At 40.5% G+C, this 144,179-nt stretch overlaps 2 protein-coding genes across 12 annotated transcripts; one reads left to right on the top strand and one right to left on the bottom strand.

Annotated features, from left to right (window-relative positions):
• Nucleotides 1-19,122: 19,122 nt before the first annotated feature.
• LOC148014982 (uncharacterized) lies at nucleotides 19,123-31,224 on the top strand. 7 transcript variants are annotated; one of them, XM_087666013.1, is made up of 7 exons: nucleotides 19,123-20,431; nucleotides 21,325-21,403; nucleotides 21,645-21,785; nucleotides 28,928-29,260; nucleotides 29,547-29,774; nucleotides 29,854-29,967; nucleotides 30,047-31,224. In XM_087666013.1, the coding sequence occupies exons 2-7, from the start codon at nucleotides 21,374-21,376 to the stop codon at nucleotides 30,947-30,949; spliced, it is 1,749 nt and encodes a 582-aa protein (XP_087522139.1). In that variant the 5' UTR covers nucleotides 19,123-20,431; nucleotides 21,325-21,373; the 3' UTR covers nucleotides 30,950-31,224. The 7 variants fall into 7 exon arrangements, with proteins under 7 accessions (XP_087522139.1, XP_087522137.1, XP_087522136.1 ...); XM_087666011.1 differs by having other exon boundaries at nucleotides 21,325-21,424; XM_087666010.1 differs by lacking the exon at nucleotides 21,325-21,403 and having other exon boundaries at nucleotides 19,124-20,123; nucleotides 20,229-20,431.
• Nucleotides 31,225-76,875: 45,651 nt separating this feature from the next.
• Nucleotides 76,876-137,602, bottom strand: PLR1 (NAD(P)-linked oxidoreductase superfamily protein). 5 transcript variants are annotated; one of them, XR_015688466.1, is made up of 9 exons: nucleotides 137,333-137,592; nucleotides 92,771-92,999; nucleotides 92,242-92,335; nucleotides 90,730-90,853; nucleotides 83,937-84,038; nucleotides 77,646-77,797; nucleotides 77,540-77,568; nucleotides 77,365-77,442; nucleotides 77,171-77,292 (listed from the first exon to the last, which is right to left on the bottom strand). XR_015688466.1 is itself a non-coding variant. In XM_087665989.1 (8 exons), exons 1-8 carry the CDS (start codon nucleotides 137,477-137,479, stop codon nucleotides 77,107-77,109), a joined length of 1,128 nt encoding a protein of 375 aa, XP_087522115.1. In that variant the 5' UTR covers nucleotides 137,480-137,589; the 3' UTR covers nucleotides 76,876-77,106. The 5 variants fall into 5 exon arrangements, 2 of the variants coding, with proteins under 2 accessions (XP_087522115.1, XP_087522116.1); XM_087665989.1 differs by lacking the exon at nucleotides 77,365-77,442 and having other exon boundaries at nucleotides 76,876-77,292; nucleotides 77,475-77,568; nucleotides 137,333-137,589; XM_087665990.1 differs by having other exon boundaries at nucleotides 77,150-77,442.
• Nucleotides 137,603-144,179: the final 6,577 nt, after the last annotated feature.

Below are 144,179 nucleotides of genomic sequence, written 5' to 3'. Positions count from 1 at the left end.
ACTAAACTCTATTTTAGTGACCTTGCCTTTTGAAAAGTGGGACATTGATTTTGTTGGACATGTGCATCCTTCGTCTACCACGCGGAAGTGTTACATTATTGTGGCATCAAACTACTTTTCAAAGTGGTTAAATCTCACACTATGATGAAGAATAATGTCAAAGAGATAACTAGTTTCATTTTGGAGTTGATAGTTTGCCATTTTGGTCCATCTAAAGAGCTTGTGTTTGACTGTGGGACACCTTTCTTGAATAAAGTGACTGAGGCTTTGACAAAAGCTCTAAAGGTTAAACACAATAAGACTACACCGTATAACCCCCAAGTGAATGGGGAAAAATGGGTACAATCTCCCCACCCACATGCCCCCCCCCCCCCCCCCCCTCCACCCATGCATGTAATTATAATATCAAAATAAGCTTTTATGCTCACAATACATTGAAAGCATCCTTTTTGTATTCTTACTTTTCCTCACATTTCATGACTTGCTTTTATGCAAATAAATCAAAATCTCCTCTATTCTAATAGCTTTATAAAAATAATATTTTGTCATCTCTAATAAATACAATAAAATAAATCTATTGCACATATGCACATGCAAAGTCCTTGCCTAATAGGTGCATATAAAATGTAGTACTTCCAGTAATATTTTTCCATGTAGAGCACATAAATTCCATGTATTAAATTATGCACTTCAAAATAATAATTTTGCTTAACTCCATCTAATTACTTGCTTACCATAACACAACACACATTAATATCCATCCATCTATCTATTAGGCATAATGTGACTAGTACCGTGTGCACGCATTCACACGATAGGTCAAATAATATGCAATGAATAGGTAAACCCTAAAATAAAAAATCAATAGTGAAATTTCATAGCATCTCATGTATTGGATTTGGAATGTAGAAAAAAAAATGTGGACAAAGAGAAAGCAAGGAAATATGTATGGTAGAATATATTTCATAGTTCCTACATGTGGAGAGAAATACTACTTGTGTCTACTCCTCATTGAATGTAAGAGGGTGCACTTTTTTTGAGGCATTGTACCTAGTTGACAATATTATCTATGCCACATTTAAAGAGGCTTGCATGGCCAAGGGTTTGTTAGAAACAGATGATGAATGGAAAATATGTTTTATTACTATTGATATTGGTTTAGGTACAATCTTTTTTATTGGATGGATTGAGAGATTTTTAAAAAACATTTCTTTATAAGTATGTGCTTACAAGGCTTCATAGTCAATATTGCATTGCCATAGCTACAACATCCTTTGGTATTGCAGCATTTCTCTTGCCACATGGTCACATGGCCCATTCAAAATTCAAAATACCATTGCAAGTGAAAAATAACTCCACTTGTAATATACTTGTCCAAAGTAGCACATGTGAGAAGTGAGCTTTTGGAGTGAGCTTTTTTTGGCAACGTCCAATTTTATTCCACGTAGTCCACTTGATCCTCTTTTTCTTTTGGGCATATATCAAGCACCACTACTACTTCTCCCTTGCCACCACCACCACCATATCTTACTCTCCCCCTCCTCATAAAAACCACAACTAATTCTCTCTCTCTCTCTCTCTCTCTCTCTCTCTCTCTCTCTCTCTCTCTCTCTCTCTCTCTCTCTCTCTCTAACAATCCATAGTAGTTCTCTCTCCTTCACTTGTTTATATAATTAGATTAAGCTTAAGTGCTTATATTTGATAATATTATCACAATATTAATGGCTCAATTATACATACATATGAGATATCACCATACATATACATTCACATCCCCCCTTTCTCCCTTCTTTGCATGTGTTTTGTAATTACATATTGATGTGTTAGTACTTCAATTATGCACACACAAGTAAACCACTGACACATCCACTTATACTTACACATTCCTCTCTCTCTTTCTCTTGCTCTCTCTCTCTTCCTCGTTTGATCAGGCTTACATATGGATTAAAGTTATACATTTGTTTATAGTAAACCCTTGCAAGCAATTGCATCATAATCTTCATAAAATATAGATTTGTATTGCTTCATTACATGTAGCTATTATTCCTTCTAATAATTCTTCATTTTAAACTTCAAACTTCAACAATCAAATATTTTAATATAGTGATTTATTTTACATTGTACTACATGAACTTACTATAAAAACTACAAAAAAAAAAGCTAAATTCACAAATGAATTTGCAAGTTAGTGAACTACTATGTGCAAAGCAAATGAACATATTTATTGCAAACATTAAAAATCAATCTAGCTCCATTGCTAAAGGGTGAAATTGATATTCTCTAACAAATTTCTAAACTCCCCTATGAAAACCTACTAGCTCAGTCAAACAAGGAAGCATGTATTCTAAGAGTATGGTATTCATCATAGGATTTTCCTCAATCAAATAGGGAAGCATGTGTTTAAAGAGAATTCTATCCATGGGATTTTCTTGAAATGTAAGTAGACATATAAAAAAGTTAAATGGGTTACAATGCATCTTCTTTATACTGTCATCCATAAAACAATATCATTGTAGGACTAAAGTATGGCCAATCAATATCATCAAAACATTTCATCCATAGTCTATTTAGAAAAAGACATAAAAGTGTGACATATTCTAAAGAATATATGTGGAATTACTTACTAGGAATCTGGATCCTTATGTCTCTTACACCTCTTTTTCTTCAAGTATTTTTTATATAGTGCCTTCTCATCTAAGGGGAATTCACCTCTAGGTAGTCGACGAAGATAGGACATCTCTGATGCACCTCATTCCATTGTTGCTCAATTGGGTGATGCTTATATATGAGCTACTCCTCCGTCAAGTTTACCTAATCCCTACATTTCCCTAGCAAAGTTTGAAACACCCCCTTCTCCAATTGCACATACATGAACTTGCCATTCATAGTTCTATTACATATAAAGAACACATTGATAAGATACCATTGCAAATATACTTCTATAAAAGAATACCAAGTTATGCCTATAGATAAGTATTCATGTTACTAACTTATACAACTTCTAAGACTCAATATCATCATGTGGTTTGAAATTCTCTTTATATCCTATGTGAACTAGAAGAAAAATATTTGTCCATTTGAATGTTGTAGTAGTTTCCTCATTAAAAATAGAAAAGAGAGAAAGAGAGAGGGATTATGTGACTTTATCATCATCCCTCTAAAGGGGACATGAATTTTTTTCCACAGAACAGAGGTTATCGACAACCCCTTCTCAATGACACAAATGGAGAGAGAGAGAGAGAGAGAGAGAGAGAGAGAGAGAGAGAGAGAGAGATTTGAATCACAACTGCCCTCCATCATCTCTCTAATGAGACATGAAAATTTTTTGTCGCCATGTGGGGGTTGTTGGCAACCCCTTCTTGATGAAAAAATTTCACAAGTTCCCTCCTCCATCTCTCTAAGGAGACATGAAAAAATTTTTGGCTGAGAAGGGGTTGCTAACAATCCCCTATTCAGTGAAAAAAAAATTTGAGAGGACATGAAATTTCTTTCATCAAGAAGAGGTTGCCAACAACCCCCTGTTTGACATAAAAAAATTTCACAAATCCTCTTAAAGAAATGATGGAGGAGACTTGTGAGATTTTTTTCATGTTGAGAAGGGGTTGCTAGCAACTCTCTTCTTGACAAGTTGCTAGCAACTCTCACTTTCTCCTTCTCTCATTCATCTATGTCTCTCTCCCCCCTCTCTTTATATTTCTATTTAGTAATTAATTAAAAATTAATTAGTAATTAAGATATTAACTAAGTAATAAATTAAGTAGTGCATATGTGTATGTGCTTCTGTGTGTCTGTGTGTGTGTGTGTGTGTGTGTGTGTGTGTACATGGCCCTTATCTTCATTTCTCACTATGTATATCTATGGCAACATGGGGAGGAGGGGGGTGTCGAGTTATTAGAACTCGGTAGAGTCACAAGATAAGAGATAAAGAGAGAAGATGTATATATATATAATGAGAGAGAAGAGAATAGGGAAGTTTTAAAATAATGTTTGATGAGAGAAAAGAGCTAAAAATAATTACTAGCTAAGAATATCATATTATGTGTGTATTTATGATATGTTTTAATGTGAGACATAGTAGATTGAGAATTTGTGAATGAACTATATTGAAATGTTTAGACCTTTTGAACAAAAAGCAATTCTCTCTTTTGGGAATTTTTTTCTCCTAACATAGAAAACTTATAATTAACATAAAGTACAATGGCTATTGTCTTTTGCATTGTGTGTTTGAAAAAATAAAGACCTTATCAAATATCAAAGAATGTTTTATACTATTGAAATTATAATCAAAATGTGACTTTTTAGTCTAATTGTACTTAGGCCAAAAACTTTTAAACAAAGAAATTTGATCTCAAGTTAGAGAGAGAGAGAGAGAGAGAGAGAGAGAGAGAGAGAGAGAGTGTGTGTGTGTGTGTGTGTGTGTGTGTGTGTTTTATAATGGTCCAAAGTTATTAACATAAGAGAAGCCCAAAGGTAGTATTATAGGATTATAGGAGAGAGTTGCTAGAATTGTTTTAAGCCACACACTATGTGCGTATGTGTGTTGATAAAGATACAAAGCTATTAATGTGTAAGAAAGGCCTAAATGTAGTATTGTAAGAGAAAGTTGCTAGAATTTTTTAAGCCACATACACACACACACACACATATAAGAGAAAGAGTATGTGTGTGTATTTTGATAAAGGTCCAAAGCTATTAATATAGGAGAAGTCCAAAGGTAGTATTACCGTATTATAAGAGAGAGTTGCTATAATATTTTTTTTAAGAGGAGAGAGAGAGAGAGAGAGAGAAAGAAAGAGAGAGAGAGATGTGTGTGTGTGTGTGTGTGTGTGTGTGTGTGTGTTGATAAAAATTCAAAGCTATTGATGTGTATGAAAGGCCCAAAGATAATATTAAAGTATTGAGAGAGAGAGAGAGAGAGAGAGAGAGAGAGAGAGAGAGAGAGAGAGAGAGAGAGAGAGAGAGAGAAAGAGAGTGTGTGTGTGTGTGTGTGTGTGTAAAGATCCAAGGCTATTAATATAGGAGAGAGTCTAAGGTAGTATTATGGGTAAGAGTGTTAGAAATTTTTGAAGCTAAAGAAAGAGGCAAATACATTCTTTAGCTTCAAAATTTTCTAGCACTCTCTCCTATAATATTACAATATTACTTTTGGGCCTCTCCTTCATTGATTTGAAAAAGGTACCTCTCTATCCAAACTACTTTTCACTTTTTCACTTTTTTTTCTCTTCTCTCTTATTAATGATTTCAAATAGGACACCTCTCTCTTATCTCTCATTAATAGTGCCTCTCTCTCTCTCTCTCTCTCTCTCTCTCTCTCTCTCTCTCTCTCTCTCTCTCTCTCTCTCTCTCTCTCTCTCTCTCAGCATATTGATTGAGAATCAAAATTATACTTGTTTTCACCAATCAATATCCCTTCTTACCACCATAATAAATAATCCACAAATGTGCAAGCTTTAATAATGGGTTTTCATTTTTTAACCAATGTTTAATGATATTGCTAGAGCCATGTATTTTTAAAAAAAGTTTAGTGAGTGTTTGGAATGGATGCAAATGTAGACATGTGTATACACCAATCCATGCTTACTGAAGAGAACTTATATCTCATATTTGGAAAGAGAAGAGCTTTTCCAATGTCACCCATTGTGTGACAAGCAAAGCAAAGACTCTGCTAACTCTTAAAGCGAATTCATTTTATTTTATTGAGAAAATACAAGCATACCTCGATTGGTTGGCTATCATAAAATTTATGATAATATTTTACCATCATTATTTGTTAGTTTGTGGAACAATAGTATTCTTGCCAAAGGTTAATGTAATATAATTTTAGATTCGAATTGCTTGTAGAAATTATTTTGTATTGTAAGAGAGAGAGAGAGAGAGAGAGAGAGAGAGAGAGAGAGAGAGAGAGAGAGAGTCAAAGAGAGAGAGAGACTCAGAGAGAGAGAGAGAGAGAGAACTATTTACAAGTAAAGAGCAGACTATTTGTTGTAACACATATCATAATCCAATGTAAAACAAGTTATGTCAAAGCTAGAGTACTCGCATAAATATTTTTGTATTGCAAATGTGTGTGTGTGTGTGTGTGTGTGTGTGTGTGTGTGTGTGTGTGTGTGTGTGTGTGTGTGTGTGTGTGTGTGTGTGTGTGTGTGTGTGTGTGTGTGTGTGTGTGAGCACTATATATTAGTAAAGAGAGAACTGTTCATTGCAATATATGTCACAATGCAATCTAATACAAGTTCTAATTGATTTGGAGTGCTTGCACAAATGTTTCCATATTGCAAATATGAGAGAGAGAGAGAGAGAGAGAGAGAGAGAGAGAGAGAGAGAGAGAGAGAGAGAACTATTTGTTGAAACACCTTTCATAATACAATATAACATAGATTCTATCAATCGACAGTGCTAGCAAAAATTATTTTTGGGTTGCGAGAGAGAGAGAGAGAGAGAGAGAGAGAGAGAGAGAGAGAGAGAGAGAGAATGAGAGGTGGTGGTGTGACGAAGAGTGACAAAGAGATAGGTGGTGTAATTTGAGAGAGAGAGAGAGAGAGAGAGAGAGAGAGAGAGAGAGAGAGAGAGAGAATGTATGTGTAGTGTAAGAGGAGAGAAAGAGAGAGATAGAGACAAAGAGAATGAGCTATTTACATGTAGAGAGAAAGAGAGAGATAGAGAGTGTGAAGCTAGTTCTGATGAAGGTAATGATGATGGTGGTAGTGGTAGAACTAGCGGCGAACAGAGACAAAGGCGATAGTGGTGGTAGTGGTAGTGGTAGTGGTATTGGAGGTGGAGGTGGAAGTGGAGGTGGATACATCTAAGGGTGAAATAAGTGAACTGTGTGAAACAAGAATATAGAAGTTACCAAAAAACACTTATTCAAAAAACTCACTTCTTGCCCTTGCATGTCCAAAGTAACCTTACAACATTGCTAAGAGAGACAAGTCTTATTTTGTGGGATTAGGCTCCAAAGATACATCGTTACAATTTTGAAGCATTTGATCAAACTATCAAGGATATTATATGGTGTGATAAGTTATTTGGTAGTAAGGTTGTTTTATTGAATAGAGATTTTAGGTAGATATTGCCTGCTGTGAAAATGGGTAGCTATGAGGATATTATTGGTGCAGCTCTATGTTGTTCTAGGTTGTGGCAACATATCAAGGTGTGAAAACTTGCATAGAATATGCAAGTGACTATGAATGAGGATTGCTTTATTGCATGGTTGCAAGGTATTAGGGATGGAAAAGATATGTTTTGTTACAAATTCTATCTACAATGGTATTGAAGGGAGGGTATATGCATGACTTGATACATTGCGTCTATCAAAATGTGCATTGCATAGATGATTATCATTCATTCTTTAGTGAATATGCCATTCCTGCACCTCGAAGGCAAAGGCACTCCTTTCCTTTTCTTAGCAAGTCTCCATAAATACCTATCCTTAAAAAAGAAACCATAAGCTTTCCTCTTGATCATCTTAAACTCTTCTTTAGACCATTTAGTCCTCTTTGATAGCATGCTAAGATATTGGCCTATTTTCAGCCAATCACCTATATACAGTTCTTCCAAAAAATGTTCCATAATTGTATTCATGGTTGAGTAATTAACAATCATGCCCAAAAGAGGTAAACAATTAGTCTCTACCACTACATGAGCACCCATGAGCTCTTTGTCACATTTTAGAGTAGTGACCACTCCCCTAAGCTCTCTCTTCACGTGCGGATACCTTTTTTGCCTCTCGTTCAACACTTTTGCTCCAAATCTAATAGCATATCTATTTCCTTCAGCATCATCTTGACCCTATGCCCATCCAATACCTATAGGACTCTTATACATAATGAGAATGATAGGCCTTCTTGCCAAATAATCAACTTTCTTTAGTGTAAATGCAAAATTTAGCAACTTCAACTTCGAAATAGCTTTTGTGTGTTGCCTTTCCCAATAAAATATTTGTTCCTTCCTCAATAGCTAATAAAGGCTTTTAGCCATATGTGCAAATTTTGGGATCCAAATCATATAAAAGACACATGCCTAAGAACCTTCTAACCTCTGAGACATTGTAACACCTCTCCTGCATCTTGCTAATCTCATCACTTTTAACTGGCAAGGGCTTTTGACCATAGGGGACCACATATGTGCCCTACAATCAACACCAAAGATAGATATGGCACCTAAAAGAGTTAGATGTACTTCCTTAAGTCGAGTCAAAACCTTCTTATAGTCGTGTATATGAGCAGCCACAAATAACCCACATCCCTTCTCATCTATCTCCTTGTTCTTCTCATATACTTCACATCCTTTAACAAGGATGTCATCAAGGAAAGGCATAGTCAATTGCGGGATGTACTCCCTCAAAACCTTGTGCATGCCATTCATTATGTGAGCAACTGAGTTAGTTTCTCCCCATGAAAGTGTACACATGCGTACCAAGCCAAGTGGTGTCTTCATAGTTGTGATATCCCTGCTTTCTAATGTGAGTTGAAACTAAGCACAATATCAATTGCACTATCAAAGGCATATACAAAGACATGAAAAGGCTTTTTTCAATTCGATGGAATGAGTACTAGGGCCTTGGATAAGAGTAGTTGAAGGCATTGGAATGCAAGATCTATTACCTCATTCTAGTGAAAAGCTACATTTGAAGTGTTTTGCCAACTCATTAAGGGGAATATCTACATGTGCTTGTTGCTACACATCTCCCTTTTGCATAGTGCTCTCCCTATGAGTAGTGCTGCCCACCATGAGATTTTCAGCCATAACCTCACCTTTAGCATTCCGATACAATCCATTCTCAACGTCAGCCTATTTCATAACAAGAGCTGTTGCATCCACATATTCTAACGGAATACTTTGTGCTTCTATACCTTCATCAACCTACAAGTGTGCTTGAGTGGGCTCTCCCACAAGTTGCCTCTTTATTTTGATTATGCCAATAATCTCGTCATGGAGCTCACGCTTAGTGATGCCAAGAACTTCACCAAGAGTGATTTTAACCATGTTGCCAAGTATGTGCTCTTCAAGCACCTTTTTGATGTCTATAACAATTTCAATATTTGAATATAGCTTTTATCCAAGCTACTTGCCTCTCCTCTTTCCTTCTTACTTCTTCTCTTGCCATGCATCTTCCATGTCATGCTCTAGAATGACCTTTTCAACGGCCTTCTATTGCTTGACTTTGCTTTGTATCATATGTTTGGAAGGTCTTGCTATTGCTGCTAAAGGTCTTGCAACCTCCTCATCTCTCCTTCTCTTCTCTTCCATAATAGCATCCATATCATTTACCTCAGGCAAGTATGCAGTTGTTGTAAATGAATCGACTGGCTCATTCCATCTAGTCCTGCCCCCTATAGACTAACTAGCATTTGTTAAATCAACCCTTGTTGTTTTGCCCTTATCTACATAGTCTAAAGCTTGCAACCATAGTCTTGATTTTGCTTCAACTTTATATACATTGAGAGTTCCATCAACCCTTTCAATTTTCAACCCATAAGTGGCTACATCTACAGCTAAAAATGTAGTTCTAGCTTTTGCATGCTTACTTTCCCAAAGTTGGGCTCAAGAGGGAGCCCTGTTTTTGTTGCATGTATTTTCTCGTCTTTCCAAAATACCAATTATTGACCTCTACCTCCGAATAAGCCATACATTTCCACTTTTCATGCTGCAAGCTATCACACCAAATACATCTCCTCTTAAACCCCTCTCTATCAGACCTTTGGCCTTCTCTTCCACTTTTGCATCCAATTTTTCAACCTTTGAGTTGATTTTCGTCAAATTCAAGCAAAGATCTTGTATGCCTTTGACCAATTCATCCATAGCATCCCCTTTAAAGGCCAGACCAATAGGCATAACTGGTTGTTTACCCATAGGCACAATTAGCTTAGCTGTAATTTCAACCTATTTTATAGAAACTACAAGCGTAGAGCCTATATTAAGCCTCAATCTCATATGTTCCTACTTCACAAGCATATTGATAACTCTATAATATCGATCCACTAAGTTTTCAGCCCATTGTTTGAAGATGCATCTTCAAGTTGGTCAGTCAACTTCTCTTGCAATATGGGATCTGCAACATTCAAAAACATCTCAATCTTCTAACTTTCCAAAGACTATTGATCATTAGCGTCTAATTGAGCATAAAAGCTCTCAAATTCACACAATAGGGATATATCTATATATCCCTTTTAAGGCTTTTCAATCCAATCTTGAAAAGTCTTCTTCATAACCAATCATGTGTCCGCAAGGAAGAATTCTTCCCTATGAGCCTTCATAAATATTGCCCAATCTGCATCTCGACAATACAAACCATCTATGCATTCTTGCAATGTATGCACAGCCAAACCGGAAAAATACGGACTCCATGCATATTGTTGAACCCCATAAAACAACATCTTTTCAGCATACAGCTGTATAAAAGCTAAAACGTTTTGACCATTGAACTGTTTCATTTCTTATCCCACAATCTGCAAAGCATTAACAATTGCAATTTTCATCTTATCCGAATCATATCTTCTCTACTATTGTTTGCTGATGTTGTTACAATTGTTGTTGCAATTATAACTATTGGTGTGCCTGCAACAATAGCACAACATGCTGTAATACAACACCACCGGAACTTGATGAGTCCCCCATATCCACACTACTCTACATGGGTAAAAGATGGAAGGGTTCATAGATTTTGAGTCCAGGAACATGGTGAAAGAAAGAGAATATAAAGATCAGATGAATCCAAAGACAATGATCAAAGTGCAATCCAAAGACCTTGTATCACATGTAGCCCAACAAAGCAATATCAGTACATCCATATAATATGCCCAAATCCTAAGCATGAAGACACACTTGGGATGTAGCATGTAACACACTCTGAGACTATGACTCAGATATACTCTGATATACATCAATATCTTTGCTCTATATAAACCAAAATCAATGACATATGCCTCATAAATCCATGCAAATAACAAAATCCCTATAGTAAATGATAGGTATCATCACCTGAAAGTGCTATCATCCATCAAAAAGCATCAATACCTCTATTAACCCATTATGAGCCTTCAAAATCCATTTCAACCCTTTCAAATAGATTTATTATAGCACAATTAAAACATACATATGCTGCCCAAAAATCAATCCAAAGCATATACTTTGGTTTTGGCAATCATCTATCAACCATAGACTAACAATAGCATTCATTGGGAGTCCTTGAAGACCATAAATCAACCTATAAAACCCTATGGATACCAGATACCTTGCTGTACACACAATTTACATAGCAATAAACTGTCACAAGCTCTCACTTTTGAAGCCTTTATGCCATCCTTGGGAGTATTAACACAAGTAAAGTTGAATCCTCATGTTGAAATAGTCCATCTTCCTTAGCTTTCACTTCACCTTCCTTACACTCGTGTTTCTAAGCACGACCATGAATTTCTTATTGTATTGGAGTAGCTACCAAAGCATTAGCTTCAACAATACCATTGGCTATCTTATAAAGACGTATTGTGCATGGTGCCTCTATCCCACGTAAGAGAAATTAGCAACCCATTAGTGAGAGCTTTGAAGCATTGGCAACATCCACAACAAGCTCTCAAGTAGCTTGCACATTCCACAATGAATCTCACTAGCACCTACATTTGGATGATGTGGGATGAGGTGGGGTGACGTTATCAAAGGGATTTATGTCTATGGTGTGAAAGGGTATTGGTAGTTGTGTCTTGAGTATGTCAATGGTCTGCATACAGGATTGTGGGAGACAAGTTCTAGAAGACATTGCAGTGGATTGTCCGTACTAGAATTGACAGATGCTAATCATGCTATGTTGGGGAAGAACTCAAATAAGTCAGGAAGTGGAATTGCATGCATGAGACTTGAATTAGGTGGACAAGGGGGACTTAACTAAGGCTCAATAGCCTAACTTTGGGGAAAAAGACAATGAGTCTGCGGTGGGTGGAAGTAGTCCGTACTAGAATTGACAAATGCTAATCATGCTATGTTGGGGAAGAACTCAAATAAGTCAGGAAGTGGAATTTCATGCATGAGACTTGAATTAGGTGGACAAGGGGGACTTAACTAAGGCTCAATAGCCTAACTTTGGGGAACAAGACAATGAGTCTACGGTGGGTGGAAGTAGTCCCCCCGGATGACATTATTTCAGAGAAGAAATACATGAATGAAAAAAAAAAGAGGAGGACACCTTTTGTAGCACGGGTGATGGAAGCTTCACTCTCGGATTTTTTGCAAGCATCCATCAAAATGATGTGGCCATCCTCACAAAGAAAGAGCTAAATGGAAGGGAAAGCATGAACTATTGCAATTATCAAGAGAGAAAAGGAATTCAAGCTCATTAGGAAAGTGCCATTGTGATAAGCGTATGATTAGTTTTCATTGTCTTCCTCTATAATAGTGGCAATTGTAGTCGATAGATTGGTCTTCCTCCCTCTCATGCCTTTGCATGGGCAAAATGGTACAAACCTTTGATAGAGATTTGACATCAACAATGCATGGCATAAGCGGAGAGGAAGTGGAGCAATTACAAAGATGACAAGAGGGTGAGAGCCACTACACAAAGCTTTGCATAAAAGAAAACTCATGCTCATTCCATTAGCTAGGCACCTCTCAAATAGACTAAAGGGCACATATTATGTAATATGTGGCTCATGAGATAAATGTCTCTCTCCTACATTGTGTACTGGGGCACCACATTATTAACACTCTAATGCTTATAGCACTATGGTTCTAAACCTTCATGAAGTTGATTTAGCCATCGCAATGGTGTTCTAGCTTTCCCAATAATGCTAGACAACCATGCAACCTCCTAGTATCCAAAATGTAGCATTTGCAAGTTGCCATAACATTAGACATTAATTTCTCAATTAAACCATATTCCCTGCTACCTAGGGTAGAGACCTTGTTGGTGTCATCACTCTATCTCCACCCAATGCAATGTTATACCACACATAAGATAGGTACAACATGTTGCTACACTGTTAGATTTGCTTGTATTAGCTACATTGTATTCTCTCTAACTATTTCACTATTGCTTGACATCCGCTAGGGTAAAGGGGCCAATAAAATGTCATCTAACAATCCCCCATATTAACTTTTTTTCCAAGTGAGTTCTTTAAATACTTATTAATGCTCAAACTATTTATATCATATGGATTTCAAAGAAAAAACTTTAGGTTATTTTGGTTTTTTTATCAAGTAGCCCTAGTTATAAATGAAGGTTTCATAAAAGAGTGACAAAGAGAGGCCAATAGAGTGACACTCAAGGATGCATTGCTTTAAGGTTTTACCGAATTCAAAATATTTTTTGAAATTATAGAGCTCAATTGTTTGACTCATATTAAGCTCATCTGTAATTTTTAAAAATATATATCAAAATGTTAAGTAGCTAAAAAAGCTTAATCTTTTGTGCAAAATTGTCACTCAATTGGGGTGGATTGCATTTTCCTTTTGGGGGACATCACTTTATTGGCTCGTTGTCGTGCCGCTACGTGCACACCATGTAAAAAAATCTAGAGTGTGGCTTCTTTTTAGATTTAGAGAGCCAATGCCACTTTAGGCATTAGTGTTAGTGTCCATGGTTCAAAATATTAGATTTTTTTGGACAAGTTTTTAGTTAATTTTTTATATTCTAGATATTATCTCTTGTAAAAATCCATAAAACTAATAGGCAACTTCTAGATTAGGATGACATGCAAAAGAAAACATGTAGCTTTCAGCCAATTTGAGAGGATTTTATGTAAAAAGAGAGATTAACGAAATCGCACGATGTGCGATCGCTGTTTTCAGGTAGTGAACAGCACTTCGAAGTGGGAGATGAAGAAGGAGGGATCTGGCTGAATTTTGGTCAGGTGTCCTGGTATTTAACCCCCCTTTCAAAGCTAATGGCATCAGATTGGCGATCTGAGCAGCATAGAGGAATGTATTATTTTGTACACGTTTTTGTCTATTCGTCCCAATTTTGATAATGATTTTCAAAAGGCAATGTGAGTGTGTTGTGTCATTTTCTCAATTGCCATGATATCTTGTAAGGTTACTTGTGGTCAATAAATTCATGATTACAAGATATGTCCACTACTTCAAATGTGATTTTAAGTTAGATATGGAATTGGTTTTGCTTATGCTTGTCATCTCAACATTTTGTATTTGTATCAAAGGAGGTCTTGTTGCACATCTTTCCAAATGATCAATGCCTTACAAAAGGATAATGCAAAACACAAAGCATTGTATGGCTTGCTAATGTTTGATGTGTTGAAAGTGTCAAAGTAATTATAGTCTTTTAGTTTGTATAGTAAGTCTTCACATGTTTGGCTTCCATTTATCTTGCTACAAAACCACACATAGTTCTTTCTTTTCAAATAATACTTATAAAAGATCTTAGATTGTGTTACATGTTTGAGTCCCTTACTTCAAAACCAAGAACAACCATTTTAGAAATGCTAAGTCACTCATAAAAAAAGCACTATGTGTTGTTATGTTTGCAAGGGATGTCCTTTAAGGCGTGCTTATAAAAGTTATTAGCTTGGTGGTTATGGCCATGATTGCTAGCACCTTACAATGCTTAAAATTGAAACCATTACATGGAGCCTTTTGGGTCAAAAAAGACATAGTGCTACTTTATTTAGGTGAAATGTCATCAACTTGTGCTTGAAAAGATACTTATATAGTTATTCAAAGTAGAAATTGCTAAATTGATGTATTGGTGAACATGCTCAAGTTAAAAAGAATGACTGCATACACTCGTGTGCCTATATAGAGGAGACACAGATCTAAAAAGGATGAGACAAAATAACTTAAGCTTAAAGCCAAAAGTCATTCTAAGCCTATACAATCAACCTAATCATTAACCACTTTTTTGAACATTGAAAAGTTTTCCATTAAAAATACCCAAGTAAGTATGTAATTATGCATAGGGCTTTTTTCCATGATGTTTAAAGTCCCATGCAAATATTTTGGAAAACATTGCACTACATTGACAGTTGTGACTTAAAAGTAAGTATAGCTAGGCCCACTAAGCAGCTTGAGGTCAAATTGAGAGGCATGGAAATCTTCATAGTGTATCAAAACACTACAATGTAGTATCAAACATTAGAAATGCTTTCATATGCTCTTTTTGAGATTCACCACATTACAATATATTACATTGTCAATAAATTTAGTCAGTGTCTATGGCAAGTATATTAATATTTAAGACTAGCTCATGAGATTGCATTGTGCCTCCCCATAGCCTCCACACCACCAACTCCCATGTTTCAAGTAGCTCATAGGCAACATTATTGTTGCAAAATTAATAGCATAAATATTCAACATATATTCCAGATCAAAATTTCATTGTCATGCTAAATATATAGTGTTAAAAATTAAATAATGAGATTGCATAGTTCCTCCAAAGCAATTGCATGTTGCTTCCATCATGACCAAATCCATGCTTCAACTAGCTCACAAAGAACATTCTTGTTGTGAATAATAGTTTGTACTCTTGGCATATGCTCCAATCTCGGTGATTCCTCCATCAATTGTTTGCACAAAACACAAACAACTTGTGTAGAGTTAGAGAGATTTTGATGAGCATGGACTTGTTGATGAGGATGCAAAACCAATATGACCATGAGCTTTTGTGAGTATATTACCATTATGGAACTTAGAGGGTCACAAAAATAACACTAAAGCAATTATAGTTGAGTTTTATGTAATAATTACACTTTTATTTGCTTTAATTCATAATTCATAACGTTAGGAGCCTTAACCTTAGCCAAAGATCTCAACTCAAATTTCGATGTGATCACCTTTCCTTATATGCTTAGCTTTGAAGAGAGTTAATATCTAATATAGCAAATGACATAAGCATTTCAACTCATAGCATAATTATATTTTTATTTTCCGCTACTAAGATGCAAACTAAGTTGAGCAATATGGAGTTAGATCATTGGCCTTGTGCCTTCAAAAATTTGCAAACTCATTTACATGAAATTGGATTGCTTGTAAGTACCAGCTTGCTTCTTTTGTTTTTTGCCCTAAAACCTTGAGAGTGATTTCATCAAAGTTCTAGATGCTAAAAGTAGTTAGAAGCTTTATCATTGTTACATTCATCTCTAAACTAGAAAGCACGACATTTTCATGATGACTAATTTTCCAAATAATTACAATATTGTTTAATATGCCAACACATTTTTGTGCCAACAAGGAATATAACTTACTAAGATGGTGCTTGAGGTCATTCTTTAACTCTTCCAATTGGCATCTCTGCTTAGTTGTTTGTGATTGATTTTATATTCCTCCATTATAGAAATATTCAACATCAAATTTTGTACATGAAACTTTTGACGAAATGGACAAGTTTGATAAACTCACAAGCAAATCCAAACATGCTTTTATGCCCATTTGCCCAATTGGGGTATATTGACCATGCTTTTTGTATGACTTAGAAATGGCAATCAACTTGTGCTCTTTGCAAGTATTCTTATAAGTATTAGTTGAGTTGTTTACAACCATCCTTAGAAGTATTAGTTGCAAGAGTTAGAGAGGTGTAAGAAACTAGGATATGCTTCAAGTTGACAAGCCTTTTAGCTCTCTATAGGAGTAAGTGTTCATCCTTACTAGTGCATCTATGTGCATAGACAAATTTGGGCGTGTCTTTAAAATGTGGATATGAAACCATATGCAACCATTCTATAGTTCTCTCAAGGATTATTAACACAAGGTCTAGTCACAAGTAATAATGTGTTCTAAATGAGAGAGAGAGAGAGAGAGAGAGAGAGAGAGAGAGAGAGAGAGAGAGAGAGAGAGAGAGAGAGAGAGAGAGAGAGAGAGAGAGAGAGAGAGAGGTTTCACAAAAGCTTGAGACGTTGATATAATTTTGCTAGGCATGCTATAGTCACAATTTTCTTTTTATATCACTCTTAGTGTTCACAAGTTTCTATCCTATGCCCACTGGAGTATCGATTGGCATGACAACTTGCTCCAATCAAGACACTTTTGGGAACTTACTTTTAAAGCCTCTCTTCAACTTAATAGAGCCTCTGTCTATTACTTGCTAAAGCTCAAAAACTCCCCCTCGAGTGATCATAACATGTAATATCAAATAATGTGTTTATGTGCTATAAGCAAAAACGTACAAACCTTCAAATATAGTAAAACAAAAAGTTTACATGTTATAATTGACTAGTGCTTTTAGCTTAAAGGCTCCAACATAATCAATAGAGAGCTGCTTGAGAGCATTTTTTATCATAGTTTATGATAATCGAGAAAGTTCACAAATGATCAAATTGGAGTCAGCAACATAATTTTTTTCCAAGAGGTGTATGTTGAGACTTGACATAATTGGATGAGTTGGAATACAAAACTATTGTCTTTGATTTACTTTTCTAGTCATTCCTTGCTTTGTGCCTTGGTTAAACTCCACAGTTGTTTTGTAACTATAGAAACATACATGATAGTACCCTTACAACCTCCTTTGAAAAGGTACCCAAGTCTTTACTTGGGCTAAGCCTTTGACACATATAGTATGTTTGGATGAGTGGTTTTCTAAGAGAGATTGCACACTTTCTAGACTTGGGGTAGAGTAAGGGGATCAATTAAAATGATGGTCCATGAAAGTGAAACATGAGTGCCCTTGAATTTATAACTTTATGCCTCCCAAACTAATGTAGTTTGTGGCCCATTTATTGACATCACAAATTACCATTGGTCGGCTAGAAAATCACCACAACTCGATTAGTTCACATAGGTGTCCCATGTATTTTCATAAGATTAGCACTCAATTGAGACTAATCTCTAATCTCTTTTTGATGAAGCGAGAGTATTTCAATCCAATTGGCTAGTGAATTCATGCAATGATTTTGACATGTGATCACTTCACTTGATGCTTTCTACTATCAAATCCAAAGGGGGCATGGTAAGCATCACAAAATTGCTCCCTTTCTCCCGTAGAACGTATGCATCTTGAATCAGGCATGCCAACCAATGGTCCATTATGCATGACCCATTTAGGTTACTCAGTTGCATTAAAATCATGATAACGTGGTCAATTGTGCCTCAGAACCAAAATTTTGCACGCATTTCTAAGTTCAAAAGACTTGCACTTGTAATTGCTAATTTTACATATCTAAAATCATCTACATTTTTCTCATTTACGAACTAGTACTTAACCAATATGTAATAAACATACCGGGTTAATTCCAAAGGGCCTTAGAAAACCAGGCAAGGCTATAAGTTTGTAAACTTATTTGGATTGACTATTTTGTTAAGTGGGAAGGCCAAAGGTCTACAATGCACACATAGTCAAATCATTTTGTATGAATCTCCAAGGAAAACTCTTTGATGCATAAAGAGTTGTCACACTTATCCTTTTTAACCTCAAATATTAGGAGGCTCTCCAAAAATGTATAGTTCCTCCTATTGTAAATGGAAAACGAAACATTCATATTAAGGTGTCTAAAGTATATGCATCTTTCACTTTGGTGGTGCTATACCCAATGAAAAGCTTCTTTGCTCATGATTGGTGGATTGGATAATCTCTTTTCCCCTATAGCTTGATCTATTACTTGCATGTTGAGGTTTAGCATGGGGAGTGCAAATATGAGTGAATGAACAACATGGGCCAAATCACTTCATTGAACTGAGGCAAAAAATCACCTCGTTGACACCCAACTCATCCAAAAATTTCCATTTACCATCGATCTCTATTAGTAAACTATTGTGAGTCACACAACTTCTTTCCAAGCTTTCCCTCATCTCCCTTCATAAGCTTAAACCAAATTTATGTGTTGCCAAGGAAGAATCCGCCTTGGGGAAGCTAGATTTTCCACAATTGGCCTAACGGCCCCTCTACCCTAGTGGTGGTGAATAAGAGTCTTGTCTACTTCTACTATGGTTATTAGCTAGATAGGCTTGAGGTAATTTTGTTCCTTTTGACAGCCTTGCTGGGTGGGCGGCAGAGGGAGTCATGTGCCGCTTCTCTCTCCCGAGTCCCCCTCTCCAATTCAATCCGAACACACACTCGCGCTTTAATTTGTGTTGTGAGCTGGCACAGCAACAGATGCCGCTTCCCCCCCCTCTCTCTCTCTCTCTCTCTCTCTCGTCTCCCCCCCCCTCTGTGTTGGGAAAGAACCCCTCTTTTCCCTTTTGGACCCCATTGGTTGTTGTAGTTGCTGCTGTTTTTACTATGCCCCTGTTCACATCCCTACTGGTTCTCTTATTTTTGCCTGAGAGCTTTTATGGGCTCTCCTCTCGCTCTCGAGTCTCTCTAGCTCATTCACTCCATTCACCCACTTCACACTCACTCACTCTCTGTGAATTGCGGTCTTTTTAACCGGTGATTTAAGGATTGCTTGCAGATTGTGGGTCTCTCTCTCTCTCTCTCTCTCAGTTTTTTGTGGCACCTGTCTTAAATTTGGTGCCTTTTGCCTTTCGTTTCTGCCTGTGGGTCTTTCTCAGTCACAGGAGAAGGAAGTATTAAACCTTGTATATTGCGCTCTCTCTCTCTCTCTCTCTCTCTCTCTCTCTCTCTCTGTGCGTGTGTGTACAGTGTGAGTGGTTCTGTGTATCTGATTTCTCCCCTCTTTTATCTTTGGGCCGGAGTCCTGACAGTCGCATCATGGATCATCTCTTTTTCGCAGAAATGCAGCTCCTTGATGATGGGTTTCAGAGCCTTGTCTCTTAGCTCCCTCTTCCTCCAAATGCAAAAACGTTCCAGCTACCCCCGAAAAGTCCCTAATCTGCAGCCCAGTGGAGCATTCTCATGTTACTTAAGAATCATCCAGTTCAAGCTGCATTCTGATCCTCTTCACTCGTTGATAAACTCCTCTGCTTCTCGGTTGCATTTTTAGGCATTCCTGGCTTCAATGTCGAGTTAATATAGCGCCTCTCTCTCTCTCTCTCTCTCTCTCTAATGTTTCCCTCTTAGGTTACTTCAATTTGCCTTAATTCAGATTCCTTTACTTGAATCTCCCTTCTTTTTCCGGGTTTCTCATTCTCAGAATTGCAGTTGTCCTTGCGTGGACAAATTTCACTTTCGAGGACGCACACTTTTTTCTGCACAGCGCTCAGTTTTCTCTCTTAAAGAGTCTATAGTCGCACTTGGGTACTACTGTATGGACATTAGCACCTGCTGTTCAACCCAGTTACTCTCTACCGTAGGTAGCTCTAGTTTCTTCTTGAGAGAGCTTAACTTGACAAGCTTTAGCTCCAAATCTGCTCCCCCTTTCGAGAGCTGAATTTTTCCTGATTTTGGTCTTCAGTTGTCCTATTAGTGAAGGTTATCATCAGCTTGTAATGAGCTTCATTCTGGAGGGCACTGTTACCGCGATGAGCATCAGCATGAAACCAGATTGTCATCGAAGTCAGCTGCACTTTAGAGGCCTCCAATGCAGTGTTACAGATCTTGCTCATGCATGCACAGATGCAATCGAATTGGAGCACATCTGATCACCATTACTTGTTGGTAAGTCTCTCTTTTCATGTTGCTATGTGAGGCCAAGTTGGATGTGTGGCAAACCGGTTAGATGCTTTAGTTTTGCCCGTTATATGTCTTAATTTTGCTGCACGGCCCAAGAGGGATCTCAGGACCAGTAGCTGACATGGTAAATTGCCTAAGCATTCCCCAGATTGATGGGAGAGCATTGTATCTTCTGGTTCATCAGTGTTCTGCTAGGCTCAGGGACGTTGGGGACTACCTTGAGCATGTTACACAGGAAGATCTGCAGGCAGTTTACCTGTTGTATAGCAGTGAACTCATTCTCCCATGGAATGTTCGATTGTGTGCATTCTGTGAATGCTCTTCTTGGCAGAGCTGCGTATTGCCATTACAAGATATTGTGACATAGGCTGAACATGCCTATCAGAAACCAGCAGAGCTCAAACTTTTCTTTCCAACCTATCAGGTTGAATAAAGCTGTGCGCATATTTGAGCACGGTCACCTCAACAGCAGGTGCTAGGAGAGTTGCATGAAGGGGTGACATTGTGATGTGATTACACTGTAAAACTGTCACTAACAATAATTAAGCTACTATTATAAAGGGAGTTGCATGACAATTGCACCATGGTAATTGCATGATGCTCAGAGGCACCAATTCTATGTGAGAATGCACTGTCCTTTGAGGTTCCTAAATCTTACTTGTTGGAATACTGAAGTGTCATGTAAAGGCTGAATTATTTTCGGAGAGAATGAGGGAAATCTGATGTCGGACGATAGAAATCAGTCCTAGAATTGATCTTTGTTGAGCTAACATATATCTCACTCAAGGTATCGAGAGTGTAGATTGCAGATGATTCTTGTCATTCAAAGCTCTTCTATCTTGAGTGGTTGGAATATTGAAGTGTCATGTGGAATGCAGAATTTTTGTCTTTTGGAAAGGATGAGGGAAAGCAGATGTAGAACATGGGATGTCACACTTGGAATTGATATTTGTTGAGGTATCATACATCACATTCAAGGTATTGAGAGTGTAGCTTGTGTGCGAATATCATATACATGAACAATTAGCTGGTATGCATTTTTGTTTTTTCATCTCTAAGTGGAGGCTTGCTGGTTTAGAGGGCTTGATTCCAATTGTAGTTGTATTGCAGACTAGGAGTGCAAATGATGTAAAAATTCAAGATAAGCACCTTCCTACGTGTGAATATTGCTGAAACATACTCCTGTTTTTGCACGCAGTTTTGTAGCCAGTTGTGTCTTCATTCATCTTCAGTGTATGTGGCAACAAATATGGGGAAGTCTCCTGGGAAGTGGCTCAAGTCACTGCTTTTGGGCAAGAAAGCTTCGAAGACTTCTACCGATGAGAAGCCATCTAGTGCGGTAAGTTGCTGTTTTCTCCAGCATTTGTTTTAAGACTGATCTTGTTTCAGTGAGATAACCTCATAAGGCAACTTCAGCTTTCAAATGAGGCATAATTTTTGATAAATTTGCATTGGAGGTGCATTTGAAGGTCCTTTTCAATTTTAAAACTTAGGACTTGCCATTACAACATTTTAAATGTAGTTTTCTGCTATTGTGGCTCCAGTGGATTGTCAACAGTTTGACATACTCTGAAAAATAGTGCCACCATACTGAAGTGTTCTGCGTACAAATAAGAAAAATCATCATTCGGTTTGTTGCATTCTCCCTTTGCTTTGTGACAGGTTACTAGACTGGTGTCTGTTGGCTTCGAATTTTAAATCCTAGTTGAGCTTCTTGCATTTCTAAAGAGTGAAAAAACTGTACTCCTAACATTAAATCAGGCTCATACTTCTGTAAGGTTGTCATTGAAGTGCTTAGCACAACCTTATGAAGCATGCTTATGGTAAATTACACGATGAAAGACAAGAAAAGTTTGGCAAGTCTAAAGCCTCTAGGTAATCCATCACTTTTAGGTTTTGATAGTTTTGTAATCAGCGCCTCCCAGTGATTATCCATTCTCACCCTTCATTCATTGCACATTAGGCAGCAAATGTGCCTACAATGGTCAACTTTCCTCTTCTAGCTGCAGCTTGTGTTTTGGTGGTTGATATGGTATTTGTGGGATAAAAGTCTCTTTGTTTTCTCATACATAGTTATGGCAACAAGGTCTAACCAGATGGAATGCCACTGGAGGGCCGAACTTTACCAGCAGACAGCCTGGAAACAGAGTTGGCTTTGATTTGCTGGATGGGTTTGAGAGAACAGTCTTGATGGTGTACCCCACGACACTGACTTTCATAAAGTGCTTGTGTAAATTGCACACAACTGGCAATGTCAGCAGCTTGACTAGGGCAGGCTGCTCTAGGACAAAGTTGGCAGGCCTGCAGTTGTAGCAGTGGTGATCACCATTGCAATTTGATTCTAGATCCACTAGCCGGCTAGCAGCAATGACTATTGAAGGCAGCCTTCCTTCTCGGATATGATGGTAAATAACCCGATTCAACACTAATTATGGCAAGCATAAAATTCACATTAACTGAAAATGCAAATGTAAACACTTAATCTTGGACATTGGACACCCGATTTGCACCAAAATTGGCACCCCTTGTGGTATTTCTTTAACTTGTATTGCTAAATGTTGAAGTACATTGAGATCCAACTTGATCTCCTTCAATCTTCAATACATCTTGCTGTCCATAACAGTCAGCAACCACCTCTTTCCTTATTGTTTAAAGATGAATAAAACTACTTCTTTCTATGGCTTGTGAATAGATGCTGGTTTCTCAATCGTTATAGTGAATATTTTAGTCCCAAACATGCTTGGGTAGAACTGATCACGGACATGTTTGTCTTGGGGTCCAATTGTAGTTGTTTAGATCTATCTTGCACATGTTAGAAGGAGTAGTGGTGTGCATTCTTGCAAAAAGAATGGGACAGTTGGAGAGCTTACTACATTGTCAGTTGAAAATTGTACTATTTCCATACATCACAAGGTATTGTATTAACCTAAAAGCATATTACCCTTTGATGTAGATGATTTGCCCAGTTAGGGTAAGACAATCAGTTTTGCTGTGTGAAGATGTCAATTTTCAAGTTATATCACATATTATAGGTGGCTAAATGACTCCATCCTTGGCATGCTTCATTTTAATATGATGTTTTAGTATTTGGGGGGCAGGGGTGGGATTTAGCCAACATCCAACCAAGGTGCATCCATAAATGTAACCATTCATGGTAGATATTTGATGATGTATCAAAATCTTGTTCATGGAGAGGTTGATAATATAGAAGCAATGGTTTTATTTCTTTAAGGGTTTGATGCAAAGCTAACTTTTGATAGTCATTTTTCGAGATAGAGGAAGACAATTAGTTACATGGCATGCCAATGTTACTCCATAGTGGATGTGCATGTGGTAAACTGAGGTTTGATGTGATTAGTGTCATAGAAAGGAGTATAGGGAGGAGAAATCTACGAAGGAAGGAGCGATGGTTGCTCCTTCATCAGTAGCCTTTTTCCATTTGGAGGTGATTGAGGATTTGACATCAACAACTTCTGATGTAGCGATGATGGCCCCATGGCTTCGTGAGTGGATTGTGGATAGTGGTACTTCATGCTACTTAACTCCTTTTATAGATAGTATTGCTCATATGCGTTCGATGCATGGGCAAATTCTCATTGGTGATAGCTTTTAGTGCCTATCAAAGGCAAAGGTGATATGTGGTTGATTTTGCATGGGCATAGTAGTGCTCAAACATTGAAGGTTCTCTATGTGTTGGGTTTGGGATATCACTCACTTTCAATTAGCAAGATTTGTGCACTTGGCCTTATGGTTGAGTTCGATAAGGACTCCTTTTGAGTTCTTGGAAATTAGAGATAAGTTCTTTGTACAGGTCATGAGGAGAATGAAACTTACAAGATCTGGACTTCATTGGTCTTTACCTTATCTTTTTCTTTCTTTACAGATATAGACAGAGTATAGCATATTGGATTCGGCCTCCTCAACTAGGAGTACCTTAGGAAGAGAGCTTATGGCTAGCTTGTTTGTGGCTTGCTAGAGATTGGGACGAGTCACTTACCATGTGTGTGTTGCATTTGCGCCAAGCAGCATAGACATGCGATTCCAATAAGGCTTTGCGAAGGGCAATGAAGCCCTTGGAGCTTGTTTCGACAAGCTTATGTATATGAATGAGGATGTAGTCCCTCAAGGGGAGTTTGTATTTTATGCTAATTGTTGATGATTTTAGTAGGATGACCTGGGCACATTTCTTAGAGTTGAAGTTTGAATCATTCTCACATTTCAAGAATTGGTTGATCTTCGAGGAGAACAAGTGTGGTAGGAAAATCAAGACTCTGCAATTTGACAAAGGATGAGAGTTTGTCTGCAAAGAGCTTGCCACGTTGTGCAGATGGTAGTATTCACTAGGAGTTTGCTAGCTCAAACACACCCGAAGAGAATAGCATATTGGAGTAGAAGAATTTGAGTGCGATCAAGATGGTGCACATCAGAAGACACCACAGTGTCTATGGGATGCGGGAGTGCAATGGCCATCACTATCCATATCCTTAATTGGTCACCCGCATTGGCCTTGGGTGGTATGACATCTTTTGAGGCTTACTTTGGTCTAAAATTGGATGTGTCTTATTTTAGGGTGTTTGGATGTGATGCTTGTGTTCACATCCTCAAGAAATAGAGAGATAAGGTCGAATTGACTTCCAAAAGGTGGGTGCTCGTGGGATATAGCTTGCAATCACAAGGATACATGCTTTATGGTCCTGTTTCACGGGAGGTCTATATGAGACGAGATGTTTAGTCATGGAGTTTTCAATTTTGTATAGAGGGGTGTTGAGAATCTTGTACTTGGAGATCCGAGTGACAATTGGGCACTCGAGCCAATGCCTTTGGAGCCTATGCCTCTTGAGACTCCACCATTAGTGGAGGAGGAGATCGCTTTACTAACCCATTCACCCGTTGACTTGGCACTGGTGAATGTTTTCGAGACTTCAACATAGGTAGAGCGATGAAGGGAGTATTGGCCTTCTCATTGGAAACATGATACTTCGTGATGTAGGGATTGAGAGAGTTTTTGAGGAGTGGTAGTAGCTGGAAGATGGCCCATGGCAATCTCAGAGGAACCAGACACATCTTATCGAGCTTGTTTGTACTATTGTATGATGACTCGTGCCATACAAGATAGGGAGCTTGCCTTTGTGACTGAGAAGGCTATGGAGGTGTAGTCGGAGGCCATAGAGTGGAATGGCACTTGGGATCTTGTGCTGCAGTCTATTCATAGAAAGATGATTGGAGTCAAGTGGGTCTTCAAGACCAAATACCATAGTGATGGTACTTTGGATAAGCATAAGGCGCGGTTGGTTGCTAAAGGTTTGTGTAGTGACCAGAAGTGGATTTCCATGATACCTTTGCACCTACAATTTGGATGGCTACCATTTGAGCTGTTTTTGCCTTAGCCAACCGTAGGAGATCTATGTTAAGTAGGTGCTTGGCCTTTCCTCCTCGGATGGCAAAGTTAACAGGTTGAAGAAGGCCCTTTACACCCTCAAACAAACTCCGCATGCTTGGAACGATAAGATAGACAAGGGTAGTTAGGGCATTGGCTTTCCATTGTTGATTCTTGATTGTATGACCGCATATTAGTTGGAGGGCACACTTTGTTCATGCTTTATGTGGATGATCTCATTTTGACAGGTGACCGTGCCCAAAGGTTTAAGCAGACAAAATAGGCACTCCATGAGATGTTTGAGATGATGGATTTGGAACTTCTCCAATTTTTTCTAAGTCATGAGATTTTCTAGACTCCAAGGGGGATGTTCATTTCTTAGAAGTGGTATGTGTAGGAGCTTTTGACCGCCTTTGAGATGGAGGGGTGTTGGTCTATTTCGACTCCCATGGATTTGAATTGTAAGGCTACATCCCATGCAGATTCACCAGTGGCAGATGCTACCTGCTATAGGCAGTTGACTGGATTGTTTATTTGGCTCCTAAATACTCGGATTGATTTGTGCTTTGCAGTTGGTTTGCTTGTGATGTACATGAGTGAACCTAAGCTGGTTCATTGGCAAGTAGCTATGAGGATTTTGTGGTTCTTGATGGGTGGCTCCTGACCCAAGGTTTGGCCACTACTTTCGGCCATTTGGCTCTGAGTGGTTGGGTTATTGATACTTCCAAAAGATTGGGTCTTTGGACAGCCCAAGTTTGTGGATCCTTTGCAGGCTGATATGAAAGTGCTCTTTCCCTTCTTCTGCTTTTGGGGCTGCTGGCATATATGGATCATGAGGAATGCAATCATATTTGATCTTTCATTGGGAGCACCGAGCCATGTAGTGCGCTTAAAAGGACTTCTTCATTGGCAGCTCGACTTGATTGAGTTAACATATATTCTCCCTAGACAGGATTTACTCGCTTGGCATCATGTAGTTTCTTTTGCCCTCCTCTAGTCACTCTGCTTCCTTTGTACTTTAATTGTGATGTCTTGGATTTTATGCATGGTGGCCTAGAGCCATCTTGTATCTTGTATCTTGTATCTTGTAATCATGTAATCCAATACTTTTTTCGTTAATACAATTACATCTAACCAAAAAAAGAGAGATGGAGCAAAGCAGAAATGCTTGAGTGGACATGCAAAGAGAAATTTGGAAGGAAAAACATTCTGGATAAAGTGTGCTCACTGCTACCATAGGGTGGATATGTTGAAATGAAGTTCTGGTGTTTCCGTTTTGGGCAGAAATGGCTGTTATATTTTGGGCTGCCTGAAATGCTGTTTTGGCATACTACACTTACATAAGATGGATCATGTGAAACTGTTTTGTTTATGGCCCACAATGTTGCCATATTGCTAAAGACAAGCATCCATGAATTTGAGCATTCTCTGTAGTGCTAATGTTCTTTGTTTGCTGGCTACCATGTTATAGTAGGTTGAGATAGCAAGCATTTTTTTGGAGTTAACCAAACTTAAGTGGTGCTGTGATCTTTTTTTTTTGGGGCAACAATCAATGTTTGCTAGTTTGAACTTTATGGATCTGAAATGATAAACAAAGAACTTATCAACACTTTCTATACACACCTCTTGTTATTTTCCACACAGAAAGCCCAGCTAGGCTTGCGGAGTATTCTAATATGCTAGTTGATAATGACCGTTGTGTGTGTGTGTGTGTGTGTGTGTAGTATGCTGAAAATAAGTGGTGATATTGGGTTATGGATGGTTGAGAATCGAGATGAAAGATTTGTAGAGGGATGCTTTAGTGGTATCAAAGCAATTTTGCTACCATGGGAAGGACAAAGGAGGAGAATAAGAAGATTGATTTAATCATCACATGGGACTCCAAAGAAACTCTTGCAATGGAATGCTGAAGCTAATGAAATCTACAGATTGGCTGGTTAAAATGGCCAAGATAGCCATTTTGTTGTTGTTTTTGTCTCTTTTGCAAGTCTCCTTTGCATATTACCGAGGTTGGAATCTATGCAACCTATGTTGTGAAACTTCTGAAAGTCACATTAGAGAATCTTAGTGTTATAAAATTTAGTGTTCTTTTTTATATTAATAGCACCGAGCTAGCTTGGGGGCATTCTCAAGTGGGGCCCTTTGTGTGCTATCTGTAGCAACTTCTCTTTGTGTGTAATATGATAGCTTTCCAGTAGTGACTACTTGAATATTTCTCATGGATGAAACAATTTCAGTGGATTAATAACTAGTTTGATGTTGGGTCATGGATCTGTTGAGGTGAAAGATTTGTACTGGGTTGTTTCATGAAGTGTTGGTATTGTGAGAAGAAATGTCACATTAGAAAGGCCTGACAGAAAGGTAGGTAAGAAAGAAGAAGGGCAAGGCCTAACAGAAAGCCAGGTAAGAAGTGTCCTTTGACGAAGATACCAAACCTTTGAAGGTGGCAGCAATCCAGGATGCTTTAGCATGCACTCAGAAATTTGTTAATGGTGATTCGGTCTTCTTGTCTGTATAGTGGTCCTGATAGCCTCTATTCAGAAGAAAATTGAGAGGAAAAGGAACTGTAACTTTGGACGAGGTCTTTATTGGCAAGTCAAAGCACTCACTGCACAGTATAAGACAATAGGGTCTAGGTAGAAGGCACATGGACAGAGGAGGTCAATATTCACTGTTGAGGGAGCTGCAGGACTGCATTCTGCAGTTCAAGCTCCATAGGTTCATATTGGCTCATTGAGCTTTCATGAACTTTTTAACACCACAAAAGCAATATGTAGTTTGATTGGAATCTGTGGAGACTCTTGCATTTTATGTAACAGAGCATTTGTTCTTTGTGATGCATGCCCTTTATATCTTGTAGATTTTGAGTGATCTAAGTTGTGCTGGCTCATTTTGTATTCTCAAATTTTAGCAACTCTCTCTCAATTTGTGCAAGCTGTCAAGACTTATTTGTGATTTATCACATATGTTTTTGATTTTAACATGGGCTTCATTTTGTTGTAAGATTATGGCTGTAGAAAATAGTGCTAGAAACCAGCTACGCCATGTCAAGTATGGTGGCTTAGCAATTTTAGTGTTCAGATACTGATGTACCTTCCTGATAGTTTCAGAAGAAGATCAAGGAGAAGCGCAGGTGGAGTTTTGGAAAGTCTTCAACTCAAAGCAGGGGCTCAGATGTTTTTCTGAACTCACAGGGCTTGTCTGTTAATACTGATGAGCGTGGACTTCCAGTAGTAGCAGAGCAACAAAGCAGACAAGGACTATCAGCTGCTGCAGATCCACCAGAAATAGAGGAGAAAGTGCAGTTTGCCACTATAGAGGCATCTTCAGATCCTATAATGTTTACCACAGGAGGAATGCGTCATGCTGCATTGGATTATACATCTATGGAAGAAAGGGCAGCTATTCTTATACAGACAGCTTTTCGAGGATACCTGGTAATCACATGTCCCTTTCGTGTTTATGGCCAAGTTAAATTTCTAGAGGAAGACAACCTGAACGGGCTGAATCTGCAAAGGCATTACAAGAGGCAAGATCAAGTAGTCTCTGCTGCTGAAATAAGCAGTAGATTGAAAAAGTATTTAGGAAGCCCATGATGGGGTTTTTAAGTATGCTATTCAATTAAAATTTCCTCTTCTATGTGCAAGATGGATAGCTGTTGTGCAAATTGGTCATGACTCATACTCAATGTCTTTTTAACAGCTCAGCATGTTTTGTTTCCAGGCACGACGAGCCCTTAGAGCACTGAAGGGGCTAGTTAGGTTACAAGCTTTAGTGCGAGGACACATTGTAAGGCGGCAAGCAGGGACAACCTTGCGCTGTGTGCAAGCTCTTGTACGAGTACAGGCTCGTGTCCGAGCAAGACGAGTTCGCATGTCAGAGGAAGGCCAGGTTGTGCAACAGAAACTTCAGCAGAGACGGCAGCTGAACATACAACCCAGAAAATCCCTGGTTAGAGGATGATACCTACTTTTCGTTGTGGTCAAGTTGACGGATTTCCAATTAATAAAAGTTGTTTGTCTATTACCAGGAAGGCTGGAATTCAAGCACTGGGACACTGCAGGAGATGGAAGCGAAGATCCAAAGCAGACAAGAAGCAGCTGCAAAACGAGAGCGAGCACTGGCTTATGCATTTTCACGCCAGGTAAGATTTCACATTCTTGGTAGTTTATCCAGAGATATTGTGCCTTGTGCTGAATGGAATTTTAAATTTCAACCACCAGCTGTGGAGGTCTGCGCAAAAGCAGAATTCTCTGGTTTTTGATGGCGATCATGATGAATCTCATTGGGGTTGGAGTTGGCTGGAGCGGTGGATGGCTGCTCGTCCATGGGAGACTGCTTATCTGAATGAGGATGAAGAAAATCAACATGACAGCATGAGGAAAGATGTCAGCTATCACTCAGATGCTGAGACTCTTGAGCTAGGGAAAGAGAATTCTGGCCAGCATCCTCGTGTGCCACAAGTTGAGGTCCCTTCACAGGATCCTGGTTCTGTGAACCAGCAAGCCCATGGGTTGCCACCTGCTGAATCTCTTCAGTGGACTGGTGGTGCCATGTCCCCAAGTCCACAAGTGGAGAAATTGCTTTTGTTTCAACCACCCGTTATGACTCCACCTCCCCAGTCCCCAGTAAAAGTGCAAGTCTCTTCAGCACCTGTTCAGTCTAAGTCTAGCTCTTCAAGAGGAAGTGCCACTCACAATGGTGTAGCTGAGGCTAATGGCGATTCTGCTTTTCATCACAGGATTATGGAAAATGGGGGCCAAACACTCAAAGAGCTGTCGCCTGCAGAACCGGGAATGAAGAATAACAGTCGGTCAACTTCAAAGTTTGGGTTGAACAGACGCAGCTTTTCTGGGCCTCTGAAGGGTATGTATGATAATTCTTTCTTAGGATCCCCAGCAGTTCCAAGCTACATGGCTGCAACCCAGTCTGCCAAGGCAAAAGCTCGTTCTCAGAGCAATCCTAAATTGAGGCCTGAGTCAGAAGAAAAGACCTCTCCCATTTCAAAAAGGAGAACATCGGCACCTGCAGAGGCCAAACAGAACCCCATTCCCTGGAGGAGTTTTAGATCTTCAAGCACAAAGAACTTTACCTCTATCAGAGCTGCCAGAGAAGGTGGTGGCTAGTCCATAATGATTCTGTTCTTGAGATGTGTGAGGTGCCCTTCTGCGTGTATCTGGAATTAATTTCTCACCATTCCATGGCTGCTTGTTCACATACCCCTCTACATACCTGACGCTCTCACTGGTTTGAGAGATCTCAGGTTTAAGATAGTTATAGGTTTTAGAAAGGTGGCATTTCCACATTGGAAGGTCTCTCTGTTTGAAAACTGAGCTTGGTTACCTACAATATGTTTTTTTTCAAGCTTAAATTTTGAAGTGACCAAAGCGATGACTGGAAAGCCTTTGAATCGTATTTTGTTTCCGAGTGGTGCACACCTTTGAAAGGATCCAGAAATGAACAGTGTTAAATGGTTTTGTGGATTGCTTGTCTTGGTTGAGATAGACTTCCTTGCTAGGTCTGGAGTGCTAGTTTAGGAAAGATTTTGCAGTGGATTTTGACAAAACCTTGTAATTTTTTGTAAATTGACACGAACTTTGTGCCCCTGGAAGCTGGCTGGTACAGTTGGGTGGTTGCACGCCAAGTGCCTGCCTGCCATCTTGATCGTTTTAGGTTGGTGGCCGGTGCTTCTGTTTACATGTGAGGAGTGGATGACACAGTATTTTCAACCTAAACAAATAGCCTAGTGTTAAGCTTTCAGGCTTGTGATTAGTTGAAGGGGTTCCATTGTTATAATGGACATGCATTCTACATGAATTTCACAGCTGGCCTTGCAGCGTTTTTCTTCGGTCTTATCTGCCCTCGACGAGTGTTGTAAGACCTTCAGCTATGTGGTAAGCGGCCTCCTGCCTGGGAGGTGGGTGGGTGGGTGTGTGTATATGTGTGCGTGCATAGGGAGTACCGTCTCACAATGCTGGTGGAAAGCAAGTCCTGGCAAGATAATCTTCTGTTGTTGACATTAGTGGACAGCCTCTCTCTCTCTCTCTCTCTCTCTCTCTCTCTCTGTGAGCTTAAAGGCTACCTCCCTATTGTGCTATCTGGCAGAGGGGAGGGTAGCCAAATCAAGTTTGGTACATTGTACATCCTGATGCAACTTACTCTACTATTGTGCTTACCTCCTCACTTTCAAAAGAGCCACTACATGTTTAGATCCCATGCGATTCCTGTCAGTGTTGGAAACTTGACACTCACCAAATACATGATGTTTCATAATTGCCACAAACGATGTCTTAGTTCTCTCTACATATCTCACATTTGCTCAAGTTGAGTCTCGCAACTAATGTTAGCTTTAATTGCATTGTGACATGATTTGGGGTAGGAGACGTTATTCATCATTCAGTAGCTATAAAGTATTAGTTTAATGTTGCTTTGTATGTGTGCTTTGTGTTGAGATATTTCTCATCTTCTCTACCATTCAGAGGGTATAGCCATGCAATGTACCAAATTTGAAATGTGTTCTGACCAAGTCCAATCTCCCGTAAATCGTGAGCTCATTGGTCTTTTAACATCAAGACTTGAGAACCAAAACATGTTTTTGCATCAAACGAGTAAGTCTAAATCCATAGTAAGTAGGGTAATAAAGAAGGATAACAGTGGTATACCACCTATGGGAGGTTGTTTGCCAAAAGTCACAGGTTCATAATGGCCAATCGAGGGGATGTTTTATGTGTTATAATTGCTTTGCATCATATCTCCAAATTGGTATTCAAGAATTTTGGAAAAACATGTGTAATCCTTGATGATAGTTATTGAGGCTCATGCCGCAGGGAAACACAATTTGATCATAGTATGGGACATAAGATGCCATAGTGGCTCTTTGAAGTGAATTTGAAGCATGTAAAAGCAAGTAATATACTTGGTTGGCTTTGAGGCTTTTTTTAATGTTTTCAAGTGATAAAAGGTTGGCTTGATTGGTGTGAAAGAATCTCAATGTGTCCTGTTTGATGGATTGGTGCCATTGGACAAAAATGGCAAACAAATAGCTGGCTCGTTGGACATATTTATATTACTAAATGCTTATGAACAACCTTTGAAAGTTAGCAACCTTATTGTGGTTATGTCGATCATGGTTCAATTGTGATAAAGTGGATGTTTACCATTTTTGTATAAAGAATGGTAAGAAAGAAAGAAAAAAATATGCACAAGTTACTAAGCTACAACTTAGAAAAGAGATTGATATTTGGTTCATCCAACCACACTGATCTTCTAGCCTGATCAAGAATGCTGCCTTTGTGCTCTTTTACAGCCAGTAGGGAATTCTACAATACTCCAATAGGATTAGAGATAAAGAGTGCAGCAGTAGGGGCTACATGGGGATCTTCAAGCAGAGCAGTTGTAGCCTAGCATCCCATCTTGCAGGTTAGAGGACTTAAGGGTTTCTACGCATTAGTTCCAAGTGTGACAATTGTATTCAATGGCAAGGGCTTTGCATCTCTAAGATTATAGTGCCCATAAGACATTTACCTCCATCCAATGCTCCAGCGGATATGTTTGTGAGTTCTTGCTATATAATTCTCATGCTGATATTCTTGTTTTCTTTAGCTTATGGGAGTTATGCTCGATGTATCTAAGGAGTGGAGAGTATATACAGAGTCCTAGTTCTTGTATTGAGAATTATGGGTTTGTGGTATAAAAACTGTTGTACTACGATACTTTGATTTTCTTATTGGGTTCTATTGATGGACTATGATGTGATATTTCTTTCTTTCCATGCTCATGGTTTCTGAAATGATGCATATGGTTTTAAGGTCTAGATGGTTCAAATTTTCGTTTGAATCAAAGCTCATAACTCCTGCGTGTTCTCTTTAATTTATGAAACATCATTCTGGTGCTCTTTGTTTGATGCTTAAGGTGTTTGGGAGTAGTACCATGGTGCTTGGGGGACTAGAAATGCTTGTGATTGTGCTGTTATGTCCATGTGGAGAGCTACTTTATACTCAGTTTTTCTGATATGATGAGTTTTGAGGCTAATGATTCTTGGTGATGCACATGAAGATATTTGGATATGGTTGGAAGGGTTGATGTGATGATCTGTGTGAGGAGAAATCCTTAAAGTCGTGAGTGGACAGGCTGAGATTGTTAACCTAGAGTGTCTGTCCAAGGGAGTCAGTCTTTAATGCTAAAATTGTCTTAGAGCCCAAAAGTCTTTAGCTTTTCTTTTGCGTGAAGTGGCTTTCTGGGGTGTTTTACCCTTGGTAGAAAAGTCCATCCAATGTGTTAAAGGCTATGGTGATTGTGTGCGCTTGTGTGTTGAATAACATGTGGGGAATGTGCTATCAGGTTGGGCATACGTGCATACAAATAGGTGTTTTATGTGCTTTTGTGTGCCTGCTGTGTGTGGACAGGGGCTAAAAAGAGCCTTGGAAACCTATCATGTAGCACGTGAACGGGGAGGGAAAGGAAGGTAGAGGAGAGCAGAAAAAGTGGAAGAAGGGCGGATGGTTTTGAAAGAAGATGGACAGAGAGTTATGGAGGGCGGAAGGTCAGAAAGGCAAGGAGGGAGCATATTTCCCGGGGCTACAGAAAAGAAAAGGAGGGCAAGAAACTGGGCGACAAGGAGGGAGGGCACGTTAAGCGGTCAAGTAAGAGCAACAGAGAGCCAAGGAGGGGACGTCAAGCAACTTCATAAAAAGAAGGAAGAAGAGGGTGCCATGATCCATCGGCGGCGACAGGGGCAGCAGCCTAAGAAGAAGAAGAAGAAGAAGAAGGCAACATGCTCCGGCTTCAAAAGCACTGCCATGAGAGCTGTTTTGAAGGCACTCAATCCTTTCATTATACGTGCCTTTGTCCCTCCATCAATAGTTTTGGAAAAAATGTATTCGTTGTTATCTAAACTAGAGGTGATATAGGATCTTGTTTTGATTAGGAATAACATGGATTGATTGGTTAATTTGTGATCCAGTTAGGGCAACGCATGTCGGAGGAGTATCATTTTCTATTGTGCAATATGGGTTCTCTCTTGCTCTCTACTTATGAACTTACTTGGTAACTTGGGATTACTCCCAGTCCTATCAAGATGGACTTAGCTAGAACAGTACTATCCTTTTTGTTTGTTGTGTTGAGTAGCCACTTAATAAGGTACCCTTCCCTTTTCCTTCAAGAATATATAATCATGTTAGGTCCACAATTCTTTGGATTTGTTCTATCTCAGTCTCTTTGTTGAGTTTAGCATACCTTTATACTCTGTTGTGTGTCTAGCCAAATGTCACAGTGAAAGAGTCTAAGTGAAAGCACACGTGGAAGCAAGACCAAAGCAAGAACTATGGTAGATGGAGTAAGAGAGCAAGAGAGACACCATATGTGAAAACTCCAATAGTCACACATTAAGAGAGACACCATATGTGAAAACTCCAATAGTCACAATGTGTGACTGATCTTTCTTTATTCAATAGTTACTAAAAGAATAAAGAATAATATGATAGTGATGGGCGCTTGTCACCTATAGCGTACATGTGTGTGGTCATGGTGTGTGAAGTAAATACATGATGGCGTAAAAATATACATCTTTACCGCAACAATGTTCCACTGAAATACAAATGTGACTCTAGTAAGAAGAGGATAATGAAATGTGACAGTATAAATGTATATAAAGTACAATAGGATAATGAACTAAAGTCATTTCATTCTATACCCATTGTTTTTCTAAGGAAGGAAAAGCATCTAGCTGGGAGACATTTAGTGAGCAATTGAGATCTTGACAAGCTTAACAAGACACCTTGGACATCCACAAAACAACACTACCAGGAAACATGAAGATATACCTAGAGATGGACTTCTTACTATCTACATGTTTTGCATAGTTGGAGTCAATTGTAACCTAAGATGTTAGGATCTTGATCGCCATAACAAATGCTCATAAATGCAGTGCCTTTTAGGTGCCTCATGATACCCTTCATGACGTCTCAATATTGCTGGATAGATGTGGCCATATAATATGCTACAACTCCAACTGCAAATGCTATGTTTGGACAAGTGGCTATTATGGAATATATCAAATTGTCCATTGCAGATGCATAAGGGATCTTGGCCATCTCGGCCTTCTGCTCATCCGATTAGGGACAATCTACTTGATCGACCTTCACATGGGAGGGTAAAGGATAGTCAATAGGCTTAACATTTTGCATATGGAAGCGCTCAAGGACCTTTTGTATGTAGTCCTTTTATGACAAGTAAAGAAGCCCCTTAGAGTGATCACACATGATGTGCATACCAATAATATGTGAGGCTTATTCCATGTCCTTTATTTCATAAATCTTCTTGAGGTAACTTCTCAAGGTATCTAGCTCATCATGAGCTCTCCCAACAATCAACATATCATCCACATAAAGTACTAAGATAATAATGCTACCATTACAAGCTTTCTTCGTTTAGAGACATGGATTCATAGCACCGCATGTATATACTTGTGAATGCATGAAAGCATCAAACTTGTGGTACCATTTCCTAGGTGTCTGCTTAAGGCCATAAAGACTCTTTCTCAACTTGCATACCAAATATTTTTTACATTTTTTCTCAAAGCCTTTAGGTGGTTGTATATAAATATCATCATGCAGGTCCCTGTGTGAGAAAGCCATCTGAATATCTATTTGATAAAGGTCCAAATCTAACTGAGGAACCAAAGCCAATACTAAGCATAGGGTAGTCATCTTGACCATAGAAGAGAAGACCTCATCAAAGTCAACACTGTACTCCTGCTTAAAACCCTTTGCAATCAATCTGGTGTTATATGTTGACTTGGGGTGTCCAGGGATATTCTTCAACTTGTACACCCACTTGCATGGCAAAGCATGCTTTTCACTAGGCAAAGGAACCAAATCCCACGTATGATTATTTTGCAATGAGTCATACTTTGATTGCATGGCTCTCTCCCAAATATGACTATCACATCTGTGTATGGCCTTATCATAGGTAAGAGGTTCACTAGCATTTGTTACCATAACGTAGTCCATGGAGAGCGCAAATTGATCAAGTTGACATCTATCATTAGTAGACTGAGGCTATGGGGCATGCACATCCTATTCAACATCATGATCATAGACCATTAGAATGCGGATCCCATAGGCGGTAGCCCATCTCACTTGCGTTCTCAGAATCAAGAAAGATGCAACTCATTGATTTAGGATCCACTTTAGTCTTTGTCCTTGCAATATAGCAAAAAGCCTCACATCCAAAGACACACAAATGAGCATATGATGGAGGTTTTCTAGACCTTATATCTTTTGTAACTTGACAACCACTAGTAGCGCATGGGGGATTTGTTTATCAAGTGTACGATAGTAGTAACTGCCTTAGCCCAAAAATGCTATGATAAGCCTGCCTAGCTAAGTATACTATGGACTCTCTCCAGAATTGTCCTATCCATGTGCTTTGCAACACAATTCTGGGGTGGGGTGTAAGGGGCGGTCAATTGATGCTTAATACCCCGCTCGTTACAAAACTGCTCAAATGCTTTAGAGACATATTCACCCTCATTATTTGACCTTAGGCATTTGAGCCTATATCTAGACTGGTTCTCAACAAGAGCAAGCTAACACTGAAAGGTAGCCAATACATCCAATTTTTGCTTTATGAAATATGCTAAGACCTTATGCGAATAATTATTAATGAAAGTTACAAAGTACTTTGCACCACCTAGTGATTGATAGGGCATGGGGCTATATACATCAGAATGAACAAGAACCAGAGGCTCGCCTATGCATGTGATGCCAAACTTATTATGAGAACTATGTATCTACCAGCCATAAAGATAATGATTACATGAATCAAAACATTTATAGTCAAGGTGTGGAAGATACTGCAGATGAGAAAGTATTTTCATTCATTTTAAGGACATGTGTCCAAAAGGCGATGATGCCATAAAGATACACGTGGTATATTAGTAACATCCAAAACGTGATTAATAGACCCATATACAAGCAAGGGATAGAGGCTGTCGACCTTGGCATCTCGAGCAAGGACAATGGGATATATGGCTTACTGACAATTTGAGTTTATGACAGTCTTTAATACCAGTGGTCTATGCTTAGTCACTGCTAGTTGCATTCTTTGTATACCGGTTGCTTCTCGGATATCCCTAGCTGAGGGAGCTCGCTTTCTTGGCTAATTGATCATAGTTGGATTAATATATAATATTATCTTTAATTTAGCATTATTTTAAGTATAGTTTTTAGCATTATCTTAGAGAGCAGTCATTGTACTTTGGCAATCCGTCGCTTGTAGTCAATGGACAGCTCTATACTTTGGTCTTCCCTCCTATTTTGGCTTAGTTTTGGGGGCTAATTTGGAGTCATACAATAGCCCATTCTCTTGTGTTTTATATTAGCAAGCTATCATTATGATCGGTTCTTCGAATGATATTTCTATTTTTAATATTGAAAAGCTTGATGCCACAAACTTCACCTTGAAAGACATAGATTTGACAAGTATTGGTTTAAAAGAAGCAAGCTAAGCCTTTAAAAATCAAGAGTGTAAAGCCCAAAGGCATTGATCCAGATACTTGGGATGAGTTGAATGAGCTATGTAAATCCACTATTATATTGTTATTATTAAAACAAGTTTATTTCAATGTTGTGGCACCTAAGGATAATGCTTTGCAGTTATGGAAAAAGATATCCAATCTTTATAACAAGCAAAGTCATACCTCACAAATATATTGGTTGAAACAACTCATGGACCTTTGCATGAAGGAAGGGACTAGTGTGTCCATGCATTTGAATGAGTTTCACTTGATTTTCAGTTGGTTGACTTCATAGGGCATTAAGTTTAAGGATAATCTTCCTTCCTTGTTCTTGCTTCTTGTGACACTTTTCGAGTCATGGGACACTTTCCGTACTTCCATGTGTTCTAATATGTCTAAGGATGATTTGAAACTCTAGGATGTTAAGGGTGCCTTACTCACAAAGGAGATAAACAAAAGGAATGTGGATGCAGCATGTACTTCTCATGCATTGACTATTAAGAGTAGACATGATAGTGAGAGCAATAATGATTGCCATGGTAGAGACTCACAAAGATCTCAATCTTGGGGGCAATCTCATAGTAAGTCATGTAGTCATAAGGATTCTCTTACATGTCATTACTGTGGGAAGCATGATCACATTAGGCCGCAGTGACATAAGATATGCGATGATAAGCGCAAGGAGAAAGGCATGGTAATGTGCAAGATAAGTCTAATGATTGTAGCATTGTTTCTAGTAAGTCTAGGGTGAAAATGAGAAGATAAATGCCTTGGAGTCTGAGTTTGATGATGATTACATCTTGGCAACTTCTTCTCTTGATGCCATTATAGTGCCATAAGATACAGATGATAAGTGCAATGAGAAAGACAAGGGCAATGTGCAGGATAATTTTGATGATCGTAGCATTGTTCCTAGTAAGTCTAGGGTGAAAATGAGAAAACAAATGCCTTGGAGTTTGAGTTTGATGATGATTACATCATCTTGGCAACTTTTTCTCTTGATGTAGTCACTTGGCTGATGTCTTGTCTACTTTTTCTCAATGTTGGCTCCTTGATTCGGGTGCTTCTTTTCATATTACCCCGCATAAAGATTGATTTCATTCCTATTGTAGCATGACAGATTCTATGATACTAGGAATTGACTTGGCATTGGTGATATTATACTATAATTTTCTTCAAGCAACACTTTTGTTTTGCATAATATAAGCCACGTTCCGACTTCGACCAAAAGCCTACTCTCTATTGGACAATTGGGTGATGCAAGGTATCATGTATCTTTTGCGTAACTACATCCGATGGCATACAAGAAAGCATATACATGAACCAAGAGTCCCACTATCTCAAAGAACCAAGATTTACCAAGAAAGTATAAGCATTTTCCATTGGAATCGAGTCTAGAATGCAAAGTGAACAAGAAAAGCTCAAGACATATACATCAAATCCTTTGAGAAGCCCAAGCGCATCACAAATACATTTGGGAGCATAAGTGTCAAAGCATAAAAGCTTTGATATCTCTAATCGAGTAAGCATAAAAGCTCAAAGCAACTGACCAAAGCCCAAGTACATCAAATGTAGTTCAAATGCAAGTGTCAAAGCATGTCATAACTATATTCGGACTCATACATCAATGCTAGACATACCATAGAAATGTAGTATACTTGAAATACCATGTATGCACAATATACATTCAAAGCATGAAGATCACTGTTGTATGCTTGCTATTTGAACTATTATAACAACAATAAATCTTTGTAAAATCGAGCTAATTAATCTCTAAACAATTCGAATAGCACCCCAAAAGCATAACATACCATTTGAGTAGCAAAATAGTATCCCTGAAGCATCAAACATGAATTATGAAATTTACTATTTGTTGTCCAAAATAGAACTATTTTGTTTTGTGTGAAATGGAGAACAAAAACTTCACAGAATGAACTTTATGAGTATTTATATTTATAGCTCTCATCGTGCTCTTCATTTCTAGCTATAAAACACCTGAATTTGATACAGTATGTAAAAGTTATGACCAAAATATGGCAGTGCTATTAAGCTACCATAGCTGTCCACGACTTCTATAGCATGCTCTATACCTAGTCAAAATGAATAGAATGGCTGGTCCTTAGCTCAATAAGAACTTCAACAAGGCTTAGCTAAGCCCTAGGAAGCTCCTCGACAAGTTGGGAGCGAGCTGGAACAAGTCGGGACAAGGGAAGACTCAATGTATACCTCGAGAGGAAGAACAATGGCTACCATGAAACCTTGAGCTAAAGCTATGATCTAGGTTGAAGCAAAGAATGAAGATTCTCCTTGAATGGTTGGCTCTAATACCAGTTGAAAGTTAGAGCCTGAGTAGAAGCACACATGTGAAAGTAAGAGTAAAGCAAGAGCTATGGCGGATGGAGCAAGAGAGCAAGAGAGAGAGACACAATATGTGGGAACTCCAATAGTCACAATGTGTGATTAGGCTTCCCTTGTTCAATAGTCATTCAAAGAATACTGAATAAAGTGACAGTGATGGGCACCCGTCATTTGCAGTCTACAGGTAGGTGTGCGGTCATGATGTGTAAAGTAAATACACGATGATGTAGGCACATGTGCCTTTACCCCCAACATACAATAGGTGTCTACCTAGCCTTCTTCCTATTATTGTGTCCACTAATCTCCACTAATCTCTCTTCCATTTGTCTCCTTGTCTTCTCTATTCTCATCTCCTAGTCATACAGAGTGATGAGCCCCTAGATATATTGTGGAAATTTTGTGGGTTCAAGCCCCAAGTTTCCAAAGTATGAGCTTGATATTGGCATTATGCTTGGCTCTTCTATAGCTATTAGGGCTTCAATCAAATTTATAAGAGTAGGCAAGGGAATGGAAGTGGGAATGTTCTCTCTCAAGGAAGGCAATTCTTACCTTGTATTTGGTTAGAACAATGGAGTCTTTAGTGTATTTGGTGCTAGGATATGTTGCCTTGTTCCCCTTGTTGGGATAGACATGTATTATTAGCTCTAGGTTTTCTTGTGTGTCTAACTAGGGTGAGCCTTTTCTCCTCAAAATATGTGAAGGAAACTTATTTTCATTCTATGCTATTGGGTTTCTTTTCTTTCTTGCATCTTGTTAGATTGATGTATCAATGGGTCACTCCTCTTACTATGGAGGTTGATCTACTTTAAGTCCTCTAAATCTACTTGGATTGTGGTATCAAGTCCTATGTTTGTGCCTTGGGGCTATATTGACTCTCTTTTAGGGCACTTGCCTCTTTAGATAGCCTTTCTTTCTTCCCTCAGTAGAAGTGTGTCTTTTTCTCAATAGTCTAGGTTGATCTAGCCTAGGCTAAGGTGTCTATCTCTATACCTTCATTTGGACTATGTTTGTGCCTAGCTCTCATGAGCATGTGTATCTAATGGTTATAACAACCACAACTTCTAAACTTTGGTAGCACTAAGAGTATTCTTATTGGTCAAGGGTCACAACCATCTAGTTCATGAAAAGTAGTGTAAATATAGGACCTAAAAGTGAGTTGCCTAGGAAGGAGTGATGTCAACTCAAGGTCTTAGGTTTAAGGTGACTCAAGGTGTTTTTTTGAAAATCATGGTGTGCTCACCTAGATCAAAACATGTTCTTCCTTTGGTTCAAGCTATTCACAAAACTAGGCAATGTTTATGGGGAAGTACAAGTACAATAGACTTTTAGGTTTTGCAAATTTCAAGGCAAGATGCTCATGAGATTAAAATCCTCTACTAAGCATGAAATGTGTCTAACAAGTGCCTTGTGTCAATGCTCTCAAGTGGATAAAAGTGGATGAATATATCAAAACCAAGGAGTTCAATAAGTATACGTGCCAACTCAGGATAGTGCCAACCTAAGGTATGTATCAACTTGAGGTATACACCACTCAAGGTGGACAAGTATCATGGGGGATTCACTAGTAGTAATAAGGAGATGTCGTGCAAGAAATGTATGAAAATACCGCTTATCTACCCCCTATTTATGGGATCTTAACTTATAAAATGTACCTTCCTTCCCTTAAATAACCCCCCTCCCTTGCACTCACGTGGTATCATATGGTAAACCCTAGTGGACTCCCTGGGACAAGTATGTGCATTAGCTCAAGGTAACTATAGAGTATGCAACTTGAGGTAAATGGCACTTGAGATATGTGTAAGTGACAAAGTATATGGTAGACCAATGCAAATTATGTGGACCATCTCGATGCAAGTGATAAACATGCAATTTATTGCTTGAGGTAAGTGAGATGAGAGTAGCTCAAGATATGTGTGCTAGGTTTCTGTTTGAGTTCAAGGGAGTCCCAAACAAGAGTGCTAATGCCCTTAATAATAGTACTGTGGCCAGTGGAGGCATGCAGTGGAGCATCTCACCATGTTCCTGACGATTGATGATGCTTGGAATGCTTGTGTACATAAAGAACAACTGCAGCACCTCAAATGTTTCCTTAGGAACTTCAAATGCAGCGAGCCACCACACATGGCACTTAGATTGAACACTAAAGTTCCCTGGGTTGTTCTTGTCGAATTGTAAAGCTCTATTCATTAGAGTTACACTAACTCTTTCAAGCTTTACTCCTTTGACGACCTCGCTTTCATCTAATTTTATAGCAAACGGCAATTTACCATTACATTCCTCAACAGACATATTGTAGTACACTACCATTGCCGACTGCACCTTGTATAAATCTAAATAGTAATTGTTGAGTTCTGTGAGATTCACCTCATATGCATTTTTGGTCCCAACCTTTAGTGTTTCCATGCATTGAACATCCATGGATCTCCTATCTCAGCTCCAAAACCTTTGTATTGCATTCCATTGGCTAGGCCTTAATTCTTCTTGCTTTTCCTGCTTCCTCTCAAACAATCTATTATCACACTAGATGGCTTGCATGATAAAATCGTTGAGTGTTTTTGCCTCAGTCTTTGTGAGCATGAGGTCCTTCATGTCATCTCAAAGACCCCATTTGAATTGGTTGATAAAATGCTTCTCATGCCAAGTGAGGTCATAGATTAATTGCCTAAATTTAGACACATAAGTAGAGACAAGGTGGTTACCTTGTCATAGCTTTCGAAGTTTTGTTTCTGCTACTTGACCAGTGTTTGCATCTCCAAATGTGGAATTAAGCTTGCAAAGGAATGCCTCCTAATTATGAAGGACTAGCATATTCTTTTCCAAGATTCGGGTGAACCATGATAAATCTTGACCACAAAGCAAAGTCTCAATGAATCCCACCTTGAAAGCTTCACCTGGATACCTATTTGGTTGCATGTGGATGATAGAAGCTGAATCAAAAGCAGGGCCATTAGGATGCTTAAAAGCAATTTCTCTTTAATGAGCTTTACGTGTTGTAGGAATCTGCTAAACTTTGAATGATCACAATTGAAATTCTCTGGCATGCTAATCTTGGGTTCCCTTATTGGGGGTTGATAAACACACATAATCATCTGATCACTTCCTTTGTTGTTTTGCAAGTCTCAGATCTAATCTTGCATTCTTGAAGTGCAAGGCCTAGATGCATAGAGTGTTCTATTTGAAGTTGCACTTGTCATTCATTCAAGTCTTGAATTTTTTGTTGGAGGTTTTGAAAGGAGGCCATGATCCTTTCAAGGGTTTCCTCCATGGTACTCATTAGGGCTAGAAAGTAGTCTTGCCAAAGTGTTATAGGCACTATAATATTTGTTATAAGAATTCTGATTACAAAATAATCCCACGTAGGGGCACAAGGTACAATGATAACTTAACAAGATACGAAAAATCCCACAACCCGAGACCGTAGGTATAGACAACATGATTCGATAGGATATGAAGGATCCCACAACCTAGGACCATAGGTATGGATACAATATATAAGAATTTCAAGATCTCCCTCGTCGACAAGGATAAACAAGATACAAGGCAGTACTTGACAAGATCTCATACTATGAGATTACAAGGTAACAAGACAATAGGAGTATAATGAAAGACAAGACAAGACTACATACCATGACTAAACAAGAACTAGAACCGGAACTCGAAGTTACTTACTTGGAGGTCTCGTCTCCTTGAGGTCCCAAGATTGGCATTGGCAAGACTGAGGAGCTCTATGGCGAGACCCTCCTTTTTATAGGTGTTGGAGGGCAGCTAAAGATCTTCTAGAATGTTTCACAATGATATAATTGATGATGCAGGTGATGGCATGGGATATCTTCTAGAAGGTCCTATGATGACATGGCATTCACATGGTTGCCTCAAGGATGTATTGTTAACGATGCGTTTGCATGGGGTGTGGATTCATATGACATGAGTAATAATTAATCCCTACACTTGATCATGGCATGCCCATGGCATCATGCAATGAGAATCTGAACTTCTAAACAAAACAATGCCCTTTGAACTTCTTTGAACAAAGGACACTCCATGATTTTAGCAAACCTCTTTGCTTGTTAAACATATCGTGATTGTGTGAGAAGCTCAACTATACAAGCATAGTGATCCAAGGATGGTTCAATCCCATGTTTCTCTCGCATCATCTCAAAATACTCATGACCTTTTAGGACCATGCTCAGATGACTACATGTAGCAAGGAGACAGGTGAATATTACATCATTTGGTCTCAAACCTTGCTCTTGCATTTCCTTAACGCAATGAATAGCTAACTTGCCCTCATGGTTCTCACCATAACCCTTAATCATGGGTGTCTAGGATACAACATCTTTAGCAAGTGGCTTGTAAAAAACATCCCTTTCTTTTCCATTGGAGCCATATTTACTATACATGCCTACCAAAGTGTTTCCCACGAATAAATGTTTATCCAACCTTTTGTAAGTCAACTTAGCATGTAATTCCTAGCCTGTTTCCAAAGTTTTTACGATTCCACAAGCTTTTAAGCAACATGGAAAGGTCATGTCATTAGGAATTACCCCCAAAAATTGCACTTGTCCATATGAGGTCAAAGCTTGTTCACTAAGCCCATGTTTCAGATATCCTAAGATCAATGCAGTCCAAGAGAGATCAATGCATCTCAAATAGGAGGCTTGTCAAATATTTCTTGTCTAGCCACAAGTTCACCACATTTCATGTACCTATAACAACTATGTTGCCCATCAAAGGCTCACTAAAACCAACCTTCCTTTTATGGATAGGTGGTAATTCCCTGATTACAACTTAGTTACATCAGCAACATTTATTACAAAACTGAGAAATGCAAATTAACTTTCAATCTTGGACAATGGACACCCTGTTGGTCCCAAAACTATCGCCCCTTTTAACTTAATTGAAGAAGTTAATGTACAATGGGATCTTCCCAACCCCTTTTGGGATTCCCACTCCCCTTGTTGTCCAAAATGATCAGTAAGTCTTCAATCTGATTTGGCCCTTGATTCGGGCAATCAATTGGCCATTATCCACTTTGACGGAGATGGAAAATGCCCCAAACTCATTGATTTGATGGGGCCTCAACTTGAATTTGACCAAAAACAACTTTAGCCTTCTTGAATCCAAGTCTTGGAGCTTCTAATTTTTGGCACGTTTCTCGAGGCTTCTGCTAAACCCTAAGTTTTACTGTAGATTAGAGTTTACAGTAGAGGAATCTTAAATGTCTCAATCTCTAGTGATCTCAATGCTATAATCTTCAGGGCAAAGTTGTAGAAAGCTTAGGAAATGAGAGAATGTTAAGGAGAGAGGAAATTTAGACTTTCTTTGTGAAGAACTGAAGAAAAGTAGTCATTTAACTGCTTACTGCCTTGTCTTAACAACCTATAGATGATGTCCCTTGCTATTGATTGGTCTTTTCCTATCCCTAGTGGCTGCCTCAAAAGGCCCTCCAATGGTTGTAGATCAAAGCAACATCTCCTCCCCCCCTCTTGCACTGAATGCACTAAATGCCTCTCTTCGACCTCTAAAGATATTTTTTAGTCTTGCATGGGTATTTTTGCCAAGTGCCACATTTTTAAATTTTTTTTCTAGCATTATTCATAATTAAATATTAATTTTTAATATTTAAATACTTAAAATTAATCTAATAATTATTTTGATGCCCAAAAAGGTAATTTGATTAGCCAATAATTAAATTGGCTAGGCAACTTCCATTCTCGAGTGTCCCGCACCATCTTTGACCATTTGATGGGCATTAGGTACCATTAAATGCCACTTCTCTAGTATTACCAACTGTCATTTATGGCTAAATGAATGACCTAGACCGACACTGGCACCAGATACCACCAAGTACTTGTTGTAGCATAACTTATAGCAACTTTTGCCTTTGACATCCCGTGTTTCCCTCGAGTCTTGGGCTTGTAAATTTACTCTAACCCCAGTTATACCTCACATCTATAATATTTACTTAACTATGTGATTAAAAATTAATCCATATGTTAAGTGAGGTTTCAAAAATACATGTCCTCATGACATCCCTTCCCCTTAAAATCCTTGCAATCATCCTCGATTACACTGTCAGATGCATCAAAAGAAAGATAGTGGATTGGAAATTCCACAAGGTATCATAGTTAATACAACATTGTGCATTGCTGCTCAACCATTCCATATGCCCAACACATGCTGAAAATTACTAGCCAACATAACATAACACAAGACTTATAAAGAATCTCAAAAACATTGCTAGCTTATCATGTGACATGCTATTTCTCATGAGCTCAACTTATCTAGCAAAACCAAACCATTGCATAGCATAAACCATGGCTAAAATATCAATGGCATCATAACATATGTTGCTGTCCACAAAACTAGCTGAATACCACTAAATATTAATGATCATACATTGAAAACTATCATTTGTTATTCAGTCCTCCTTGATGATTATTAATCAATGCAAATGTATAGTTTCAGAGAGTTGAAGTGAAAACCATACCCATTTGAGTACCAAACATAGTGACTAGTACACTGAATAGTGATCTCATGGCACACATACTATTAGCTATAGTAACCTAAATGTATGTTGAATACATTGGAAATCCAAAACATCTAGAGCTGTCCATCATTGATGAGGAGGAGTGGAGGGGTTAGCTCCCTCACGAGTATAAAGCAATACTCTGAACCCCTGCTTTGACCCTACTTTGTTGAACTTGATTGAGCCCAAACTAAAGTCGAGACTATAACTGGAAAGCATCAAGGTAAAGCTACAACAATTGAGGATGGTCTGCCAATTCATCCTCGTCCATCCATTTGGCATCCATTAGTGAATAATTGTGAAACTTCTCCAAGTACCTTCTAGAAACCTTATCCCTAATCTTTCACTCTTTGCGTGCCAAAATTTGCTCTTTCCGATCCTATTTTCTGATCTTCCCCAAATTTTAGCTTTATTTTTAGATTTACCCTTTTTCTTAGCCTTGGCCTCAGTGATATGTGGCTTGGCATTATTATCTTGGAATATTGTATCCTTTCCACACAATAAAGTGTCTATTGTATTAGCAATTCTATCAGCCGAGACATGTTGGAAACGGTGGGCTTAATGCAAAAATCTTGAATACCCTTCAGCAAACCACAAATATACTTCTCCACCTACTCATGTGGGGTAATGTGTGATAAGAAGTAATTGGTAGCAATGCATCCCAAAACTTCTTAATATATTGATCCAAGTTCTTGCAATCTTTAGAATTCAATAGATTCCAAGTTGTCATAATGTCTACCTCAAATGTACTTGCCAACAAATTTGAAGCAAACATTTTCTTGAATTGGACCCAAGTGGTAGGCGAGTTCCTTTGAATAAGAAGTGTAGACCACAATTGCAATGCATTTCCCTTCAAAAATGTGATTACCTTTCTTATCTTAGATGCCTATGTGAAGTTTCCTCCAGAGCTGGCTACATCAACCTGCCGGATAAAAACAAGTGCTTTTAGCCTATCTTGTGCACCACTAAAAGGCTCAAACTTCACACTTTTGCTACCTTCATCATAGCCCTTCGATGGACCTATTGGAGTCAAGTTTTCATAAATAGGTTGTTGCAAAAAGAGTGCATTTGCTGTATTTACATGATAACCAGTACTATTAGATGCTCCTACGTGACCATCACCAAATCCTTGTGCTCCAACAGTCCCTCGGGGTGCAAATACATATCGATATGGCCTACTTTTTGTAACCCAGGCATCATGCCTATGTTGCCATACATGGGATTAGGCATTCCACTTGCACCACCTGAATATTTTGGGTGTTTTGAGCCATGCATTGGCTGTTGCATACCATAGGGATTTGGCCCATACATTCCTATAAGTGGTGGTGCCTATCCAACCATAGCATGAAAGATGGTACCACCACCAAAGTATTCTTCTTGTCCCATGCTTGCATGTGTATAATTACCTTGCTATCCATGTTCCCATGGATTGACACTGCCAAGTTGTCCATGCATTTGTACTTGTTGCCCCACAGTAGGTAACCAATTGTTTGTGCTCATTAGGCATTTTGGGCTCTTTCAAAGAAGGCTTAGGCATTTCCTTTGATTCTTGTGGTTGTTCCAAAGCTGTAGAAGGTGTCTTCTTCTTCTCTTTGTCTTTGATGTCCTTCCTTGGGGCATTCATGAATTGAGAAAATTGGGGATCCTTTGCCAATTCAACAAAAGGATTTGTTTTGCTGTACGCATTCAATCCTTGAAGCTATCATAAAATTTGTCAACCCTTGCTAGTCATCAACCTCTTTATGCATTGAAGTGCCAACATTTGGGTCATTTCCCACGTTTCAACTTGATGTCCATGCTAATAACCATGCCCAACATTTGTCATCGCATTTCCCCCTTCACCATGTGACTGACCAAGGAGTGATGCATCCTCTCCACTTAATCCCATATCACCATGTGAAGATATGCTAACTGTAATTCACTGATGAGAGTAATTTTAGTTTTAATGCAATCAAGTACCATAGGCACACCAATTTAAAGGATTTGATGGTATATGGCAAGGGAACCATGAAACCAGCCTTTCTTCTATTGATGGGTGGCAATTCCCTCATTACAACTTAGTTACAATAGAAATATTTATTATAAAATTAAGAAATGCAAATTAAGTCACAACCTTGGACAATGGACACCATGTTGGCTCCAAAACTGGCACCCCTTTTGGTACTTCTTTAACTTAATTGAAGAAGAAATTGATGTACAATGGGATTTTCCCAATCCCTTTCAGCACTCCAACTCCCCTTGCTGTCCAAAATGACGAGCAAGTCTTCAATCTAATTTGCCCCTCGATTCAGGAAATCAATTGGGCTTCACCCGCTTTGATGGAGATGAAAAATGCCCCAAATTCATTGATTTGCTGGTCCCTCCACTTGAATTTGATTGAAAATATATTTAGCCCTATTCAATAATCTGACTCTTGGAGCTTTCAATTTTCGGCATGCTTTCTGAGGTTGCTATGCTAAACCCTAATTTTTATTGTAGATTAGGGTTTGCAATAGAGAAGTTTGAAATTTCTTAGCCTCTAGTGATCTCATTGCTGTAATCTTCGGAGCAAGGCTATAGAAAGGCTAGAAGATGAGAGAGAATGCTAAAAGGAGAGAAAATTCAAACTTTCTTTGCAAAAAATTAAAGAAAATTAGCCAATCACTACTACTTCCTTGCCTCAACAGCTTGTAGATGTTGTAGCCTGCTATTGATTGGTATTCTCCTACCTCCCTAGCCACCTCTAAAGGTCCTACAATGCCTGCAAATCAGACTGGTAGCATCTCCTCTCTCTCTCTCTCTCTCTCTCTCTCTTGCATGTTGAATATACTAAATGTTTCTCTCTAGTCTCTAAAGATGTTTTTTAGTCTTGCATGGGCATTTTTGCTAAGTTGCAGCCTTTCCAAATGGTTCTTCTAGCATTATCCATAATTAAATATTAAATTTTAGTCTCTAAATATTGAAAATTAATCTAACAATTATTTCAGTGTAAAAAAAATTGATTGGCCAATAATTAAATTAGCTAGGAAACTTCAATTTTCTAGTGTCTTTGCGCCATCTTTGACCATCAAATTGGCGTTAGGTACCATTAAACTCCACTTCTCTACTGTCACTACAACCAACACTTATGGCCAAATGAATGACCTAGATCAACAACTGGTGCCAGATACCATCAAGTACCTGTGTAGCATAACTTATAGCAACTTTTGCCTTTGACATCCAGTGATTTTCTCGGGTCTAATTACACCTCAGTAAATGTTGCATATGTGTAAATTTACTCTAACCCCAATTACACGTCACATATGCAACATTTAACCATGTGATTAAAAATTGATGCACATGTTAAGTGAGGTTTCAAAAATACATGTCTTCATGACATTCACCACATTTCATGTTCCTCTTTTGACCACATTAGCATGTAGTTTTTTTCCTTTCTCTACAGTTGGGACTATACAACAAGCTCTCAAGCTATAAGGGTACGTGCCTATATCTAGGGGCATGCTATCCTTCTACATCTATTGCAAATAGCTCAATGTTTCCTCACCATGTCCATGGTTTGTGAATTATCCAATAAGGGCATTCAAAGAAAGTACACTATGAATAGAAAGCTTGAACATAACTGACTAAGCATCTATGAGCGACACAGATTTATTGTACATGTCTACCAATGTATTGCCCACAAAGATATCACATTCTACTCCTCTTTTGGCTACCTCGGTACGTATTTCTTGGCCATGTTTTGACACTCTTGTGAACCCACAAATTTTCACACAACAAGTATAGGTAATGAAAATCAAAGGTACACCTTCTAGCTACATTTGTTTACAATAGTGCAGAGTCTTCTTACCAAGTCCATATTCAGCATATGATGCAATCAATGCATTCCATAATAGCATGCCTTCCTGGATAGTGGCACTTTTTGTTTTTGAACAAGCCACCTCCCCAACCATTGATTATGCTTGATGAAGCCCACTCAGAGTAAACCAATAGTGACCTTTCTTGTAGAAGAAAGAACATGCATATTGGGTTGATTTTTGCTTGGTATTTTTCAGGTCCTTGTTTGAACATGGACCAAAGCTAGAAGACCAGATATCCATTTTCTCTTCAGTCTCCCTAAGCATGCCATTGAAATAGGTTGTGCCATGTGTTGATAGTAAAGTAACAAGCCTCATGGATTTGATGCATGAATATCGGAATAACCCTCAAGCTCAAGTTGACCATTGTTGCTAGCACTAGGTGGACTGAGTTACCCCTCTTGTTTACAATATTCTAGTAGCTAGCCCCTATGCCCAACTATAGGTAATATTGCATCCAACCGCTAGAAGTGTTGGTATTGTTTGCAAGTTAACTATGGATGGTACACCAACAATAGTAGCAATCGGCAAACCAAAGCTTTATCTAGATGAGCTAGCAGCCTGTTTGCAATGATTGGGGCATTAATGTAGCTAGGCCCTGTAATCCTTTTGACTGGCCTAGTATCCTCTAGCTCTTGTGACATCACTGCCTTTACTTGTTTAGTGTATTTCTTTGCATTGACAATACTTCCATCTGTTGCTCATCTTTCACAACTTGTACTAAATGCTTGCACTTGCTAATCATGTAATGCATGACCATCCAAGATCATATTCTTTCCATAGCTTGATTGTAGATGTGGGGCTTCTTAGCCTTTTTAGTCTTAAGCCTTGAGGAAAGACATACATTGGTAGCTAGTTTTGGAGAATAAGAGAGATTTGGATGCTTATATCATGGTGCAAGACCCACTTCTCACGACTCATTGCAAGTGCCTTGAATTCAACAAATGGGTTTTTTGATATCTATGATCAATTTTAGAACTTGAGCTAAACTAGCTATTTGTAGTTGTGTAGAATTTTATGCTCTCTCTAGAACAAAGAGAAAATCATAATGAGGACCATCGGTTATATTGATAGCTTATGTATTACTTTAATTCATGTCTATTGCATCTTGGAAGTACTCCCTAAGATAATGATGACATAGGATATGTGCATGTGCCTTGCTCTCAATCTATTGAGCAAGATGGCTGAGATTGGACTCCTCTTAGTCTTCCCATGAATAGAGGTCATCTCTGGAGTGGCAACCTTGAGATTGATTTGCAAGTAATGCTTGAAGGCCTAAAGGAAGTGGTAAGGCTTGAAGAGGTTTTTCCATGTTGCCTCTCCTTCCTCAATTGCTTTGCAGGTCTTGCCAACAAGATGAAATTGGTGCATGATGGTGTGCAATGTGGTATGGGAAACCTTATGGATGGAGTTGAGGAAAGGGCATGTGGGGGTGATAATGGGCATGAGATCACACAACTCTGTCATGTTAATTGCATTGAGGATCCCATGATTGTAGATGGTGATACTAGCGGTCATGCACCTTGTACTACTAACAAGGCACCCTGTACTACTAGCAAGACATAGGGGGTGGTTCAATGGGCACCCTGTACTACTAACAAGACACCCTGTACTACTAACAAGGCATAGGGGGTGGTTCAATGGGCACCCTATACTACTAGCGGTCATGCACCCTGTACTACTAACAAGGTATAGGGGGTGGTTCAATGGGCATAGCAAGATTTGATTTTGCCATTCCCACATGCCATATCCATTGAAGAACTTCCTTACCAAAGAACTAAGGGTTGCTCTTGCATAAGGGCAACAAACCTTGGCCACCAAAATAACCCAATTCACACCCCCTAAGTACCCCAAGACATAAGAGTAGATCCCCTCTAGCTTGGCCCACTCATTGATGCATTGCAACATAATCTTGAAGTTGTCTACGTTGGCCATGAGTCAAATGATGTGCTTTGTCACTAGACACCCATTAATGCTGAGTAAGGTCATCTTATCTAGGCTTCTTACAAGGATAATGACCTTTGCTTGAGTGTGTAGATCAAAATCCTCTGGAATGACAGTCAAGGACAATTGAGTATAAGGATATCAATGGGAATTGCATCTTTGTACTTGAACTTGAGCATGGAAACCCTTGCATCTGACATCTAGAGGAGATTTGTCACTATTTGTGGATGATGCTGCAAAATCTCCTCAAAGACCGTGGATGAAGTCCTCATCCCTGGTTGCATACTGAGGGCCAACATAGAGTGCATTGATGCCAACATTAGGTTCATGGCAAGCCACTCTAAGGTAGTAGGATTTGAATGTGAAGATGGGACTATGAGTAAGGTCTGCAAGCTATTGATGGAGGCCTTTGGTTGCTATAATGTGGTGGATCTAAGAGGAGGATGCCTTTTGGGGGAAGGCCAGGGCTTCCTCTCGGAGGGCACTGTCTTTCTGAATCACTTCAAAGTAGTGCTCCTCAACCTAATCAATGTCTATGGAAATTTGAATGTTAGAGTCAATTGTAAGGTGATGTTGATCCAATGAGTCAGAGTTGGCACGAGTGGTGCATTGACATAGTGCTCTTCTCACAATTACTCCCTCATCTTTGCATGTACTTTCTAGCCTATTTCTAAGTCTCTTTTTGCACCACATGCTTTCAAGAAATGAATGATAGAAATGAATTTGATGTACACTTCCTCTGAACATGATTGCTTGAAACATTCCAACACCTCATCATCCATAGCTTGAAATAATAGCAGGCCATGAGATGGCATCTCATATGGATAGCTAGTTGAACATCTGTCAAGATTTAGTGAGAAAATTGCAGTTGGCATACATTTCTATGAGTGCAATTCTCAGACTCAGAATGAGTACATTCCATGACATAACATACCCTGTGATGAGACTATTCCATGAAATTGCATCTTACATAGCAAGCTTCTCAAACACTTCTTGAGCTTCTATAAAGGAGCTACATTTGCTATACATATCTAGCAATGTGTTGACCGCGAAATGGTCCTTTTGTAATCTTGACTCTCTCATCTTTGCATGTACTTCCCAGCCTATTTCTAAGTATCTTCTTACACCACATGCTTTCAAGTTATGAATGATAGAAATGGATTCCATGTATTCCTCCTCTAAACATGACTATTTGAAACATTTCAACACCTCATCATCATCAAGTCCATGTTGGGCATACCCTAAAATAATGGTAGCCCATGAGGTGGTATCTCATATGGACAACTAGTTGGTCAAGCTTCACTGTGAGCAAATTGTGAACATCTATCAAGCTTTAGTGAGCAAATTGCAATTGGCATACATTTCTATGTGCATTGTTCTCGAATTCAGAATGAGTGCATTCTATGACATAGCATATCCTGTTGTGAGTGCATTCTATGAACATTGCATCTTGGATAGCAACCTTCTCAAACAGTTCTTAAGCTTCTGTAAGGGAGCTACATTCGCCATACATATCTAGCAATGTATTGATCACAAAATGGTTCTTTTGTAATCCTGATTCCCACATCTTTGCATGTACTTCGCAGCCTATTTTTAAGTCTCTTTTTGCACCACATGCTTTCAAGCAATGAATGATAGAAACGGATTCTGTGTCAACTTTCTCTAAAAATGACTATTTAAACATTTCAACACCTCATCATCAAGTCCATGTTAGGCATACCCTAAACTAATGGTAGCCCATGAGATGTCATCTCATGTGGATGGCCAGTTGAACATCTATCAAGGTTTAGTGAGCAAATTGCAATTGGCATACTTTTCTATGAGTGTTATTCTTGAATTCAAAATGAACTTCCTTCTCAGTTTATGAGGCTTTTGTTAAGATGCCTACTTTCAATGAGCCAATGTAACTCATTGCATTTGGAGCAACAACCTCTAGGTGCATTTGTTTGAAAAATCGTAGTGTTTTGTCATCTTATGTATTTTTACAATATCTTGCAATCAAATCAATCCATGAGACAACATAATGAGAAAGGAGCTTGGCAAACATACTTTGTGCTTTTGCAAAAAATCCATGCTTGCTACATGCCTATTAATGTGCTTCTGATGAGGAGATCTCCATCTAATCCCCTTGAGGAAATGATAGCATGGATACATAGACCTGTATGCACATCATTCAGGCTGGCACATGCTTTGAGGAGGCCTATGTACATTGTTAGTGGGCTGTAGAAGGTCCTATTGCATTTGGGAGTAGAGGAGTAGGGCCATTTGGGAGTAGAGGAGTAGGGCCATGTGGGTAGTTGACATAAGATGAGATGAGAGTTGTCTAGGACTGTGGGTAGTTGACATAAGACGAGATGAGAGTTGTCCAAGATTGTGGGCTCTAGTAGAGGAGCTCATCAAAGACGATGCAGGAGCTAGCCAAGGAAGTGCAATTTCATTTGTGCCAAAGGTAGAGTAGATGCTTAATGGACCCCATGCTCTAGTTACCAATAGCCCAAAAGTGTTTAACCTATGGCACAGCTGCAAAAGAGCACCCATCCATGGGGCAATGGTCTCATCTACGTTGGATTTGAGCCTGTGAATCTAGACTGTCTCATACACCATGTTTCTTCCCTCATGCCTGGGTAAAATTTGTGATGAATGAATGACTTTATTAAGGCCCATTTCAAACCCACCCAGGACAGGTGTTGTGCCTCTTAAAATAAATGTCTATTGTGCTTTCACACTTAAAATATACAAATTTGAATGGATTTTACATTTTGTATTGAGCTATTGGCTCAGCCAAATGATCTTGGCTTACTATAGGTTGGATTTGTGGTTTGAATTCTTCTAGCCTCACTTTTCGCAAAGGTCTAGACATGGGTGCCACATCCACACTATTCACAATTTTTGCTTGTGGAGAGTTTTTTCTTTATCTCTATGCACGACACTTAAGTTGAATGCCCTTGTGGTCAGAACCATTCGGATGTCTATAATTTTGGTTTTGTAGCTCATTTTACATGTGATGGGTTTTTTAGGTCACAATGGTCAACAGTTAGTTGTATGTGCCTCACAAAATTCAAGCCCCTTATAAACATGGTGGGTGAGGAGCCACATGGGTAGGAGGAAAACATCGAGATGTTTATAGAAATGCAAAGCAAAGTTTTTTTTTTTTGAAGCAAGTTATACCAACCAATTGGACTTGTGCATGTGGAAAGTCATGTGTCTTCTACATCACAAACATTGGTTCAATACCCATAGTTTGTGGAAGGCTACTTTTTTTTTTTTGGTTTCAGTAGCCAACTCTTCCTAAACAACTTGAACAATAATCCTCTTTTTCAACCCATTATCATTTTTTGACACATGTCTTGTAGACATATGCTTTTGTAGATGTCCACCAAGTCTATAAGGGCCCTCGTATGAAAATTTTAAAGATTTTGTCATTTACAACTCCTATGATAAGGTACTTTCCCTAAAATTACAAAATCCTAGTTCCATTTGAAAGAGTCATTTTTTCTATGTGAAGCATAGCTATAGTGCTTTTGTTTCTCTCCAATTTGGCAATGTCAATTTCCCTTCAGGATCCCTCTCTGATTTTGACAATGAAAATCTTTTGGGAAGGCACTGCATAAGGCTTTATTCTAAGTACCATCATCCAACCTCCTACTAGATGATGTCTACATTCCACAAAAACATTCTTGCTATGTTTGATATGCACGTTTCTCATTTGTTTATGGTGAAAACTGTCTCTAACTAGAAGCTTCTCTTTGCAACCATGCCTTTTAACATACTTCCAAATAGAAGATCACATACTAGAGTATCCAAGATGTGGTTTCACCTCTTAACCCATTGCGTGTTTACCAATGTGTTAGGAACAAGAATTTCTTTCTCCATTCTTGTTTTGAGTAGCTCCACACAAGACATCTAGCCTTTTTCTATTGCTCCCAAGATGCCACAGGCTTTTAAGGTGCAAGCATATGTAACTGCTCCAAGGGACACCTTATCCAACTGCATCTACTGAAAATAGTTGAGTGCTTCCTCACCAAGCCCATGTTCTATTGCACAGGAAATCATAGACATCAATTGTCCTTTTAGCACAAAGGTATGCTTGTCTTCAATCTTCTGTGGCAAAATCACATCTTTAGTTGCTTGTCAAAAAGTCCTAGCTACTGAGAGAGCCATGCTCTAATGGATTTTGAAGGGTATTTCTCCTTTGTTCAAATAAAGAATAGAAACAAAAAGAGAGGGAAACACTTGAGCAACACATTATTAACATTGTAAATGGAGGACCTACCTACAAAGACCCTTGCAAGCATTTCAAGCTTCAAAGAAGTCCTCATTTTGCATTTGTTACAATCATCTTGAAGATTGTGAGCTTTCATATCTTTTGCCTCTATGCTTGTGATGAGAATGGCCTAGCAGCTCCAAAGATGTAAGCCAAAACCTAAGATGATCTTAGTAGTCAAGAGAGAGCCTAGGAAAACTTGTGCACTAGAGCATAGGACAACAATTTCTTCTTGGAAAGTGCAAAAAGCACATCTTTCTATAGTTAGGTAGAGCTAAATCAGAAGAGAGAAATGGGAAGGGTGAAGAAGAGCAGAGAGGGGTTGCTACAAGGAGGAGGGAGGAGAGAACGAGAGGGAAGTAACAGAGAAAGCAAAAATGGTGAATTTCCCTCTGGCAGGCAAACAACCTTGGCATAGGCTTTGAGGAGGGTAACAAATGGTTATTAGGTTGGAAATGGTCCTCATTAGGGGAGTTTGAGGTCTCAAAAATGGCATGTAAGCGATCCTAGAGAGAGAAAATATTTTAAAAAATAAAATCATGTTTAGATTTTTAAAAACTTTTATATTTTGATAAGCAAATATATCAAAAAACTTAATAAGTCATTATCGTGATATTCTCGTGGTCACATCAAACTTAGAAATCTAAGCCGCCATAAAGGTGACAAGGATTGTCATAATGAAAATCCTACTCATCCTTATTAAATTGAAAACTAATATTCAATTTGAATTTTGTTTGACGTTCGATTACTCCCCTCCATTCTCACTGTCTTCTTTATTTCCCCTCCTTACTAGTTTCTTCTTTGTTTTCCTTCTTATTTCTAATTCACATAGTTTTTCAATCCAATCTTCTAATCACATCCTTAGCTATGGATCAATCATCCAATGATATTTGAAGCTCTAGTAAAAGACCTCTCTATCATCTTTATATTGAGTTAGATAGTGAGCATGAACTAATTAGGAAGAGAACAAAACCCATTACTATTATAAAGTCTACAAATATATACTCAGGTTTGAAGGAAAGAAAACTCTTGATCTTTGGTTAGATGGCAAGCTATATCCCAAAGATCCTAGCAAAAATAGCACTCCGCCTTTTTATAATAGCTCTTCATTGATGAGGTTCATTGGTGATGGTTAAAATAGATTTCTAGGTTATACATTTAACTTGCTTGTTATAGAAAAGGATGTCCTTAGATTGGAGAACCATCTTTTATCAAAACATAACAATGCATTATTAGAGAAGCTAGAGGGGTGTCAAAATAGAGGATTCATTTAGTAGAAATGCATTAAAGCTCGTCAACAAAAGCAAACTATTTTTGAGAGTCTTAAACAAGGAGGAGGTGGTTGTAGTAAAAGAATCCAAGCATCAAGGTACATTTTTTTCACTTTAAAAATATTGAATATAGGTTTGTTTATAATTAATTATATTTATTTGTGATGTTAATTTTGTTTAGGTCTCTTTTTCAATGAAATGCAAGTGAAAGAGGTTCTTTAAAAGCATCTCAATTTTCCTATCATCTTCTTCCTTTAGTAGTTTCAAAAGATATTTTGGAGAAGAGGAAATTAAAAAGACAAAGAAACAATGCTTAGAGTCATTTATAAAGGATCATTCTTTGGATACTGAGTTAGTGCAGAAGACACTAGATAGTATTGGTATCAGTTGAGATGCTTATATGTAGCTTTTCCATAATTTACAATCAAATATGAAGCAACAATATGTATGCAATTGCATACTTCGAAGGCCATTTGTGGTTAGTACTATAAGATAGAGAGTGAATAATAAAGTGATGGAGATTCTAGGCAAGCCTTTCCATATCAAGGCTAACTTCAAGAGCAAGAAAAAGGAAGTTGTATTCAATCAATTTAACAATATTTTCATTGACTTGCCTATCCTACAATGTTTAATGATCAGATTTTATGACTTGTCACTAGAAGAGGCACAAGGATTGGCTAGATTTGTGGTTAAACTTGATGAAAGTGAGATTTTGAAATGCATAAAATTGGAAAAGGTCTATATTATCTTGATGAATAGAGCACTTCCATCAGGTCATTGTAATCAATCAATGCCATTTAGTGTCCAATTTGAACATAACATTTGGTGGCTAGGAGCATTGAAAGTAGATACAAAGGATTTTGATATATTGTATTGGGTTTTTCATCAAATATCAATACCTGATGTTATTAAGAGACAATAGGCAGGGAAATAGCTATATGTTAAAGGATTTGGAAACTATAAGTTTGAGTGGCACATAGCTAGAAACTTAAATATACTCAAATGTATGTACAATGTGTCAAAGGGAGCCAACTCTAGATTTCCTTTTCTATATTGCATGTCCTGAGCCATAGTGTTGAACTCAAGCAATTGGAATAAAGCTCCCTCTAGGCACAACAAGAATCCATAGTTTAAGCTAGTCCTAGATATTCCTTTAATGAATGCCCATATCTATACACTTCATGTGATTTGCAAGATAAATAAAAATCTTATTCATCTTTATATAAGGTTTGCATGGAAGCTGACAACTAGTCTGACAAATTCTACAACAAAGATTGAAAAAGTCTTATTTGCAATCGGTTTGCATAGTGGTAATGTTGTTATTAAACTAGATCTTAAAAAGTCTAAGGATGGCAATTGTATCCCCCTAAAAGTCATCTATTGATGGAGTGAAGGCTAGAAGGTTTCTAGGCTTTCATGGGAGACTTAGTAAGATAAACTCTAGGAATGATGGTTCAACTATTAAATACAATAAGTGGAAGTCCCTACTACATAATGCAGTTAAGGATCATGCTGATAATGGGCAAACTCGGAATAGAAAAGCCAATGTTTGAAAAACACTAGATAAATTATTCTTTTATTATGATAAAATTGAATGGAATGATAATGATCTCAAAGACTTCAAAAATCAATTGAACCTTTTTAAAAAGGCAATGCTCGAAGCTTAGGGTGATCAACACTTCACTTACTATATGGTAAGAAGTTTGCATATGTATGTCTCTTCATTGTCTAACTCATATAAAGTTTTTTTATTAACTTTCTTTATTTTTTAAGTATACAACATATTTTATATAACCATGCTCCATATTTTATCAAGAAATATAGATATTTATCTATTTGGTCAACCCAAGGTATGAAAAAATCACATTATCAAGTAAGAAAAAATTATTTTAGACACACAAAATATAGAGGTGGAAGATACAAAGCAAACACTTTATTAGAGGTATTCTAATAGTTTTATAGACAAATTTGGCACAGATTCAAGCTTAAAGACACAACTACATCATGTAATACATCATATTTGGCAATGACTATACAAATTGTCGCCCAAAGAAGAAAAGAGGGATATTTAAACTCTTGTGCAAAGCAAAAAATTTTCAGAATGGTTACAAACTAGACAAAGAGATGGAAAAAGATGGGTTTTAGGAGCCCCTTGACATCTTTTAGTTTGACTCTGTTGCAAAGGAGTCTCTAGTTTCAAGCAACTCACTAGGGCCTCTAGAGGGATCTTTTGTTTCATCCCACTCAATAAGACCTCTACATTTCAAGAACTCTTGTTTTCTATAGTCTGGAGGAAGGAGCTTCAATCATGGGAGAGCAAATAAGAGCCAAGAACTCCAAAGTATCCTACCCTAGATCCACTATATCCAAGCATGAGACCAAAACTCTTACAACTTCATCATTCTCCACCAAAATTATCTTATCTAATCCTCTATTGAAAACTTGGGATCCCATCACCTTGGAGATAGCTTTCAAAGCCATCATTGGCAGGCTTGGAGAGCTTGACAACCTGTTATGATAAGTTGCAACAATTTGATTATTTAAGCTTCCAATATAATGACCCAAGGCCTTGACTTTTGCCGAAAGCTTTAATGGCCTTTAGCCCTTGGCTCTTCCAAGAAAGTTGTTTGGATCTTCACTTTCTATTTGCACAATAAATCACAATAGTATAAGATGACAATAGATTAATATCCTATAATATTTGCATGTAATGCATAATAAACTCTAATATAAACCTCAATGGATATCTTAAAATTATCTTCCATACCTTATGGTTTTCGTATTCTTCAAGAAAAATATCATCATAAAGATTTATTGAACTTTCGGTTTCTCCTTTGATGGAGACTTCAGTTTCTCTTCATACCCCATGTCATCAATACCAAGTCTCTACTAAACCTGTGAGAAGTGCCTCCTTTTTATGTTCCACAATCTGATTAATACATGAATGAAAGGCTACAGAGCTGTCTTGAAAATTCTCTCCCTCAACATCAAAACTTGCTAGCAATTTCTATTTATAACCTATAAAATTCTTATGATTTTGGTACCATTTGGCAAGGATTCCTAAGCAATAATCTTCTCTAAGGTAAAAAAGGTGTTGAATATCATTTAGCAATACATATCTCTTTTTATTGTGAAGAGGTAAGTGGAAAATGTTGGGACACACAATCAAGGGGACCTTCTTCAATCTCTGAACTCAATTCTATATCCTTTTCTTTCACTTTTGTAATATTCTCACTTTTAAACAAAGCAACATCAAATCTTGCACTAGTTGGTTCTCAACATCCTCCCAAAACATTTCTCCTTCTCTTCAATCTCTTTATCTTTACTTGCAATATCCTCTGTCTTCTTCTCTTATATTGTATCTAAAGAAGAATTATCCATATACTCAAGATATACAAGAAATCCAACATCCTTGTGGATAAGAAGACATTGATGCTGATCCTAATGAAAATGACAAATTGCTTTCCAATTCTTGAATTCCTTATCAATGAGGCTAAACCTTGTTTGCAAAGTTATTCTAGCTACATTGGTAGCTTCCACTACATCACTGTAATGGACAAATCCCCCAATCTCTAGGCCCTGCACATGTCTATCATAACACTCCCTATAATCCTTCAGTTTGTCTTCAAGATCCTTCAAGAGCTCTTCCAAATCAAAGGGAACATTGAGCATATCTCTAATGTAGTTGAATTTGGATGAATTTCCAGTTGTATGGAGGAAATCAAAGAGCTTCTCATCACATGTATCCTCCAGATCCTCTTCCTCTATTCCCTCTAGAGAAATATTTCTTTTAGTCATCCTAATTACTCACAGAAAGAAATCTTGAAACAACAACATAAGTTTAGGAATACAAAGAAGCAATCCACATTTTCTTAAATCTAAATAAGAAATTTAGATTTATATAAGTCCTAATTGCCTTCAAAAAAATAAAAAAAACTTAACTCAAAATGACTTAGCAAAAAGTAGCAATACATTTTTCAATCTACACACTTGGAATATACTCTCAATATTGAAATTTATGAGTTTAGGACTTATGAAATGCAATTTTATTAGCCAAGTAGCAAACTATGGCATCATCTTTCACGTTTCATCTGGCATCCGCGATTTATGAGTTGATGACTTATGAAACATAATCAAAGGAGCTTTCTACAGTCATTTTGTGTTTCATCCGAAAAAAATTACCGTTTAGCAAATGGAAAAATTAACACAAGTAAAGATGAACTCCTTAAAATAAATTATTCAATAATTTCTATTGCTTAGTGGAACTAAGGATAAATCACAACGTCTACGCATAAGAGAAATGACCAATAGAAGTTTGTTACCTTAGAAATGTATTGCTCTTTGAGCATGAACTGGTTTCTTCAAGAGGATGCGTATTCTTGGCTTACGATGCGTAAGATGTGTGGTTGTAGGAGAGAGAAAAATATGCATAATAGAAGGAAAGTTTATGTAAAAACTAGCTTGACTTCGTTTCACGTGTATTTATTTATAAAGAGTCACCTTGAAACTTGCTTTAAAGGTATCATGTACTAATTAAAAAAGGTTATATTTAAACTAGAAAAAGAAGGCTTAAAAATATTTCCTTTCAGTTGAAAAATAATGTCATAAAAGTGTCATAATGTTTGGAAAGGTCAATGACACGTGGCACAAGTTCTAAAGCGACAACAGTATACCCGCCACATGTTTGGAATAAATTGCTCGTTGTACTTTAAAGGTTCTTTTAAAAAGAATTTTTGAATCATTAAACTCCTTTCTTACTCCGATTTACCACGAGGCAACTTCATCACAACTCCAAATTTTCCAATACCCATCACACAAGGTAAGTTTTCATCACACACAAGGTCCCACAATGCACAATATTTTCTATAATCTTGGGCTAAAAAGAAGACATTTTCTATATAGTAATGTAATTTTCTCTTTGATAGATCTTGGCTAGTTGTTATTTCTCTATAGTGATGTAATTTTCTTACAGATCCTAGCTAGTTCTATATCATATATCATGTACGAATTTTCTCCGAAATAAGATCAACCTTATTTCCCGATGTATGAAATGTGAAAACAATAGCTCTCTCTCTCATGCACAAGTTTGTATTTCACATTGCACACGTCAGTTGATGTAAGTGTGTTGTCATCTCATATGTCAGCTCACGCACTTTAAATCAAAGCACTAATGTCATTCAAGTATCTCATGATACTCTATATTGGCTTCTTATGCTTTTCGATAGGGTTTGTCAGATACATGCTAACCACTTCCATTGCATAGGCAATGTAAAGACGTGTAATAACTATGGCATACATCAAGCTAACAACGGTGGAAATATAAGATCCTTTGCTATGCCAACCTTTTGCTTGTTTGACTTGGGGTTGTTCTAATTTTGAGTTTTTTTGTTTTTCCTAGAGATTTTAGATGGCTAAAACTAAGGCTACTATAAGAAAGCAAAAAGTTAATGCTAGAGGCCTTGCTTCAAAGATCCATTAGTTCTCCAAGCCTTCTAAACTTCCAAGGAAATCAAGGCCAAGGAGAAAGTTTTCACATCGTGTTAGATGCTTGAAGGAGATTAGAAGTGTAGTGAAGGTTCTGGATAATGCAATTGTAAAACTACATTTTCAAAGGCTTGCTAGAGAAATTTGTGACAAGCATTGACTTGATAGTTTTAGATGGACAAGGACAACTCTCAATTGCATCTAGAAGGCTATAGAAGATTTTTTTATTGAGGTTTTTCAAGATTTCTATATTTGTGGTGCTCATGCACATAGGCTTACACTTATGGACAAGGACATGATAATTCTTAGGAGATTGAGATACAAATTTTCAAACATTCTTGAACCAGTCCCCCTTACTAATGAGAATACTTTCAATATTTTAAATGTGCCTACATATAGAAAAAAGAAAGGTGATCCAAGCCCTAAGGTTGAAGACCAATGAAATAGACACAAGACTACATGAGAAAAAGGAAAAGGCCATAGAAGTGTAAGCAGATAAATGGAAGAAGTATAGAAGGAAGAAGGTAGAAGAAAAGGAAGTAGGGCAGCTACCATCTTTAGATAACCACCCGTCTTAAAAAGGCTGATCTTGAGGGCTTCAATTGCTTTTTACCTAATGATATTAATAGAAGATCTGATCATGATGTTTTTTGACTCAGACCGTGTTAAGATCCTCGAGAATAAAATGAGAAAAGTAAATGACTCTATTGTTCTTGCTAGGATGAGGTATAATATATTACAAGCACTCTAAATTTTATTAGGTTTTTGGTAGAGAGTTGTAAAAAGATGGATTGAAGTGCTAGAGAAAAAGCTTGCTATGCCTTTTGATTTTCTTGCAATAATGCAATATAGACAAGTTATGATAAGGTCTTGATTAATATGGTTGGATTTATGGTAGTTTAACTTTATATTGTTGGTTGCAATATCCTCATCAGGATGATAGTCACTCTTGTGGGAGCTGGAGAGTAAATGCAAATGTCAGAAGATTAGTTAAGTTTATTTATCTCAATGATGATAAACTTGTAAAGGTAATGTGAAAGATACTAAACTTTAAGATAGAGGTTCATTGAAAAATAGTCCATTGTAAAAAATAACAATGAAATAAAAATATTTTTTTACAAATGTATGATAGTTTTCAAGGGATTGTTATTCAAGTGAGCATGTTAGGTATATAAGAGTAAAGGTCATGAAGTATATAATGGTCAATTGTATGAAACCAAGAATGGACAATAGTGGGGGCTTGGACAATGAAGGAGAGGAGGTGCATGTAACTACAAGGAAGGTGAAGCTATGCCTTCAACACCTAAGGTAACAAAAGCATCAAAGAAATGCAAAAGGACTCCTAGAAAGGATGTCCCTTCACCTAAGAAAAGTCCTCGAAAAAAGAAGTAGCTTTGGCTCATTTCTTGTAAGCCCTTATGTATATAAGTCATGGAGATTGCTAACAAAAATTTGTACATGTATTTTATATTGATAATAAAGAGATATTTTCTTCAATATCTTTGCATTGTGTATTTTTCTCTCTCCTCACTGATATTTGCAAAAAATTATGTTACAAATGTTTGTTAATCAAGAAGTGAAATCAAATATACATCTAAGTGAATATACTATGATATAAGAACTTACTCGTTTGTTATTGAGTTGGAACACAAATGAGCATAGTAGTTTAATATCTTCATTCTGTAAATCCATCCTCACTTGATGTAACGTACATGGTGATCTAACCTTTAAGATCGTAATAATGTCCTCATTGAACCAAACATCAAGATCCACTATAGAATCTTTGCTAAAATCATCAAGATTTTGGTCTAAAGCAACAGACTACCACTAATATAATGCCATCTACTATGACAAAAGCTAATGATAAAATTTTGAGTAGCAATAGTATATTTACAAGCTATAGAGTCTTGATCTATCTTACATATAAATTTTCATTCTGTCCTAGTATCCCATCCTTCATCAACAAATTGTATGACATAATCATATATTAGTCTCTTCATTGAAAGCATGGAGTTTGATATTATTATCTCAATATTAGAAAAGAAATCAACAAATATATTAATAGGCATAAATAAAGTAACTTTTCTTAGCCTACTTGAGATATTAGGTTTTAATGCTCTTTGTATCTTAGAAAATATTTTACATCTATAGCCCTCACTAGTAAGCTGGACTTGGCAAAGGCCACTCAAAGCTTGAAAATCTGGCAAAGGAAGGGGGGATATTGATTTCTATTGGCTGTGCTGCATGGGAACAATATAAGAATGGTCATAAAAGAATATTTCATTCTCTACAAGCTCTGTCTTTTTTCTACCTTTTTACATTTCTTCTCCAATCGAACCATGTATAACATCAATAACATCAACAATAGACTCAATTGGTTGCCATTCCTCGAGATTAAAGGGGTAGACATCTACAAGACAAACAAATGTTATAATGGAAAACCTTAAACCAAATTCAAGAAAAGAAAAACATCATATTAGAGAATTTAAAAATTTTCCAAGTCTCGATTTCAAATAAGTGATAAATATTTGACCACGTGGCTAAATCTTGATCCATATTTGAAAGTGGGATTTGAGAAGGTAGCTTATATAACATTTAAGGTAGACTCCACCTTTAAGTAAGACAACAAGATTTGAACATGTGGTCAAATAATAAAGGTATTAGGGGTTCCCAAAGTGCATGGAAATATTTTTTAACATAATAAATAAATATACTTTCTGTTGAACTCAATGCATAATAAATATTGTAAGTCAACATAATAAATATGCCCTTTCTTTTAAACTCACGTGGTTCTTACATGTTCTATAAGGTGGATTCCCCGGGCTCAATAGTAGGCTAGGCCAGTTCCTCAATGGAAGGCAAGCTTGGGTGGGGATAAGCTTGTTGAGATATCGAGCTCCACTCGTGATACGCCAGGGTGACCGTTGTGTATTTATGTCACCGACTTGTCAGTTGCAGACGCGGTTGGTACACCGCCCATGAATAATAGCTACATGATAGCTATCCTTATCTACTCTAGTTCGTGGCTCAGTTAGTATGCCACCTTAGTTAGTTGAGTTTGGTTTGAGACCCATATATAGGGTTCTTCTATTTCTTTGTAAGAGAGTTCTTTTGGCTTACACAACTAAGAAGAGGAAAACTGTTTTCAGCCTCCACCCTTGTGTGTATTCCCCCATTGTGCAAGCAAGAAAGCTACAAGTGAGACTCCTTCCTTCTCTCCCACAATCTTGACATGGTATCAGAGCCTTGTTCGTAGTAAGGAGCTCAAGAAAGCAAGCCAAGCTCGCGATGTTCTGGTAAGAGGAGCAATGTTGCTTTCATTTTCTGTTTTGGGAGCAGATCTCTGCAGGTAGTACAGCCGGAAAGTGCAGGAGTGCATTGTCTCAGGTTGAGACGCCCTTCGCGGTGAAGCAAGAGGGCAGTATATGCTGCGGCAAGGGCTTTAGCCCTTGGCGACCTTGTTTTTTTTATTTGAGGCCATTTCTCGGCCTGTTTTGGAGGCGAAAGTTTTCTGCACGCACTCAGGAAAAGGCCCTGTTTTATGCTGTGCAGCCACTGTTCTACAAGTCGGTGAAAAGTTACTGTAGAAATTGCATCGTATGCTTGTGCGCAGAGACATTAGGAGTTACAGAATCATCCTTGGTTCCTGTTTATGCAAAATTGTTACTAGGAAGTGACTGTGTGGTCAAATACCACTTTCGCCAGTTTTGCAGATTTGCCCTTGTGAGGGTGAAGCTGTGTTTTTTGCAGTGACAGAATTTTTTGCAGTGTTCTGTAATGGCGTCTGATTCTCTTTCACAGATTGTCACTGAAAAACTTGACAAGAACAACTTCCAAGCATGGAAGTTTAGAATGACGAATTTCCTCATGGGAAAAGGATATTGGAAATTTGTTGCAGGAAATGAAGAAGAACCAGTTCTTCCTGATGTTCCCAATCAACAGCAAATGCAGGAATTTAAAGCATGGCATGAGAGAGCCAGGAAAGTTATGTATTGGCTGTCTATCAGCATTTCAGACTCTATGATTGTGCATATTCAGGATGCAAGTACGCCAAAGGAGGCATGGGATACTTTGTCAAAAATGTATAGCACAAATACGCAAGCCAGAAAAATGCAGCTCAAGCAAGAGTTGCATAATGTGCAAAGAGAAAATATGAGCATCAATGACTACCACATGAAGGTGAAGAAGATTGCAGATGCACTTGCTTCCATCGGGTCGCCAGTGGAAGATGATGATTTAGTTTCTGTGACCTTGAATGGTCTAGGAAAGGATTATGTACAGTTTCGGACATCCATTTCAGTTCGTGAAAGATTTCCTGATTTTGAGGAGCTAATTGCTCTTCTAATTTCTGAGGAGCATAGAAATGGTGGTGCATCTTCTTCAGGAGGAACTTCAAAAGAAGTTGTCTTCTACTCAAATGTTGGAAGAGGTAGAGGCAGAGGTAGAGGAGGCCGATTTGGAGGCCGTGGTAGAAATCAGAATATGCAGCAAACTCAAGAACACCAGTCCTATGGAGGAGGACGTGGTAACTCTAGAGGCAGGGGGAGCCAAAGAGGTCGTGGTGGATGGCAAAGAGGCCAAAATGCAAACAGTAATGTTGAATGCTACTACTGTGGTAAAATGGGTCATATGGCTAAAGACTGCTATAAAAAGCAGAATGACATCATAAATGGAAAACTGCAACAAGGGAATTATGCATCTTCTAGTAGACAGGGTGATGATAGAAATGAGCACTTGTTTATGGTGCAGCACATGAACAATTCTATGACAAGTGTAGAAGAAAGCAATGATGTATGGTATGTTGACTCAGGTGCATCAAACCACATGACAGGTCATGCAGAATGGATGGAGGATGCAAGGAAAATGGAAAAACCAGGATTTGTGGAGACTGGTGATGATACTGCACATCCTATTGTGCAGATTGGAAAATTTCCTTTGTCTATGCAGGATGGGAAAAAGAAATACCTGTCCGATGTATTTCATGTTCCCAATATCACCAAGAATTTGGTTTCTGTTGGTCAAATGGTTGAGCAGGGCTTGCAAGTTAGATTTAATCCTCATGGATGCTTTGTTGAGGATATGAAAAATAAAGGTCGCTTGATAGCAAAAGGAAAGAAGAAGGGCAGAATGTTTACATTGGATGCAGACATGTCTGAATTGAGTGCAGCAATGTTTGCACATGGGACCGGTGTAGTTGCAGATATTGATATCTGGCATAAACGCATTGGTCATGTTAATGTACATCGACTTAAATCAATGCAGGCCCAAAATATTGTTGTAGGTTTGCCGAAATTCAAGGTTGCAGAAATGCATAAGGTATGTGAACCCTGTCAGTTTGGAAAACAGGCAAGGAAACCATTTCCTAGACATGTTCAAGAGAGTAAGAAGCCATTGGAATTAATCCACTCTGATGTGTGGACAACTAAAGCTGCATCTCTTGGAGGCTGTCATTATTTTGTCAGTTTTATTGATGACTAGAGCAGAAAAGTTTGGGTGTATTTTATGAAAAAGAAAAGTGAAGTTTTTGGGCATTTCAAAACTCTTAAAGCGATGGTTGAAAAAGAAACAGGCCTGCAGATAAAATGCCTAAGGTTAGATGGAGGGGGAGAGTACCTCTCAAATGAGTTTGCAAGGTTCCTGTAGGAGCATGGCATAAAGCAGCAATATTCATGCAGTTATACCCCACAACAAAATGGAATTGCAAAAAGGAAAAACAGGCATATTGGAGAGGTATCTCGTGCCATGCTCAATGAAAAAGACTTGCCAGATTTTTATTGGGCTGAAGCAGTTGCTACAGCAGTCTACATAATGAACAGGACTTCCACTGCAGCAATACATGGAATGACTCTAGAGGAGAGGTATACTGGTAGGAAACCAGATATTTTTCATTTGAAATTTTTTTGTTGCATTGCCTATGTACATGTGCCAGATGAGTTGAGATCCAAGTTGGATCCAAAAGCTGAGAAGTGCATCTTTATTGGTTACTCTCTGCAGCAAAAAGGGTATAGATGCTATAACCCTTCTACTCGTAAGTTTACAGTGAGTAGAGATGCTTTTGATGAGATGAGTAGCTGGTATAAACCAGTAAATGTGATTGATGATGTAGATGCACAAAATGGTAATGCTACACAGAATTCACAGCAGCAGTCACAGATCAGGAGAATCTTCTCAAAGCAATGCAGATAGTGATATGCAGGTATCACGAAAAGGAAAAGAGAAAGTTGATCAGCCCATGTTTGATGTGAATGCAGGTCACTCTTATGTGGATGGTGAATCCAGTGGCTCAGAACAGAGCATTGATGATGAGTTGGGTATTCCTTTTATTGTTACACCTGGAGCAAGGAAGACCAAGGATGTTTTGAGAGCACCTGGGAGTGAACCTACTTTGCGCAGGTCTACGAGAGCTAGGTATCCTGTGGATAGGTTGAAATATGATGGATTTACAGCCATTCACTATGCATATATGGTCAAAGTGATACAGGTTCCAGAACCCACTTCTTTTGAGCAAGCCATGGGAAAAGAAAAATGGGAGAAAGCCATGGATGAAGAAATGGATGCCTTGGAAGCAAATGCTACATGGGAATTGGTACCTTTGCCTAAAGGTAAAAATGCAATTGGCTGTAAAAGTGGGTTTATAAGGTGAAGCACAATGTAGATGGTTCTGTGAACAGATACAAGGTAAGATTAGTAGTCAAGGGGTATGCACAAACATATGGCATTGACTATGAAGAAACATTCAGTCCGGTTGCAAGGATGGCAACCGTAAGAGCAGTCATTGCTATGGCTGCATCAAAGGGATGGTCTTTACATCAAATGGATGTAAAGAATGCCTTCTTGCATGGTGATTTGCAAGAAGAGGTCTATATGGAGCAGCCACCAGGTTATGTGCATGCTGTTCATCCTGAGTTTGTTTGCAGGTTGAAGAAAGCCTTGTATGGCTTGAAGCAAGCACCTAGAGCATGGTTTGACAAGATAGGAAAATATATTGTCACTATTGGCTTTTAGATTTCCAAGGCAGATTTCTCACTTTATGTGAGAAAAACAGAGAAAGGTATTATGCTACTTGTCATTTATGTTGATGATTTGATTATGACAGGTGACAGTGATGAAGATATCCTTCATGTGAAAATGCTATTGAAGCACAAGTTTGAGATAAAGGATTTGGGAGAGCTGCGTTATTTCTTGGGCATTGAGGTGATTAGATCACCAAGTGGGATACAACTCTTGCAGAGGCAGTATGGATTGGACATGCTGTCCAAATATGGGATGACAGGCTGTAAGCCTATTTCAGTTCCTTTGGAGCAAAATGTGAAGCTGAGCACAGATGCAGGTGAGCTTCTAGAAGACCCTACTATGTATAGACGCATAGTAGGAAGTTTGATTTATATAACTATTACCAGGCCAGATTTGAGCTATGCTGTTGGATTGGTAAGTCAATTTATGCAGGCTCCAAGGAAACCACATTTGGATGCGGCTAGACGCATACTCAGGTATGTGAAGTCCACATTGCAGTATGGACTATTTTATGAGGCTGGGGTTCAGATACAGTTGCATGGATACACTGATGCTGATTGGGCTGGTAGTATTTCGGATAGATGATCTACCAGTGGATATGTGTTCTCTTTTGGGAGTGTTGCAGTCACTTGGAGCAGCAAGAAACAACCTACAGTTGCCTTGTCGAGCACAAAGGCTGAGTACAGGGGTGCAACAATGGCTGCATGTGAGGTAGCTTGGTTGCATAAGCTACTTTATGATATGCATCAATCTACAGATGAGCCAGTTGTCATTTATTGTGATAACATGAGTAGTATACACTTGGCAAATAACCCAGTCTATCATGCTAGAACAAAGCACATTGAGGTGTATTATCACTATGTGCGAGAGAGGGTTTTACTAGGTCTTATTGATCTAGTTTATGTCAGCACAGAGGATCAGGTAGCTGACATATTCACGAAGGCATTGGGCGCAGAGAAGATGCGCAAGTTTAGAGACCTGCTTGGTGTGCAGGAATTGGGATTGAGCTCGAGGGGGAGTGTTGAGATATCGAGCTCCACTCGTGATACGCCAGGGTGACCGTTGTGTATTTATGTCACCGACTTGTCAGTTGCAGACGCGGTTGGTACACCGCCCATGAATAATAGCTACATGATAGCTATCCTTATCTACTCTAGTTCATGGCTCAGTTAGTATGCCACCTTAGTTAGTTGAGTTTGGTTTGAGACCCATATATAGGGTTCTTCTATTTCTTTGTAAGAGAGTTCTTTTGGCTTATACAACTAAGAAGAGGAAAACTGTTTTCAGCCTCCACCCTTGTGTGTATTCCCCCATTGTGCAAGCAAGAAAGCTACAAGTGAGACTCCTTCCTTCTCTCCCACAATCTTGAAAAAGCTTTGGTAGGAAAGCCTAGTTATGGATAGGCTTCTTGGTGGTAGGCAAGCATAAGCCTCTTAGTAGTAGGTAGGCTTACGAGGGATGGACTTGTCAACAGCAGGCACAGGTGGATGGCGATTGAGAATAATAGGCATAGGTGGATGGTGTATACCTCTCAATGATAGGCAAGTGTAAGTCTCTTAGTAGTAAGCAAATCTAGTAGTGGGTGGACTTGGGAGTGGTAGGCTAGAGAGTATAAGTTTGAGGGGAAACTTGAGTGGGTAAGCTTGAGGATTAGCAAGCTTCCACCTAGTAGATAGGGGTAAGAGGGTTAGACTCTTAAGTGGTGGGAAAATCCTAGTTCTAGGGTAGGCTTGTGAGTAGTAGGCAAACTTAGGAGGAGAGGTACTAGACTTAGATTATAGTAGGAGGTTTTAAATGCAATCGTAGCTATGCTAGAATTAATGAAGTTGTGGGCTCCTCTAGGGCCAATCAGGTTTTAAAAAAAAGGGTGGAGAAAGAGAATATGTGACTTCAAAAGAGAATATGCTATGGAACCACTTCTCTATAATGCTATGGAACCCCCTAAGCTATCAGTTAGGTAGGTTAGGTTACTAGTAGGCACTCTCAAGCCACTAGTTGGAACTCTTACACTAGCAAACTTAGGCAGTCAGTCATACGAGGTGTATATGAGCTCATTTGAGTAGCCCACAAGGTAAGAAAGCTTGTACATGGGCTCATTTGAGCAGACCACTTGTATTTGGTAGGTAGGCACTTGAGTAGTAGCTGGGCCAGCTTAAGTTAGTAGGGAAGTTTAAAATCCAAACATAAGTTAGGCAATTTAGTGGTTAGGCTTGAGTGGTAGTTGGGCCAAGTTGAAAATCCAAACATAAGTATCCAAGAAAGCTTGAGTCAAGCATATGCAACCTTCAATTTTCAAGTGTGGTAGATTAAGGTAAGCTTAAGTCAGAATATTTAGTCTCAAGGAATCCAATTAGGCAAGCCTAAGTAGATGGTTCAAACATGCAAGGTTAATGGTTAAGCAAGAAACTCAATTTCACAATTCTAGGTGCAAGCACGAGCATGCATATACTTACGTTCAAATGCAAACGAGCTAGCTTGCTTGGAGATAGACTAGTTTGAGGGTAGGTAGACTACTTTGACTATGGGTAAGGTTATCTGCATAAGTTGTGAGTAGCCTAGAGTAAGTTCCTTCAACATATGTTTCATGAAGCACAACTAATCTAATGCAAGCAACAAATGGATTTTCAAGCACAGCATTGATAATGGAAGATTAGTGAGTTTTTTCATTTTTTCATTTTTTCCTAAGTTGTCTCTTGCTCAATGTTCCTAATCTATCCTATTCACTCCTAATCAAAACTCAAGCCCATTCTCACCAATTTGATCTCCTAATCTACCGATGTGTGTTTCAAAGCAAGTGAGGCATAAACATGAGAGGTTGGTTCCTTACTATTCCATCCCGCGCAAGCACATAACCCTGTTACTCCACCACAAGAAGAATATAAGAACCTTAGATGAGTTGATTATGTCCTTTGTCCTGGCAATGGAATCAAAATGTTAATCTCAACAATATCTCAATGGTAAAACATTGGATAAGCACTCTTGTTCATTCAAGAGATCAATTCTTCCATGGCTTAACTAAACTTCTTGTTGCACTTTGTATGCAAGCAATAAACCAAGAGACTTAAGTTGTACACTTACAAAATTACCTTCCCGCATTGTAGTCAGAAGTTGAAAGGTTGATAAGTGATCTCAAAATTCGAGTGATGCACTCCTCAAATAGTTGCTCCAAACTCTTTCTCATCCATATTAAGAAGCTCCATCTCTAAGAGGAAAAGATAGAGGAGGAGAAGAAGAGAAGGGAGAAGAGCCTCTTATTTGTCAATTCCTTACTCCGTGTCAAGATCTCTTCATCATAACATAGATTGAAAATTAATATAGATTGAAAATTCACATAATTACTAAAAATAAGATCAAATTGAGTATTTTATTAAAAATGTGGTTCTTATTAATATTGAAAAATTGACATATTTAACTTATCAAAAATATTGGTGGATAACATATTAGAAAAAGCAAGTTTCTATAGCTATTAACATTAATTAACCCTTTGTGTCACTTAAAATTTTTGAGTGATCATATAAATATTCAATCCTTGCTCACACATATCCCTTGGTGGCGCATTTGTAGGAAATTATCTATATCTCATGTGTTCAAAGAGTATTTAAAAAATATCATTTCCTTATATTTTATAAGGCAATAAAACGACCCCTTTTGCTTACAAGTACGACTTTTTAAAAAAGTAATAGAGAAATATATTTTGAAAATATAATCCTATACATTTTACTAAACAAAATAACCCTTACTTGATCATACATGGTACACTTATATTTTTTGAGGTGCACCCCTCAAGCACATACTGTGCTATCCATAGCTATGGCCACTAAAGGTATTTACCATATTTCCTTTGTTTTTCTTAGTTCCAATTTGTGTAGTTATCATTTACAAGCTTTTAGATTCTATGATACTTTGATTTTTAATACTAAAATTTAGACAATCATTGACACATAAACAAGAAAACAGCATCCATAGTCATCCATAAAGATAATCCATGAGCCATAGATCTTAAATGTTTCATCCATTTGACTACATGCATATAGACCCTTCATGACAGCATTAGAAATGCTCAATAACAATGTTGATACTAGTTGGAGCCACTAACACATCCTCTTGCTACTCGATCCATCATGGACTCTCTCGCTTGAACCCCACCCCTTTTCACTCTGACTATGTTAATGTCAAGAATGGAGAAGTGCAAAATGAGAGGATATGAAACTTGGCACCATAATTCACAAAAAAGAGGATAGATGCCATGCTTATACCCTCTAGACGTAGGATCTAGAGTCAAAATCAAATCTCATGTAGCATTATAAAAAATGGTAGCATATACACTTGGTGAGATAAGTACCAATGAACATGTACTTTGTGACATGTGAGATCATATAGATATGCAATTATACAAAACATAAATACTTCATACATGCAATGTATGTCTCCACTCGAAGTTGATGTGAGGAGGTACGTATCAAGCCTACGGCGCAATGCATTCCACTTGGCATATGAACATCCATGCATGCAAGCATGATGTTGTAGTCAACCTCAAAAAGCCAAAGATGGCCCTTACAAAAGACCAACTTTGTGCAAAGCTATGGGTGTAAAGATCCACAAAGTAATAGTATATCTTCCATTTGTGTGCTTGGCCCTTCTCAATCACAACACATGTACAAAGAGTCAAAAGTGCAATGTCCTTGTCTAAGTACAATTTGCCCTCTAGCACTTTGCTTATGGTTCTCAACCCATCTACTCTAATTCATGCTAAAAAATACAAGCAAAAGTATTGGCCAGCATATGGTCAATCATGTACCCAATTAGATATGAATTCTCTATATAAGGCTCTATTCAATGTGTGCTAGAAGGGATGTAAGTAGGTTCTATGCATGTGAATTGCTCAACAAGTTAAAAATCCCAAGCCATGTCATTTTATAGTCATCAAGTAGTTAATCAATAACTCCATTAGCCATATTGCTTTCAAAGAAGAATGTTTGGTGGGGTGAGATGTTTGGGGGTTAGGGAGAGGGGACCAATCAAGTGTATGGTGGAGTATGAATATCAAACCTCTAGTGAGGTAATAAAAAATTGTGTAATTGTGCTCATGGAAACTTTGACTCCTTCAAGTCTCAACTCATTGTCCAATGCCTTGAGAATGACCAAGCAACATGCTAGTTTCCCTCCGCCCGCACCCCACACCCCCCCCCCCCCCCCCCCCAAAATCCATGAGACATCTCATATATCATGTTGTATTAGCTATATCATGTGAGGTCTCAATTAGGCCTAACTCATCCAAGTTCATCTCCTCACATGTAAGTATTTGTTACTAGCTCTAGCCCTTAATCTCTAGGATATGCAAAGAACATGCCTAAATCCATGTGAGGTCTTGACCTTGGCTAGAGAAGGTTTATAGACCATTGCACGCTTGAAGCACTCCTCAAGGTCAACTCTTATGTGTGTGTCCCTCAAACTACATGTACACAAGGAGAGAGATGTACATATATACAATGAATGATTTGTCTTGCAAGAACAACACCACATGGAGAAGTTCACGAGAATATTTGAGATACAGCCCTGAATTGTGTAGCTTTGGTCTTCACAAAATCTCGACATGCTGATAGAAACATTGTCCATGATCGTGCAATCACCAACCGACATCCATAGGTGCTTTGTTCTGAAGTCTTATCTGGGCATCTTCTGGATTCGGATTATGCAAAGACTCCAAAATTTGGAGCATGGTTTCCAAGGCAAAGCTCCGGGCTCCATCGGCAATACATGTAAATTCTAATAATATGACGCATCTCTTTCACAATAAAGTTCTCGAGGTTGAGAATCTTAATTATTGCACTAGCTATGAAACAAAGAAGATGTAGTTGATTATGAAGTTTGTTGCCGAAATAGTAAGTAGGTAGTTCATCGATTTCCTTTTAAAAACCAAGGTTACACAGGGCAATAACAGAAGGAGAGGAGAAACACCCAGAACTGTGCTGCGTTGCCCATCTCTTGTCATCATATTCGATCATTTTTGTTGCTTTATAGTCTGTGACCAGATAGAGAGAGAGAGAGAGAGAGAGAGGAGGTTTCAGTTTACTGGGTTTGAAAGATGTTTTGTATCATAGGTCGGCTGATTTTTGAAGCTGCAGCATCGAGTTCAAGCAGTTCTCCACTGTCTAATCTCCACCCAAGAGCCCCGAGATTCTCCTGGGCTTGACAAAGACTCTTTACTCCAGGAATGGGAAGCGTCCCTTTGCATACGCACCAATTGACTGCAACCTGCAGGAAGCAAGCCCTCCTTTGTGTAGTGCCTCACTGAGGTTAAATAAACGAAGCAGTCGATACACAAACCTATGATTTGGCAAGCTTTTAATGCTCATTCTGTCCAGCACATAAAGAGTTTTTGACTCTTCTTTCACTGATATAAAGCTGTCAATTGGCCAGACAAAAGATGGTTATACCTGAGAGATAGTTTTGCCTCTGGTTTTGGCTATTACATTCAGCACCTGCATAAGTGGTTCCAAACCTGGTAGAATCTGTCTGAAAAGCAGTCCACTGCATGCGCCCATTTAAGAGTCTTAGTATGTTAAGATTCTTGCCACAGAGCAAATCATTATCGATGAGACAGTTACCGAGGTCCCTTCGGTAGGTTTGTAGAAGAATATTTCCCTGTCAGCATCCCAAGCCCTAGGGGACTATAAGCAATTAGCGTCATTCCTAAATCGTCACATACAGCCTTCACTTCCATCTGCTGTGTGCCTTTGCTCAGCAAAGAAAACTGCACCTGTGAAGAAAAAGAACCCATGATATTTACAAATTACAAATTACAAATTACAAAGAAGGACCTAAGAAGAGTAACTGCTAATAATAAATACGATGGTTCCATCAACACCAATCTGGGGGGCTATAGTGCCAGCCCATATTGGGAACTAAACGGAAGAAAATCTTGGAATCACATGTCCACATAAAAGCATCTCTCCTCCTCATCCTCTCTCAGAACCACCCTGCAGCCTCACACATCTCCGGCAAAGAGTATTGATGATCTCTGTCCAAATCCTAGAAATAATCTCTGCAGTTAAAACATCTTGGAGGCCAATAGCATGGCTAAACCTCACAGTCCAAGTCTACCAAGCAATGGTATTAGCAATTAGCTCCCACCTATGACAATGTCCCTGCGTAAATGTTCCTGTGAGCAATCTGACATGGAAATCTTGCTCAAATGCTGGCTAACAATGAGAAAAGAGTGGCTCTCCTGAAAATCCTCATATATGCATGTTAAGTCTCTCTGTGTGGCTCAACCTATTACCCCCAAATGGCAACCATAGTCTCTGTAATGCCATGAGAGACTATCCTCAGGGCTCTCCTCCATGCCTCTTGAGCTCTAGGACAATTCCATCAGATCTCGTGTATGCCACTTGGGCCCTGCTATAATTGAGCCAGGAACCCACTACCAATTGCCAAACTCCTATAAGCCACTAGTCATAAAAAGAGAGAAGTCTTTCTAGACCTAAGTTGCCATCCAGCCTCTTCCAAAAAGTTTGACAAGAAGGGATCTAGAATACCATGTCCATGCTAATGAGAAGTGACTACTCGCTCTGTTGCTCTTGAAATCAAAACCCTGCTCCCCAGCCTGGTCATGCAGCCAAAGACAGCTACATTGCATGGCCTGTGAAGGCATGGGTCTCTCCAAACCCACTAACTTGGATCCCACTTGTAATCTCTGATGGGGTCTCCTCTGATAAGCCCAGTCTCTTCATCCATCAATCAAGCAAGTGGCTGGGTCTAGGTTGATGTACCATATCCTATCACAATATGCCACTACCCTAATGCTTGTCTAGACCAGCCCGTAAACTCTAGCTGATCAAAGTCCTCTCTTTGAAGCCAACCGTCGTCCTCCACAATGAAAGTGAAGATATTGTCTCTTCTAGTTGCAAGCACCCAAGAAGGATGTCTCCACTCCAGAAGAGACCCATCTAGATCTAAGAAGTGATTGTATTTGTCCTTGAGTTGAAAGTGACTAGTGCTTAACGGTTTAATTAAAGAAGCTGATTGTTACCTGTCAAATTAATGTGTTAGATAATTACATAATTAAAACAAACCGAGGAAAGTGCGGAGGATGGGCCATGGGTCCGTCCTACAGTTGGGTGGTCTCGGTTAGCCGAGAACTTTTCTCAAAATCTCGAAGAGAAAAAAAAACGGACACTAAAGTATCCAATGAACTTTAGGGTTGACCAAGTTGGGTTAATAAGGTACGCCCTAACCCAGAATATAAGGGATCTTGCCAAGTTGCAAGACACCTTGGAACAAGTGCCGATGCATTCGAAAGGAAAGCATCATTCCTTAGCAGTTTGCCAACAACAAGATCGGTTAATGAAAGTGTTTGTGCTTGCTAGAGAATTTAGAGCACTATTTGATTTATGAATTACAAATTAAATGAATATCTACGCTTCAGGTTGAAGGCCTGAAGGGAGAGGCAGTTTCAGTTACCCCCGACTGCCTGCCTGACCCTAACCAAGGGGGTTGTTGACCGCGCACGGAACGTGGACCGAACCCGCCGCGAGAGGTCTCTCCGTTGAGCTCTACTTGGAGCAGGATGACGCTTGGGTGCCAGGGGAGGCTCTAGCCGTAAATCCCTCGCCTTCCGGGTCCTGCACAAGAGGCTAACGTGACTCGGGATTGGATCTCGAGGCCCGCATACTAGTTTACGGGTGGAAGCTTGGAAAAGTGATCCCTGTGGATTACTGGATAGCCTTCGGGCGGATTATAGACAAGCCTACAGGCGGAAACTCCTTGTATTTCAAAGATAAATATGATGATATGTTAATAAAGAACTTGTTTGATATTGTTTTTCTATGTCACGTGATAAGATTACGTGAAGACACACGACACACAATATCCTTTTCTCTCAACACAAGTATATATAGCCAAGCTTCTCTCAAAGTTCACTATGGATTAGTGTAAACCCATTTCATGACCCATGGACTCAGTGTACAAGTTGTCTATTTCAGGTGATCCCCTTCCAAATGCCATAGAGGTGCCTTGTCGGCTCTTTCATTTGGCTCGTTTATACAAGAATGATATCTTCTATGTGGTAGGACTCTTGTATCCACGAAGACATCTTTGTAAGTTTAGTAGAGGACTACTTTGTGCATGTTGCACTTTTTATAGGGGATAAGCTCCTATGAATCATGTTCAGAGTGGGAGCCACAGCAACCACTTGGAGTGACTCAAATTGGGCTAGAGATGTTAATGCTTGATGCTCACTATAGGCTTTTATTTCTCCCTTGGATTAAGAACTATCTCATGCATTGGATGTAGGGTTGTAGGAATGCAAGTACACACCTTGGAGAAGAAGCTTGAGAGAGCACAACTCAAAGTGTATTGAGAGATATCAATACAAAAGATTTACAAGACTAAGTATGCCCTAAAAGTGAATCGACACATATACAAGGCCATGAAAGAAAACCTCCCAAAGAGGGAAAAAAGTGTATTGGCGTTCCTAACTGTGTTCATGGAATGCAAGTACACAGCTTGGAAAAGAAGCTCGAGAGAGCACAACTCAAAGTGTATTGAGAGTATCAATAGAGAAGATTTACAAGACTAAGTATGCCCTAAAAGTGAAACATATACACAAGGCCAATGAAAAAAACCTCCTGAAGGGAGAAAAAAGTACCTTGGCAGTCCTAAATGTGTTCACATATATCACCGCCAAAATATAGTCACATTATGGAGCAACAAGAAGCAGCCTACCGTGGCCTTATCTTCTACTAAGAATGACTATCGTTCCCTCTACTCTACTACTCAAGAGGCAGTTTAGCTCCGTTGGATATTGGCGAAGATTGGCTTTGCAAAGACAAGAACCACAAAGCTACATGTGGATAACCGGAGTGCTTTGGCTTTGGCAAAGAGCCCCATGTTTCATGCCTATGCAAAACACATGGAGGTTTAGTACCATTGTATTTGGGACTGGACTATCGATTTTGAGCTAGCAATGGTCTATTGTCCCATAGAGGAAAATGCAAAGGATCTCTTCACGAAGCCTTTGTCTCATGCTTCTATGCTTCATGAGGATGTTGGGTCTTCAAGATCTAAGAGGGGATGCTAGCTTGTATTTATTCATGTCAGTCATCTCCTGGTTGTGAGCTCTGTTTTAGAGTTTGAGGGAGATGGAGGGGCTGCGATTGTTTCCTGCCCTTGCATTAGTGTGCATTTCAGGTTTTTAGTCAATTTTAGTATGTTCACACTAGCTATTAGTGTGAACAGCTCAGTGCATTTCAGTTTTAGACTGCCTGGATGCTGCATTCAGACTGAATTGCCCTATTGAAGGCTGGCGATCAGCTTTTCAATCAGGTGGCTGCATTAATTGCAGCCAATAGGATGCTGTCATCCATATTTTTGGCCCCATTTTGCTGCAATCAACCAGCTTGGGGGCTGCACTGCTATTTATAGCAACCCCCTCCACACTTGGCAACCGTTTTGTTTTGCAGATCTTCAGCACTCTCTCTGTCAGCCTGCATACTCCTCCATCATCAGCCTGATCCAATGCCCTCACTGACGCTTCAGGTTGCATGCAAGGACTGATCAGTCCACATTGTATACAGCATTCTATTTTCAGATCAGCACAGATTTCTCCTTTCGTTGTTTGCATTCATATCAATCTCTCTTCCCTTTGCTCTCCATGTTTGTGTTCTTCCATTGTGCATTCTCACAGGACTCCCTCACTCAACCACCTTTGTATTTACTACACTAGCTTCTAAAAAGCAAACCAATCTCCCAATAAGAAAGCAACCTGCATGGAGAATCTACCCTAGGAAAGATTTTGATCTCAAGTAGTGATTAAAGCGAAGAGGCTGCATCCTCTTCTCTTCCTATGGTCATTGATACTTGATAAAGGCCAAATGAAATAGATCTCTAGGCTCTAATGATGACAGCTGCAAATGTAACCTCCAAGATCCTCCCTAGGTATCTAATCCTATCTTCTAAGAAATCCAATGAATGCTAGGCTGCCATCATCCTCCAAGTATAGGTACAGTAGGCTGTAACCTCCATAGCAAAAGTTTCTTCTAAGGCTCCTCGCCTAGAATACCATAGATCTCTAGGCTTTAATGATGACAGCAACAAATGTAACCTCCAAGATCCTCCCTAGGTATCTAATCCTATCTTCTAAGAAATCCAATGAATGCTAGGCTGCCATCGTCCTCCAAGTATAGGTACAGTAGGCTGAAACCTCCATAGCAAAAGTTTCTTCTAAGGCTCCTCGCCTAGAACACCACCCCTAGCAATGAGCTTAACCGATAAGGTTCTACCCTAGCTATTTGGGTCTATAATCCCCAAGATCTAGATCCTCAAGCCTACATTGGATCTAAGCTCAATCCCAAGCCACTACTTTGAAGTAATGTCCATCCACATGGCATCCAAGATCTCACCTCCATATTCGGGAAGGTTAACTGAAGTCCTCATGAGGTCTCTAGTCCAACTATTGAGTCTCACGTACCCAAAAGCCACATGACTTGTGCCAGTTTACTAAAGCACCAAATGCTCTGCTGAAGATCTTCGTGGCTGCAACAAAGGCCCTAAAGTTGTTCGCATTCCTATCTAAATAAATTGCTATATCGTCTACAAACTCCGCATCAAGGAGCTCCTCAAACTCAAGGATGGGAAACCTGCCTCTAATACTAGTTGATTTGTTTGTCAAAAAGAACTTAGCATCTGCTACAAATAGAAATGGGAAGGGGGACTAGTAGAAATCCCTCTCTAATTGATCTCTGAATACTAAATCTCTCCCCTCTAGCCCTCCTAATAAGGACCGAGCTATGGGCTAAAGAGTAGAGGGCTGCAGCTCCTCTGACCCATTGCTTTGGAGATAAGAATCTCTGCATGGTGCCCTCCAAGAATGCCCAGTCTACAAGGTCATACATCTTCTTGAAATCCAGAAGAAGCACAATGCCCTCCAAGAACTCCCAGAAGACGAAGATGTCCTACATGTGCACCCTTGGAAGAAACCTCTCCAAGTGGGGTGTAATGTTTGGCATCAAGGGGGCCAATCCAAGACTGATTGCCTTTGCAAGGATCTTGTAAGACATTCCAAGCAAAGTGATTGGTCTACACCTTGTAATCTCCAGATGTCCCCGCTATCCTTCAGAACGAGATGGATAACAATCCCTCTAATAGCCTCTTTGGCATGTCTCATGATGCCATTATGTCTTGAAAAGCTGCAATGAGGCCTGTCCTGATAAGATCCCAAGAGCTCAAGCACTTGTCCAATCTATCATCTTTTGGAAACTTGCCTAGGGCAAGGATAGAAGTGCTTCCTCAAGTTCCTCCTCCATAAAAAGGCCTTCAGATGCCTGCTCATCCTATTAGTGGCTACCCTTCTAGTCCTCAACCATACTAACTCTGTCTCTCACATAACCAAGGGATCTACACCTATCCAAATAGGAAATTATTAGAGATTTCTATATTAAACTCTCTTGAACTTCATTATAAAATCTTTATCTTTTGACATGATGTTTAAGCAGGACTGGAATTGCAAACCAATGAATGAGTACTTCAAGTCAACTCATCTGAGCAACCTTTCTGCAGCTTTGAGCAAGTTTAAATTAGAGAGAGAGAGGTCCAGTCTCTAATAAAACATGGTCATTCATTTTGCAGTGTGACAAAATTCACTATTTTTAAAATAAACATGTGGAAGATGGATCATTGCTTTTCTTTAGCATAATGTTTTACACGCCAAAACATTGGTTTCATTCAACCCTTGCGATTCACAAGATTTTTCATACTTCCCTCTTTGCAGGGCCCTGAATTTGTTATGAACAGTCAAAATCAAAGCAGCTTGTGAGATTTGTTTTTATACCTGATAGTTAGAAGAATCTGGATCAATAAAAAATGTGTATAGTCCTATGATGTATTGCACCAGACTTTACCTGTGCAGAACTGAGTGGGACATCTCGTTTTTCCAAGTACTTGTGAACTCTCAGCAGTTGTTTGGGTCCATAGTTACTTACTCCCACTGCCTTCACAAGACCCTGCATTTAGATACAGCAGGGTTCTTAACTGCATTGAAAGACAGTTTTTATGTCCATAACAGGCTTTATGGATTCAAGACACCATGAAAACTTGAGAAGCAAAAATTAACCAATGTATGAAAACAGCTCTCAAATTAACATTTTATTAATGTTTAGGTGTTCAAATAGCTGACCTAGACTAAAGTAACTACACTTGCTTTGACACCACATCACTGAAACAAGGCTTTTAGACAATGCTCTAGCTTGACCACTAGTTCTTCCCAATTCCTCCAGGTTTGCAGTAGGTTCCATTTGCAAGGTGCCTAGTAAACAAGACTTTTGACTCTAGCCATAAACTCTGGCACCCATCCTTGCAGCTTAGCTTGCTGAGCTCTTCCACTCTGCAGTCCTCCCAAAATTACCAATACATGCCTCATAATTTTCACAAAAAATTATCTATACACGATAATTTCCGAATCTTTATATGTGGGGTATGTGGGGTAATAGACTCAGAATTACCTACAGTATATTATTTCAATGTGTGGAATTTGCTCATGACTCATGCAACTTATGCCACATTTTAGCTCAATAATGATGCTTTTTGTTAAAGGCACTAAAGGGTGCATCATTGATATGGAAAAAAGCGCACTTTGCAAATTTCTGAGCAATTTGATCATAGAGGATATTCTGTAAATTTGGAGATTTGGGCATTTTGGGATTCTCACAAAATTCAAGGGCATTATATGACCTAGATTGATACATAGACTATATGGCATGGGAGTGCCTAGGGAGCTCAAATTGGGAGATCTAGCATTATATGAGAGAGTGATTGGCAGAGTGCAGAGATTGAAGGGTCTACCAACACCTATTCATTGGGATGAAATAGGGGTGTCCTCTTTCCTCGACATTACATGGACTATATACTAATGAGACCTCTAACTATATCCCTCGAGAAGGAGATAGAGAAGCGTAATTGATGGGCACTTCGATACACCTTTTGTTGTATAAGATGACATTTTGCTAATAGATAACTCCCCACAAGAGCTACAAAGACATTTGGATGCACTACATTCATACATGCAAAACAGTGGGCTTTCAGTGAACCTTAATAAAACCAAGGTTATAGTGTTTAATATCACACTGCACGGCTTAGGAGATCAAAACATGTTTTTGCCGCCCATAGTGGATAGTCCGTTTAACCAACTTGTTTTGAATAGCAAACATATGGTGTACATTGTTGGTGCTAGCCATGGCCATTAACTATAGTTGATCAAAAGTTGTTTATATAGAGCAAAATATATACAAAACCAACTTGTGCTATGTAGCATAGTACAACCTATGCAATACTAGTAGTAGTACAAACGAAGGCCAAAATGAACCCGAATCAAAGATTTGACGATGTCAACCCTTATTGGCTCGCCGATAGTATTTGTCGACCTGCAAACGCTCATCAAATCTCATCCCAATCTAAGGAATCAAGCAGATGGTGTTGACAACTCTACCCAAGAGGTTGAAGACTGCTCTAATACCACTTATTGGATTTAGGGTTGCATTTTTGCAACCCTCAATCCAACAAGCTATCATCATATTTCAGCAAAGATGTATGTAAATACACTTAGGATTGCCACGGCACTTTTTTCTCTCTAGGAGGTTTTTAAACCTGGCCTATGTCTATTCACTTAGGACATACTTAGTCTTATAACCCTTCTCTATTGATACTACTCAATACACCTTGTGTTGTGCTCTCAAGCTTCTTCTTCTTCAAGTTGTGTGTACATTCCTACAACCCTAAATCCAACATGCATTGTATATAGCATTCTGTTTGAGGATAATAGTTTGCATTAGTTGCTGTATCACCCATGCATTGGCATTGTGTTAAAATGAAATGGAGCCCTTAGGATGGAGGAAAACCTATGAAAGCAAGAGCCTATCCAAGGATGAAAACTCCTTGCACTATGTGAGCATGTCTACCTTTTTACCTTATCGACGGAGTCGTAAACTTGGATTCACCATATTTGTAGTTCTGCAACCTGTGTGTCCATTCTTGCAACCCTAAATCTAGCACACATTGTGCATAGCATTCTATTTGAACATGATGGTTTGCATTACCCCTTGCATCACCTATGCACTGGCATTGTGTTAAATGAAACAAAGCACTTTGGATGGGGGAAAGCCTATGAAATTAGGAGCCCATCCAAAAATGAAAACTCCTTGCAATGAGAATGTATGTCTCTCTCTTTACCCTATTGAAGAAGTCATCGACTTGGATCCACGTATTTGCAACACATCATTATGGCAACTTACATTATCATTGCTTCTCAACACTAGTGACCATCCTTGGCCTTGTGATGATTCTAGTTATGCAAGATGTAAACAATCTAACTCTTACCGTGCCTCTATAGCCATAAAAGAAAAGGAAAAGAAAGAAATGTAAGACCCATTCTTTTGGGCTACTTGAAAGAGGATAGCCATCGCCTTTGTGATCATGGTAGGCCCTTGGGGACAAAATCTCCAAGGTTGCTTCGTTGTGGGCTTGCAAGTTGCCAGAGTGGGAGTTGTTATACAAGAACCAGCTAACCACTAGTGAGAAGATGGCCCCCTAGCAAGATTACGAAAAACTTGATTTATAGCTGATTGTGATGTGCTAGGTTCCCACCATGTGGTAGGTTGTCATTCATGCAGCTATAGCTATGCTAGAGAAAGGCTATGGCTGAGCCGTGGATAGCATGAAAGGGAGATAAGCGAACAATGTGGCAAGAATGAATAGTATAGCAAAACAGCCGAATGTAAGTATAGATCAGAGACTGAACAGAAAGTAGATAACCTAGATACAAATCAAATGTATTGAAGAAAAGAGACTGATAAATAGTATAATTGAGATACAACCATAACTGGCAGGACACCTGCTGAAGCCAAGGAAGAGTACGAAATACCCTAATACACAAACACAAATAGCAATCGTACGACAAAGCACAAACTGATAAAAGGAACATAGTTAGGGTTAGGGTAACTCAAAGACAATGGACACAATGAATAAATGAAATGATATGACTACTAAATATACAATGCTCATGCAGTAAACACACTATGCAGTGAATGAATACTGAACCTCGAACTCTTGTATCTCAAGGATCAGGGTAGGGGTAATGAGATGGAGAGTGTCATACTCTGAACAGATCCCAAATCGCAGCAAGGTAGCCTCTGAATGTCGAACACCAGCAAAAGCAACCAAGGAAGGCTGGATCTGATGCAAATGGCTGTACAGGAGAGAGAAAGACTAAAAACGTAGGCTACAGGAGAGAGAAAGACAAGTGAGGAGAGAGAAATACTAAAAACGCCAGAAAAACCAGCAATAGCAGTTAGTATGCTGAAATCAGCTCCAAACAGTGTGTGGTAGGCCGGAAACAGGCACCAGACTGTTATAGACAGCAATGGCCAACTTGGACTGCGATGTCCTCTGTGTCGTCCAGGGTGTGGGCAGCAAGCTGAAATACCTGAAATCTGCAAAAACGAGATTATTTTCTGAATGGAGAGTAATCAACAATAGTCGCTTTGCTGTAAACAGCTGCAATCAACCCCATTTTGTATTCCTAACTTGATACTAAGGTCATCTATCAACTTAGCCCTTGAATCACTACATTCACAAGTCAACTCAAACAAAAAAAAATTAGTTTCATAATTGGTCCATAGTGAGTGAGAAATGAGGGGAAGAAAAACGTGTCAACCCCTCTAGTCATAGGATATAGTCTTGAATTCAATCCCCTAAAATAGTATTGATCAAGGTCTAAGATAACACACTAAGCAATTACATGTTCAATCTTTCCCAAATTCTAGCGCTTGAAGTAAAACTCTCTTCTCACAAAGACCACCCACCCGTAGGATAGATCAGTTAGGAATCTCAACTCCTACTTTTCTCGAGGATGTGTTTTAGTTATCTAATTAGGCTGGAAACAGGCGCCAAATTGTAGATGACAGCAAGGGACAGCTGAGACTGCGATGTCCTCCGTGAAAGGGGTGTGGGCAGCAAGCTAAAAACACCTAAAACCTACAAAAACGAGATTAAGGGCTGAATGGAGGGCAGCATACTTATTTATAGAAAGTTTGGGCCCTCCCAAGTGGGTTTGTGATTATGGGACACAGACACTCTCTAGGATCGTGTTTCTTTTAAATAAACAAGGTTTCTTCATTAATTAAGCATGTTTTGGGGCTATTTTAGTAAAGCTAAAGCATTTTTTAGCTCAACAGATTGACCTTGACATAGCTTGTTTTACTCAAGGTGAGTGGTGATTTTGGGCATGCCAAATTAGACATTTACAAAGATTCGTATGGGATACAAACTCTAGGGGAATGGGTTTGGAGGGACCCCTTTTGAGACATGGCTGCAGACATTCTGTTTTTTAGTGCATGACCAGGTTGGGGAGTAGAATTCAGATGAGTAGTATGAGGATAACCCTTAGAGCTGTTGAGCATTGGTTCAGACACAGAATTTCTTAGCCCTTGCTGACAGACTTTTGGAGGAGATTGCAGGATAGCTCTAGGCAAAGGAAGATCACAGTTTTTTTCTTTGGGCATGGAAGTTTGCTCAAGATGCTATGGGACAGATGAAACCCAAAAACTCTACAGTCTTAGGATCAAGGACGTCTGGAAAACAACCCTTACATTGATCTTCCATAGCCCTAATGATGCGATGATAACAACCTGGGAGGCCATAGAGTAGGTCACAGACAAAGAACCACCTTGTGGACTAGAGGAAAATAGTGTGGCACATTTCAGACAGGCAGTCGGGACGTGTTAGTCAAACAGGACCGCTGGGCATTACCGCAAGTGGGGCTTATTGGCAGTGTCATTGCTTGGTATATGTGGATAGCAAAATGCTCTGAGGCCATTAGAGAAGCAGCACATTTCAAATTCAGAGATCCTCACCCATATATTCATAGATATCACCAGAGGAAGATCTGAAAAATTGCAAGGTGATTTAGTTCACGTGAGCAGGACCTGTGAGGACTTCTTACATACGTAGGAATGTAGCACCATGTTTCGCTTAAGGAGAGCCCATATGGTTTGCCATTATAGATTGCCAGACTGGTTATACTACTAGCTTTCTACTGGGCATCCCCCTTAAGCAGTTAGATAGGGAGCTCTTGACCTTTTTGCTTTTGTTCTTTTCCAGTATGTGGATTTTGTACTATGTGCATTTACCTTGGTTATGATAAGGTAAAGGTGTTACAAAAGCAAGGAGGGGAAACGTAGATGTTTGAAGTGCAGGAGGAGGAGGTAGGAGCAAGGAGGTAATCACTCCACTTCTTAGCAGTGTCCCGCACATGGCAGCACGATAACCTTTCCATGTGAATGATAATGAAAAGCTCGTGAATGCCTCCACAACATTAAGACAATGGCTTCCAAAACCCAAAACACAACCTTCTTGATTGAGCACTACAGCAATGCAATTGCTGCAAGTATCTGCTTCTAACGACTTGACCAAATCTGTTATGGTAAGGACATGTCTAGAAGTGAGCTTGTAGAGAGAAGAAGCCTTATATGCAAAATGTTTGATGAATCAATGTTATGAGCATAAGCCAAGAAAAGATTGCATCTCAGGTTACTCAGTCACTCTGACGAGTGGAGACAATGTTGTTGTAGTGGAGCCCACCTCTTTGAAAGGGTCTCCCAGTAGGTTTTGAGTTCATAGGAATGCAGTAGCAAGAGCCTCTAATTGACAATGTTGTTGTAGTGGAGCCCACCTCTTTGAAAGGGTCTCCCAGTAGGTTTTGAGTTCATAGGAATGCAATAGCAAGAGTCTCTAATTGACAATGTGCCACTTCTGGTTACAAACTAACTAAAGCACTTTAGGATGTGAGAAGACCACAATACATGCTTTGTTGCTCTGAGACTTGTGAGAAACTAAATTCCTTTTGGTCCTTACATGATGTGCATATGCTTGAAACCTGAAAGGAGCTCCAGGGTTGAGGAAAATATGGCTGGTTGTAAATTCCTCAAGGTTGATGAAGAACTCACAGACAATGTATCAGAATGTGAAGGATAAGATTACCATCATCAAGAATCTCACAGATAACTATAGGAAGAAAGTTGATCATAAATATACAATGGTCAGCCCTTCTTTGTGAATAACACATGGTACTAGTGTTTATCAAACGATCTGCAAGATCGAAGGTGTCACTTGACCGGATCTACAAGATAAAAGCTGTGACTGATCAGGATGTCCAAGTTGTTATCGAAAACAACCACATGATCATCCCCTTTCAGAAATAGTAAAATGTCATCCATACTCAAATCGAGCTTTGATAGATGTAACATCCATTTTGCAAAGGCATTGCATATACATTTTACTAACAATATCATATAGTGGAGGTGCCTCCAATGCAGTATGTTTCAACTGAGATACACTTCTGTACAGCATTTTCACCTACTGCTTCTTGGTCCCAAGTGAGAAAATTAGCCTAGTTGCTAAGAGTGCAGCTGCTTGATGGATTCAAAAGACAAGCAAAGATAGGAAAGAGAAGATTGACAGAAAGAAGTGCAGCATGCATCCCTTTCATACTTCAACAAAATATTCAACTAGTGCAAACAGAACTAATCAGCAATGAAAATAATTATTGTCTGTTGTAGCCATTCTGAAAAGTAAAGCACTGTGCACATTATCATGACTTAATAGAGAGTTCCTATGGCCTGCACATTGCCTAGCTAAGATCACCTCTTCATACATAAGAACCAGGCCATCCCATAGAGCTCGCTCCTGAAGGAGAGCATAATTGGCTGTAGACCAATGTAGCTGCCCGATAGCTAATTGATCACATTGTAACCGCTTTAATGAAGCCCTGAGTGACAAACAGGTTGTCAGATTAACCTCAAACTGAGAATATGAACCAATTCCAACAACAAGCATTCATTTGGCGAGAGAACTAAATATCTCAGTGCCTGTGAGATGACATCTGAGTGAAAAGCTATTAAATAACGTCATGTTTTGAACTTCAGGACTCTGTTCTTGGACGTCTTCAGTTTTGCTTATTCTTGATCAGGGCATTAAAAACATAAAGTAAAGGACTATACCCACTTCCTGTGACAAAGTTGCTGATCAGCTACTTGCGCAGCTTGGTGCTGGACCCCCCAATCACTTAGCAATGTCAGGTGAGGCACTTTCGCCCCGCCTGTTTTGTCTCTCTCATCTTCATTCTCCATTTTCTTTCCCAAATGATTCAGAGGTGTGACACATTATTCCAAATCCAATTCGGTCACAGTCATTGTGCTTTTTGGGCACCCTACTTTTGGCACACTGTGCAACAACACACCCAGAGTTGCATCCACCTTTCATGTATTCATACAGCAGCATTGTACACTCATCTCATCACTGCATAATTGGTGATTATTCCCTTTCACTTGTGTGTTCACCTTGTTCATCAAGTGAGACTGAGAATGTTGTTTGGGGTTCAGCCCTTGATTTTTACACATGGTACATGTAAGGGAATCAAGCCAATCATGCATGTGAATTACTATACATCTCATGTTAATTGTACTCTATCTAGGAAAAGCCATATCTTCAGGAAATTATGTCTATCAAGGTGCATGAAATCCATGGAGTATGCTCCAGATGTTCCAAATTTTCCCCTCCCCTTGGATGCCCAGAGGTTCTCAGTTCAAGAATGGTCATCTGCCTAGGATACAAGCACGTAAAACAGTTGTTCTCATAAATCTCTCTACAGCTCTTAGGACTTGTTAACTGTATGTACAGACCTACTTATAGTGCACACCAGCCTCCACACGAATCCCCATGTGAGTCCGTTACCATTCCTGGCTTGATCATCCGTTTGAGCCATACTTCCATGCAAAAACACCATCTTTCTTAATCAGTTACAAATCTTTTGAAATGGTTTCACTTGTTCAAGTACTCCTAAAAGCTGCATAGTCCAAGTTACGGGATTCATGCATCACCTCAAGCGTGAACCAGCAGTTATCTATAGTGATCTTTAATAATTTTCCAGTAGTTTACGAACCTTGTGTAGCTTTCATTCACAGTCTCAAAAAACTCCAGCAAATACAGTGGAAACAGCACATTGGCCTAATTTAAAATGAACTTCAAAAAGCAGAAATGTTCCAATAAGCTCTGCATATTCTCCATCTGATTCAAAGCAATTTCCATCAAACAGTTAAACTTCATGATAAATACAAATGATAAATCATAAGGGGACCTTAGTTCAATAGCTCTTACTTGCATGCAACAACAAGCTGCTTTGAAGTCAATCGCCAAGGATACGCTGCAAATTTTGTTGCAATGTTGATGTTTCTTTGCACTCTTTTAGGGCCTACAGAAATTCAACTTGACAATGCAAGTAAAGTTAGTACACACCGCACAATGTGCGAATGTGCTAGAAGGCTTGGAAGGCTTAATAGTTCTCAAAATAAATGCCCCCCCTTACTGATTCCGTCAGGTTGTCATGGAAACAAACAAGTAGCAACCAAGAGAAGAGAGTTATAAAATACAGATGTTTGCTAAAGGCCATCCCCATAAGTGATTACAAGCCATATCAGCATGAGTTAATACACAAAAATGAGTACCATACAAGCAGATTATGATGTGAGACCAAAGCAAGTCCACAAAAAAACCATACATAAATATATTAACACTGCATAAAATGTTGAAGTTTCAACATTAGAAGAAGCAACTCTTTTTCTTCTTTTAATTTCCAAAAATCTTTAACATAAGAAAATATGAAACAAACAATGAGTGATGCCCACACCTGGATACTCACGAATAAACTTCCCAAGTAGTAATTCACTTCGCCCATTCAATCTTCCTGTGCCATAAGAATCTGCAGTATCAAAGAGATTGATGCCTGTATTTACCGCGAGATTGAACACTGATTGCAATTCATCATCCATGGATTCTTCATAATCCCACAAGAACTTGTTGCCCCATGCCCATGTACCCAGTCCCATTGGGGAAACATACAGAGGGCCTATAGATACCTGCAACACCATGTGTTTTGTGTGCACAAAGATAGCATGTGGAAAAGTCAAACAAGGTAATAGACCAAGTTGAAATCAGCAAGTGACTAGAGAGAGATGAAATGAAATGATATATTAGCATTTGCAAGAAGGCCAAAATGACCTATGAGACAATAAGTTACAATCATCTGTATGACAGTACAACTATCTGAGAAGAACAGACTGTATACAATATATGAACATGTAATAAACAGCACAAAAAGACTCAAAGCTATAAGTAAGGAGAACTCTAACCAACAAATAAAAGAGTTCTAGCTGATACAATCTCATGAGGATGTAGAGGGGCTGGCTCCAGCCCCTCTACATCCCCGCCGGGCAATAATCTTTTGTATTCATCCATGAAAGTGTCATCAATGCCTATGTTGGGGTTTGGGATGTTTGGATCGGCTAATTTGGAGAGCTCAATCCATGAATATCTCCGTGTATGTGTAGATAACTGAGCCTGTGGCTGTGCTGAAACCTCCTAGGTCTCTCTTGCGAAGCAATTTGTGAGCTACCTTTGTGTGTGGGACCTCAATGTCATGGAGCTATTGTACTCCTAAGGAGCAAATCCCAAAGCCATCGTATCTCCACAAGGAAGAGACCAAGGCACTGCTGATCAATGAAATCCATGACTCTAGAGAGTGGCCCAAACCCATCTCTAAATATACCGTGGAAATGGCCTCAAATCTCATAGCATGTTGGGCATTGGCAAACTAGTGCTCCTCAATCTTTGGCTCTAGCTGACATATCTAACATATGTGCTCCTTTGGTGGTATGGATTTGTATTTGTTAGTCTCAATCTCTAACTGGTGTGAAGAGGTATGTAGCTAACCAATAGCTTATCTAATCCCATGTGAGAGGTGGGTGTCCATGTATCTCGGGTGAACAATAAATCCATCATTTGTAATATGGAAAAAAATGCTTTGTAGAAAGCCATCTTCATTCCTAGCTCTTGTATTGGTGCCAACCAGACTCAAGGTAAGCGATGGTGCATCGAGGGAGTATTGGAAGGGGGATAGCCTATCCATGCTAAAGCCATGTAACTCAAACCAAGTGGCATCTGTGCATACCAATATGAAGTCTCACCCAAAAGAGAGATCGCAACCATGGTAGTATCATGTCCTAGGATAAGCACAGAAAAACAAATTTGTGAAAGTAAAGTTGTGTATACATGCTCTCCTACTATGATAATCCCAAGATGAGGTTTCAAAAGAGAGATTACAACCGTGGTAATATCTACTAAACTAAGCCTCCTTGTAAAGCGTGATAAGAACCAGTTCCCCCCATCCCCTCCCGCCTCCAACCTCTCTTCTTCCTTCTTCCTTCTCCCTTCTCTTCCTTCTTCTCCATATTCCAAGTTCTCCATTCTTCTCCTCTTCTCTTCTCCCTTCTCCCTTCTCTCCTTTTCCCTTCTATCTTGACTCTTGACTCTTGAGCCTTCTCCCTTCTCTCGAGACTTGAGTTCTCACTTCTCTCCAACCATTTTTATTTCAAATTTCAGCCTAAAATGGCTTCATTTTCTCGCCCCGCTCATCGAGCTGGTGGTTGAGGAAGAAGGTCCGATGATTGGTCATGGTGGGAAGAAGTAAATGCTGACCGCCCATTGAATGATGGAGGATCTTGACCATGGGCTTGCAAGCTTTGCCCATACAAGCGAACTAGTGGAGCAAACAAGGAAATCCGTTGAGCCGGGCATTTCTATTTTTTATTGATTTTAATTTTTCAAAGTTACTTAAATATTGGAATATGAAATATCAATTGTCACTTCTTCCATTTTATGCATAATCAGGTCCGAGCTCATCTCCTACATGAGCCAAATTCATAGGTATAGTTTTGTCAGAATGTGACCTTGGAGAAGCAAAGGGAGCTTCATGACCGTGTAGCAGGTCAACAAGCTTATCTTGCATCTAGACCACATCGTGTTGCAATTAACCCTACAACTTTTGTGACACCATCCCCATCAGATGTGTCTAGAGCAGGGTCAATATCAGAAAGTGCTACCTTCACACCTACTGCAAGCATTGCATCGGCCATGGCATTAACAACGCCACATGTTGCATGTAGACAAAGCACACTTGATGCTAGTTGGGATCCCAAGAAGAAGGAAGAGTGGATACATCAATGGCACCTTTTTTTATCATGACCACATTCAATTTCGTGCAGCTAGATCAGAGCATTTTAAATTGATATGCAAGAAGATTGGTGAGTATGGCCCTTCGTATGTACCTCCATCATCAGAGACCTTACGCACCACTTTGCTCAACAAGGAAAAGCGCCTTGTTGAGCAAGTAGCAGTGACTAGAAAGAGCCTGTGGGGTAAAAATGGAGTTTCCTTTATTGCCGATGGTAAGCACGCAAGCAATCCATTCATGGTATGGTTGCTTATTCTCGTGGGGAAATGTATTTCATATCTTCACATGATGCATCGGGGACAGAAAAGTCAGTAGATGTACTTGCAACAAAGTAGATTACAGGTGTTGAGCATATTGGCCCAAAGCATGTTGTGGGATTTGTTGCAAATGGAGAGCCCGCAAATAGAGCAGCAGGTGCTATTATCCAGGGATATTATCCGCATATCACAGTTTCATATTGTATGGCTCATTGCTTGAACAACCTACTAAAGAATATTGGTAACCTGTCATGGATTGCACCTATCACAGAGCAAGGAGCTCAAATGGTTAGCTTTGTTTTGAATCACCAGTTTCCTCGCCATTAGTTCTCTTTGTGGTCGAAGAAGACACTTTTAAAATACTATGATACCAGATTTGTCTTTAACTTCTTGATGCTAAGGATATTAAGAGAATGCAGTGGTGCCTTGAGGCACTTATTTCTTAGTGATGAGTTCACCTCATCAACATTGGCAAATACTCCTTCGAGTATCTTATATTTGGAGAAAGCAAATAACTCCACTTTTTGGGATGATGTAAAGCGGATAGATACTATGGTATCACCTATTGTGCATTTATTGAGGGTTATGAATGCTATACAACCTTGCATTGGCAAGGTATATGAGGCTATGGATAGGCCAAATAAAAAGCTGCAGGAGTTGGCACCAAATGATGAGGCATATGAGGAGATACGCCATTTAGTTGTGACAAGGTGAAACTCCAATAGCTCACCCATGCATGCAACTACATTTGTTGTGGATCCTGAGTTCTAGAGCAAGGGTCAAGAGAATGACACTAAGGTTATGGATGCATGGAAACTTATATTGTCTCGTCTAGTGCCTGATCGTGGCACTAGACGAAAGATCAGAAACCAGCTTTCATGTTATAGAACCTTTCGGGGTTCTTTTGATTGTGGGGATGCATAGGAGGATCGCTGTAAGATTGGGACAGCTTTGTGGTGGGAGGACTATGGTTCTGATGTTCTTGAGTTGCAGCAACTAGCCATCCGTATTTTGAGTCAGTCAATTAGCTCCTCTTATTTGGAGCAATTGTGAAGTACATATGCTCACATTGCTTCAAAGAAGAGGAACCGTCTTGGTGTGGAGAGGAAAAACGATCTAGTATTCGTTAGTGATAATTTGAGGATGTTATGTAGCAGTATGACAACAAAGCCCGATCCATTCACAGAGTGGGAGATGCAGCAAGAAGAGGAGATACATACTGATGTTGAGGGAGATGCAGCAATTCATGGTACACATGATGATGAGACTGGCATTTCAGGAGTAGCTAGAGCAGCCTCAGATCATGATGATGATCTTTGATTTAGTTTACTTATCATGAGTCTCATGATACATGACACATATACATTGTTCTTTCAAAGATTAGACTTCATATTTGTAATCTTTTAAGTTTTTTGGCAATGGAACCATAGGCATGTTCTTTTAGCTTAGACTTTAAAGTTTAGTTCATTATTCATTGTTTTATCATTTATGACATATGTATTATACATTTTATAATTGAATAGCTTACCTCTTGCACCTTGTAAGTTGTAATTCAATTTCTAATAAGTAGTTTTAGAATAATGCATGATATCTTAAACTTTAAAGTTAAAACTTAAAATGATTTGTCCTTCTGGATTATATACATTGGTTTTAACACTCCAGAGTCCACATGGATTATGAGTGAAATATTAAACTTTTTTCATGAATTTTAATTTTTTAAATGCTGTTCCCGTTCCCTAGGTTTGGCATCCCCGTCACCGTCCCTGTCTCCGTTCCCCATGCTCATTTTCCGTTTCATGTTTCTATAGGCCATACATTTCTATACCCTGGACATCCAAGAAATAGCACCTCCAACAAAGGTGAAAACATAGCTAGAGGTGGACTTCCTACGGTCTGTATGTCCTGCATAATCAAAGTCAACGTAATCCACCACTCCTATATCTTGGCCACCATAACATATGCACATATCTGCAGTGCCCTTAAGATACCTCATGATACCGTTCATAGCATCCCAACGCCACCTGCCAAGTGTAGCCAGATAACGTACAACTCCCACTACAAATGCATGTCAAGACGAGTGGCTATCATGGCATACATCAAACTGCCCACCACTGTTGATATATAAGGAATCTTGGCCATCTCGGCCTTCTGCTCATCAGACAGCAAACGATTGGCATGATTAACCTTCACATGAGAAGATAAAGGACAACCAATAGGCTTAACATCTTACATATGAAACCACTCAAGGCCCTTCTGGATGGGTAAAGGATAGCCAATAGGCTTAACATCCTGCATATGAAACTACTCAAGGCCCTTCTAGATATACTCCTACAACAAGTAAAGGAGCCCTTTAGAGCAATGGCGCGTGATTCGTATCCCAAGAATATGTGAGGCCTCTACTATGCCCTTCATCTTAAAGCCCTTCATAAGTTGACCTTTCAAAGTATCTAGCTCATCATGAGGACTCCCAACAATCAACATATCATCCACATAGATTATCAAAATTGTAAGGCTGCTATCACGGGCCTTCTTTGTGTATAAACACAAATCCACATCACTGTGGATATATCTCTGTGAATGCATGAAAGCATCGAACTAGTGGTACCATTCCCCAGGTGCCTGCCTAAGGCTATAAAGGCTCTTTCTTAATTGCACGCTCGGTGTTCCCTGCCTTTTTCCTCAAAGCCCTTAGTTGTTGCATATAAATCCCATCATGCAAGTCTCCATGTGAAAAAGTAGTTTTGACATCTATCTAATAGAGATCTAGATCTAGTTACGCAACCAAAGTCAATACCAAGTGTACCAAGTGTAGGGCAATCATATTGACTATAGAAGAGAAGACTTCATCGAAGTCAATACCATACTCTTGCTTAAAATCCTTAGCAACCAATCTAGCCTTATAGGCTGGCTTGGAGTATCCAAGGATACTTTTCAACTTATACCTACTTGCATGCCAAAGTATGCTTTCCACTAGACAAAGAAATCAAATCTTACGTATGGTTTTTCTTCAGGGAGTCATACTCTGACTATATGGCTCTCTCCCAAGAGTGACTCACCTCTATACATGGCCTTATCATAGGTAAAAGGCTTACCAACATCTATCACCATAACGTAATCTATAGATGGAGTAAACCGCTCAAGTTGACGTCTATCTCTAGTAGACCGCCGCAAAACAGGCTATGGAGCATATATCTGTCAGAAGTGGTGCAGCAATGGAAGCGTAAAGAATATGCTGAAATAAATGCTGAAACACAAGACAGAAGAAAGAAATAATGAATGAACACAGTAGACAGATGAGAACTCAGATGTATGCTCGGGAAATGGAATCCATATCGAACACGAGACAGCAGCATACAACGGTGAGTCACTGGCTGTATGGGCTCCTCAGCACCGGCTCCTCTCTCCCAGAAGGATCTCCACTGATGGCTAAAGTACTACAGACTGTGGAGGAGGAGCCCTATAAATAGCCACAAAAGTGGGGAGCATAAAATGCAAGTCGGCCAGCATTTAATGCTGGTCGGCCAGCAATAAATGCTAAAAATACATCATAAATGGCCACAAAAATGTGCCATAAAATACTGCATAAAATGCTACATAAAATGCCCAGCCTCTGCACACAGACTCACACCATGAGCTGACTAATATCTGCTAACACCCTCTCTCAGATCATGTGTGATCTGATACAATAAAATAGTACAATGATGGAGAATCATAAACTACACAACAAAGAAACACCAGAAGGACCGTGGATGTCCAAGCAGTGAGTGGCCAGCCCACCACCAAGATGCCTCGGAGAGTATCTGATGTCGATGTCGATCGTACCAACAACACCTGAAAATAGAGAAGACTCATAGCAGCTCTCTGTGTAATGTCACCTATGTCACTCAGGACATACAAAGCCAATCTGCCAAACATGTCTCTGAACATGTGACCATGGATTCCCCGCCTTTGGCCAAACCACCAAAGTGTCCCCTCATGTGAGCTCCAGACGAAAGCCTCTCGCTCTCTGTCAAGAAGAACAGCTCATCATGAACCCAGAAATCAACTCCAGTCTATAGGATTTCACTGCCAGATACCGTCGATGCGTCAGGGACGTCCCTCTCTGGAACCTGTGCACCTGTATCAAAATATAGATGAGGCACTGCAGCCCCATCAACACCCGCTCACACTCCCTCTCTGGCACAAGAGAGTCGTGAGGGATGACCGCATCACCACCACTAGAAAGCAGCCGAGGAAGGGGCCACCAAGCCCTTCCCGCGATCCGAAGAAGAGGATCCCTTCCGCGCCTTGGACTTCTCCTTGGTCGGAGGATCGGAGTCGGAGTCTGATGAAGGAGAGGACTCATCGGTAGAGTTAGCATCACGCTTCGTCTTCTGCTCCGTCTTCCTGGAAGCCGCTAACTTCTTGCAGTCCTTCCGCAAATGTCCCTTCTTGCCACAGTGGTAACACTGGGCCTTCGACTTCTTCTTCCCGTCACCCCTCTCTAAAGCTACATAAGCCTCACCTCCATAATGTGCCGGAAGCCGCCCCTGTAATCTCAAGGATGCCTCATGCTCAAGAAGCATCAAGGTCATATGTGTAAAACTGACAGGAGACGATGATGTCTGCGCCCGCAAAGCATTGGCCACTCCATCAAACTCCGGGGGGAGCTTGTAGAGGACCGTCCCGACAAGATGCACCTCGGGAAGAGCAGATTGCATGTGCCGAAGCTGGTCCTGTACCTACGTAACACGAAGAAGAAAAGACTGAATAGTATCTTTCGGCTCAAACTTCATCTGCTGGAGCTGGCCATAAAGTGTGACGGCCCGCATGGTGGAAGGTGCCTCTTACATCTGCTGCAACTTCTGCCATACTTCAGGAGATGTCCTACAGGAGGTAACCGCCGGTAAGACCGCTTTAGAAATACACCGAAGCAACGCCGAATAAGCACGGGCATCGTCCGAGTCCCATGTGAGCACCGCTTCCTCATGGTTGTCCTCATCAAAGTCTTCAGGAAGAGGAAAAGGACGGAGAGGTCGAGCAAGAGCTCCACAGACGATGTACCATAGCCGCTTCTGCACAAACCAAGCTTTCATGACAGCACTCCATGTGAGATAATCAGGTCCATGTAACTTATCTTCACTTGAGGTGCACGGAGGGGCCATCTGGAGGAGGTAGAAAAGAGAAGTAGAAGAAAAGAAGGTCGTTTGGAGAGTGAGCACAGCCAAAACGCAACCAAAAACACCAAAAATAGTGAGTTCACATGCAATATAACCCAAAGGCTGACCAAAATAAGCCAAAAGCTGCTGCACAAAGTGAAAAAATCAGGTTAAAACTGTCAAAAACAGCAAAAACGGCCTGAATAATCAGAAAAACAGGCAAAAATAATGCTGTAAACAGCAAAACGCAGGCTGCAAACTGAAGAAACAGGGGCTAAAGACTGTTGCCAGCAGTTTGATGAAGGAAACACGGGCAGCAAAGAGTGGAACAGCAGTAAACGCAAATCTGTCCAGAAAAACGCAAAAAGCAAATGCTGAAACACTGTCGCCAGCAGCAAATCAGCAGTCGCCAGCAGGAAGGACAGCTGCCTGATCAGCAAGAAGGGTGTAAATCCTGAAATCAGCAAGAAAACACAGCACAAATAGGTTGCAGCCTGAAATCTGATACCATGTCAGAAGTGGTGCAGCAATGGAAGCGTAAAGAATATGCTGAAATAAATGCTGAAACACAAGACAGAAGAAAGAAAGAATGAATGAACACAGTAGACAGATGAGAACTCAGATGTATGCTCGGGAAATGGAATCCATATCGAACACGAGACAGCAGCATACAACGGTGAGTCACTGGCTGCGTGGGCTCCTCAGCACCGGCTCCTCTCTCCCAGAAGGATCTCCACTGATGGCTAAAGTACTACAGACTGTGGAGGAGGAGCCCTATAAATAGCCACAAAAGTGGGGAGCATAAAATGCAAGTCGGCCAGCATTTAATGCTGGTCGGCCAGCAATAAATGCTAAAAATACATCATAAATGGCAACAAAAATGTGCCATAAAATACTGCATAAAATGCTACATAAAATGCCCAGCCTCTGCACACAAACTCACACCATGAGTTGACTAATATCTGCTAACAATATCTCCTATCTAACATCATGGTTTTGGGCCGTTGGAGCATCAACTACTACAGGCTATCTAGTTGGCTGTATAGTATAACAAGAGACTCCTTTTGAAATATCATTTGCATACCTAAACAACCTACTTAGGCTGCTTATGCATTTTTTTCCTCACGGAAAACAACATCATGGCGCTACGGACAACCTTCCGAACATGCAAATCCCATTAGCAATAGCCCATCTCACTACATCCCCATAACCAAGAAAAATTCATTTTACGGACTTAGGATCAAGCTTATTGCGCTTGTCCTTGGAAACATGGCAGAAAGCCTCACAATCAAAGATACGCAAATGAGCATATGATGGAGGTTTTCATACCATACCTCCTTTGCAACCTAATAGTCAAGAGCACTACATGGGGATCGATTAATCAAGTGTATGATAGTGGTAAGTACCTCAACCCAAAAGTACTACGGTAAGCCCGCTTCGCTAAGCATACTACGAACTCGCCCTTAAATTGTCCTATTTATGCGCTCAACCATACCATTCTAGGGTGGGGTGTAAAGGGCTGTTAACCAACGCTTAATACTCCTCTCATCACAAAACTTCTCAAAGGCTTTAGATACATACTCACCCACATTATCAAATCATAGGTATTTCAATCTATACCCAAATTGGTTCTCAACAAAAGCAAGTCAACACAAAAATGTGACCAAGACTTTCGATTTCTACTTTATGGAGTATGTCCAAACCTTATACCAATAATCATCAATGAAAGTAACAAATACTTCATGCCACCTAAATACTTCTAGGACATAGGTCCACAAACATGAGAATGAACAAGAGCCAAAGGCTCACCCATGCGTATAATACCAAACTTCTTATGCAAACTGCAGCTTGTCTACCATAAAGACAATGTTCACAAGAATCAAAACACTTGTAGTCAAGGGACGGAAGATATTGCAAACGAGTAAGCATTTCATTCCTTTTGATGACATGTGCCCAAGGCAATGATGCCACAATGATACATGTGATACTACAACCACTACTAAAACATAATCGATAGACCCAGATACAAGTAAGAAATAAAGAGTGTCAAACTTGGCACCTCATGCTGGAACAAAATTCCCACGAATAAGCTTCCATAAGGAATCACCAAAAGATACAACATAACCTGCATCATCCAACTATCCAACTAAAAGGAGGCTTTTAGCCAAAGCCAAAATATGGCATACATCATGCAAAGTAAACATATTGCCTAAAGGAAACTAAAACTGAACATCTCCAATACCAATAATATCCAATCCCAAGTCATTACCCAATCTAACAGATCCTATCATGTTGCAGTAGGAGTGGAAACATGATGGCTATATCGCAAGGATCGAGACTAATTGCAAGTCAGATTGAGTGCAGAGTTTAGAGTAGAAAGAGTAAGCAAGAGTGAGAGCACAACATACAAAGTGTTTTGGTATAATGACAGGATGTACCACTTTAGGTTTTGATAATATATATTAAGTACAAGTATAAGGGTGCGTTCACACCCGAACACCATAAAAGATACAATGAGGCTTTATTCCCAACAACCTTCCACCTTAAGGCAACATGCCTAAAGGTAGAGAAAATAATCAACTAAGTCTATGTATGTATAAAGCTGAAATAAACATATACTATCCAACCCCCATCATCTGGCGGCAATAAGCAAACCGCTCTGCTAGATATAGCAATGCTCTATAAACCTTGCACAGCCATATCGCGAGTTCGTTCTCTTAGTGAGTCCATTTTTCTTTTTTCTATAAAAAATCTAAAGGGAGAGGTAATAACGTATGTAGGAAGAAATAAAATAGATCGGGCAAACCAGGAACTATATATTGGTATAAAGACCCAGTAAAGGGGCCCGGATGGAACCACATGTTGGTCTTCTCAGGGGAGGACGCATGACTAAGCTTCTCCCATACCTTTGTGGCAATATCTAGCACAATAGGTTGCTGCTCATTGGAAAAGAGCTTTTTACTTTGCTTTAAAGAATCACGGACAAATTCCTAAAAATAATGGAGACACTGCATTAAAACCTGATCAAATACGTATTTCATGACTCCGAAGGTGCCTATTAAGGTGACTATGTGGTTCATAAGATCCTCCACTTATTGAAGAGATTAGTGAAAAAAATAAGGAAGAGTCAAATTGAGAAAGGGGCGCAAACTAATTTGAAATACCGTAAGAGTGAAAAAGAGAGGTCAACTATGATGGCTATGACGATTATGATGACTATGACGACTATTTCCCATTCTTGCCTCTTTACCGCACAGATTGAGGTGGCTAAGTGATCTAACCCTTTCTCTCTAATGAGATATTGACTCCTAAGAAGCAGTTGCTTTGTTGCTTTAAGAGATTATCTAGTTGTTCAAACACGAAATCTCGTTGTTTTGCTTAGGTAAGGATTAGAAGTCCATTGTTCTCTAGGGAAAGGGGAATATCTATCCTCTTTTGGTAGAGAGCCTCTATCAAGTAGGCAAGAACTATTTCGTGAGAGGCTAATATACAAGAGGAGAGCAACCCCCCATGATACCGACTCCCCCCGGACTTCCCGCTTAGTTCTTCTTCTACCCTCCCGTAGTATGGTAGTACACAGGAGGGGAGATAGATCCTTTCTCTCTTGCTTAACGACGACTAAAATAGAGCAAGCTCCTGAAGAATGGGATGGTGTAAAACCCTTTGTAGATAAGAATATTTTTCAGACTTGTCTAAACCCATATAGAAATCCATCACTTGTTCTCGTATGGCTCCTGCCCCTGTAAGACTAGCACCATTTAAACTGGCATAAAGGAGAGTTTTTAGCGGTCTTTTAGGGATATCCTCTCCCCATTGGACATAATAAAGGACCAAAAGTGGCCCGTTTTGTAGGCCTCCAATGTATTGGGAGCTAAACCTCTCCCTATGAGACCCGCATATATCGCCGTGTGACAGGCCACCATATCTAGTTCCTCAATAACTAGATGTTGCGGAAGGACTCTCTCTTGTAGTAGCTCCTTGAAAACCTTCTTACACTCCCCCTTTAGACAAGAGATAGAGCCGGATCCGTCCACTTCATGGGAAATTAGCCTTGGATAACCCGTTAATTGAGTGTAAGAGGTGGCAAATAGTCTCTTAATGGGGCATCAATAGTTTAAATAGGTACTGCCTTGGCTCCTAAATAGCCTAAATAGTATATAAACAGCATCCACTATTAGGGATGCTGCCCTATTTATTAGGTCGAAAAGACTTTGAAATTGCATTTGAGATCGCTTTGATTATTCAATAGATTACTCTAAGGCTAGAGCCAGAGGGTAGTTTATCCCCTCCATGGTCGTTGAGAGACAGAGCGTAGATGGTAGTTGAATGCTCACGGTATGCCCCTTTTCTATGGACTTGTATACCTTCTCTACCTCCTCTATGATAGAGGTATCCCCTTGTACTATGATTTTGGCTTCCTCTACTATACGTTCTGTGGTCCAATCCTCCTATTGGTCTACTAGCGCATCCTTTAACTATTGATAATTTGATAGAAATTCTTTGGTTTTCTCGACTTCTGGCCCTGTCAAAGATCCCACTTTTTCTTCAATTAGAAAGGAAAGGCTCCCTCTATCCCTTTTTTTCTTAATAATCCTATCGTCCTTTGCCATACCTGTTCTTTCCTCTAGCCCTAATAGCCTATTGTCCCGCTCTTCCAACCCTCCTTTTTGGTCCCCTTCAAAGGGATTGCTTATTGTCGTTTGATTTTTTTTTGTATAGAGAGTCCCGTCGGATATCCTAAGGTCGTGATAGTCGTCATAGTCGTCATGGTCGCCATAGTTGTCATTGTTGTACTCTTCTTTGTAGATTGGCTGTCCTTTTTCTCAACCTTGTTGTCTTCTATGTTTTTGTTTTTACCTTTCTCTTTCTTCCATTGAAAACAGTCCCGTTTTTAGTGCCCTTTCTTGCCACAATGATGACACTCCACATTTTTGCCATGAGACTTGTTGCATGCTCTATTTTCAGAACTGACCTTTTGCTGAAATCTGTCTCTAGTGTGCAATGCATTAGAAGACTTATTTGCTCAATTATTTTGCCTCTTGAGTTCTTCTATCAGTAAAGAACTCTCCACATCATAATATAATAGCTGAGCATTTGAGTTACTCAAAGCTGTCCTGAAAGTATTCCAACTTTTAGATAAAGTGCATAGCAAGAAGATAGCTTTGAACTCATCATCAATATGGAAATCCAAAGCAATCAACTAACTGAAAATGGAATTGAACTCATTCAAATGTACAGACATAGTTGTACCTTCATGCGAAAGTCCATTAACTTTTTCAACCAATAAACCTTGATGGCTGCACTTTTCCGAGCATACAATTATTTAAGTCTTTGCCACATTGCATATGTTGAATTCAGCTTCTCAATGTTAAAGAGCAATTTGTCTGACACTAAGAGCTCAATGGTAGAGCATGCAAGCTCATCCAAATCATCCCATTCTTCTCGTTCCATACCTGCTGGTTTTATTCCTTTCGCTTTGATGGCCTTCACCTGTTTCTTCTGCACCAAGACATTGTAGCATTGTTTTTGCCATATTGCAAAATTATGTGCACCCTCAAGCTTCTTGATGTGCAGAAGATTGCTACTGTCATTGTTTCCATCCATAATTCGCAACACTAAATTGACTCAAGGGTCACCAAATGCAAGCCCAAATGTCACACAAGTGACCACGGTACACTGCAAGTACCAACCAGCAGAGAAAAATAAAGAGATTGTAGAAATTTCAGATCTGCAAATAGATTTTCAAAATTAGAGAGTATCTATTGCTGCACTCGACAAGCAATTATAGCCACATTCATAGGCCAATGCACCAATTACATGTGAAATCCCCAAAATTTGACTCCAAATTCTCCTCCAAAAGCATTCATGGGCACAAATTTCACAATTTTAGTCAAAAGCCCCAAATTTTCAAAAGGAAAACTGTACAGATTGCATCAATACACGTACCCAAGTGCATATACTAGGCAATTGTTGCAAAAATTGAAGAAATTTTGCAAAAGTCGCAATTTTCTTGGCTCCGATGTGCACAAATTTTAGTGAAATTAAAGAAATTTCACTAAAATGTGAAAAGCCTAAAAATTTTCCGAGCAAATGTGCATCAATTTTGCAATTTTTGAGTCAAATTGTCCTATCCTGCATCGAAGTCTCCAAATCTGGAAAAAGCCCCAAATTTCTAGGTCAAAATTGCACACTGTCCATGTGCCCATGAATGCTCGCCAATGAGAGAAGAAAATTTGCAGGAAATAATAAAAAATTGGCAAAAAATATCTGTTGTGTGCTCCTTGCTGTCTGCGCTGGCTTGTTGGCTCACTGCGCACCCTAACTCCATTGGTTGCTAAACTTGTCAGAGTTGGCTGTACCTGCGCCGTTGCCTATTGCCTCTGACCTGCGTGCTTGTCACCTGCTAGCTACACCACCCGTCACTTGTCAAATCTGCACGCGTACACATGTGACTGCCGCCTGGTGCTCCGTCTAGTCAAACGCTTGCCTACATGTCACGTGCTGCGACTATCAGTAGTCATATGCCCCCAACTCGCCTATGACGGCTGACCAACTGCCAAGCTGCCACTTGCCTGCTTTGATACCAATTTAATGGCTGTATTGCAAGGATCGAGACAGTGCAGGTCAGACTGAGTGCAGAGTTCAGAGTAGGAAAAGTAAGCAGGAGTGAGAGCACAACACACTGTTTTGGTACAATGACAAGATGTACCACTTTAGGTTTCGATAATATCTATATAGTACAAGTGTAAGGGTGCGGATGCATTCACACCGGAACACTGTAAAAGGAACGGTGAGCCTTTATTCCCAACAAAACACTCTCGATGATCCTATCATGTTGTGGTAGAAGTGGAAGCACTCTCGATGAGGGGTGACATGAAATGAAGTCCCTAAATCAATTAGCCAACATTGAGCGTAGGTGGACGAGGCATCAATCAACTGTGAAACATCAAAAGAAGATTTTGCAACCATGTAGTCATCATCAGAATCAGTTTGCGCAATATTAATCTCTTCAATCTTGACATTGGACTTACTAGGAATAATGTTGTGATCATCATTCTTTTCTTGCACTTTACCCTTTCCCTTTTTCTTGTGCTTGTCATCACGCATTTTATGGCACAATGGCTAAATATGACATTGCTTTCCACAATAGTGACAAGTCAATGCGGACTTATGGCCACGGGACTTACCGCAAGACTGTCCACGTAACTAAGAACGAGACTTTTAAGAGGTTCTCCCATGGTGGTCATTACCACTCCTACCATTATTGCCTCTAACTATCAAAGCATGAAAGAGGAGAGAAACATCTGCACTTTTTCTATTAACCTCTTCATTCACGAGCGCACCCTCTACATCTTGGAATTTCAGCCCATCAGCAGGCATATTTACACACATAGCAGTACAGACTGTGTCCCATGACTCAAGCAACATAACTAGTAAAAGAACAAGGGAGGAAGATTGTCCTTGAATTCAATTCCCTGTGAAGCTAAGTGGCTAAAGATAGAATGAAACTCATTTAAGTAGGCAAACATGGAAGTCCCCTCCTTCATATGAAGGTCTATGAGTTGCTTCAGCCAATACATCTGACAGGCAGGACTTTGCTTATTATAGACATTACAAATCCTATCCTATAACTGCCACGAGGTCTGCTAGTCAAAGGCAACATTATAATAGACCTACTTAGAGAGTAACAAAATGATTGTAGATTTATATAACTCATCCAATTCAACCCAATCTTCTACATTAATGCGTTCAGGCTTGACACCCTCATGTCTCAATGGCTTAATCTGCAATTTCTGCATTAGAACCTGCCAAACTTATGCCTTCGAATAGTTGTAGTTGATCCCATCCAACCCGTCAATGTTGAAGATAGCACTATCATTCAACCCACCAACCATAATGCAGTAAATGAAAGCACAGTCCAAGGCAAACACATTACTGCAAATGACAACAAAATAGTCCAAAAGCACAACCAAGATAGTATCTAACAGAGGGAAAACTGCAAAGAGTAGGGCTGTCCACTAATCGCCAAAGAATGATGGTCAATCCAAGGCATCTGCTCTCATAAATGATGAATAAACTTGCAATTACAGCAAGCTGAAAATAATAACAGCAGAAGTTCCAAAGCCAAGTGTGAACAATCAATTGATAGAATCCAATCTGTAATTGCTAGGTATATCTTGCAAGAAACAGGATATGAACTAACCACTAGCAATCACTCGGCATGCAACCAATACCAAGAACTATCAAACTCAATGTGTTAGAGTGGGATACATCCAATAGGCATAATTGTCATGCATATAGTAGGTCTCAAGATAACCAAAGAGAACTGCCATATACACAATTGACTGAGCAAGTATAAAGAAGCTCAATACATACCCAAGCAAGACGAATACATCACTAACAATAACCTCACAAATATAGGTGCCGGCTCAAAGCATAAATCAAATTAGCCCATTAGGCAACAGCCGCATCCAAATAACATCCGAAGAGCATAGACATAACTCAACCAAGTCCCACAGTCTCACTAAGGTAAGCTCAACTTCATAAACCCAAAGATCTGCTCAAATGCAAAATAGCTAAGTAGCTGAAGTGACTCCCACTAGAACAAAACCGGATCCCAAATGAACAAGCTCAAAACATCAAGTACATAGCCATTCGAAATCCCAAATACATCAAGCGTAGAGCCAAGAGCATAAAACCTAAGAGAACCTTCAAGCTCGTAATGTCAATGATCACTGTAGCAACTGGCCAAAGCTCCAATACATGTAACCAAGCTCAAATGCAAAGCTCAAGATATTCCCTAAGTATATCCGGATGTATAGCATCAATGTCATACATCAATACATCCACTGGAGTAAACGAATATCATTAGATGGCAACAGGCATAGACTTTCACAGTCAATTAGCTTGCTGTGACAGTATACAGCAGGTACATCCTGAACAGTAGTTAACAGCAAGTTTTTCCTGAGCACAATAAACAGCAGATCTATCCTCAATGCAGTGAACAGCAAGTCTGTCCTACACAGTGTAAACAGCAGGTCTATCCTGCACAAAATAAACAGCGGGTCTGTCCTGCACAAAGTAGACAGCAGGTCTGTCGTACACAAAACAAACTGCAGGTCTATCTTGTTTATTGCTATTGGTAGCCACACTAGAGCACAGAATAAACGGCAGGTTTATCTTGTTTACTGCTATTGCTAATAACCACACTACAGCACTTGTTGAAGCTCAGTCAGGTCTACTTGATGCCAAGAAGGAGCCCACACAAGCCTAGAAGAGGCCTAGGAAGCATAGAACTAATGCATACCTTCTTGAGGGGCAGCCATTAAACCTTGAGCTATAGGTTTCAAATCCAGGCTGAAGCACACTAAAGAAAAGCTCCTTTAACTAACACTCTAATACCAGTTGAAGGTAGAAGCCCGAGAGAGAGCACAAGCAAGCGGAAGCAATGGAAAAGTGAGCTATGGCAAATGGAGCAAGAGAGCAAGAGAGAGAGAGACTCAAGTTGTGGGAACTCTAACAATCACAATACGTATGACCGGCCTTCCCTTATTTAAATGTCATTGAAAGAATAAAGAATGAAGTGACAGTGACGGGCCCTCACCACCTGCAATATACAAATGTGCAGGCCTGCCACTTACAATGTACAGGTGTGCGGGTACTATCAATGTAGTAATACACAGTCGGCATAAGCACAAGCATCTTTACCCCCAACAAAAAGGGGGGAAACCTTAAAAAAGCTAGGCTTGACCGAGCCTATATCTCTACGGGACTCATAGTGACCTTCATTAGTGCTAACACCAAAACCCACAATGACATTTCTCTATCGAACCATTGGCCAATACAACTCACCCTATCGAGCCAAGATAGTATAATTAGATCACGTTGGTTCCATGCCGATCCCAAACTGTTTAAACTCAGATTGGTTCGAGTGAGCATAGAACACATAGGTAGATGGTCTTCTCCTCCCTCCTCTCCCGTGTAGTAGTTATTGGGAGCAAGCAATGAAACAAACAAAAGATCTTCTCAAAGATGTCAAAAAAAAATCCATAGCCCACAAAAAGAATGCAAGGGCTCAAAAGAATGCCAAATGTGAGCTCCTAGAAGCCCAAATTGAACAAGGAATCTTGGACAAACAAAAAGAATTCATGTCAATCAAGGCAAAACTCAGACAAAATGAAGAGACTAAGGCACATAGGGCTATCCTATTTACCAAAACTTGGTGGGCAAGGAAAATTGACAAACCATCGAAAGAAATGTTCCATCTCCTTCACAATAAAAAAGATAGGGAAATCCTCCTCATGCTCACTAATGACAAAGAAGAGAAAACCTCCAATGAAAAGGAAAACGTGATATTGGTCCATAATTACTACTTTAATATCTTTAGTAACCCCCCCTCCCTCCTTGGTTGACAAAACTAGAGCTCAAGCCAAGATTGCCCTAACTAGACCAAAGGTAGTTCCTCAATCCATTACTGACATCCTTGACCAGGAACTCACGATAGGAGAACTCTTTGACACCATTTAAGAACTCAAAAAAGGTAGGTCTACCCAACGAGTTCTTTCAGCAACTCCAAGACATTATCATCCCCCACTATTGGTTTGAAAGTAATCTCTCCACTTTTGGGAACTTCCCCATTGCCTCAATTCTGAGGTAATCAAATTAATCCACAAAAGGGATGACAAAGCCCGACTAGCCAATTGAATGCCTATAACTTGTCTAACCTCTACATACAAAATTTTGCTAAAACACTAGCTAAGAGGATCTCTAGACACCTAGACCAATGGGTTTGCAAAGAACAAAAAGGCTTCATTACAGGACGCTATTGTTAACCTGCTCTATTTCATTGTCAATCTGTCATCTCCTGGTTGTGAGATCCTGTCAAAGTCTGGTAGGAGACAGAGGAGCTCTGTCAATTTGTGTGTTGCTGTTTTTGTTGTGCATTTCCTTCTCGGGTGGCAGTCGGCCATTTTAGGTCTCTTTTTTTATGCAGCCGGCCAGTTTAGGCCAGGTTGGCCAGTTTGGAGGCTGGGGAGCTATATATAGCAGTCCCCCCCCATCAGTCCCACACACTGTTATGCAGATTTCAGCACACTCTCCCATTCTGGCATTGGTGTTGCCATTGTTTCCAGCCTGATCTTGTGCCCTCACTAACGCTCCGGGCTGCGTGCAGGGACTGATCAGTCCACGCCTTTGTATTCAGCATTCATCTCAGTCAGTGCAGATTTTCTTCCTTCATTTTCTGCTTTCTCTCTCTTCCTCTGTGTTCGTGTTTCTTCTTCAGTTGCGCACTCCGACACGGTATCATCTCCTAACTAAGAGCACGGAGGAGCTTCCATCAACCGAGAGACACCAACCCCTTCATCTGCTGCTGTCAGTTCTTCCCCATCAGCTAGGCAGCTCTTCCTGTAGGTCCCAACCCTTGCATTTGCTGCAAGCACCTTCTCCAGTGATTGCCATGTCACCGTCTACCTCCTCCTGGTTGCGTTTTGCTGCAAGGCGGCCTTCTATAAGCTGGGCGACACTCCTCCTGGTGGTGTTTTGTTCTTCAGGCAGTTTTCTCCTCATCTAGCGGCCTTATTCTTGCAGGCGACTCCACTCCAAGCTGCATTTTGGTGTCTGGCGGCTTCTAATCAGCGTTTGCATCATCTCCAATTGCGTTTACAGCTTCTGGTGTTTGGCGACCTCAATTTCTTGCCGTTCACAGTCTGATCGGTGGTTAGTGACCCTTCTGGTGGTTATCACTCGGCATCGACAAACTTTCTTTGGTGTGTTTGGTGTTTGCAGATTTGGAAGATGTCTTACCAGTTTTCAAGCTTCAATGACTCAGAGGATGAGCTTCTTTCTCCTCATTCCTCTGAACAGAGACGGGATTATCAGGAGTTTCGTGATCGACGACAGGAGGAGTCTCCTCACACCCGTCCTTCTTCAGTCCATGTATCTCAGAGGGTTTCATCTATTGTGAAGGTTCCATCGGCAAAGACTGCTTCAGATGTCCGTATACCTTCCTTGATTCCCTCGATACAAGTGTCCATTCTCCCTTCCTTTCCGAAGGAAGACAAGTTGGATGGCTCCAACTACTCCCTCTGGTCATGCAAGGTGGAATGCATCCTAGACACATTCGACCTATGGGAGCTTGTTTCTTCACCCATCGACCGTCCCCCGATGGATCAGTCAGATGGGGCCTCTATGGACCGTGCAGCCTTGTGGGATAGGCTCAACTCTCGAGCCCGTTCCTTTCTCTTTATGAGTCTTCACGACTCCATTCTTGTTCATGTTCACAGGTTACAGACTGCGGCGGAAGTGTGGAAGAAGCTTGCGTCTTTGTATCAGCATAAGACGTTCACCCACAAGATTTCTTTGGAGAAGAAATTGCGAATGCTCAGTCTTGATGATTCTTCTTCCATGAAGGAGCACATCACAAAGATGGAGGATATGCGAGGCGAGTTAGCCTCTCTTGGTCAGGTGATTTCGTCCAAGGATATGGCGATGATTCTCTTGACTCAGCTGCCATCATCACGGTATGATGTCTTCTATACTAGCCTCATCACCTCGAGGACCCGCGATAAACTCCTAAGGGAGGAACTTTCCCCGCTTGTCTTGGAGCATGACGAGTGTCTCAGAGAGGTGGGTGCCAGTGGCTCCACCAAGGCTTTTACTGCAGGTACTGGTGGTAGCAAGAAGAAGCAGCCGAAGGGGAAGGCCAAGGACACGAGGGAGGAGGACAAGAAGGATGCGAACGAGAAGAAGCCCAAGTGCCCACACTGTGGGAAGGGCACTCATCCCGAGGAGAAGTGTTGGCAAAAGTACCCCCATCTAAAGCCCAAGGAGAAGGACTCGAAGGCGGCCCCAACCACGACAAAGTCTGCTTTTGTGCATGTCTTTGTTGAGGAGGATACAACCCTGGCTTCTACCACTCAAGAGAAGCCTTGGCTAGTGGACAACGGAACATCTTCCCACATGACATTTCGGCACGATTGGCTTCAGGATCTTCGTTCGAGAGGGGGCACTATCACCATTGGTGACAACTCTACAGTTCCTCTTCGAGGCGTGGGGACTTTACCTATGCTTTCAAATAGGCGGTCTTCTTTCGCCAAAGTTCTTTATGTACCTGATTTGGGCTTTAACCTATTGCCTGTGCATGGTCTTACTCAGCTAGGTACCCGAGTCATTTTTACCCAGGATGCGGTCACAGTGGAGGATACTTCTACCGGTGATGCTCTTTGGATAGGTACACAGGAGGATGGGCTTTATAAGCTCACAGCCTTGGCTATGAGGGATTCCCACGAGCTTGGACTGCTTTGGCATGCTCGTTACGGGCATCTGAACCTTGATGTGATACGGCGAGCTTCTAGGAGAAAGATGGTGGAGGGACTTCCCGATTTCCTTCCTCTTCACACTTTATGCCCCAGCTGCTTGAGGGGCAAGCAGCATAGACAACCTCACCCAGAAGTTGCTTCCAGGAGGGCTTCTTCACCGCTCAAGTTGGTTCACACCGACCTTTGCGGACCTATGGGCACGGCCTCCCTTGGGAAGGCCAAGTATCTGATGCTGATTGTGGACAACTTCAGTCATTATGTGTGGCCTTATTTCTTGGAGTACAAGAGCGAGGCGTACTCCCATTTCTGCGAGTGAAAGGTATTTATGGAGACACAAACTACTTCCAAAGTTTGTGGCATTCGAGCTGATCATGGTGGCGAGTTCACTTCTCACATTTTCTCTCAGTTTTGCAAGGATCACGGCATTCGGGTAGAGTATTCCCATCCAAACACACCATCAGAGAATGGTGTGGTGGAGCGTGCGAATCGGACCATGGTGGAGATGGCCCAATCCATGCTAGAGCATAGGAGTCTACCTCATTTCCTTCGGGGTGAGTCGGTGGCTACAGCGGTGCATATTCGCAACCGCTCTTCAACTTCGGCATTGCAGGACATGACTCCTTATATGAGGCTTTCTTTGGGAGGAAGCCTTCCATGTCCCACTTTCGCATCTTTGGATGTGATGCTTTTGTCCATGTGGACAAGAAGAAGAGGCAGACGAAGCTCGACTCTAAGTCGAGACAGCTTATCTTCGTGGGCTATAGCATGACCACGAAGGGATATCGGCTCTACAACCCAACGACACGGAAGATTGAGGTGAGCAGGGATGTGATCTTTGACGAGGCTTCAGCCTCCGAGGATCCGATTGATAATTCTCTTACAGGTGCTTCTTCGTCATCGATGGACCCTCCCCCACCTTTTTTCCCTACTCTTCCTTCCAGGATGCCTCTTAGCACCCCTCCTTCTTCTTCGGCTCCTCCCTCTCCTATTCCTCCTCCTTCTGTTCCCTCTACTTCGGCTTCCCCTCCCCCTTTGGCGGATATGACTCCTTCTTCGAGTACTTCCACCCCTTCAGCCTCCCCTCAAGAGTCTTCTAGGGATACACCGCCATCTGCTGGAGAGCCTTCTTTAGATGAGGAGGATCTCCCTTCCCTTGGTGAGGGGAAGTCCCTTTTTCCGCTAGGTGCTTTGCAAGTTTCGGAGGCTACTCGGTCTCCCTCGCAGCAGCAGGAGTCTCTCAAGCTTCCTTTGTGGTATCGTCGACTTATGCAGGATTCAGGTGTTACTCACTTTCTTGCTTCTTCTACAGGTCCACGCAGATCAGCCCGATTACGGGCCCCGCGAGATAGTTCACTCTGTGTGAACTATACTCTTATATCGCAAATTCTTCAGGATTCCGAGCCTTCCACTGTTGAGGAGGCTCTTGCACAGGATGTTTGGAGACAAGCTATGCAGGCAAAGCTCAATTCCATCGAGCAAAATCAGGCTTGGGACCTTGCACCGCGTCCCAAGAAATGGAAGGTGATAGGTGTGAAATGGGTCTTTAAGACCAAGTATCCTGCAGATGGCTCCTTGGACAAGCACAAAGCTAGGCTTGTTGCCAAGGGTTTTGCACAATGGGCGGGTTTCGATTACTTTGAGACTTTTGCTCCTACAGCTCGGATGTCCACCATTTGAGTTCTTTTGGCTCTTGCAGCTCACCACCATTGGCCTATTTACCAGATGGACGTTAAGTCAACCTTTTTGAATGGCATCCTTGAGGAGGAGATCTATGTTTCACAGTCTCCACGTTTTCTTGTACAGGGGAAGGAGGATCATGTCTACCAGCTGCAAAAGGCCCTTTACGGCCTAAAGCAGGCTCCTCGTGCTTGGTACCAGAGGATTGACCGCTTCTTTCTACAAAGTGGTTTTCAGCGCTCCGATCATGACCCCAACCTCTACTTTAGGGTTGTGGGTGACCTTTGTATTTTGTTGATCTTGTATGTGGATGATCTTATTATTACAGGGAGCGACACTCAGCAGGTGGAGCACACTCGGTCTATTCTACCGTAGGAGTTTGACATGACGGATCTCGGGATCCTTCACTTCCTTCTTGGTTTGGAGATCTATGAGATGGCATAGGGCATCTTTATCTCGCAGCAGAGGTACATTTCCGAGCTTCTTTCGGAATTTAGTATGGCCGAGTGTCGGCCTATTTCCTGCCCCATGGACCCTGAGTCCAAGCTTTTGGCAGCTGGAGTTCCCCTTACTGATCCCACCCGTTACAGGTGCCTTGTTGGCTCACTTATCTGGCTTATTCACACTCGGCCGGATATCTCTTTTATGGTGGCTTTGTTGTCTTCTTTCATGCAGGCTCCTACTCAGGATCACTGGAGGGCAACCTTGTGTGTCCTTCAGTATTTGCAGGGGACTCGATCCTACGGGATCATGTATGGAGATGGGACCACGCTTTCTAGCTGGAGTAATTCTGATTGGGCCTAGAGTAGCAGTCAATGGAACTCTAATTGAATCCTTTCCCCTTGGAAAGGCCATCCGACAGGGGTGCCCCTTGGCTCCACTACTATTTGTCATTCCCACAAATGCTCTAGGATGGTTACTCTAGAAAGAAATGGATTTGAGCAACATCAAAGGGATCACTTTGCCCGTGGAGGGAAGTGTGTACAATGGAAGTGCGAGTCAGAAGTGCAAGCAACAGCATTGAGAGTAAGAGAGAGTGAACACAAAGATAGGTGTACCAGATTGTGATGGTACACAAAGAATCAAGAATGTATTTATATGTTAGGGTACAATAAGGGTGTGTTCACACCCATATAACTTTATGCATGGAGACAGAGGGACTTTGCACCCAACAACCTCCCACTTAACGGCCCAAAGTGGTACCTCTCTTGAACATAGCCTTTTCTCCACCACTTTCTTATCAATGTAGCTTGTGTCATTGCATCAGCATTTGTTTGTGCCAATCTCCATTACTCACATATAGAGAGGTGCTCCTATTGCTTCTCTTTCCTCACAAACTTTCTCATATGTTGCTGCAAGCTTTTTTTCCAATGAAATAAACATGACCTCTCTCTGTTGTCCCCATCACATATTTTGGACCCTTGTTGAGAAGAAAATTTTGATGGCTAACCAATTAGCTCCTACCTTGTCTACCATAAATTCATAAAAACATCCTTTGGGCAATCAGCTTTGCTAAGCTTTGTATGTGGCAATAAAGGCACACCAAGAGGCTTAGCATCATCCATATTAAACCCATTGAGTACTTTGCTAATGTACTTGTCCTCTGAGAGAAACAACAAGTACTGCTCTCTATCTCTTTTAATGTGCATGCCCAAAATGTGTTCAGCTGCCCCCAAATCTTACATTGAGAAGGCTGAACTCAGTTGCCTTTTAAGAGCATTCAAAGTACTCCAGTGTATAAGCAGTGATTTGCATGACTACATTTAAATCCATGGCTGAGAATGAAGTTATCAAACTTTTTGTACCACTGTCTAGGGGCTTGTTTCAGTCCATATAAGCTGTGTTTCAACTTACAAACCAAGTGCTCTTTCCCTGGAATAGCAAAACCTTCTGGCTATTTCCTGTACAACTTCTCATCCAGGTCACCATGAAGAAAAGCAATCTTCACATCTATCTCATCCAACTCTAAATCCAAGGATGCACTGAGAACAAACAAAACACGAAGCGTAGTCATCTTCACCACTAATGAAAAGACCTCCTAGAAGTCTATGCCTTCCTTCTGTGTATAGCCCTTAGCAACCAAACGTGCCTTGTACTTGGGCTTCCCATCAATACATTTCACTTTGTAAACCCATTTATTAGGGATAGCTTCCTTATCCTTACGCAAAGGTACAAGCTCCCATGTGTTATTTGCATATAGAGACTTCATCTCTTCCTGCATAGCACTTTCTCTTATTTTCACATGATTGTGCCTCTCTAAATGTTAAAGGCTCACCCTCATCAATCACAACAAAATGCAATCCAAAGATGGTTGAAACCTCTGTAGTAGCTACCTTCTGACATGTGTAGACCTTCTTACCCAATTATCTGTATTGTCAAGCAATGGGCCTACATCCTCAGGTATATACACACCATCACCAAGTGGCTGATTTTCAGCATTTCCTTGTTGCTATAACCTGTTTTCAATAGGTTCTTCTTGCTATCCTATTCCATCCTATTATAGCAATCAAAAACATCAAAAACGTTTAGAAACGAAAAGTCAGAAATGTGTTCTGTAAGTTTCTTTCAAGAAGGGTTAAAATAAAAAACGTGGGTTTTTAATAAAGGGATTTTAGGTTCTAAACCTCTATGGAACTCTCTCTTAAACAAAGAATAGCTAATTGAGCTTGAGTGATAATAGAGTCAATTGAGAATAGTACATTATATATTACATATCCATGATCCATTATTGACTTGTCACTTATGTCAAAGTTAGTCTTTGGACAAGCTATACTATGGTTTAGAACTCAAACATTATGATTCATACATATCATACAAAGAAAATTAAAATTAACATGTAAATAGCCTCTATAATATGGACTGAGTCGAGTTGCAACATCATGATTCTCATTTCAAAACAAACTAACAAAATGTCAAAATCAAGAATGAATCGTAATATATCATAAATAACTCATAAAAGTCGTATAATATTCAAGTCTCAAGACAAGAATAGATACTAGATTGACAAAGTCCAATAACTAAACAAAATCACAAAAAAATCATTCTCTCATCCAAAATCTTGAGCCCTCACGAGTCATTACACATCATCATCATCATGTTTAACATTGCCTAATAGTTTTTGTCAAAAAAACCATATTTTGGATTCCAACTCACTAAAAAATTAAAATAAAATGAAAATGCCCACGTTTTTTACTCTCAGAAACGTTTTGTAAGTTTCAAATTCAAAGAAACATGTTTCTTAGCTGCTATGCATCCTATGCATCTATTTACTATCCATTATCTTCTCGTTGTAGCACAATGGACTACTACTCATTTTTAGCATCAAAAGGAATAGAATTTTCAGCTAATGGCTGTTGAATGGCTAACTGTTCATGCTGAAATTTGGCCTTCTTTTTGTCAAGGTCATCTTGTGTAGTATGTTTCAGCAACTTTGCCTCGTTAAATACTACGTCTTGGCTGCGTACTATCTTCCTACTCTGAGGGAGCCAAACTCTATAACTCATCTCTCCCTCATCTCCATCTTGATGGATTTCATGTCTAGTTTAGTCCTATGATCTATAGGAACATGCACAAAGGCATCACAACCAAAGATACGCAAATGTCATATAAAGCAAGTTTGCTAGACCAAACCTCTTCAGGAATGTCATTTTCCAATGCACGATTGGAAGAGCATTTGTATATATGAACTGCAATTTTAAGAGTCTCTCCCCAAAACTGATGCAAGAGATTAACTGTGGATAATATGCATGTGACTCTCTCACAAAGTGTGCAATTATATCTTTCAGCCACGTCATTTGATAGAGGATTATAAGGGGCTATCAACTCTCTCTTAATGCCATGCATCTCACAAAACTTTTTTAACTCATTAGAAACATACTTAGCCCCATTATCCATTCTTATAGCTTTTAACTTAAGCCCTTTCTGTGTAGTAACAAAAGCATGAAACCTTTTAAAAGCATCGAGCACTTCATTTTTGCTCTTTAACACATATCTACTAAAATCATCAATAAAAGTAACAAAGTATCGTGCATCCCCATAGGAATTAACAAGCATAGTGCACACATCAAAGTGTACTAAATCAAGAGCATTGGACTTCTTAACGACACCAGAGTAATAAGGAGACTTCACATGTTTTCCATATACACAATCATTACAAAATTCAAGACCAGAGCCTTTTACATCAAATCTCCCTAAAGAGAAGAGAACCTAAAGGCTTTTCTAGCTGATATGGCCAAGTCTTTTGTGCCAAAGTTCCATCTGTGAATAAACTTCAACCATAGCCAAGAACTTGCCAGATAATGCTTTACAATGCAAATAATTGGATGTTATTTAAAAGAAAATACAAGTGATGTTTTAGTTAGTTTAGAGATTTTATAAAAGAAAAAAATAAAGAGAGGATTTACAAAATCACGCGTGCCGTGATCGCATTCCACAGACAGAAAACAGCACTTCGAACAGAGAAAAGAAGAATGAGTGAACTAAGAGCTTTCTAAGCAAGTATCTTGAAGTTTTACCCCCCTTTCGGAGCCAATGGAACCATCAGATTTATAATCTGAGCATCAGATCACTGATCTTTCCAAGATCCCCCTCCACAAAGAGCTTCACTTCTCAGCCACAAGCCCTCTCCTCTAATTCACTATAAATATGAGGCATGAGGAAGCACAATGAATGATAAGGAGACCCCGAGAGGCTCTGCAAGAGAGAGGTAGAGAGAAGGATACCTCTCCAAAAGATTATGAGAGAGAGCTTGAGAGAGAGAGAAAGAGAGAAAGAAAAGTCGCCCCGAGAGGCTGCACAATCCCCTCTATCTCGATCATCGACTTAACCATCTTCTCTTACGCTCTCCCATCTTGAATCTATTCCACCTTCTTAATCTCTTGAGTCTACTTACAGACGATAGCCCCCAAGCGAAGAATGTCACATGCGGATGGCAATCCTATAACCAACAACGAAGCTTCGGGCAAAGGCATCACTATCAATCCAACTACAGTTTCGGTTGTAAGTAATGTATTTCCGAATTGATAGGTCTCATGATTTGGATTATGCAAAGAAGAGAAAGATAACTAAGGTTGAATTATCATGCACTAATTAGACTATACAGAGTATGATAGATTTGGATACTTCAAGGGATTCATTTAAAGCATATGCATATTTAGACAAAGTGTAGAATATGGATACTATTGTAGAGGAAAAGCGGAGAAGAGATGATGAGGTTGCAAGTACTTCAAAACGCATGACACAAAGTAAAATAGAACAACAAAAGGTTGTTGAAAAACTCCATTTCTGAATACACAATAGAAGATGGAGTGCAAGATAAAAAGATAGATTGAAAGAAAGACAAGCAACATAGGTATAGCTATAGTCAAACATTGTGTGTTAATAGTGGTGCTTCATTTCATGTAACTCCATCTTTGGAGTGTTTTTCTTCTTATGTAAAAGATAATCTTGGAAAAATCTATCTAGGCAACATTCATACATGTGATATTGAAGAAATGAGAACCATACACCTAGCTCTTGAAAATGGTCAAGAATTGATTCTTCATGATGTTAGGTATCTACCTGGTATCAAAAAGATGCTTACTTTCAGTTGGAAAACTAGATACCAAAGGTTACTTCACTACTTTTGGTGGTGGAATATGGAAGATACAGAAAGGGTCTATCCTAGTCACTAGAGGTGGTACAAAGAAAACTCTATATTATCTCTACTGCAAGACACTTCATAAAAAGTTTGTTGCAACAGCTAAAGTACAATCATATATGAAATTATAGCACAAGTGTCTTGGACACATGAGTCAAAAGGGTTTGAAGGCACTTTTTTCACTTGAAAGAGTTGATGTGAATCTGCATATCACCTGCTACTGCCATAATATCTACATCATTGCATGAGGCTACAACAAGTATCTCTCCAGTGTCAAGAAGCTCTTCAATGACCACACTAGATGCAACATTTGCCTTTGCAACTTCTTTTGAGAAAGAGTTGTCATCCTTCTTTTTCTTTCCCTGTTGTTTCTTTCTTTCTTGCTTTTTCTTGTAGTACCGGTAATCAGGCTTTTTATGCCCTTTACACCCACATTGATAGCAAGTAACATCCTACTATTTGCCCTTGCTTTTACTCCTACTTTTGTCTTTATTTGCTACATTACCCCTCTTCTCTAACATACCCCTAAGATGATAAGCTGAACCACTGCTTTCTCCACTGGACTTTCTTCTGATCTTCTCATTGAGAATAGAGCCCCTAACACCATCAAAGATTACAAGATTGTTGCTAAGTGAAACAACGAAAGACTCCTAGCTATCAAGCAAAGTCATCAACAAGAAAATAGCCTTCAATTTATCATTGAAGGCCGGCAAACTAGCCTTGCAACTGACTCAAAATCCCTATGAAAGCACTCAAATAGACTCATCCAACTCCATGTTCACAAGCTTGCGCATGAGATGCACTTGATCACTGGAGTTGTATTTTCATAAGTGTCCTTTTAACTTTTTCCATATAGCATAACCCATATCAAGATGCTTAATGTCAGTAAGCACGTCATCGACACAACCATCTTAATGTATGCAATGGCCTTCTTGTTGAGTTCAGCCCAATCAACATCTGACATCTGTTAACGATCAGGTCCTGTCCGCCGGCAGCCAATCGGACTGCACAGTCGGACTGCCCCCGACCTGTACCAGGACAGTCGGCTGCATTTAATAAATGCAGCCGACCTGCATTTATTGAGCGCCTGGTTTTTGGCTATTTATAGCCGATATTCCAGCAGTCCTCTCCCACTTCGGTACACAGGTTTCAGGCTGGAGATACGTGCAGATTCCGTCTCTATTCGCAAATTTCAGGCAGGAGATCGTGCAGACTGCAGCGGACTTCGAGGTGAACAGCAGGTTGCATCGTCGAGGTGGAGACACGCAGTCCAACGCACTGCGCCCGTGTACATATCTGCATATCTTTGTATACAGCACACTTATACAGCAGATCTTCATCTTCCACTGTCTCTCTCTCTCTTCTCTCTGCGTTCTCTCTCTCTCAGTCTTGGTCCCACGCTTTCGCATCACTGCACTCTGACATGGTATCAGAGCATTGTAGAAGGGCTGGCTGAGTGAAGAACCAACCTAAAGAGGAGTTTCCATCACGACACAAGGCTGCGTTTCCAGCGTTTGAAGGCGAGCGGGAGGGCTGCGCCTCGGAACAAGGCTGAAGTGAGCGTGGGCGAGCGGAAAAGGAGTCCAGTTGGTGGATTTGCTGCTGTTTGTTGCTGTTTGAAGAGGAGGAAGGCTGAGTTTTCAATCTTCAAGTGCAGGTTTTGCTTTTTCATCGCCTTCGGCGGGTGAAGAAGGTTCGGGACACGGAAGAAAGAGCCCTAGCAGGCTGCGTTTTCACAGTCAGAGGGGGCTGCTTTTGCGTTTGTGAAGGCATTACAGGTGAAGATGTCTACAGAGATTGACTTGGAGTTCCAAACGATCATGGACCGGAAGGTGCCTGTCTTACCGGCTCTTCCCGCAGATCAAAAGCTCGATGGCGACAATTACCGCATTTGGCGCATGATGATGTTGGTCATCCTTGAGTCCTACGATTTGGCGGAGCTTGTACAGGAGATCGACCGGCCCTCGGTGAGAGATAAGTCCAAACTCTCTTCCGATGCTCGTGCGGAGTTGGCCAAGGCACAGTCTCACTGGGAAAAACTGAATGCCCGGATTCGTTCTTTTCTTTTTCTGTCTTGTACTACAGCTGTGATAGCCCACATAGAGCACTTGACGGTGGCTCGAGAGATATGGCTGGAGCTTGATCAGATATATAACCGGATGACCCTTATAAAGCGGGTTTCTTTGGAGGTGCAGATGCGGACCTTGTCCGTGAACAAGTCTTCTTCGTTACAGAAGCACATCAACAAGCTTAGACAGCTTCAGATGCAGGTTCAAAATGCGGGGAAGCCGATTTCCTCAGAAGACATGGCGATCACACTTTTGTCCCAGTTGCCGCCACAATTCGGTGCTTTTTACTCCGCCCTTATTGCTTCGGGACGTGAGTCTACTCTTCGGTGGGAAGAGCTGGTTCCTATGGTCTTGGACCAAGAGGAACAATTGAAGGGATAGTATGCTTCCAAGCCGGAAGCCTTGACAGGTCAAGCCACTCAGAAGAAGGGGAAGGACCAAAAGAAGAAGGAGGACAACAAGTCAAAGAAGGACAAGGACAAAGAATCCACATGCCATATTTGTGGAAAGACAGGCCATTGGAAGAAGGATTGCCCTAACAAAGACAAGAAGGACACCAACAAGAAGGACACGAAGGATTCTGGAGCGGTGGCTGCACCCTCATCAGCTGCGTTTCTTCATCTAGCTGTCATTGAGGACTCTACACCGAATGCTTTTAATGCTGCGATGACAGCTCCCCAGGCTCGAGAGTGGATCGTTGATAGTGGTGTCTCCCGACACATGACTCCTTCATCAGTTTTGGTGTTGCCCAGTTGCGACCTTCGAGTGGGCAGATTCTCATTGGAGATAGCTCTTCGGTGTCTATTGCAAGACGGGGTGAGATGCAGCTTATTCCAGATGGACGTGGTGGTACCCATACCTCAGAGGTCTTGCATGTGCCAGGTTTAGAGTATCATCTACTTTCGGTTCATAAGATTTGTTCCCTTGGACTTTTGGTGGAGTTTGACAGTGATTCGGTGCGAGTCCTTGATCGTGGGTCAAGGAAGGTTCTCTCATCAGGATATGAGAAAAATGGCATCTACAAATTGACGTCTTCTACCGCCCTCCCTACTCTTCTTCTTACCTCTCAGACACAGTCAGAGCTATGGCATACTCAGTTTGGTCACCTCTACTATGATTATCTTCGGAGGGCGTCACGTGGACAGCTTGTTCGAGGGTTGCCGCACATAATGGTGAGCCAGCAGCCATGCGTCTCCTGCATTTGTGGGAAACAACATAGAGATGCGATTCCCAACAAAGCTTCGCGGCGGTCTTCTTCACCGATGGAGCTTGTATCTACGGATCTTTGTGGCCCTATGAGGAACGAGTCCTTGAGAGGAAGCTCATACTTCATATTGATGGTAGATGACTACAGCAGGATGACTTGGGCCTATTTCTTGGCGTTGAAGTCGGAGGCCTTCTCCCACTTCAAGGATTGGCTTCTCTTTGAGGAGAACCGATCCGGGACCTTGCGATCAGACAAGGGTGGTGAATTTGTTTCTAATGAGTTTGCTCGTTTTTGTGCAGATAAAGGTATTCACCAAGAGTTTGCTAATACCAACACTCCTCAAGAAAATGGCATTCTTGAACGGAAGAACCGAAGTGTGATCGAGATGGCGCGCACCATGATGGAGCACCGACAGACACCTCAATTTCTGTGGGCCGAGGCTATGGCTACTGCAGTCCACATCCTTAACCGATCCCCCACTTCGGCCGTTGATGGGATGACACCTTTTGAGGCATACTTTGGGACTAAGCCCGATGTTTCTTATTTTAGGGTTTTTGGGTGTGATGCCCATGTTCACATTCCCAAGGCTCATCGTGATAAATTTGAAGCAGCTTCCCGAAGACAGGTGTTTGTGTCAGAGTGCAGCGGTGCGGAAGCGTAGGACTGAGAGAGAGAGAACGCAGAGAGAGAAGGGAGAGAAAGAGACAGTGTACACTGAAGATCTGCTGTATAAAGAATGCTGAATACAAAGATATACACGGGCGCAGTGCGCTGGACTGCGTGTCTCCACCTCGACGATGCGACCTGCTGTCCGCCTCGAAGTCTGCTGCAGTCTGCACTGTCTGCTGTCTGAAATCTGTGAACAGAGACAGAGATCTGCACGGCACCGGTCTGTAATCTGCGACAGAAAAATAATGGCCAGACTGCTGAAAACGTCAGCAATAAATAGGCGAAAAATCACCTAGAACGGGGCTCAAAACTGGGGCGCAGCCTGATAAAAGTGGCTGCAGGCAGTCAGACTGCCACGTGGCAGTCCGACTGTGCAGCTGGTCCGACTGCTGGACCAGCTGTGCTGCTGCCTAAAAACAGGCTATGAACTCTAACACCCCCTCTCAGAGCCTGGACAGGGCAGAAGCCTGAGGGATCTGGAATGTTGCCGAAGTAGAGCCTGAGGAAGCGCCTTCGTAAACAAATCCGCAAGATTATCCTCCGTCTTGCAATACTCCACAATGATGGTCTCATCCAGAAGCTTTTCTCGGATGAAGTGGTACTGGATCTCAATGTGCTTCGTCCGGGCATGAAAAACAGGATTTCTTGCCAAGGCAATGCAACTCTCATTGTCACATCGCAGCAATGTAGGACGAGTCTGGGGGCACCCAAGCTCCTCCAACAATCTCCGAAGCCACACAACCTCGCATGTGGTGGAAGACGCGGCCCGATACTCCGCCTCCGTAGACGAAAGGGCTACCGTGGGCTGCTTCTTGCTACTCCATGAAATAACACCTGCACCCAAAGTAAAGCAGTAACCTGTTGTAGACCGCCTGTGGTCCACGTCACCGGCCCAATCCGAGTCGCTCCAACCTGCAAGTACAAGATCTGACCCATCTATCCCTGCGGGGTAATAAATCCCCAAATCAGACGTCCCCCTCAGATACCGAAGTATCCTCTGAGCAGCCTGCCAATGCACCGTCTTAGGTTCACTCATGAACCCTGCCAAGAGCCCAACAGCAAAACATAGATCAACCCTGGTGTTGAGAAGCCAAATCAAAGACCCTATCAACTGTCGATAGCGGGAAGCATCCGCCAAAGGAGAAGCTGAGTGGGAAGTGGCCTTCCAGTTTGGATCCATAGGAGTAGAGAGGGCCCTACAATCTTCCATCTCAAAAGTCACCAAGAGCTCCTGTACATATCTCTGTTGGGAGAGAAAGATCCCTCTCTGAGACTGAAAAATCTCATGTCCTAAAAAGAAATGGAGTAGCCCCAAATCCGTCATCTCGAACGTCCGATGTAAAGCTGACTTTGTCTCCTGGACTTGCTGTGCATCATCACCTGTGACAATCAAATCATCAACATATAATACAAACAGCACAGAACCATCCTCGGAAGTGTGAACATACAGCTGCGGATCGGCCTTGGACCGCCGATATCCCAACTGAGATTGGAGGAACGAATCAATCTTCTCGTTCCACGCTCGCGGGGCCTGCTTGAGGCCATACAGGGCCTTCTTCAACCTGTAGACTTTCCCATCTGAAGAACCAAAGCCAGGAGGCTGCTCGACGTAGATCTCCTCCTTCAAATCACCATTCAGGAAGGCCGACTTCACATCCAGCTGATAAACAGGCCATCTCCTATGGCCAGCCAAAGCAAGAACAGCTCTAATGGTTGCCATACGAGCTGTAGGGGCAAAGGTGTCATGACAGTCAATCCCTGGGCGCTGGGCAAAACCCTTAGCAACAAGGCGAGCCTTGTGCTTATCCAAAGTACCATCACTGAGATATTTGGTCTTGAAGACCCACTTGACTCCAATCACCTTCTTCTTCGGGGGGCGTGGCACAAGTGACCAAGTGCCATTCCTCTCAATAGCCTCCAACTCAGCTTCCATAGCTTTCTTCCATGGGGCGGACTGTAAAGCCTCCTTCACGGAGGTGGGCTCTCGATCCTGCATAACTCGGGACATCAAACAATAATTGGAGCAAACAAGCTCCGAAGAATGCGCTTGGTGCCTCCGTGACCGCCGCGGACCATCCTGCGGTCCCCACTCCTCAGGAACCCCCTCGATCCCTGAATCACGGAGTGTGTCACGGGCCCAGCGAGGAGGAGGCCGAACCTCCCCTCGTCGTTCTCCAGCAGTAGAAGACTCTGGAATGTCCACCGGTGGTAACTCCTCAGAAGGATCCGGTGGAACAGTAGACTCTGTGTCAGAAACAGAATCATAATCAAACGGCACAGGCTCCAGTGGAACTGTAGAAGGAGCCAAACTCTCCCCTGGATCTCCAAGAACGGGATGCTCCTCACCCGTTGAAGAAGCCGGAACCTCCACAAACCGCACATCACGGCTAGTATATACATCCCGCTTGACGGGATCATACAGTCGGTAGCCTTGGGACTGGGAGCTGTAGCCAACAAATACCTGTTTTCGGGAAGCCGCTTCAAATTTGTCACGGTGAGCTTTGGGAATGTGAACATAGGCATCACACCCAAAGACCCGAAAGTAAGAAACATCTGGCTTCGACCCAAAATACGCCTCAAATGGAGTCATCCCTTCCACGGCCGACGTAGAAGATCGGTTAAGGATGTGGACTGCAGTAGCCACAGCCTCGGCCCACAGAACCTGGGGGGTCTGTCGGTGCTCCATCATGGTGCGCGCCATCTCGATCACACTGCGGTTCTTCCGTTCGAGAATACCATTTTCTTGTGGAGTATTCGTATTGGCAAACTCCTGATGAATTCCTCTATCTGCACAAAACCGAGCAAATTCATTAGAGACAAATTCACCTCCCTTGTCGGATCGCAAGGTCTTCAACTTCCGGCCTGATCGATTCTCCTCAAAGAAAAGCCAATCCTTGAAGTGCGAGAAAGCTTCTGACTTTAGTGCCAAAAAATAGGCCCATGTCATCCTGCTATAGTCATCCACGATCAGCATGAAGTACGAGCTCCCACGCAGGGACTCATTCCTCATAAGGCCACATAGATCCGTAGATACTAACTCCATCGGTGAAGTAGACCGCCGCGAAGCGGTGTGGGGAATGGCATCCCGATGCTGCTTCCCCCTTATGCAGGAGACACATGGCTGCTGGCTCACCACTATATCCGGCAACCCTCGAACAAGCTGTCCCCGTGACGCCTTCCGAAGATAGTCATAGTTCAGGTGACCAAACCTAGCATGCCATAATTCAGACTGTGACTGTGAGGTAAGAAGAAGAGTAGAGAGGGCAGTGGAAGATTTCAGTTTGTAAATGCCGTTCTCCTCATATCCAGATGATAGAACCTTCCTCAATTCACGATCAAGGACTCGCACTGTAGAACTGTCAAACTCCACCAGAAGACCAAGGGAGCAAATCTTATGGACTGAAAGGAGATGGTACCCCAATCCTGGTACATGCAAAACCTCTGAGGTATGGGTGCCACCTCGTCCATCCGGAATAAGCTGCATCTTACCCCGACCTGCAATAGAAACTGAAGAGCTGTCTCCAATGAGAACCTGCCCACGCGAAGGTCGCAGCTGGGCAACACCATCTGATGAAGGAGTCATGTGCCGTGAGGCACCACTATCAATAATCCACTCTCGAGATTGGGAAGCCGCCATCGCAGCATCAGAAGCATTCGGTGAAGCGTCCTCAATGACAACTAGATGTAGAAATGCAGCTGATGAGGGTGCAGCCACCGCTCCAGAATCCTTAGTATCCTTCTTCTTGGTGTCCTTCGAGTCTTTGTCAGGGCAATCCTTCTTCCAATGGCCAGTCTTTCCACAAATATGGCATGTGGAGTCTTTGTCCTTGTCCTTCTCCTTGTCCTTCTTGGACTTGTTATCCCCCTTCTTCTTCTTTTGGTCCTTCCCCTTCTTCTGAGAGGCTTGACCTGTCAACGCCTCCGTCTTGGAAGCATTCTGTCCCTTTAACTGTTCCTCTTGGTCCAAGACCATAGGAACCAACTCCTCCCACCGAAGAGTAGACTCTCGCCCCGAAGCAATAAGGGCAGAGTAAAATGTACCGAATCGTGGCGGCAACTGGGACAATAGTGTGATCGCCATGTCTTCGGAGGAGATCGGCTTCCGCGCATTCTGAACCTGCATCTGTAGCTGCCTTAGCTTGTTAATGTGTTCCCTTAACGAAGAAGACTTATTGACGGACAAGGTCCGCATCTGTACCTCCAAAGAAACCCTCTTCATCAGGGTCATCCGATTGTACATTTGATCAAGCTCCAGCCATATCTCACGAGCCACCGTCAAGTGCTCGATGTGAGCGATCACGGCTGTAGTGCATGATAGAAAGAGAAAGGATCGAATCCTGGCATTCAGTTTGTCCCAATGAGACTGGGCCCTGGCCAACTCCGCACGAGCATCGGAAGAGAGTTTGGACTCATCTCTTACCGAAGGCCGGTCAATATCTTCCTGTACCAACTCCGCCAAATCATAGGACTCCAGAATGGCCAACATCATAACGCGCCAAATGCGGTAGTTGTCGCCGTCGAGCTTCTGATCTGTAGGAAGAGCCGGTAGGACAGGCACCTTCCGGTCCATAATCGCCTGGAACTCCAAGTCCATCTCTGTAGACATCTTCACCTGCAATGCCTTCTCAAACGCAAAAGCAGCCCCCTCTGACTGAGTAAACTCAGCCTGCTAAGGCTCTTCCGTGTCCCGAAGCTTCTTCACCCGCCGGAGGCGATGAAAAAGCAAAACCTGCACTTTTAGGTTGAAAAACTCAAACTTTCTCCGCGTAAAACAGCAGTAAACAGCAGCAAATCCACCACCTGTACTCCTTTCCTGTGCGCCCACACTCGTTTCAGCCTTGTTCCAAGGCGCAGCCCTCCTGTCTGCCCTTAAACGCAAAAAACGCAAATTTGTGTCGCGATGGAAACTCCTCTTCAGGTTGATTCTGCGCTCAGTCAGCCCTCAAACACTGCTCTGATACCATGTCAGAGTGCAGCGGTGCGGAAGCGTAGGACTGAGAGAGAGAGAACGCAGAGAGAGAAGGGAGAGAAAGAGACAGTGTACACTGAAGAGCTGCTGTACAAAGAATGCTGAATACAAAGATATACACGGGCGCAGTGCGCTGGACTGCGTGTCTCCACCTCGACGATGCGACCTGCTGTCCACCTCGAAGTCTGCTGCAGTCTGCACTGTCTGCTGTCTGAAATCTGTGAACAGAGACAGAGATCTGCACGGCACCGGTCTGTAATCTGCGACAGAAAAATAGTGGCTAGACTGCTGAAAACGTCAGCAATAAATAGGCGAAAAATCACCTAGAACGGGGCTCAAAACTGGGGCGCAGCCTGATAAAAGTGGCTGCAGGTAGTCGGACTGCCACGTGGCAGTCCGACTGTGCAGCTGGTCCGACTGCTGGACCAGCTGTGCTGCTGCCTAAAAACAGGCTATGAACTCTAACAGTTTGTTGGCTATAGCTCTCAGTCCCAAGGCTATCGTTTATATAATCCCGTCAAGCAGGATGTGTACACCAGTCGAGATGTGCGGTTCGTGGAGGTTCCGGCCATAGAAGCGGGTGAGAAGCATCCCGTTCTTGGAGATCCAGGGGAGAGTTGGGCTCCCGAGACAGTTCCTTTGGAGCCCGTGCCTTTTGATTCCGATTCTGTTTCTGATACAGAGTCTACTATTCCACAGGTCACCCCCGAGGAGTTACCACCGGTGGATATCCCAGAGTCTTCAGCTGATGGAGAGAGACGATGAGAGGTCCGGCCTCCTCCTCGTTGGGCCCGTGACACACTCCGTGATTCACGGATCAAGGGGGTCCCTGAGAAGTGGGGACCGCAGGATGGTCCGCGGCGGTCACGGAGGCACCAGGCACATTCTACGGAGCTTGTTTGCTCTAACTATTGTTTGATGACCCGTGTTATGCATGATCGAGAGCCCACCTCCGTGAAGGAAGCTTTACAGTCCGCACCATGGAAGAAAGCTATGGAAGCCGAGCTGGAGGCTATTGAGAGGAATGGCACTTGGTATCTTGTGCCTCGCACCCCGAATAAGAAGGTGATTGGCGTCAAATGGGTCTTCAAGACCAAGTACCTTAGCGATGGTTCTTTGGACAAGCACAAGGCTCGCCTTGTTGCTAAAGGTTTTGCACAGCGCCCAGGGATTGATTGTCATGATACTTTTGCCCCCACTGCTCGTATGGCAACTATTCGAGCTGTTCTTGCCTTGGCTGGCCATAGGAGATGGCCTGTCTACCAGCTGGATGTGAAGTCAGCCTTCCTCAATGGTGATTTGAAGGAGGAGATCTCCTGGCTTTGGATCTTCAAATGGGAAAGTCTACAGGTTGAAGAAGGCCTTGTATGGCCTCAAGCAAGCTCCGCGTCCATGGAACGAGAAGATTGATTCGCTCCTTCAGTCACAATTGGGATATCGGCGTTCCAAGGTCGATCCGCAGCTTTATATACACACTTCCGAGGCTGGTTGTGTGCTTTTTGTGTTGTATGTTGATGATTTGATTGTCACAGGTGATCACGCACAGAAGGTCAAAGAGACGAAGGCAGCTTTACATCAGACGTTCGAGATGACGGATTTGGGTCTACTCCATTTCTTCTTGGGCCATGAGATTTATCAGTCTCAGAGGGGGATTTTCATCTCTCAACAGAGATATGTACAGAAGCTCTTGGTTTCTTTTGCGATGAAGAATTGTCGGACCATTTCTACTCCTATGGATCCGAACTGGAAGGCCACTTCACATTCAGCTTCTCCCATGGCGGATGCTTCCCGCTATCGTCAGTTGATTGGATCATTGATTTGGCTTCTCAACACTCGTGTTGATCTTTGTTTTGCTGTTGGGCTCTTGGCGGGGTTCATGAGTGAACCTCAGACGGTGCATTGGCAGGCTGCCCAGAGGATACTTCGGTATTTGAGGGGGACATCTAATTTAGGGATTCATTATCCAGCAGGCACAGGTGGTTTAGATCTTGTACTTGCAGGTTGGAGCTACTCGGATTGGGCTGGTGATGTGGACCACAGGGGGTCTACTACAGGTTACTGTTTTACCTTGGGTGCAGGTGTTATCTCATGGAGTAGCAAGAAGCAGCCCACGGTAGCCCTTTCGTCTACTGAGGCAGAGTATCGGGCCGCGTCTTCCACCACATGTGAGGCTGTGTGGCTTCGGAGATTGTTGGAGGAGCTTGGTTGCCCCCAGCCTCGTCCTACTTTGCTGCAGTGCGACAATGAGAGTTGCATTGCCTTGGCACGGAATCCTATTTTCCATGCCCGGATGAAGCACATAGAGATCCAGTACCACTTCATCAAAGAGAAGCTTCTAGATGAGACCATCGCTGTGGAGTACTTTATGAAGGCGCTTCCCCAGGCTCTACTTCGGAGACATGCCAGATCCCTTAGGCTTCTGCCCCATCCAGGCTCTGAGAGGGGGTGTTAGCGATCAGGTCCTGGCCGCCGACCTGTACCAGGACAGTCGGCTGTCGGTTGCATTTAATGCAGCCGACCTGCGTTTATTGGGCGCCTGATTTTTTGCTATTTATAGCCGATATTCCAACAGTCCTCTCCCACTTCAGTACGCAAGTTTCAAGCTGGAGATACGTGCAAATTCCATCTCTGTTCGCAAATTTCAGGCAAGAGATCGTGCAGACTGCAGCTGACTTCGAGGTGAACAGCAGATTGCATCGTTGAGGTGGAGACACGTAGTCCAGCGCACTGCGCCCGTGTACATATCTGCATATCTTTGTATACAGCACACTTATACGGCAGATCTTCATCTTCCACTGTCTCTTTCTCTCTCTTCTCTCTGCGTTCTCTCTCTCTCTGTCTTGGTCCCACGCTTCCGCATCGCTGCACTCTGACAGCATCGCTGCAAGCTTAGTTTCCAAGAGAGTATAATCACAATCCTTAAGAAACAAAACCAATGCTGTAATTTATGATAGCAAACAACAAGCTGAATATTCAGCTGATTTCAGCCCAAAATTTCAAGAAATAAGAAAAAGATTTGGTCCAAATACATGTACAACAGTAGAAACGATAACTTTCAACAATATAACTGAAATTTCAGCATACATTACATGCATACATCACTGCCAAGTGACTCCCACTTTAGCAATATCACCAAAAATACATCTCCAACAATCCTAGATCTGCAAATGATCACTAAGACTACTGGACCGTGATTATTCAGCAATACATCAACTCAATAGGAGCTGCTAACATGTGTACTGCATACATACATGTCCAAGAACACTTTTGATACACAAAAACCACCAAAATTCTCTACAGTTTGTCCAAAATCTCACAAGTGGAAGATAATAAACTCGAATCACACTACTTACAACACCAAGATTGCTTCAGCAATGTCCCCAAAGTGCATTTCACACATCAATTTTGCCAAAATTCACAAATTTCAGCAAAAGCCCCAAAATTTTGGGGACCAACCTACCCCAATTGCATTAATACATGTTCCGAGAGCATAGAATAGGCAAATTCAGCAAAATTTCACAAAAATTTTGCAAAAGCTCCAAATTTCTCAGGTCTGAATGTGCACCAATATCAGTAAATTTGGCTCAGCTGAACAAAATTTCACTGATACATGAAAAGCCCCAAAAATTTCAACACCAATGTGCACAATTTTTGCAATTACCGGGTCAAATGTCACTATTATGCATGAACAGCACCAAATCTGGGTTTTCGGGCACAAATCTGTGAATTGTGCTTACATGCGCGAGTCCCCCGTCAGTGAGCAAGGGGCTTGCTTGTCAGGAACCTTAGAAAGATTTTTTTAAAAACGAATCTGGCAGGAAAACATGATTCAGAAGTCAATGACTATCCCGTGACCTGCCGGCACCCAAATCTGCCTGCACATGACCTGTGGACGCTGCGCCTGACCTGTCGCTGACTGCCACTTACTGTCACCTGCCTGCGCTGACCAGAAATGACAGTTGCCTGCTGTCAACTGTTGCTTGACTGCAAAACATGACTATCACCTGCATGAAAAGGTCACGCTTGACCTGCAGACTGCCTGGACAGCTGCACCTACACAGGCTTAGCACATGCTGACCTGCAGAAGTGACAACCTGCTATTATCTTCGCGTGCACGAACTGAAACTGACCCGCATGGACTTCAAGAAGCGTGCACACCTTAGCCACAGCTCTAATACCAGTTTGAAGGGGAGAGTGCACAATGGAAGTACGAGCAATAGTGTTGAGAGTAAGAGAGAGTGAACACAGATATAGGTGTACCAAATTGTGATGGTACACAAAGAATAAAGAATGTATTTATATATTAGGGTACAATAAGGGTGTATTCACACCCATATAGCTTTATACAAGGAGATGAAGGGACTTTACACCCAACAGCTGGATAGTCAAAAGCAATGGTCCTTAACATCTTTGCAGATGACACTAATGGCACAGTTAATAATGATGACAAATCCCTTAGGATATTCTGGAACTGCATTGATTTTTGTTGTGCCTTAGGGTTGGTAGTCAACCCTTATAAAACGGGTGTCAAAAGTCTTATAAAACCTCCCCCAAACTGGCTTGCAAGGTCATAGAGGAAGGCCAAATCAAATCTTCCAATTGCTTGGTATTCCCATGAGATTTATGGTTTCGATGAAACAGAGATGACAGTGGGTCCTCTCAAAGATTTGAAACAAACTGGACTACTAGAAAGATTTCCAAGGCAACCTTGCAGGTAGGGTGGTTGTACTCAAGCACATTATCGTGCCTTCCACAATGTACTTCCTGGCCTACTGGAAACCACTGGCAACTACCTTTCAAGAGCTAGAAAGCCTCTACAGAGCGTTCTTATGTGGGTCAAAGGATAACAACTGAAAAATCTCGAAAGTAGCCTGGATTACTTATATCTTACCTAAAGAGCAAGGGGATTTAGGTATCCCCGACTTAGCAAGCCTAGTTGATAAATTGGCAGCTAAATGGATTATCAGAAGCATTCAATTCCCCCAAGAAAACTGGGCCATGCTTCTACACAAATATGTTAGAAACTTTGCCATCGAAGATTGCTCGAAGTGGAAGAACATATCAGTCATCACTCCAATATTTTCCTCTGGCAAGCTTGGTTCAAGTTTAAGCTGTATATTGGGATTAAACAAGCCCCTAATCTCATACTCCTATGGGCTGGCCTCGATTCCATCTGGTTCAGCATGCACTGTAGCAATGTCCTGAACCAACACTTGACGACAGTAGCACATCTCTACAAGAGAGGTGTACAACTATGGGAAGATATTTGGGACTTCTACACACGTTAGTGGCTATAACCCCGAGAGATTAGGGAATGTTTTAAAGCCTCAAGGACAGAAGTCCATTTAATTTAGGAAAGAATCTCAACTTGGCCAAACAACACTTGCCGTGATATCCAACTTCGACAAGCTTTCAATTAAGAGCCTTTTCATGGGAGAATGGGCACCCCCTAATGCCTATCACTAATATCCCAACATCCCCCCATAAGCTTACTTCTAAACTAAGTAAGTGGTCTCTCAACTAGAACTTTGGCCAATGGAACCATAGATTCTCTCACGTGTGGTCCCCATGTTTAGAAGCAGAAAAAAACCACTCTTTTATTGTTAATCCTTTGCAAGGGTTTACGGTCAGGCGAATGTGCTCTGTTGTGGAGATGGATACTGCCCAAGGTGTAAAAAGGAAGTGAAACTATCCCTCGTCTCTTCTTTAATTGCAACTACAATAAAAAGATTCTTAAAATTGTCCAACATATCATTAAAACCTTCCACCCTCAACCCATAACATGGAAAGAATTGCTAATCGGTGTATCTAATGGTATGCATACTGAAATATGGATGTTTATTTGGTTTTCTTTTTTGATTTATCCTCCACTAAAGCAGAATTTGTCTTGCAGATTGAAGCTGAACAGGACGCCATTATCAACTGTATCAAGAAGAAACAATATTTGGAGAGAATGCATGCTGAAGCTCAAGCCATTTTGGATACCATAGCTGAAGAACAGGAGCTCTGGGACCCTTAGTAGCATCAGCCCGTGCTGCCCTTGTACTACTCGGCCATATCTAGGCTGCATAAGTGATAAGCCCCCTTCAGAATTATATACCTTTTGGCCCCCTGACTAAAATCAGCTCTTTTTTTTTACTGGCCCCCACATAGCAACCAGTATGCTGGTGGCTCTCTCAAAACATTTTGTCAATGATCTTTTGCAGGCTACTTCCCAAAGCCAGTTACTGGCCATGCAACTGCTTGTAAATTTCTTAGCTGTTAATATATTTACTTTCACGCTTTCCGAATTTTTTTTTTAAACGTTGCATTTTCAAAAGGAAAAAAGCCACCAGCTTCTAGCTGAAGAGGCGGATGAATTAAGCCAATAAGATTTTAAAAAGGCAAATTACCTATCAGAAATAGGACGGCCAAAACTCACAGGAAGCCACCCGTGGGACTTGGCACCCGTGAACCTAGGGCTGCCACACGACCCCACAGGCAAACGTAACCTGCATTTTTGCTATCCTCAGTCTGCTCGACTATTGGTCAATCCTAACATACTAATTTCTGGCAATCCGAGAGAGGAATGCTGGCTAGCTGCTCCATTTGGGAACCGTTTAAGTACAACACTCCTCTAGCTACATTGGAATTGGGCCCATACTTCGTATGCATTTCTTTTTCTGTGCACTTACTGCATCATTTCGTGTCATTGTCTGGGCATTCGTTAGTCGTGTTGTTCGGATATCTCTCTGCATTCCTGTTAGCCCGAGTGCTGTCCCTTAAGCTGTTATAGCTCAGATCCTCCAAGTGTGAGGTCTGACCCTGCTTGGCACCCAGCACACAAGTTTTGCTGAGCGCACATATGTTGAGAGACTTGACTCCAAACACTTTGTAATGAGCAGGTGGACTTGCTGATTGGGCAGTTCACGTTTTCATGTAGAAAGCTGAGATTGAGGTCCGTAAAATGAGTCTACCTAGAAAGCCCTTTCGGCAAAACTCTGAACTTTGTAATCCCCAATAGGGCAGAATAAACACCGCAAAGACTTCTATTGTAATCTTCCAATCAGACAAAATTGATACTACAAAGACTTTATTGATACGCCTGTTTGCGCAGAAATGTAAACTTCCACGAAGGTCATGGCTAACCAGAACATTTTTGGATCGAATGCATAAAGATGACAAGATGTGCGATGGAGAAAGGATAAGGCTTGAGATATAAGAGATAAGACAAGAGCTTGAAAGCCGGAGCACATACAGTTTCCCATGGCCAAAACGCGGGCTTGAGCTGTTGCAGAGAAGAAGAGACGGGATTATTTGATGCTGATGCTGCGGCTGTGGCTGTGGGCGTGATGAGTTTGCTGGTGGTGCTGCACGAGACGAGGCAGCAGCAGTAACACGCCATTTGTCACAAACAGCCAGACGCTTCTTCGGGTAGTGCCAAGTCTGGAGTCTTGACCAGCCAGCCTTAAGACTCCAGGCTTTAAAAGGAAAGCATCCGTAGGCAAGGGTATTGCCAAGTCTAGAGTGTTGACCAGGCTTTCAAAGTAAAAAAGTATCCCACCTCGTAGGGTTTGCACATGACGAACCCAGCTATTCAGAAGGTTAACATTTATTGACGTGGCAGGGGCATCTCGGTTCAACCATGCCTTGACCGAAGACCATGGTCAGATTTAGTGTTGAACCTAGGATCGGTTAAATTATTACACGTGGCATTGAATTTTCCTTTTGGTGCTACATTTCCTCACTTTATCCTACCCTTATCTAGCCAAGCATGTGCACCTTAACTTGGTATGGCTTTTCATTTTGTTGATAGCAATAATTTTTCCATCTTTCATTTTTAAATCATAAAGATCAGTCTTAAGACTAGATTCCATCTTTCAATTTTAAACCATAAAGATCAATCTTAAGTCTGGTGATGGAATGTTTACCTTTGGTTCCAATGTATGCTAGGCTTCAAATGCAGTCTTGGGCCCATCTACATAATGGACAAGTTCATCTACAAGGCTAGTCACAATAATTCCTAGCACTTATTCATCTTTCTCCTTTTGCTCAAGAACACTATATTTGGGAATTTCTATGCACTTTGGGAACCCTTAATACCTTTATTATTTAACCACATGGTCAAATCTTGTTGTCTTACTTAAAGGTGAAGTCTACCCTAAATGCTATATAAGCTACCTTTCTAAATTCCACTTTCAAATATGAATCAAGATTTAGCCATGTAGTCAAATATTTATTACTTATTTGAAATTGGGACTTTGGAAATTTCCAAATTCTTTAATATGGTGTTCAAGGGTCAATTAAGCTGCTTGAACTTGAGTTGTAACCATTGTAGTGACTTTGGAAGAGCTTGATGCAACTCTAGATATAGTTGAGTGCTAACTTTGAGTAGAAGATATAGGATGCCATAGCTTCTTCTTCATGAGATACCCCTTCATCTTTTCTTGCTAGGTATAAAAGGCCATTGTGTTTTATAATTGAAGTTTAATAGCCTTTTATATAGGTTGGAGCAAGTAGATGGGTAGGTAAAGAGTGACATTATAGATGACTTCATAATTTATTCTTCTTTAGGCGAGAGTTGGTTCTTATGGGCCTATTTTCAACAATGATAGCCAAGCTAAATTAACAGGAAAAGTGTTGCTATGGTGAAAACTGTGGTATTGAGCCAATGGAACATCAAAATTGGCTACCACTTTGGAACAACTAAATGAAGCTATGCATGGAGGATATCTCCCACCATCTTACCACAGCATGAAGATGAATGAGTTATTCACCGTGCACCAAATGGGGATGCATTTGGAAGCTTACTATTCTTGGTTTGTTACACCCCAAAAGTATGCCCCATCCATAGAGACCACCTAATAGGTAGCCAAGTTTTACCAAGGGCTAAATCCACATTGGACACCTAAATAGATGTAATCCGACCCTCAAAGTTTTAGGATGCCTTACTATGAGTAAGTCCCCTTTATTAAGGCATGCAATCCAAGTTCAGAAGTGGAAGATATTGGAGGCAAGGCTCTCCAAAAAAAGGGTTGTTTCATCAAAAGAACTAAAGTCCAAGAGCATACTAGTGCATGAAAGAAGGCTAAGGTTAATGCAACTAGAAATTCCAACAAACTAAAGCAATGATACATAGAGAGGCTACCATTTCAATGAACCAAGCCACTGTAAGTGATTTAAACACTTACAAACCATCAAGGTAAACCCTTCAAGATTTTGATAGATTGTGAAAGCACTCATTCTTTTATTTCTCCAAAGTGTGCAAAGAAATTCGGAGTAGCCTCATCCAAGCTTTCAGTGGGACTCACTAATGGAAAAGAAGTTATATCCTCACAACAATCTAGGAAAGTAGAATTTGATCTAGGTAATGAGCCCGCTAGTACAAGGTTCAGTGTTTGAACTTGGGTACCTATGAGTGCATATTAGGAATAGATTGGTTAATCCCTAACGATACCCACATCCATTGTAGGAAAGGCTAAGTCTCATTCCAAAACCCGAAAGAAAATCAAGTGATTACACAATATCAAGCTGATAAATTGAAAATTCAATTGGCTAAAGCTTTATGCATTGCATAAGGCTTAATGAAATGATTGCTGACAAGTACCAAGTCAATCTCTCCTGCATGTACATTCTCTCTCACAAAGTAGTAGTACACCTCAATGTGTTTTGTCCTAGCATGGAACACTGGATTCCTAGCTAACTGTATGCTGCTCATGTTGTCACAATGAATAACAACTGGACCATCTCCTTGCACATCCAAATCACCTAATAACTTTTGCAGCCATACCACCTCACATGCTGCCATAGCAGCACCTCTATACTTAGTCTCCATACTTGATAAAGCAACTATAGGTTGCTTTTTGCTGCTCCATGTAACTGCTGCACTACCAAGGGAAAACATGAATCCACTTGTAGATCTTCTGTCTGACATCCTATCAGCCCAATTTGCATCTGTGTATCCAAAGACCTGTACATCCTTACCTGCATCATAAAAAAGTCCATAATGTAAAGTGGACTTCACATATCTCAATATATGCCTAACTACATCCGAATGAGGCTTTCTAGGCATCTGCATAACATGACTGACAAGGCCAACAACATAGCTCAAGTCTGGCCTTGTGATAATCATGTAAATCAGACTCCCTACCATCCTCCTGAATATAGTAGGGTCTTCTATCTCATCCCCAATGTCGGCACTCAACTTTACATTTTGCTCCAATGATACTAAAAGAGGCTTATATGCTGTCATACCATACTTGTATAACATATCCAAGCCATATTGCCTTTGTGATAGCCATATATCATCATCACATCTGATCACTTCAATACCAAGAAAGTATCTCAGCTCACCCAAATCCTTCATCTCAAACTTCTTCTTCAAGAAGTCCTTAACTTTAGCAATCCCATTGTCACTGCCACCTGTAATAATCAAGTCATCCACATAGATGACTATGATGACCAAACCTGCATCTCTCTTTCTCACATAAAGTGAGTGATCTGCATCAGAAATACAAAATCCAATATTGACAAGATACTCTCCAATCTTGTCAGACCATGCTCTAGGTGCTTGCTTCAGCCCATAGAGCATCTTCTTTAACCTGCACATATATGTGGGATGCTCTAAATCCTCATAACCTACTGGTTGCTCCATATACACTTCTTCTTTCAATTCACCATGCAAGAAGGCATTCTTAACATCCATTTGCTATAAACTCCAACCTTTGGCTACTGCCACGTCAATCACACACCTAATAGTTGCCATCCTAGCAAATGGATTGAATGTCTCTTCATAATTTATGCCATATGTTTGAGCATAGCCTTTTGCAACTAGCCTAGCCTTATACTTGCTAACTAAACCATCTGCATTATGCTTGACTTTGTAAACCCACTTACAGCCAATAGCTTTCTTACCCTTAGCCAAAGGTACCAAATCCCAAGTCTTATTGGCTTCCAATGCAACCATCTCCTCATCCATTGTTGCATCCCAATGAGCATGACCAACAACATCCTCAAAACAAGTGGGCTCAACATCCTCAACTAGTTTCACCATATAAGCATAATGATGAGCTGCATAAGCTTCAAAGCCAAATCTTTTAATAGGGTATCTGACCCTACTAGACATATGTACCACTGGATCACTCAATGAGCACTCAATGGAGCTTTTACATTACAATAAGCTCTCTGTACACCCGGTGTCTTGACTGAAGGAATACCAAGCTCATCATCCAAACTCTCTAAACCACTAGAATCTCTGTAAAATCCCAAATGACTAGTAGATGCATCATTACTATCCAGTACTTTCTTCTTTCCTTTGTCTTTGCCTGCAACACTTATAGATACGCCTAAAGATGTGGGGCTACTCCTTAGTATCACAGACCAAGGGCTCACTATAGGTGTAATACCAGATGATGTTTCTAGTCCACTAAGACTTTGTGATTCTTGCTTTTCTTTCTGTACATAGCTATCATGATCATTATTATCATCTAATACATCACTAGCAGGTGCATACCAACTGTTCATCTCATCAAAAATAACATCCTTGCTCACTCTGAACTCACCTGTGGCAAGGTTATAACAATGATACCCTTTCTACTCTAAAGAGTATCAAATAAAAATATATTTTTTAGCCTTTGGATTAAGCTTCTTCTGTAGCTCATCTGGCAAATGAACATATGCAACACATCCAAATACCTTCAAGTGTAATACATCAAGCTTCTTGCCAGTAAAGCATTCTTCAAGAGTCATCCTATGAACTGCAGCTATGGGGGTTTTGCTCATAATGTAGATAGTAGTATGGACAGATTCAGACCAAAAATGTTTTGGCATATTCTTTTCAGTCATTAATGCACGTGCAACTTCTACAATATGTCTATTTTTTCCTTATGCAACCCCATTTTGCTATGGGATATACCTGCAAGTAAATTGCCTCTTTATCCCATGAGTTCTCAAGAAGCCACTAAACTCATTAGAGAGGTACTCTCCCCCTCCATTTAATCTCAAGCACTTCACTTTCAAGCCTATTTCTATTTCAACAGCTGCTTTGAAATATTTGAAGTGCTCAAATACATCACTCTTTTCCTTCATGAAATATACCCATAGCTTCCTTGAACAGTCATCAATAAATGTGACAAAGTATTTGCTACCACCAAGAGATACATTGTGTGTAGGTCCCCAAACATCTATATGCACTACATCAAGTATATTTCTGCTCACTTCTCTGTCATGCGAGAAGGGTTGTCTCGCCTGCTTACCAAATTGGCATGCTTCACAGACTTTATGAAATTCTGCAACTCTAAAAGAAGGCAACCCTGTAACCAATCCTTTGGACTACATTAATTTCAGCCTTTGCACATTTGCATGTCCAATACGTTTATGCTATATTTCAATGTCTGCAACCACTCATTTTCCTTTAGCATACATAGTAGCATCCGTTGCAAGAATTTCAGCATCTAAAGTGAACATGCGACCAACTCTACTTCCTTTTGCAACTAACCTGCGCTTATCATTAAAATCTTCTACAAAATAATCTTTTGTATTGAATTAGACCTGCAACCCTTGCTCTACCATTTGGCCAATAGACACTAGATTCTTTGTGATTGAAGGCACATGTAATACATCTGTCAGACTCTTTGTCTGGCCATCATACAAGGACAAGGGAACCTTTCCAATGTGTGAAATTGGGTGGCATGAATCATCACCCGTCTGCACATAACCTAGATTTTGTAAATCCTGCATCTCTCCAAACCATTCAATGTGACTTTTCATATGATTAGATGCACATGAATCAACATACCATACATAATCATGTGTCCCCTTTCCTATAACTGCATTCATCATATGTTGCATAACAAACAGATGCTCATTTTTGTCTTCATTCTGTTATAAAGACGATGCATAGTTTCCTTGCTGCAATTTACCACTGCGGATATTATCCTTCTTAGCATAACAATGGGTTGCAATATGACCTATCTTGCCACAATAATGATAAACAATAGTAGAATTTCCAGAACCTCTATTCTGCCCTCCACCTCTTCCTTTACAGCTCTCCCTGCCTCTAAAGTTTCCTTGGCCTTCTGAAACCTGCATTTCACCAAATTGTTGATTGAACCTATTTTGTTGGTTATCGCTAGCATGTCCCAATACCACAGCCTCTCAAAGAGGATCTGCCACGTCCCCTTCCTGAACTTGAGTAAAATGCTTGGACTTGTTTACCATTTTTTTCAAATGAGTCACCTTGTATATTGATCTCTTCGGTAATCATGAGAGAGATCAGCTCATCAAAATCTGAAAATGGCTTCCGTACGTATACCGAAGTAACAAATGATTTCCATGTCTTCTCATTATTAAGGCCACTCAAAGTGGATGAAATCAAATATTATCATCAGGCATTGCATCAATTACTGCTAAAGCATATGCAATGCTTCTTACCTTCAAAACATACTCATTGATAGACATTTTCCCTTTCTTCAAGGTATTTAACTCTTGCTTGAGTTGAATCTTCCGTGCCTTTGTATTTACTGAAAACATATTCTCAAAAATTGTCCAAGATGCATGTGAAGTTTCTGCATTCCTAATATGTCCCAACATCGTATTATCAATGACTGCAGATATCGAGTACACCACCTTTTTGTCTTTTGCATTCCATTCTTTCCATGCTTTTAATTCATTTGCAGTCGGAGGGATACTCAATTCTGGCTCCTTTTCTTCACCTGAAACAAACTCATAAAGGCCCTTTCCAATGAGGGAGTTCGTCACACGGAACTTCCATGAAGGGTAGTTATTATTGTCGAGCTTCTCAATAATGGTATTTCCACTATTCTCTGTCATTATCACAAAAAAGGATACAACACAACAAGCTAGTCTTCTGCAACCTTTCACAACAAGTGTACAGCAATACACCAAGCAATCTTTTTCACTAATTGCTCAATGGTACATGTAATTTGCAACCTGTTTGCAGATGAACCTTATGTTTTCTTCCTGACAAACACCTCAAAAATTATAGATTCGAAATCTGTAACCTGTACACCCACTTTCGGTCAATATAGTCAAAATCACAGTGTACCCTGAAACTGTTGTCCGCAACTTTGCAGCTCTAAAACAGG

The sequence above is a fragment of the Lygodium microphyllum genome, chromosome 24 (assembly GCF_053477565.2).
Source record: "Lygodium microphyllum isolate KBCC chromosome 24, Lygodium_microphyllum_v1.1.10, whole genome shotgun sequence".
NCBI lineage: Eukaryota > Viridiplantae > Streptophyta > Polypodiopsida > Schizaeales > Lygodiaceae > Lygodium > Lygodium microphyllum.
This window is presented reverse-complemented; position numbering and strand designations above follow the sequence as displayed.

What these genes read in the sequence shown, in the direction of transcription:
- LOC148014982 (XM_087666010.1), top strand. Translation starts at nt 20,378, where the DNA reads ATGCATGCACAGATGCAATCGAATTGGAGCACATCTGATCACCATTAC. An exon ending in CTGATCACCATTACTTGTTG is followed by an intron (nt 20,432 to 21,644) that starts GTAAGTCTCTCT and finishes TTTTGCACGCAG; the next exon opens with TTTTGTAGCCAGTTGTGTCT. An exon ending in ATGAGAAGCCATCTAGTGCG is followed by an intron (nt 21,786 to 28,927) that starts GTAAGTTGCTGT and finishes CCTTCCTGATAG; the next exon opens with TTTCAGAAGAAGATCAAGGA.
- PLR1 (XM_087665989.1), bottom strand. Translation starts at nt 137,479, where the DNA reads ATGGCGTGTTACTGCTGCTGCCTCGTCTCGTGCAGCACCACCAGCAAA. An exon ending in TCCCACTCAGTTCTGCACAG is followed by an intron (nt 77,798 to 83,936) that starts GTAAAGTCTGGT and finishes TTTTCTTCACAG; the next exon opens with GTGCAGTTTTCTTTGCTGAG. An exon ending in GAGGCAAAACTATCTCTCAG is followed by an intron (nt 77,293 to 77,474) that starts GTATAACCATCT and finishes TGCTTCCTGCAG; the next exon opens with GTTGCAGTCAATTGGTGCGT.